The sequence below is a fragment of the Heloderma suspectum genome, chromosome 10 (genome assembly GCF_057233095.1).
Source record: "Heloderma suspectum isolate Gila_16-S chromosome 10, 16-S_ref, whole genome shotgun sequence".
Lineage (NCBI taxonomy): Eukaryota > Metazoa > Chordata > Lepidosauria > Squamata > Helodermatidae > Heloderma > Heloderma suspectum.
Genome location: NC_139467.1, coordinates 34,659,656 through 34,782,383, shown reverse-complemented (window position 1 = coordinate 34,782,383; position 122,728 = coordinate 34,659,656). Strand labels below are relative to the sequence as shown.

Sequence of the window (122,728 nt, the reverse complement as noted above, 5' to 3'; positions counted from 1 at the left end):
CCATAAATGTATAAAAATTAAAAATCTACATGATTATAATATTTCTAATTGTATAACAGTGTAGACTCATGCATTAAAACTGTTTATTATTCTAGCTGTTGTAACTGAGTAGTTTCAGTAAGTGGCTCTTCACTAACCATATGATGTAATTACTAGGCCAACTCAAAGATCACCAAAAAATGTATAAGCTTTTGAAATCTCCAGATCTCTTCATCAAGCAAGATGTTACAAAAAGCAGGTTGGCCATGGGTGGAGATAGGGGGAAGGTAATAAAAGGTTGACTGGATGTTACTGTTCTGATAAATTCTCATACAACCATATGGAAAATCACAGAAAAAGTGACTTATTAAATCGGATCAATTGTTTCTTTAAAATAATAGAAGCCTTTCAACCTCTTCTGTTGAAAATATGATGAAATAAATTCTTATTTGTCTTGAACCTAAGGAAAGGTTTGACTAAATTACTGTTTTGAAGCCAAAATGTTAGCAGTTAAAACATTACAAACAAATATTAGTTGAACGCTTTCAGAAATTGTGTGTATGGCTAAAAGGTTAATTGTTGGATCACATTAAGTCATGATAAGATTCATCAAGTTAAGAATTTAAGTTCTGTTATGTATATACTTAAGAACACTCATACATGCAGGTATTGGCATCTGTGGTCTGCAAATAGTAAACTCTGTTTTTAAGGTGCTCAATGACAATGGGGTTTGCCTTACTGGAGTGTTTTCTAATTGATTCATTAACAGGTTTTGTAATTAATAGTTGCTGTTAAGAGCATAGCAATCTCTCTCCCCCCACCTGCCATTATATTGTTTTTAGCCTGTATTTTATTGTTAACTGCTTTGAGTGTCAGTTTTGGCAGAAAGATGGGACATAAATAAAATAAAGAAATAATAATATAAGCTGTTGCTTCCATCTTCTAATTTTAAATAGCACTATAGAATAATGTTAAGCTTCAGAGGAATTCATATAATGCTTGGGGTCCCTATGTCTTTTATTTATTAATTAAATTAATATCCCATCTTTCCTTCAAATATGGTGCTCAATGTGGCTTGATATTTTACTGTTCAATGCTATTTGAAGTTTAAGATAATTCAAAAACTAATAGTGTTTCCAAGACATAAAGAGTAATATTTAAGGGTTTTTTTTAACTGCTTTGCCTACATTAACTGGAAACCGCTTGGAGGTTTATGTATTATGTTTCAATTTTTTTTCTTAAAGCACCTTCAGCATATAGTTGACTAGTTGATGCAGTTTGTCAAAAGTGTTGTGGGATGTTCATTAATTAAATATCAGCTAGTAAGTTATTATAGAGAAGAAGCACTTAGTTTAATGGTAATGAAATTTTAAATACAGTTGGTTAACTAAAGTCTTTTATTTTTATAGGGAACAAGCGCAGAACAGGATAACCGCTTCAGCAACAAACAGAAGAAGCTACTAAAGCAACTGAAATTTGCAGAATGCCTAGAAAAGAAAGTATGTTCAATTTGTTTTTAGAGATTCACATGGATTTAAAAAAAACACTTCAAATATAGCAGATGGTATTTTGAATGCAATGAACTCTAGGCTAAAGTTAACATAGGATGCAAAAAGAAAGGCTAGCTTGTCTCCTTGCACTAGAAGTGCAAAAGTGTTGGGTTTTAATGCTAATACAGAATTTAAGATGGTGGGGTATAAACACTGGTGTCATTTTGCCATTAGTTCAATAAAGGCTTCAGCCGTATTGCAAAGAACACCAGAAAAACCCAACTGATAGAAATCTACTAAAGACACATACCCTGTGGTAGGAACCATTTTACCTCCAGTCTTCAGTGTTTCCCAGGGAAACTGTCATTGTAGACCATATGGTTGTGCTGGAGTGACACTTTAAAGAGATAATAAACTCTCCTCCTCAGTAAGCTATTGCAAACCGGTGGCATCTACCGATAAGCAAGAAAGCAAATGTAATGTACACTACATTATATGTAAGCTATTATTTGTATTATTTGTATATGTTGGTATGTCATAGCATGCAAGAGATTACAGTAATTGACTACTAGTAGGAGACTTTGAGCCTGTAATGGTGGCATCCAGCAATGAATTGTGGGCTAACCCACAAATTGTGGGGATGTGTGTCGTGCCCAGGCCAGTTCCTGTTTCCATTAACAACCCTCAAATGTCACATTTGAGGATTGTTTCCATGATGCCTGAACAGGGGCACTTGGGGTTGTTTGTGGATTAAACAACCCCAAATTAACCCATGATTTGCTGCCAGACGCTGCTGTTACATCCAAGTAGGGTCTACAGGTGTTCCATATTCAGTCACTGAACACAAAAGAAAGGTGAACATTAAATATAATTCTTAATATTTTTGTCTGATAATGTAGGTGGATATGAGCAAAGTAAACCTGGAAGTAATCAAGCCATGGATAACAAAAAGAGTAACAGAAATCCTTGGATTTGAAGATGATGTAGTAATTGAATTTATATTCAACCAGTTGGAAGTGAAGGTAATGATTTTGCTGCGGTTGTATTTACATGTTTGTAAATGTATTGCATAATTCTGTGGAAACTGAGATATCTCTATCAAAAACAGTTGATGAAATTAGGAGGAATTTTGTTACAATGTATATTGTGAATAAATTCACTTCGTAAAACGTTTGTTAAGGCTGACAGTTGTAGTGAAGGTGCCTAGTTTGCAAAATTGCTCAGGTGAAAAAATCAGACTTACTGTGTTGATTTTGCTGTTACGTGTTAAGCTACTTTGACAGCAATTTTCTAATGATGATGTGATTTATGATTTAAAAGGCCTGAACCAAAATGGAAGTTATTCCTTGCGTCTGAAGTATAGCACCATCACCTTATTAGGTCACAGCAGAGTGAGTGTCCAATGTCGCTCTGACCAACTCCCTTGATGATGCAGTGTGTGTTTGGAGGTGAGTTGTGTAAAGTGGCCGAACCAAAGACAGACAAAGCATCCAGCAGAAAGCAATTGGGCAAAGCTTTACACTGCTCTTGAAATTGTTGTGAATTAAATCAGATTAAATGTAAAGCATGAGGTGCAGTTCTAAATTGGTAAGAGACGTTCAGTGGAGACCTACTCTGTTTAGAACTATGGCTGTGTTCAGCTGGGGTGGGGCTAATATGTTAATTACAGTAAAACTACTTCAGGTTGATATAGAAGGAAAGCTTATAGGTGCAAACCACCTCCCACTGAAATCAGTGGCAAGACACCCATCTGATGTTAATGGAGCTGGATTGCACCACTGGAATACAGCTAATCGGTTATCAGTCGTATAACATGAACTGCATAAATGAAATTGAGTTCATGATAAACTCAGTCTTTTATTTTACACAGTCTGCCACTGCATCCCAAGAGACAGTGAAGTATTTTCTCTGAACTATTGGCAAAATGCTCTTGTGTTAATATATTTTATGCTCAATCTTTCTTCCAAAGAACTCATCTTTATGAACAGTTGACATTTCAACTGAGAAAGGTATTGCTGTTAAAAGAAAAAAAAGTCATGCTGTATTTTTGAATGTAAGATTTTATTGTTTAAACAGCCATACTTGCAATCGTTTATGTATAGAAATCCAACTGGGGAGGCAGGTTTAAGGGTTCTGCTGACTAAAGTGAGAGCTTTTACTAGGAAATGGTTTGCTAATATGTGTTAGCGTAACAAACTTAAATACACAGTTGTAGTTCCCCTTCATAGAAAGCATGATTAAACTTTAGAACTTTTAAAACAATTTTTCCTTTTTGTGGTTGTGTACTCATTATTGCTTGTTCGTCTTTTGCAATTTAGATAAATGGTATAACATTAAACTCAAGGTGGTTGAGTTGCAGTAGGGAGTCGGAAGCAAGCCAAGGGAACATCTTTCTCTACAGGGGACTTGGCGATTCCAAACCCCCCCAAAGTTCCAAGAAGAAACAGAAGACACCTGGAATCTGTACTTGCTTTGTGCTGTTGAGCTGTGCTTGTTATATGGACCTTGTTGCTTTGACCAACAATGTTAGAACTAAAGTGTCCACCTGTATTGTGAGCTACACTTGACCTCTTAATCCTTTGTGGGCATTACATAATTGTCATACAAATATGGCAGCTTTCTTTCCACAACCTAGTTAGTGAAGGCTCAGTTTAGTTTGCTGATGAAAGTAAGAAAATGCATGCATAAATTTTTGTTCAGTTTTCACAGCAGGATTTGAGGTATATTGTAGATGATAATTCTGTAATGTTAAGTGTACAGCTTCTGTCCATTGTACGGATCCCAGTTTTTTAAAAAAAGGGATTTTCTAGCAGCAATACCAAAGAATATTGGGGAAGAATGCTTAGAAAGTTGAGAACAAAGAAACGTATACCAACCATTGTGATGCTGCTATACCAAATTCATGGCCCTCAGTTGTAGTAGCTGCACAGACCAAAATACTTATGAAATCCACAAAGGATTAACAGGCCATTCTGAATGTAATGATAAGGCAAGAGAAAATTGGTAATCTGTTAGGACTATATTACTGAGCAACCTTTAAAAACTAGTAATGAGTATAACATACTGTAGCCCCATGGTAGAAGATTAAGTCAAAATTAAAATGACTTGTTTGTGTTTGTGTTTTCAAATAACCTGTATTTCTTCCTGTCATATCTCTTTGCAGAATCCAGATTCCAAAATGATGCAAATCAACCTGACTGGGTTCTTGAATGGGAAAAATGCTAGAGAGTTCATGGGAGAACTGTGGCCGCTACTGTTAAGTGCACAAGAAAACATTGCTGGTATTCCATCTGCTTTCCTGGAACTGAAGAAAGAAGAAATAAAACAGAGACAGGTAGGACAGTTTAAATCCCAGTTCCCATATGATCTTGCAGGATGGCTTTGAGCAAACCACTTGGATTCCCCAGTCTACCATCTGTAAGTTGGGAATAATTCTCTGGGTCAAAAGATGGGTTTGGGAATGAAATGAACAGACACTGACCTGGTTCGCACAATCACATCAGCTTGCTGTGGCTTACTTAAGTCACGGGCAGCTTCGGTGCATACGAGTTTGAATATGTAAGCCATGTCGGCTTATCCTCGCGTAACCCATGCTGCCCAGGTTCGCACAGCATGACAAGTCACGGCACCTGCCTGGTACTGCTTACATATTCAAAACTTGGGCTGGTAAGCTGCAGTGGTTAAATAACCTGCAGCGGCTTAGCGTGACATGTGAACCAGCCCACGGACTCTACAGCTCTGGACACTACATTTACTATTAACATGACAACGTGTACTCCCAGCCCTTCATTTCCTTTAACAGAAAGATGAACAACTTTTTTTGAGATATGGGCACAAAAAATTCACATATGGAAAACTGAATACTGACTTGCAGTATACACAAAATGTGCCTGCAAGAATGTGATCAAATCGTCTGCTGGGTAATGTTCACTTCTACTCTGAGTAATCAGTGGGACTTGGTTCCTATAATTCTTGAGCTTTGTGCTTCAGTTTGAGGTTCTGTCCCTGAGGCACTTTTCTTGAGCTCTCTGAATTTTGTGATAAATAACTTTTCATTTAAAAAAGTCTTCTTGCCAGATTGGGAAGGGTGACAAGTCTCAAATTTCTATATTCAACCTTCTGGAAGTATTAAGAGTTCCAAGTATTGCGAACTCAAAATGCTCAGAATCTATGTCTTGGAGTGCCTCATCCCCATTACTTGTGAATCCTTTGTCCATTCCATGCCTTGTCATCTGTTCATCCAGGAGGCACAAGCAGTTGTGATGTCTACATTGTATTTCTCCTTGTTAATATGTTACATGTCTTGTATCCTAGTAGTAGCATGTAATCATGAGGTGACTTTAGCAATAAAGAACTCAGTAATTTCAGTACAATTGCCAGAAGTTGGGGTAGTAAAAATGACTTTGAAAATAGGCATCCTGGTTATTTATTTATTTGATCTGTAGCCCACCTTTCTACCAAGAAAAATGGCACTCAAGGTGTCTAATGGTACTCAAGGCAGCTTAGCGCTAGCATAGTGTGAGTCAACAGCCAAGTGAGGTTTCATGGCTGAGGTGGAATTTCAGCATGAGGTTCCACATCTAAAGCTGCATCTATCCACCAGAGTATGTTAAACCAGCCAGTTTAATGTATGGTTAAATTAAATGGCAAACTCAGATTTCACTCTCTCCTAAAATGCAAATCATAGCATAATAATTTAAGGGCACAGTCCTGTGGCAATGCCCGTAAGCCTCCGAACTTGAAGGCTTGCAGGCATCCTATGCAGAGTGGGAGGAGCAGCAATCTTCACCTCCTCACTCCTCCTCCTCTGCATTTTAGCTAGAGGGTTTTTTTGCCCATCTAGCTGGGGTGCGGGAAGGAGGCTGGGGAGGCCTTGGCATACGTTGTATCCCAGCACCTCCCCCCCCCCCCATCCACTGGCATGCCTTTATCCCCTCTCCAAGGTTGCCTTTGTGGCCTTGGAGAGGCAGCTGGTGCGGTTCTCCTCGCTGGCTGTGAGGGAGAGAGTGTGGGGAGCATGGTTTCCTGGATCCATGGTCAGAGTACTGTACAAGAATCCAAATATACTATAATCCAACAATTATACAAGAATCCGAATTATGCTATGGCCCCTGCACACTGTGTCTTAGAGCCATAGGATTGCTCCCCAAATCGCTATAGACTTCTGAAACAAAAATAACCATCTTAGCCATGGTGGATTTGCTGCCCAAGTCTCCAGGTTTGGATACATTCTCCCAAATGCATTAGTGCAGTTTGTAAATTAATGGTTGATAACAGATGTAGGCATCTTAGCTAATGTAGCATGGTGTCTTAAGAGACTGAACTATGAATTACCAAGTCTCCAGTTCAAATCTTGCTTCTGCCATGAACTCACCAGGTAGCTTTAGGCAAGTCACCCTGTCCTAGCCTCAGCACCCTGACGTGCAAAATGCGGATCATACTGTCTGACAGTACATATAGGGTGGTTGTAAGGTTTACAAGATTGCATATATGAAGCATTCAGAACGCATTCTTTATAGTACTGTATAAATGCTCAGTGGTGTTAATGTTTAGTTCATTTTATGCATTCAGCATTTACTTATCCTGTGCTTCTGAATTAAGAACACATTAATATTTCAGATTGAACAGGAAAAATTGGCTTCTATGAAGAAACAAGATGAAGACAAGGATAAGAGAGACAAAGAAGATAAAGAGAACAGGGAAAAGAGGGACCGATCTAGAAGTCCTAGAAGGTAATTCATTACTTATGTGCCAATGGGTATTGTCATATATGACCCTTGGATGTATTGAAGCCATTGACTTCTGTGGTAGAGCAACTCTACTACTGATTTTTTGTTGGATAATGTATTCTTTAATACTTGGAATCTAAATGCGTAGTTTCACCGAGTTTTACATTGAACATGTTTTTCTTTCCCAGTCAGTGGTTGGAGGGCAATAATGGTTCTGGGATAATCTGATAAATTCTTAATTTAAGTGCATGTTGGGAAGTGTGTGTGTGTGTTCTGTAATAAACTAAATATAAATTTGTCCTAGGCGCAAATCAAGGTCTCCTTCCCCTAGAAGACGCTCATCTCCTGTCAGGAAAGAGAGAAAACACAGCCATTCCCGATCCCCTCATCATACAACAAAGAGTCGTAGTGCTACTCCTGCACCAGAAAAGAAAGAAGAGACTCCTGAGCCAGAACCTTCAGTCAAAGTAAAAGAAACATTGATACAAGAGGCTACATCTACTAGGTATTGCTGTTGGTTATAATCTTTTCATCCCTAGCTTTGTTACCATGTTATTCTGAAACTTGGTACTATATGTTATGTTGTGTCTGTGTGCACGTGCGCATGTATGCTCATGCTTCTTATTCTTGGACCTTCACAAATGCTGTTGGTCTAATGGTTCTATTTCTTAAAAGTTAACATCTTTGATTCCCAAATAAGTTTGGCCTGTGGGGAAATTTTAGAGTATAATTTAGAAAAATGTAATGTTAAATTAATAAATAAAATTGGTGTAATATCATTCTGGCTTGCTTTCATCATTTTTAAAGTATGTTTTGAAGATAGCCAGATGACATTGGAAAATGTGAAAGCATTAGATTGAAAATCGAACTGAATGGTGGCAGAGGCTTTCCCCGAGCTACAGCTTACCAATAGGGAGTTGACAGCATTGGCATGCAAGTGTCCTGAAGAAATTGTTAATAGAGAACTGGTCGTATGGCTTGGGGCACGAGTTCTTCGCTCGCATAAAAGATGCCATATGGAGCCGTGTGCAGTGAGTCTGTCAAGTACTGCAGACTGCAACCTTAGGGCAATATCCAGTGGTGTCATTCTGCAAACTCAGATAGTGCAACCAGGTTGCACAGTGGTTTGCACAAGCATAGTGCACAACCAGTTGTACAAGGGTAATACACAACCCTTTACTTGCAGTGGCGCTTGTGCAGTGGTGACTTGAGTTGGATTCTCCTGTTGCGCATAGTTTGGAACCGAGGTTCTGCTAGCATGACGCCACTTGTGCTAGCGGAATGACACCATGGGATGCTGCTTATATGGAGTCTTCCCCTCACACTGTAATCCATGGTTTAATCTTAACATTTTATTTCAACAGTGATATCTTAAAAGTACCTAAAATTGAACCCGTGCCAGATACTAAAGAAATCTCTCCAGAAAGAATTTCAAAGAAGGAAAAGGAGAAAGAAAAGGAGAAGACTCGTCCGAGGTCTCCATCCCGATCTAAGTCAAGGTCAAAGTCTCGCTCACGTTCTCCATCTCATTCAAGACCCAGAAGGCGTCACAGATCACGATCCAGGTTAGAGGGTTTAATATTTTTTTGCACTCGAGCATCTCTGATCAGAGATAAGAAGGGAATTCCACCCCCACTCAGCCGAGGCTTGCAGAAGTTAGTCCTGCAAGTCCCAGTTGAGTTCCTTCCTGCACCACTTGTGCCTCAGTTGGGATACAAGTGGTGTGGGAAGGCAGCATTGAGCTCTGTACCCCTCTGCACAGAGCAGGGGAGTGGCTTGGGTGGCGCTCAATGACATCACAGGAAGTGGAGGGGCTTTGGGGCAGGGTCCTGCCCCCTTAGCATAATTTGGCCTGCCAACTCTGGTCTGGGGAGGTAATCCTGCCCCTGTCTTAGAACGTATTCTAAGTGCTAGCCTTGGTTATCTTCATGTGTGCAGTTATGGACCAGTCTGAGGTCACCATGTGGAAACAGTTCCCATTCTGCTGCACATATGAATCTTATCTATGGCACCACGTTTTGTAGGAATGGCATGTAGGCAGGTGTTGTCCATTCCACAGCTACTGAGACCCCTTCTCCTGGAGATTTGGCAAAGCTTTGGCCTTGTAAATTGGGAAGTAGCTGCTGTAGTATCTGATTTTTCATGAACTGCATTGATAGGTCTTACTCTCCAAGGAGACGACCTAGCCCAAGGCGACGCCCATCTCCTCGGAGAAGAAGCCCACCGAGACGCATTCCACCTCCACCCAGACACAGAAGGAGCAGATCTCCTGTGAGACGGTAAGAATTCGTAATTCAGAAATGAGAGTCACCAGCGTTTAAAGGATGTAGTAATATTTGAATGTGCTAATGTTTCAGTTGCTTCAGCTCCTAAGATGTTTTTTTTCCTTTGATCAGGGGATAGAGGGAAGAGAGAAATTGGTTTCCCATTTGGATTGAAAGTGGGCATGAATCACTTAAGTGTAAAGTTCTGATGGGTAGAGTTCAGTATCGCATCATCATAATTAATAATTAATACATAACACAAAATTAGTATTAATTTATTATTATTCTCCCTATACCTGAAGCTCTCAGGGCAACATACATCATAATGAAAAGTAAATAGGGAAATAAGTGGCTTGAAGATGGATAATTTCTTTTGCATAATATTTCATGACTGTTCTGAGTTTTTTAATCATTTACTGATAATTTGGATTTTTCTGTATGTGCTGGCTTCCTCACTAGAAAGAGCCTATACTAAATTAAAGATTACGAAGTATACATCATGGAAAAGTGGACGTGGCATCATTTTGAGAGTTAAAAGAACAATTCACATTTTCTTCGCCATGGCCTACATATTACACAGAAGCAGATCCATAATGTTGAGTCTTGATGAAACTATAGAAATCTTTTAAAAATGAATTAGGTATAGTCCTTCGCTCCCAAAGAGTCAGTATAAGGGTTGAATCTCCTACAGCTGACTTCCAGTAGCCAGTTGTAAGAAACCAAAATGCTTTAGGGTTTGAGGAAAATAGGCTGTTTTGATTTCTATTTCATCATAAAACTAACTTCACGCCTTTATAAGAAGCCTTTTTTAGCTAACATGCAAGCTAGACCAGAACACCTTAAAAGCTTTTTCTCTGAACCCTTCCAGCATGAACTTGTCTACCAAGTCTCTCTTTCATGGAATTTCTATGAATGTGCTGAGGATTTTTAGGCATGTAGTAGGGCAGAGATCTTTTGGGTCTCTGTCTCTCACTCTCCCTGCCCCATCCCAGATATGTCTGCACATTGCAGGGGAAGATCCATAGCATTGGGCAAGCTACCCTTCCAGGAAGAGCCCCAGGGTTCCCCAGAATGCAGCTTGAAAATCACTCTCCCCAAACAATTAACATAGGACCACTTCCCTGATATCCTGATGATTTAGGATGCTGATAGCATTGCTAAAATCTGCACACATTGACAGACATGAATTGGACTGGCAGTTGAATATTTCTTTTGCAAAAATCGTTAACACGTATATTTTTATAGCTGTATGACACTGCTTCTAAGGAGTATTGCTCAAGGTAGGGTTTCTTTGTTTCAGGTTCTCAGGAATTCTGCAGCCAAAGGTCGAGTCAGCAGGTACATGATAGCAACAGAACTGACCACAAATTGTGCCGCAGAATTCTAGAGGCCTTTAAGCGCAGTCTGATAAATCACTCTAATTTCTGACTCAGTGCTAATGTGCTCACTTTTTCATGTTTGGAAAAATCTGTAATTTTTTAGTCACCTTGTACTGGCTATTTCAGACAAGTTTCTTGAAAAGATTTATGAACCAGTTAATTCAGTCATTTAAATAGGTTGCTTTTGGACCATCCGTCTCCTAAACAATCTAAAATCTTTTCCCATTGCCAAATAGTATGCAAATAATGCCTCTACACAACTTTTGAAGATTGAATTCCTCTTGACGTTTTGGGAAGCATTAATAAGAATATAAGAAGAACTGTGCTGGATCAGACCAAAGGCCTCTCTAGTCTAGCATTCTGTTCCCACAGTGGCCGATCAGCTGCCTGCTGGAAGCCCACAAGCAGGACTTGAGCGTGATAGCATCATCCTGCTCATGTTGCCCAGCAACTGCTTTTCATAGGCATACTTCTCTGATACTGGAGGTAATACATAGCCATTGATAGCCTTATCTTCCATTCTAGTAGGAGCTAGTAAGATATTTGTGAGAAAACAGGGCAATGCAAATTTTGTAAAGTCATCTAACCATGCTTAGAGTACACGTGATATCAACTTGAATTTTGTAGGAGGAGACGGTCATCAGCCTCTTTGTCAGGAAGTAGTTCCTCCTCCTCTTCTTCACGTTCCCGATCTCCACCAAAGAAGCCACCCAAGAGAGTTGTTTCCAGCCCTCCTCGTAAAACACGGAGACTGTCTCCTTCTGCAAGTCCTCCCAGGCGAAGGCACCGCCCCTCCCCACCACTAAGCCCACCTCCAAAACCACGACGGTCTCCAACGCCTCAGCAATCAAACCGTACAAGAAAAGCCCGGGGCTCAGTTTCTCCCAGTAGAACTTCAGGTAAAGTGAATTAAATTTGACAATTCTCCAAGCCTCTCTGACCATGTGTATTTAGCTTCATATAGATCTTGAGTAGCTAATGGCTGGAATGTTTCATACCTTTGACTGTCCAAAGTGAAGAGAGTGGATACACACCTTCCAATAGATATTGGAATGTTCGGAGCAATTGCTTTACACTTTAAAACTCTGTTCCTTTGGAATTCATCAGAGCCTGAGCATCTTTCAGAAACAGTCTAGGACGGTTTGTAAGGTAAAGGTGGGTTGTTGTTTTTCATGAAATCCTAGGGAACCTCCTGTCTCAAGGCAGGGCCCTCCACACAGCCCCATGCAAGTAATCCTACATAGCCCAACCAGAGAGAGGAGATGCAGTGAGTGAATGGGTGTCTTCTCCAGATGACTTTTCGGGGGCCTGATGTGTTCCATCCACCTGATGTGTTCCATCCACTTCCCTAGGCTAGAAGGGCACAAAAGTCAAGCACTTAATTGTTTGTGTAGGTGGCTGTGTACTTTTCTGTGTGTAATGCAAGGCAGCTCTGAATTGACTGTACATGCGGCTCAGAAGAGAGCTGGGATTAGTAGCCTCTACGCTAGGCTATGTGTGCTGCTTTGGTTTTTTGCTTTAAGGACTACTTAACATTTGTGCTGCTTGATGAGGTGGCAGCATTATTTCACCTGCCACTGCTTCTGAGATCCCAGGTTCAAGGGAGATGCTGGCATGAAATATGTCTGTATGCTTGGACCACCTCCTGCATGGCTAGGATGTGCACAGGGATCGGCCTCTGTTGCTTCCTCCTGTACCCTTGAACTTAAGGGAAACATTGGTGGCAAGCCGAGGAGAGTAGGCTGTTCAGAAGGTTGAATTAGCAGTTCCTTTGCTTGTGCTATAGTACTTAAAAACAGCATACTTGACAATTAAATGTTATCAGTCAGTGATTAGAAAAACACAGTCATTGTAGACCAGTGTGTAGTGGTGGTCTTGGAAGTAAGAGTTTTTCATTCAGATTTCAACACAGACGATGTGGTTGGGACATTTTGCGCACACACACTCTCTCTCTCTGTTTACAAAGGACAATAATTAAGTTTTGACAAGTTTTGCAGTTGTGTGATTTTGTTTTCAGATTCAGATTTCTTGCCCTATCTTAGGGGCTTAGGATTGATTGCAGTCATTAACAATTCCTGTGCTGTAGGCTGAGAGAGTGACTTGCTTAGGGCATCTTGGGACCCTTTCATGGTTGAACAGAAATTTGATTCTGGGCCTGCACCAGACTGGTGATGTTTATAGCACTAAATGTACTGTACAAATGACAGTCTGTAAGTCATTGTTTCCTTGACTTTTACTTACAGTTACGTTTGCTTCTTTTCAGCACCCAAACATAAAAGTATTGAAAAAAGGGAATCTCCCTCACCAGCGCCCAAACCTAGAAAAGTAGAATTGTCAGAATCTGGTAAGTTTCTGGCTTACACTTGCACATTCTAATATTGAAATTCTTTGTATTTTGGGGTTTCTGTCACATTGGCAAGCATTAGAGTGCTTGAGTACCATTCATATCTGTAGCAGACATGCACAGTTTGTACCTCTTTTAAATGAAGACTCATCATAATTTAGTTACTAAAATATATCCCATCTTTCTCTACAAAAATCCAAGGTGAACAATATAAAAAATAATACGAACATAGCCAAAGTAACCAATGCACTAGCAGCAGCAGTGCAAAGCTTGCAAGCAAAGCCCATAATCAAAACCAGCAGACTTTAAGACACCCTAAACCCTAAAAAAATCACACCTTGAACTATGCAGCATAAAGAAAACAAGAAGGAGCCCCAAGAATGTGCTTGGCGAATACAAAATGTGTTCCATTTTATTAGTATTAACATGAAAGAGGCTCTGAATATAATTCAATTTTTTTTTTAAATTTGCACACTTCAGAAGAGGACAAAGGTGGTAAAATGGCAGCTGCAGATTCTGTGCAGCAAAGACGACAGTACAGAAGGCAGAACCAGCAGTCTTCATCTGGTATGGTATTTTAGAGTTTTGCTGCCTGATCTTATGCATGTATACATGGAAATAAGTTTCATCTTGTTCGCTGGGAACAAGTATACAAACAGAAGTGTACAAAAAATAAACTAAATTGAGTTGCAAATGGCTTCTATTGCAAGCCTGTCATTTGGCTAAGTCTTGGATTTGTGTGTTCTGGCCTTCTCCAGTACTTGTTACCTAATCATGCCTTTTGTAAATAGTGGCAGATTTCATAGACCCTTAAAGGGCTTGATTTTCAGACTTAAAATATTTTGTTCTGGAGCAAGGTATGAGTAGGACTGCTGCTAGAGGTGGGAGAGGCGCAGTTCTGTCATTGAAATAAGGCAAGAACGAGAGAGTGGCATCTGTGGGTAAGAGTTATCCCAAGCCTGTCATTGATGCATAAGAATTGCAGATGTGGTATAGCAGGGGTGCGCAACTTTGGTGGATCCGGGGGCTATTTTGCACCCATCAGACCCCCCTCTGGGGGCCTCGCTGCTGCACCAACCCCAAAATTGGCAGCTTGCTACCAAATTTTGGCTGGAAATCACAGTGGAGGCTGAAAGGAGACACATTTAGCTTGTTTTCAAGCTAAACGTGTTCCTTCTCAGTCTTCATCACAGCTTGCTGCTGAAATTTGGTGACAAACCTTGGATTTTTTGCCGCCACCGTCCCACCAGATTTCAGCAGGGAGGGGCATGTGTTGCTCTCCCCTGTACTATAGGTTTATTAACTTCTTAAATCACTCGTTCTTAAAAGTATGAGATGCCTCTTGCTGGAGCTGGGGTGAGATGCTCATTAATATATCTTGATTGGCTCTCACCTTAGAGGAAGGTGTACACCTTGCCCCTCCTGCACACCTTGGCAATGTTGACTGTTTAGTAGGGCAGTTCTTTTTGTAAGCATTTTGTTTCCTTAGAGATTTTGCAACAGGCACTTCAAATGCACTTTTTAACTCAAGTTGCCTTATCCCAATCCCATTTTGCTTATGTGTGACGGGGTAAAAACTGAGTCCCACTAATGCCCTTTGTAGTTTTTATACTGGGCCACTAGGTGTTTCTAGCGTTGGCATCAATACTAGTTATTGGGCTGGTTCACATGACATGAGGGTGGTTAATAAGTCCCTGTGTGTGCCTGTCGCATGCTGACCCGACCCAATGAGGGTGGCTTGTCGCGGTGACTAACAAATCACCCAGACCCCATGGCCTGTATTATCAGTCCAGTATGCCACCTTTGCAGCGTTCCAACGACATGAGAAGCTGGAGTGGGTGGTGTGGATCATCAAAATGGTGCCTATGGACACCGCTACCCACCGTGCTGGTGGGCTGCAGTGATCATGCAAACCAGCTCGTAAGCTCAGTTCAGACCTAACAATCCTAATCTAATAAATCATGGTTTATGAGAACAAGCTTTAAGGCTGCAGGCTCCCTCCTCTCTCACACAGTGCAATTGAAAACTTCTGTGGTTTCCTAAAATACAGCATCCCAGTTGAGATTAAAACCCTGGCAGTTTCAGTGCACAAGAGGGGAGGGGCACAACACTCATTCTTAATCTAATAAACCATGATCGGATAGACTGAGATTGTTGTCTTAAACATGCATTGCTTAAGGTTCTGCGTTGTTCACCAAATCTTCACCAAATTTCTCCAACCTCAGCCACTTCATTTGGGCCATGTCGGTCTATAGTGAAACAATTTGTGTATTTCCCTCATGTTTTTAATAAAACAATTAGCTTGCTGTCCTTGTGATCTCAAGGCACCTGATTTAAGCTTTAGGCATGAACTGCAAGGAAACTTAAGAGGAGTCTGCTTGAAATGTCATCTAATATATAGTACTGAGTGGCTTAGGTACTGCTACACCATAAGGTCACTAACTTAGCAATATTAGAGTGGTAACCTATTTATGCAGGGAATCCATGCACTCCCATCCAGAGAAGGAAGCCTGTTTAAAAATAGAACTCATTGATTTGTTATCAAACTCTCTTAACCAGCCACAGTTATATAATAATTCAAACTAATTTATAAAGCTGCCATTAATTACTAGTTATGGAATCTTGGTGCATTTTGATTCAGGAGGTTCATTGATAGTTTGACACTCTCTAATGGATTGCGGAAAATTCTTTGAAGAAGAATTGAACACAAAAATAGCTATAAACAGCTTTTAAAAAATAATTTTGGAAGTACCTACAGTGCGCTAAATGTCAGTATCCTGTTGCATTTTAGCAATGCAGTTTTCCTTTTTTTTTTTACAGATTCTGGTTCATCAACTTCCTCTGAAGAGGAACGGCCAAAAAAGTCAAATGTAAAGAATGGTGAAGTGGGTAGACGCCGACGGCATTCGCATTCCCGAAGCCCATCTCCGTCTCCACGAAAGTGGCAGAAAGAATCTTCTCCTCGGTAATTTCCTTTGTTTTGTATACACAGGCTGCCGTTTACTAGTAATGGTCAGTGTGCTATTGTTTTTTGACCATCTTATTGTGTCAATTAGAACAAGTTGTACTTTTGAGTTGTTTGCTGTACGAACTAAATTCAGCACCTGCCCCAAATTGAAAGCATTCTGTATAATCACTTTCATGTTAGCCATGATGTTTCTCCTTTTCCATTCCATTTACTCAAATGGCTTCTTCTGATTTCAGTCATTAGAATTCATAGTGGGAGCTTCTTTGGGGCCAGCATACAAGGGTTACTCAGTTGCTAAGAATTACAACACAGTGACTTTCTACCTGCTAGTTCATCCTTGCAAGTAACTCTGTGGGATGTTTGACCTCTCAATTTTTTCCCTCCTCCACTGCTGTCAGGATGCAGATGGGAAAGAGGTGGCAGTCGCCAATTGTTAAAAGGTTAGTTAGCAGATTAATCTGCTAATTGGGATTAAGTTTTAAGGGGCTTTTAGAAAAGATGCACTTGATTTAACCACAGCCACCATGCCCCCCCCCTCCCCCCCATGGAAAATAGAATAAAACTGTGTGGGAGATGGAGGAGGAGAAAGGGATGGGTGTTTTTTAATGTTTCCCCAGTCTGCTTTGCTCTTCTATACTGCAACTGCAGCTGGGGGGAGATACAGTAAAGTAAATAAAATAGGAGAATTAAATAAGCAGACAGTCCATCAATGGTATTTTCCAAATGTTTATGCAGAAGTGGTTAAAATGTATTCCTCTATCTCCCAAAGTTCACTGCCTATATGAAAATTGAACATTGTATCCTGACTGTAAAATGGGTTGCCACTCAGGGTGTTTAGGCATTGTTCATATAGACAGCTTGTAAAACAAAGTGGACTCTCTTTTTTTGGCATTTATTTCGTCAGCTTCTGCATTGTTGAAAACTTCTAGTTACAAAAAACAGACAAACTTCCCAGCATGGTGTAGTTATATATTGGCACAAAGTTGTAACGTTACATAATTTTTTTCTGAGTGGGCTGGTCAACCCTGTTGCTTTTGTTATATCTGCTGATGCAATGGGCAAATTTACTAGCCTTTGCCTGATCAGGGAAGATATTTTTGTACCACAGGAAGACAAGTGTGTCAGAAAGGCTTGTTGTCTGCCTTGAAGAGCACCTGAATTAGACCATATGAGCCCAGTAATTTAGTGGTAACTTGGTTGTAAAGAGATTGCAGCTGAGGGGCGGGGTGCTGTTGCCTTGCCAGTAGTAAGCTACTCTGTAGGCTGTCGTGCCCATGCTTCTCTTCAGGGTTTGTCTTTTGAGCCTTTCCCCTCTCTCCTTCGTTTAGTAGGAGGAGGCGAAGTCCCTCGCCTCTGCCTGCCAGAAGACGGCGCTCCCCTTCTCCTGCCCCTCCTCCAAGACGGCGTAGGTCACCTTCGTTACAACGCCGAAGGTAACATAATTGCTGCCTGTCTGCATATCGAAATAAAAAGGATGCTGTGACCCCTCAATCAACATGTCTTATTTGATACATGCATTTGTGTTTATTTTGAAACCAGCAATTAAATTACTAAACATTTTAAAGAGGGGTGTATTTAACTATTGCAGCTGCATTAGAGCTTTATTTAGACACTTTATAATACCACCATTTATCAATGATTTCAGGATGGTTTAGAAAACGTAAAACAAAAATAAATACATACAAAACCAACCAGCTGATAAAAGCATAATTAAATGTCAGAATTTAAAATACTTAAGGTAATAAAAATGTTTTAGAAGATTTAAAAAATGTTTTGGTAAAAACGTTCTATACGAAGACTAGATGCTTTTCCGTTTGTGCAGTGGCACTTAAAGACAGTTACAGTGTGGTACAGTTGCATTACCTGCTTTCCCCTGGCCATTTGTGTTTTGCTTTACTTATTAAATAGGTTTGCTAATATCTTTATGCATCTCTCCCAAACTTCCTTCCTGCATTTGTTCACTAGGTCTCCATCACCACCTCCTCGCCGGCACTCTCCCACTCCCAGAAGATATTCTCCTCCAATACAGAGAAGGTACTCCCCTTCACCACCTCCAAAGAGACGAACGGCTTCTCCCCCTCCCAAAAGAAGGGCATCTCCTTCTCCACAGCCTAAGCTCAGAGTCTCTCATTCTCCACCGCCAAAACAAAGAAGCTCTCCACCTGCAAAGAGACGTTCACCATCCATATCTTCCAAGCACAGGAAAGGATCTCCTCCCAGCAGGTCCAACCGTGACAACCGCTCCCCACTGCAGAACAAACGGCATTCACCTTCCCCGCAACCTAGGCCTTCCCATACCTCTGCAAGCCCCCCACTGCTGCGCAGGGGGACTTCCTCTTCACCTCAGCAAAGACAGTCTCCATCTCCAAGTACTAGGCCTATCAGAAGAGTCTCAAGGACCCCAGAACCCAAAAAGTTGAAGTAAGTCTTTCACTGGCAGCTAAAGGGCTCCCTTTGATGTTAGGAAGGCAGTTGGTTTAAGCCACCAAGGAAAGTCTGAGAATATTGCAAATCCTGAGATGTTCTCGTGTAATTTCCCTGTTAGAATACAAGCATGTTATGTTTTTGTTTCAAATATGAGATTTCACAGTAGAACTCTAAGCTTATTTCTAATAAACCTTGCCAAGGTAGTCTTTCCTATTTATTTCCACCTTAAAATCCTGTTCTGGGCTGGCTAATAATCGTACAAATGTCTTTTCCCTATGGCTGAATGGGTCTCAGTCCATATAAGTCCACATCCAACTTATAAATATAAAATGACTTTAAATTTCAAAGGGATTGTTGTAGGACTGTGATATACATAAAGAGTAGTTGGGGATGGTACAGTGTGAAACGTTGGCAAAATTAAAAGAGCTGTTTCAAAGTTTCAATTTCAGAATAAAGCCCGTACATAGAGAATGTTTATACTAAATGTGCATATTTGCACATTAGACTGAACTACATAATTCTAAGCAATAGAACTCAAGATTTCTTCATTTTTGATCAGGGGTGTTGAGGAATGGGAGGAAGATAGGGGTGTAAGCCTCTGTGGTATACTGACATCACAGTTCTTGTACGGCTGGAAGCAGCTTGTGCCCTTACAGCTAGCTGTCTTTTGTACTTGGGCTCAGTGAACTATATGAAACTTTGTAGTTGATTGATTCTCATTAGAAGACTTTACCTAGAAAGTGTAAAATATCCTGTACCTCTCTCTTGTAAGGGCTTCAACACCAAGTCCACATTCTGTGAGGAGAGGATCTTCATCCAGGTCTGCTTCAGGATCACCTGAACCACTGCCCAAGAAACATCCAGCACCTCCATCTCCTGTTCGGTCTCGATCACCTTCTGCTCACTGGTCACCAGCAGCACCTGCAAAGAAGGCTAAAAGTCCTACGCCAAGCCCATCGCCAGCTAGGGTGCGTGTCTTCTAATGCCTGTGTGGCATCTGCCTCGCATGCAGGCTGAAAGCATGTTCCTCGTGGCTGATGCAGCTGTAAATCTGTATGCTGAGCTAAACTGATAGTTACTGTATCATACTGGGTCCCTAGTGCTATTATATGGTGGACCAGCTTTTATTTCAAATGCGAAAGCCTTGCAAGTGTTCCTGTACACAAAAATAACCTCTGCCAGGGAGCCTGCTGGGAATGTATTGCTTTGCGGAGTGTATGTTTTCTTAAATGTTAGGTTTTCTGTCTTTATTCATGGAAAGGTGGCATATAAATGTTTTAAATAAATTAAATTTAAATTTACTTATTGCTTGACATTACAGAACTCTGATCAGGAAGGGGGTGGCAAGAAGAAAAAGAAGAAGAAGGATAAGAAACATAAAAAGGATAAAAAGCACAAGAAACACAAAAAACACAAGAAAGAGAAGGCTGCGGTAGCTGCTGCAATGGCTGTTTTTACCACATCTGCAGAGGAAGACCAAGAGAAAATTGCAGAGCCCAAAAAGGTGAATATTATGTTATCTATTTATTCAAAATATTTATAAGCCATTTTCTATATTCCTTGGGTTGCATACTGACTGACAGTACTTAATATTAAGGATCCAGGGATCAAATTACAAAGCCATTATATTATATTGTACGCAAAACACATATCATTTAAGAACACCTTTCTTTGTTCAAATATACTCATGGGCTGTGTATTCCAGGCAAACTGCAGGCTCTCTGATTTAGCATGGGATCTGTTTGTTGCAAAATTTGGCATCCTTAGAAGGTTTGTCTTAAGGAGGCACATGTCTAGCCCTCATAGCTTAGAAATACATACACTATTGTTATATTGGAAAGGGTCAGCAACCAAGACAGCCAGGCTGGAGCTTGTGCTGAACAGCCCTGTGGCTGCTTCTTTCTGGGCCCATTTTCCCTAATGCTCCTGTAACTTCTCTATATTGTGGACATTGAAACTTGTCTCCTTCATGGGTTAGGAATAAAACCTATAAATGTATCTTGCATATTTAAAATGGGAACTGTGGTGACCACACTTTTGGGGTGGGGAGGGCGTGTTGATCATCCCAGCAGGCAAGCACAGTTCATGTCTCAAATGGGAGAACAGATTTGTCCTCAATAATAGCACAGAATAATAGAAGGCCCTCCTTGGAGAGCCTGCTAAAAGCAAGAGGGACACACCAGAACTTTGGCAGGGTTACATAATGCACAGTTTGGTTCTCCTACTGGGTAGTTTGTCCTTTACAGCCATTGTACAGATGTGATTATGTCTTACCAAATTCTACTTTCATGGGTAAATGGAATCAAAATACCTAATTTTGCATCTAGTTCTTGTTTATGGTGTGTGTGCCTAATTTCTCAAGCTAAAATTCCTGACACTATTAGTAAAATTCCTAGGTCTTTAGTCTGTGTATCATGCAAGTTTCTGCTCTCTGGCCAAATCTAACTCAGGCTCATATTCTGTGACTATAGAAGTAATTGCTGACTTTCCATTGCGTTAAGGAGACTGAGAGTGAAGCAGAAGATAACCTAGATGACTTGGAAAAGCACCTGCGTGAGAAGGCTCTGAGATCGATGAGGAAGGCGCAAGCATCCCCACCATCTTAGGCTGAAGCAGCATTTGATATAATGTACATTTTATTTGGTTTGTACTCAGACTTCAATTTCAAATTGCTAAAATGTGTTTGAGCTTTAGACTTTAACATTGGTTGTAATAATTGCTAGGTTGAAGTTCACCATGTAAAAAAAAGGGCATGGATCTTCATTACAACAAGCATTCACAGTGTACTAGTGACCTTCGACAGTTGACATGGTTTCACTAGAATTATCTCTCATGCAGTAAGGGTTTCTCTTCCTCCCCCTTCCCCCCTTAAGGGTTTTAAAACAAGGCTGACAGACCACACCGTTCCTCTAAAATGCCATAGTATAAATGCCTATGAAGTTCCTAATCTGGTTTCTTGCTCTAGGCCTTTTGTGGTCTATACATACAGGGAAACCATCCTTCAGAGGAACACTTGCAAATACCCTGATTTCTCTGTGTTTCCCAGTATTCTCCGTGTTTAAGACCAGGATTAGCATTTGAGGATGATACTTACAGCATAACCTGTTTGCCAGAACACAGGGGGTTCATAATGGTGTAATGGACTTATTTGGAACACTGGAATGTTAATTTTTACCTTATTTCTTTCCCCTGCCCCATCCTGTTTTTCTTCTTTAAAAAAAGGCAGTTTCCATGATCAGCAGCCTCAGCAAAATTTGACATATGTTTTTGTTTTGTGAAATGTTGTTGTTGCCCCTTTCATTGTTTTTTTTTTTTGTCTTGTTGCGGTCCTTTGGAATAGTGTGTAACTTTCAGAGCTGTGATTTCTGAAAGCCTGAAGGACCTGAACTTTGGATATTGTCATGCTCTCACTGGGGGGTTTTGTTTTGTTTTTGTTTTTTTTTTAAAAACTGAAGCTATTATAAAGCTTGTGGATTAAACAAAATAAATTTCTAAATTTAAAGGTCTTGGTGATTTATTTATATATTGTCCCTCCTCAATTTCAAGTAAGTAAACTTGCTTATTCTGCAGAAATGTATGTTCTGATCCTGTTAACTGAGGTAAAAGGAATTGCGTGAAGATCCTAAAGGATGAGCAGGAAGCCATATAGAGTACAGACATTCTTCCTCTGCACAGTGGAGCCATTTGCAGATGCTGCCTCCAGTCCAGAGCTCTACATGTGCTCTGCACATGCAGAAATTTTGTGTGGGTAGGGATTCCCCCTCTAACAGAGTGACACCTTCAAATGCTTATACGTTTCCCCATATCCATTACAAAGAATGAGGAAGGGATTGCAGATAGGGACACCCTAACACCCATAAGGAACTATATGAGGGCACCTTCCCTGTGTTTCCAAGTTTCTCTTCGTGACAAACAGTGCTAGAAACATGTGGCTTATCTTTAGATTTCACAAACAGGCAAGGGTTATTGGTGGATTACCCTTGCCTTGCTGTTTTCTTCCTGTTCAACTCCATCCCTTGCTTTTACTACCTTATTCCATTGCCTGGCTTGTGGAGATTTCAAAATGGCATTGGGTGTTTTGAGCTGGCTGCTTTTGCTCCTCAAATGGAGTTCTGAAGCCAGGCCTTGTGGTGGTTTCATAGAATCATAGAATAGTAGGGTTGGAAGGGGCCTACAAGGCCATTGAGTCCAACCCCCTGCTCAATGAAAGTCCTTCAGGCTTTCAGAAAAAGTTTCTTTTTCACATCCATGCCAGACATATGGCCCATTGCATAGCCTACATGCCAGCCTCTTCCTCCCCACCTCTGCCTCCTTTCCCACGTCTGCTAGACTCTTGCGTTCTCTGGTTTGCTACTTCCATAAAGAACCAAAAATGCTGGGCTGTGATGGAAATGGAGAGCTGGCATGTGCACTTGCTAATTTGTTTTCTTACATCTATATTAAATGTGATTTGCTTACTATGCAAGTCATACAACTGCACAATTTAACTTCATGGAGAAAAAGATGGTATTCATTACTGCTCGATGAAATAGCAAGGTTAATGACATATGCTGACTGTTATCAAAAGTTCCTGGGGTGGCTTATATTAAAAAAACAAAAGATAAAAACCATAAAATCTAAATGCAACATAAAAACCAGCAATGGAGAATAACATAATAAAACACAGCAGTATCAGAAATTTCACAAATCCTAAACTCTAAAGTTCAGAAGATCTGTAGATCACTACAAGACGTTTAAAAATTAAAAGGTTTTCCCCTGGTGCCGAAAAGGCCAGAGCAGAGGTACCAGGCAAGGCTCTTTCTGGAGAGCGTTCCATAACCACTGAAATATTAACTCTTCCTAGTAGCTACATGCCTCAGCTTGTTTAGTGGGAGCACCTAGAGAAAGGGCTCCAAAGAAGATCTTAGGGTCTGGGTAGGTCTATATGGGAGGAGGCAATCCTTAGGTAACTTGGCCCCAAGTCAGCCCATTACCACATCCTGGCACAGGTTTAGATAGGGATGCCAGAATTCCACCATGGATCTCGGTGAGGCTGAATGCCAGTGCATTCGGCCCCCCGAAATCTGTGGCAGAACAAAGCCCCCCCGCCCTGCGAAAGGCGTGTGAAACGGGGCAACCTACCTGCTGCCATTCACGCTGCTTTGCGAATGGTGGCCGCGTCCGCCATTCAGTTCATTATAGTTCATTATATATCACAGCTAACGCAGGGACACCATTTGCGTACCTGCGGAAGCCATGATAGACTGCGTAAGTATTTATGTAGCCTATCACGGCAAAAAACAACACAGCGAACGCAAATGGCGACGGTTACGGTGGCCACCATTTGCATTCCCTTTTTTTTTGGCCGTGATAGGCTACGTAAATATTTACATAGCCTAACACGGCAAAATACAGGGACGCAAATGGCGGCGGCTACGGCAGCCGCCATTTGCGTCCCTGTGCAGGCTGCCCAGCGGTCGGATGTCCGGCTGCGGGCAGCCCCAGCCAGCGTCTCCGCGGAATCGCTGTGGAGTGGAGCTGGCCGGAGAGAATTTCGGGGGGAGGGACGGAGTGCCTCCCCCCCACTGCGAATGTCACCCTTTGAAAAGGTAAGTGACTTCCGTACATCCCTAGGTTTAGAACACTGTCTCTCTTGATGACCTTACCCAACCATTCCATGTAGATGTTAAACAAGATGAGAGAGAAAATAGAGCCCTGTGGCACACCAAAGCTTAACTACCAAGGGCTAGAATGTCCCAGCATCATTTTCTGGAATTGACCATCCAAGTAAGAGCAGAACCACTGCAAAATGCTACTTCCAAAACCCAACTCAGACTATTTAGGAGGATACCATGGTAGATGGTTATTGAAAGCTGCCAAGAGAACCAACAGGGTCATATTCCACCTGTCATTCTCTAAGCAAAGTCTGTCTTCCTGGGCAAACAAGGTAGTTTCCGTTCCAAACCAGACCTAAAACCCAATTGCAATGGATCAAGGAAATTAGTTCCATCCAAGAATGTCTGAAGTTGGTTGACATCCACCCACTCAAGGACCTTGCCCAAGAAGGGGATGTTAGCAACTGGCCTATAGTTCACATCCTCTAGGTCCAAGTTAGGTTTCTTCAGGAGTGGCCTTCTTACCTCCTCCTTCAACTTGACTGGTACAACCCCATTTCTCAAGAAGGAATTTACAACCTCGTGGACCCATCTAGACATTCCCTTCCTAGTAGACGTAATAAGCCAAGGATCAAGTACACACTCGAACTTGGCTAAGCACCTTGTTCGTAGCCTTAAGCCTTAATAACTGAAAAATCATCCACTGCAATAGGACTGGAATGTGTTCTGGACATCTCCACTAATAGAACCACATTAACAATGGAGTCCAAGTCATGACTGATATGACTGACTTTATCCTAAAATGTCTTGCAAATTTGTCACAGCATGCTAGTGAGGATTCTATTGTATATCTCTTTGGGTCAGATCTCAACAGGCTTCTAGCCAGCCAGAAAAGCTCTACTGGATGACACTGAGAAGATGTGATGGTGGTAGAAGACAAATCTTTTGCTGCCATTAACACTACAGAATATACCCAGTAATGAGCTTGAACTCTGTACGAGCCTTCATCTGCATTCTAGCCTGTCCTGCTTTATTTCCCTCAACTCAGGTGTATACCAAGGAATTGCAGTGCCTCTGCTCAAAGGGAGAGGACATTGGGAACATTTGTGTCAACCCTGCATCCCACAGAACAACCAAGGCTTTGACAGGAGCACCAGCCATACCAGCCAGAAAATCACCCAGAACCCTCCTGGATCTATTACCCTCTGAGGGTGGTACATCTTAAGAGATCTCCTACAGTTGCAGAGGGGAAAGTGTCTCGGAAGTCTACGCCTCAATAGGAGATAATCCAACCTTGGCAAATGGATAGATGTTCAATCCCCCATTTTCAGATCACCATCCCCTTGCTCCAGTGGAGAAAACTAAATCAAATTGTGTGTCCTGCTGTTCGTATTGGACTGCTGGGCTAGCTCCATGATTGTCACGGCAGCCATGGAATTCATGAGCCACTCCAGATCCAGTGACCTCAGCTCAGATGTTAAGATCACCTGGAACAATCATCCTGGGAGACCTCAACACTAAATCTGAGACCATCTCTGTCAGCTCAGGTAGGCAGACTGATGGCCAGCCAGGTAGATGGTACATCATCAGAAACCCCAACCTGTCCCAGGTGACAACGACAAAATACAAACACTCAGGATTGGCACTAAATTTGATAGGAAACCTAGAACGGGAGATGGAAGTTCTACAGACCACTGCAAACCAGCCCTCAAGTCTATGCTGGTGTTGCCCTAAGTACCCAGAAAGCCACAGCTGGAAGTGACTGACTCCTCCCAGCTTCCCCACCCACCCAGATCTCAATAATGCAAATCAGGTTGGACCCCTCATCAGCGATCTTATTTTCATCCAGCCTGGCATTCAGCAACAACGCTGATAGACCCAAGGGCTAGCTGGTAAGGCAACCAGGAACTTTTTGGTTGAGGGAAAGGACGGGACAGTAGCAGTTGTACAGTGTGTATACTCTTCTCCTCTACAGGATAAGTAGACCATACCTGGCAGATCTTTTTAATCAGGTGCTGGATTTGTCATATGGTTGATTTTTTTAAATTGTTTTTAGATATATGTTGTCTCTCTGTGTGCTGTCTGTTTATATCATAGAATCATAGAATAGTAGGGTTGGAAGGGGCCTATAATCGAGTCCAACCCCCAATGTTTTTATATAAGTGGTTTTCCTCTTTGTATAATGTATTTTAATGGTTTTTAATTCATCTTTGTAAGCCGCGCAGAGAGCTTCAGCTATGGGGTGGTATAGAAAATAATAATAATAATAATAATAATAATAATAATAATAATAATAATATAAGGACCTTGGAGGGTTTTGTATATATTTAGTGCTTAAAAACTTCTTTACCAACCTGCCTGGCCACTGAGGTCATCAGAGGGCACGTCCCTGGTGGTTCCACATGGATCCATAGCCCAGCTGGAGTCCACCAGGAAAAGAGCCTTCAGTGTGGTGGCTCCCTTCCTGTGGTACTCCCTGCCTTTGGAGGTCAGGCAGGCGCCAACATTGTGTTGCTTTTGGTGCCTCCTGAAGACATTGTTATTTTGAGAGGCCTTGAGTGACTAGCTGCGGTTTATTAAATTTAGAACGTGTTTCTTTCAAAATGTTTTAATATGGTGTTTTATTCTTTTATCTTTGTTGTTCATTGCTCTGAAATCTTTTGATGTGGAGCAGTGTATAAATATTGTAGACAGACAGATAGTCAGTCAGACAGACAGACAGACAGATAGATGAGAAATGCTTTAGTTTGTTTTTAGTGCCAGCGTGCCCCATCTTGAGGGTCCAGGCCAGGCACATAGCAATGCAGTATAAGAATTCCATATAAGCTATGCCACAAAATTTAAAATCCCTGTAGCAGCTGAATCTCAGCCACTTAAAAAACAGGGCAGGCTAGCAAATCTTCCAGAAAATGTTCCGACTTGTGGGGGCTGACATGGTGCTGATGAATGATTGTCTCAGTTGGCTGGGTGATGTTGCAATGCTTGGAGAGTCTTTGTGGTGGGGCTGGAGGTGTTCAAAGACTAGTTACTGGGGGCCTCTCCTTTCACGGTGGCACGCTGAAACTCCACGGTCACACTGTTAGGCATTTGCTGCAAGATCTTCAGTCATTTGGGCTGCAGTGGCAGATGAAGATCACAAGAGGGCATGATGGGTCAAACGGCAAGTGTAAGGAGGTGCATTTTCTTCTAATGAAAACCAGATTCCATAAGCAGGTGGGTGGGGAGCGGGGAGTCAGTAAATTCTCTAAGGTGTACACAAAAAGCTGCTTTATACAGAGTCACACAGTGGGTCCACCTAGCTCCGCACTGGCTACGCTGGCAGTGGCTTTTCAGGATTTCAGACAGGAGTCCTTTTGCAGCTGGAGATGCTTGTAGAAGTAATAATTCTAGTGTTTAAGCTATAATCCATAACAAAAGCAAGGAACATGCAGAGGTGAGCACCACATTTAGCTCTCCATTTCCTAGCTTCCACTGCAAGTCAGGAAACGCGTATGGTAGCATCGTTTTCATTATCAAAGAACAGGAAAAGTACAAATTCACAAGGTTTAACAAAATTCTTCCTGAGCCTAAATTCAGACAAATGTTTTTCATGCTGATCCTTATAAAGAGGATATTGGGAAACATAATAGACAATATCCTCAGTAACCGTTTTACAAAGCACTAAAGAAGAATGTGCCAACAGTAATTTATTATGACAGCCTTCTAAGAAAGCAGGGGGCATAACATTAAATCTTAATTCTGCAAAAGAATTCCTAGGTAAATTAAAGTAAAAAGATCCAAATAACTGGCTTTCTAATGATCTGACTTGATACATGGATGCCATCTTGAAAATCTGGAAGAATGGGTGATTAACATACCAGTCAAAGTCTTTTCCAAACATGGAAAGCTTTACCTGAGATTTGAGCATTGACTGGATCTTGGTCAGTTGACAATGAAGACCTCTATCAAGTGTCTGTAATGCAGAATTACTCGTCTCTGAGAATTGAAGGGAGAACCATCAACTTTACCGACCAAATGTGAAGTTGGCAAAGTTAACATTCCATTTCCTGGGAGATTTGAGCAACTGAACCTTGCAAAGCTCCCAAGAAGCTACAGCTCTTCTTCATGAACAAACTCAGTCATTGATAAAAACAAATAATAACAGAAGATAGTATTCTACACATATGGAAGAACTCTCAGAACTTTATAATACTACCTGGCATTTAGTGTTGGAAATGCAGTACATCATCTCAGATGTCTATGGGTGGGATAGACAGATGAGACAGTCTGTCCATCCATCCATCAGCACCATAGTGCCAAGACTGTGAAACGTACACACCTAAAATGTGGCATGCATACTAAGGGGACCCTAGGGGTGTGCACCTCCAGGTTATTTTATTTTAAAAACACATTAATTATTTTTAATTAATTTAACTGTGTCCATGTGGTTGAAATCTGCAGCAACATCTTCAGCAGCTAGGGGCAGCGTTCCCTAACCAGCACATAGTTTTGCAGTCCATACAGCTTGAAGCCCGGGGAGAGTAGTAGGCTGAGAGACAGAGTTATACACCTGCCCCTCCCCTCTGAGTGAGGAAAGGGTCAGGCATACACACACCCTTACACCCTCTTTAAGGCCTGCCTGAATAACTGCTTTTACACTCCTTCCCAACATAAGGAGCCTCATATGTAGCCAAACCATTGGTGGGTCTGTCCCTGTGCTAACTACCCTATCTGGCACCAGCTTCTATTGCAGCAGGCAGAGGTTTATTTTCTCAGCCCTGCTACCTGGGATGCATTTTTAACTGGAGATGACAGGAACTGAAACCTGGGGCCTTTTATGAATGCAAAAGCATGTGCTCTATTCCTAAACTGTTGCCTTCTTCCCACAGTGTTGTTATTGAGCTCTTGCAGGTTTTCTTTCAGAACAAATTCTACAGCTGTGTGGCTGCTGCTTTGAAGGCCTTGATCCACAGTTGAACATCTACATTCTTGACCTGATGGAATCTGGAGCAGAACACCCCCATCAGTCTTAATGAGCAGAGAATTCATCCATCCATCCATCCATCCATCCATCCATCCATCTTTTACTACAATCACAGGCCCCTTTCAAAATGCAGAACACAAATATCAGAACAAGGCGAAAATATCTATCCAGTTTAATACATTCAATCATTTAAGCTGTTCTGTAGAGAGCAATTGCAATCAGAAGCAGTTAGCCACCTGTTTAGTATGGGAATATATATTTTAGACAATACATAACCATTTTTTTCATCTGGATGGCCTTGTAAACTAGTCAGATGAGAACAAATTATACAATACCTCAGATCAGAATACAAAATGCAATATAAAAATACCTGTGTCATAGTTTCAGAAACTCCTACCTTACATAAGCACAGTATTGTCTATTTCTGTATTGAAATTGGATTCTCAAAAATCTGTCCTGGAGTACTACTGTTAAGTAGGACATTCAAACTGCAATCCTATGGCCAGGGCCTACAGCAAAGATGGGCAACCTAGTGCCCTTTAGATGTTTTGGACTACAACTCCTGTAAGACCCAGCCAACACTGCCAATGATCAGGGTTTATGGGAGTTGAGGTCCAAAACATTCAGGCTCTACTTTCAGGAGGAGCAAGTTCCTGAGCTACATTTGGTTAAGGTCACATAGGCCTTTATGGATAATTGCCAGCATTGTTATTTGTGCCCAGAAGCTAATAAACATCTGATTCTATATTTCCTAACTCCTTTTTAGAAAGTCCAACTTGCTCTTGTAACAAGACAGGTGACCGAGGATGTAATCCTATGGATGTTTAGACAGAAAAAGTCCTACAATTCCCAGCATCCCCCAACCATCATAGCAGGCTAGGGAATACCGGGAGTTCATAGAATCGTAGAATAGTAGGGTTGGAAGGGGCCTATAAGACCATCAAGCCCAAGGAGTTGTAGGAGTTTTTTCTATCTACACATCTATAGGACTGCGCTCTCAAGGTCCATTCCCCCCCTGAATATTGGGGCACTGTCATCATCCAGATGGACTAGAAATGCTTAAAGCCTAGTAAAGTGTAGGAGGCCTGTCCTGTAGCTTGGTGTTGTTGTTGTTGTTTTTAACTTTTATTGACTCATGAATAATACAATACATCAACAACACCACATCAACAAGACATCGGCATGATTCAAACCGATTTTCTTTCTCTGCTTTTATTTAATTGGAAAACCACCGACTGTGCAATGTTCTAGCTATGCTGAAGGTTGGCTGGAGTGCGGAGTTAAAACAGGGTTATGTGAGCACAATGAAAAGCAGATTGTGCAGAGCCTGTGAATGAATCAGAGCTGGGAAGAACTGTTATTCCTGGGAGGTTTTTTTTAAAGCCTTGCATAACATACTTCAATGTAGAACTCTAATCATTCCCAGGGTAGAGCTGACTGAATAGTCTTAGGCCTTCCCCAACCAGGCACCCTCCAGATGTGTTGGGTACACGGTAGCTGGGGATGATGGGAGTTGTAGTCTGACACATCTGGGGAGCGGTGGGGTGGGGAAGGCTGGGCCTAGAAGAGGTGAGATGCCAGGCATAAACAGCTGTGCATAGCTACAGAGGTGTTTAGAAGCACATTATTTATAGCAGGGGTGGGCAACTTGTGGCCCTCCAGATGTTTTGGCCTTCAATGTCCAGCATCTCTCACCATTGGCTGTACTGGTTAGCGCTGATGGGAGTTGTAGACCAAAACATCTGGAGAGCCACAAGTAGCCCACCCCTGATATATAGCTTAAAGGACTGCACCTGAAGATTTGGATGGTTATTTCAAATTTATTTATATAGAACATTGCCTGGCCACCTTTCATGGCAGAAGCCCTCCCAAGGCAGCTCACAGCAATAAAATACATTAAAAAAGTTAAAATATTAAAGTCGATAAAAACATAAGCACAATAAAATAGCAATAAAAGCAACAATAAAAGCCGACAATAAAACTAACAAATTTGGTATGTCTTCTGTCATCCTCATTGCTGTAACTTCTGATCATGCAGGTGACCTTTGTCCATTCCCTTCCTTCTAGTTTTCTTGTTCATGGTCACCATGCATCCACACTCACATGATGTGCTGCGCATCATTCTGTACCCGAAAACATTCCATTAATCCTATGTACATTGCTGGGGAACATGGGCAGGAGGGTGCTGTTGTACTCACGCCCTGCTTGTGGGTTTCTCACAGGCAGTTCATTGGCAATTGTGGGAACAGAATGCTGGATTAGATGGGCCTTGGTCTGATCCAGCATGGCTCTCCTTACGTTCTTAAGCCTTTGTTTGAGAGGGCCTCTCTCACCTGAAACAGGGCCTTTTTACAAAAAGTACAATGAGACAAAAAAAAGTGCTGCAACACCACTCCCAGCACAATCTTTCCCTGCATGATAATTAAGCCTAGAAAAAAATGTTTTCCATTAGTTTGTGATGATTTGGAGTAGGGTGCAATTTAACTGAAGAAAGTATTTTTATTTTAGATTATTTGGATGAGAAGCCTTTGCCTCCTGTGAAATTTAAAGAAATCCTCATAATTATTTCTAAATCTGCACATATAGGTATCAATTAGCACACACAGATTTATATAGATTTGTGCCCAATGGGCCTTGTGGAGGGTGGTGGTGCTCAGTAATCAATTCTTTGTTCTTTTTGAAAGCTTATCATTTTGAACTATGTGGGTGTAACAGTCAGGGGGGCAGTATCCAAAACTAGGCCCATTCACTTCCATGGGTCTACTCTTCATAGGAGTACCATTGGATACTGCCCACAGTACCCTGCTTAGACTAAACTTGTGCTTTCAACATGCAGCCCTTGGCAGGTGTTAGCAAAGTACCTTGAAGGTTTTCTCTCCATGCAAAGCAACAGCAAAAAGCATAGGCGTTCTGGCATGGGTAGAATTCTAGATAAGGGAGGAGCTGGGTGTGGAAAGAAGAATAAGGAATGACGAGGAGTTTCGGGCGGGGAGGAATTAGGTGAGAGCAGTTTAGCGTGAGAAGTGGTTCCTTTTTTAGTTGCTCTTTCCTCAGGCTTACGTGGTTTGGCAAGAGGCTTGGGTGGGGCACAGAAACAAACCATGACTACACCAGGATTCCAGGTTCAGAGATAACAACAAACCAGAGTTAAAGCAAGTCAGGATCTATAAACCATCTTCAGACCGTGGCTCCAAGTTGGAGTTTGTTGCCAGGTGTGGGTTCCAACAGTAAAACAAACCACAGGTTTAACAGATTCTGGCTTAGCATTATGTGTGAAATAAGTCTAGTCGATGCCTTCAGGAGGAAAAGCTTTTACTGTCTGCCCCAGTTGCCTGATTTGTCAAGTCCAGTTGCCTGTGGGCTACCAGAAGCTGGAAGAGACGGGTTAAATGCGCAGTGAGCAAAATGCTCCACATGCTTCAGGTACTGCTTCCTTCTCTTTGTGATGTATGGAATATGTGGTAGAAGGCTTACTATTTCTTTAAGAGGGTCCTCGGGGAAGACCCCTTCAATGGGCCCCCTCCCGCACAGAGTCTGCCCTCTCATCCCCATTCTCACCAGCTGCTATTGCTCCTCTTCTTTCTCATCATTGCTACCGCTTCCTTGCCAGGCGGAGAGCCAGCCAGCGAGCAAGCGGGCCGCAGCATCTACTGCTCTTCCTTCTCTCCATCTCCATCATCTGGACCAGAGCGAGAGGCAAGTAAACAAGCAGGCCACGACAGTGAAGAGGAGGGGCAACTGTAGGGGCTCTTGCCAGTGGGCCCTGGCTGGGGTGCAAGGCCCCTGGCAGGTGCCTGACCATGCCTACCTTTAATGCTGGCGCTGCAAATGCTTTAGTTTTTCCTCACATGCTGGGGAACATGGGTGGGAGGGTGCTGTTGCGCTCATGTCCTGCTTGTGGGTTTCCTGTGAGCAGCTGGCCGGCCACTGTGTGAACAGAATGCTCCCATCCCCCTAATTATTTTAGTTGCCCTTCTTGAACCTTTCCATGGAATGTTTAGGCCTTAGTATTAACTTTAGATCTGCATATTTTCTGCTTCAACAGACCTTGATGACACTGGATGGCAACATTTATTTTTCAAGTTTGTATTTCCCTCTCTCTTTCTGGGCCAGTTTGCACAATCAAAATAAACCACCATGGTTTATTTAAATCGCAGCACATTTGGGATGTGATGTCCATAATCACCACCTGGGCACGGCTTGTTGTGTTATCCGCACCCAGGTGGCATGGCTTGTTGGATGGGGAAACAACCCTCCAATAAGCCATGGGCTGTTGTAGGGTTATTGGGTTATAGCAATTGCACCCAGCACGTGCCCGGCACACACCATAATTTAAATAAGCCACTGTGACTTATTTTGATCATGCTAGCCAGGTCACTCTGTCTCTGTGTGTGAAGAATTCACCTCTCCCGGCACACACCTTCGCTCCTGAGAAATGGGATTCAACTCTATTAAAGATTCATCAAGCTGTCTGTTGAATTTTTCATTCAGTGAGCGGTTTCCGTACTCGTGCAAAAGGAATAACCTTTTGCCAGTGGGAATAAGGTTTCTTCTTTTAACAAAACCAAGACGCACACATTGAGCTCTTCAGCCACTTATGATCTCCATGGGTCCTTCATCCACCAACACAAGGAGTTACAAGATGAGGCTATATATTGTCACACAAAGTGCAGGAATGGCAAAACAAAACCAGGAGAGATCTTACTTTCCTCTCTGTGTAGCTGGCCTTTGTATTATTGCATTACAAACGACTACTCCCAGATCAAAATGAATAATAGTGTTTCATGTGGCATTTTTACTAGGCATTCAATATATATTAGATCAGTTTTATTGATCTACTCAATTAGATCAATGTATTGACCTATAAATAGATTATTTATCTAAATAAATAATCAATATTTATTAGATCAGATTTTATTACTGGAGGGGTGGGGTGGAGCATTTTGGCCCAGGACTGAGATATAGCAGTTTGCTGAAGGACCCTCATTTGCCCCAATTCATCAAAGGAGATGTACATAAGAACATAAGAAGAGCCCTGCTGGATCAGACCAAGGGTCCATCTAGTCCAGCATTCTGTTCAAACAGTGGTCGACCAGCTGTTGGCTGGCAACCCACGAGCAGGGCATGAGCATAACAGTACCCTCCTGCCCGTTTTCCCTAGCAACCAGTGTCCATAGGCATACTGCCTTTGACACTAGAGGCAGCATAGAGCCATCAGGACGAGTAGCCATTGATAGCCTTCCCCTCCATGAATTGTCTAACCCCCTTTTAAAGCCAACCAAACTGGTGGCCATTGCTATGTCTAGTGGTAGTGAATTCCATAGTGTAAGTATGTGCTGTATGAAGAAGTTCTCCCTTTTATCTGTCCTGAATCTCTCACCAATCGGCCTCATGGGATGACCCCATTGGTTCTACTATTATGAAAGAGGAAGAAAAATGTCTCCCTACCTGCATTCTTCACACCATGCATAATTCTGTACACCTCTATAATGTCTCCCCTTACTCTCTTTTTTTTCTAAGCTAAGCCATCCCAGCTGTTGTAACCTTCCCTCATAGGGGAGTTGCTCCAGCTCCTTGATCCTTTTAGTTGGCCTCCCGCACACATTTCCAGCTCTACAGTATCTTTTTTTAGGTGCAGTGACCAGAACTGTGCACAGTATTCTAAGTGTGATTGCACTACAGATTCGTATTTGTGCGTGGTACCATTTTCTTTGCACAATTCCACTTGCTAGATTGGGAGCTGCACACGTAGATGTGATGTAGATGTTCGGCCTCACAAGAGTGTGCAGAATCCAAAATGAACCGCGTTTTCACTACAAGATATGGATGAGGGAAGCAGTACCAGCTCTAGGTTTCTGAGGGCCCTTGGGCAAGATCTCCTCAATGGGGGCCCCTCCCTCAGGGAGTCTACCTTCTCACCAGCTGCTCTTGATCCTGCTCCCCCTCTTTCTTTTAATTGCTACCACTTGCTTGCTTCCCAGGCAGAGAGCCAGTGAGTAAGGAGGCAGCAGCATCTCCTTCTCACCACCCCACTGTCTGGGCCAACTGATGTCACTGTTGTTGCTCACAGTGGAATCGGGGCCAAGAATTTCATGGCTGCAAGACCTGCATTTCCAAGCTCACCGCTTTTAAGCTCACGAAATGTAGTGACAGCCGCCAGTTTGGATGGATTTAAAAGGGGGTTAGACAAATTATGGAGCATAAGCTTATCAATGGCTTATAAGCATAAGCTTTTCAATGGTTTGAGGGCTATGCGCTACCTGCAGTATCAGAAGCAGTCTGCTTGTGTACACCGGTTGCTGGGGAACATGGGCGGGAGGGTACTGTTGCACTCATGTCCTGCTTGTGGGTTTCCCATGGGCAGCTGATTGGCCACTTTGTGAACAGAATGCTGGACTAGATGGACCCTTGGTCTGATCCAGCAGGGCTCTTCTAATGCTCTTAGAACTTTAAGAGGTGCTGAACCTCTGGACTACAGGCAAAAGCAAGCCCACCCGTGTTTCCAATCAGGCCCTCTGGGGTTCCCCAAATTGTCATGCCCCCTTCCCTTTCCCCCAACCACGTATCGTATGGTGGTTTCCTGACTTTTATGAAGTTTTTCCCCATTCTAAAAGGCTGGAATGCTTCTTTAAGCTAAAATGTGCTGGTATTCTTGGCCCTGCCCTTTTTGCCTTTGGTCCCGCTCATGACTGGAATGTGGCCCACAAGAGCTCCTCCAAACCTGAATCTGGCCGTTGGGCTAAAAGAGGTTCAACATCCCTGTTTTAAGAGGTTCAGCACCCCTGTTTTAAGTGCTACATTGGCTAAAAGGAGCGCTGGTGACTGAAAGTGGTGATGCCATGGCACTAAACTTAGGTCTCTGTTTAAGCACTCAAACTGAAAAAAAAAACCCAAAACAGATCAGTTTCTTGTTTCTGTGGGACTGCATGCAAGATTAGCTCTCCATTAATACTTCCAAGTTGTCAGGAGAAGCCATAAATAACTGAGTTAGCCAGAGGGCAAAAGTAACCCTAGGCAAGTGTCCCGGAGGTTGGTGGCGGGCTGGGTGGATGGGTCCATTTCAATCAAACAGTCCTCTTTCTGATTTTTGAGCTAAGGCCTGATACTCTGGGTAATGGTTACTTGCAGAGCTGGCCCAAGACATTTTGTTGCCTGAGGCAGGCAGAGCAGCAAATAGCGCTCCCCCCACACACACACACACGTCAAGAAGGGGAGTACCCAAAGCTGGACAAATTATTTTAGCCTCTGGGGGGGGGGGAAATAATCTTACAAAGCACCCCTCCCTGGCATTTAAAAAATACAATCATAATACATTAAGATAATGGTTTGCTGTTGTTTCATGGCCTCCAAAATCAGTTGCCTGTGGACTGTGCAGCACATAGAGGGGGGCTGGGGGAGAAGCTAACAGAAAATGGGTTAAAACAAAAACACTGAGTGAAAACTATAAAACAGCAACAAAGTTCATTGCGGTTAATGTAGCGATGTAGCCCTCTGAGGAGAAATATGTCATCGCATCCCTCGGTGTGAGTCATGCACTCCTGGTTGTTGGCCTGGCCCATGACATCACTGCAAAATGCCGCGGTGAAGACAGCCATCTTTGTTTTGTGCTGTTGTTTTTTAAAAAATTCTGCTATTGTGAGCTCACTCGCTGAGGCCTGGCAGCGAAAGCTGCAGCTGGAAATGTCAGCTCAGTTTCTGTCAAGAGAGACAAGAATTCCAAATGCTGCAGACAAAGCACGGCTGGCAGACGGGGACAGGAAGACCAGATAGGAGAGGGAGAAAGAAAAGAGAAGAAAAGAAGAAAGAAAGAAAGAAAGAAAGAAAGAAAGAGGAGGTGGGCATTTGCCGAAGAATTATCTCATGCCAGCATGTGCTGTCTATCTCTGTTATCAGAAGACCAGTCACTTCAAGCCTAAATTTAACTTGGGTTGGACCATTTAGGGAGAGCAAGCAGAAACCCACTCCCCACTTTTGTTTTGGACTCCATAGGACTATTCCTGAAGATTTCTGGCCAACTCACTGGTCATATACAATTTCCAGTGGGGTAGCCACGTTGCCCTGCAGTAGCAAAAGCAGTGAAGAGTATTGTCAGAAACAAAAAAGAGTCTTTTAGCAATTTAAAGACTAACAAATTTGTTTGTTTATTTATTATAGCGTAAGTGTTCGTGGACTAGAGTCCAGTTCGTCAGATGGAATTCCAAGGGCTGCATTTAATGTTGGAGAAGCTCTCAGGGGCCACATTCCCCGAGAGAGCCGGTGTGGTGCAGTGGTTAGAGTGCTGGACTGGGAGTCGGGAGATCTGGGTTTGAGTCCCCACTCAGCCATGAAGCTCTCTGAGTTAATTTGGGCCAGTCACAGACTCTCAGCTCAACCTATCTCACAGGGTTTTGTGAGGATAAAAAGGAGAGGAGGAAGATTACGTATGCCGCCTTGGGTTCCTTAAGGAGGAAAAAAGACGGGATATAAATGTAATAGACAACAACAACAACAACAATAAATAATTCCAGTGGTGGGTGGAACCGAAGGCAAAGTGTTATCCTAAGCTGACGTGCCAACTTTGGAGAATTCTTCATGTATTTCATGAAATGAACTCTAGGCCATGAACACTTATGCTAGAATAAATGTATTAGGCTTTGAGGTGTGTGTGTGGGGGGGGGAGAGGGGAGGAACCTCAGGCCTGAGGCCAAATCCTGCCCTCATGGAGTCCTCAGATGTCCACACCCTAGGCTCCATCCCTTTCCCTCAACTACTGGTTGTTTGGTGGCTTCTTGGCTCTTGTGCAATTTTTCTACATTCTAAAAGGTTAAAATGCCTCCCTTAAAGCTTAGTTAATGGGAATAAGAGCTTTAAGCTTTAAGCTACACTATCTTGGGTGTTTTTTGTATTTGTGGCCCTTTGCCTTTGATCCTGCCCACCACTGGAACGCAGCCACAAGAGGTGTTCCAAAATTGAATTCAGCCCACAGGGTTCTGCACCCCTACTTTAAGGTGCCATGAGACTATTTGTTATTTTTGGTTCTATATACTGGCTGTTCTTATTAGAGCTGTAACATTTTATTGATTAACCATGTCAGGGATGGGTCCCAGCACACTGAGATCTCTGACAGCTCCGACTATGAATTAGAGTTGGAGCAGCTAGATCAGAGGCTGGGGGAGGGGCCCTCCCTAGTGAGCCAAGACACTGGGAGAGATTCCTGAGAAGACCTTGACAAACAGATGGCCCAGGCTGAGTCAATGCCCCTCCCTCCACGGTCAGAATTCAAGTTTCCAAGGAGGAGGAGGAAGAGGGGCGTGACTTGAGAGATGCTAGGGCACGTCACCAAGCCAAGCAGGAAAAGTTAGGGGCAGGGCTCAGATGCTCTGCCAGGATAACCACTCTTGGAAGCCAACGTAAGAAGGAGCCACCCTAAGGGAGGGCCATCGCTGCAAAACAAATCTGGCTGTGAGGTTCATGCCCAAACTGTCAGCAACTTCTTTACCCTCCAGTTCGGCTCTTCTGCTTAGGGATCCCAGATTAGTGGTTTAGGGGCCTGAGGCAGTCTGAGAGTTTTCCTGGAATCTGCATTTGTAAGGAGGCTAGTTCCTAGCAAAATAAAGTAGTGACAGCCTGAAGCTTTGTCTCCTTGTCGTGTTGATTGTGAAGGGGGAAGGACAATCCACATCTGACAAACCACTAAGATTAAAAATATTTTTTAAAGGGTGACTCCGCTTAATTGGTCAGCTGGTGGGCCCTATTTGGTTCAATTTTTAATTTGTTCCAAAATGGATGTAGACCTACCCAAAGTAGCCTACCCGAGCCTGGTGCTCCTCTGATGTCTTGGACCTCAACTCCCATCAGCCCCGGCATGGCTAATGGTCAACAGTGCTAGGCATTGTAATCCAAAACATTTGGAGGGCACCAGATTGGGGAAGGCTGCCCTAGAGAAAACAGGCGTAAAAACAAGGATAACCCCAAAGCAAGAATCATACACACTTTTATTTTGGTTATCCGGGTTTAAATGCTGTACGAGGAAGAACTACAACAGCCAAAATGATATGGGGAAAATTGCTCTGAAAACATGAGCTCTGTCTTCTGTGAAAGACCACAGGGAGCAGGAAAACTAGTGTAAATAAACAGATCTGCTTATCCTCTTTTTGTTCTCCTCTGCAGCTGAGAACCTGCATATTGTCGCCCTGCTTATTTAACTTATATGCAGTTATAATGAGAAACGCCAGGTTGGATGAATCACAGGTCGGAATTAAGATTGCTGGGAGGATTATCAACAACCTCAGATACGCAGACGATACCACCCTAATGGCAGAAAGCGAAGAGGATCTCAAGAGCCTCTTGTGGAGGGTGAAAGTGGAGAGTGCAAAAGCTGGTTTGAAACTCAACATTAAAAAACGAAGATCATGGCATCTGGCCCCATCACTTCCTGGCATATAGAAGGGGAAGAAATGGAAGCAGTGACAGATTTTATTTTCTTGGGCTTAAGATCACCGCAGACGGTGACTGTAGCCGTGAAATCAAAAGATGCTTGCTCCTTGGGAGGAAAGCTATGGCAAACCTAGACAGCATGGTAAGAAGCAGAGACATCACCTTGCCGACAAAGGTTCGTATAATCAAAGCTATGGTTTTCCCAGTAGCAACGTATGGCTGTGAGAGCTGGACTATAAGGAAGGCTGAGCGCCGAAGAATTGATGCTTTTGAACTGTGGTGCTGGAGAAGACTCCTACGAGTCCCCTGAACTGCAAGGAGGTCAAATCAGTCCATCCTAAAGAAAATCAACCCTGATTGCTCATTGGAAGGACAGATACTGAAGCTGAAGCTCAAATATTTTGGCCACCTAATGTGAAGACAAAAGCCACTGGAAAAGACCCTGATGCTGGGAAAGATTGAAGGCAAAAGGAGAAGGGGACGGCAGAGGATGAGATGGCTAGATAGCATCACCGATGCAATGAACATGAACTTGAGCACACTCCGGGAGAGAGCGGAGGACAGGAAGGCCTGGCGTGCTATGGTCCAATGGGTCACGAAGAGTAGGACATGACTGAACGACTGAACAACAACAACAACAACGAACAAACAGCTGAGAACCAGCCTTCAGAAGCCTTTAAATGGGGTGCGGGGAGAAATCCAGATGGGGTTAGCTGTCAGAGAGAGCAGATTGACTCCATGGCATTGTTTTCATTAGAAACGGTCTCTCTAAACTGGAGAATGGGAACTGGGGACGATCCCATCTCCATACTGAAGTTGCACAAAATAAGGCTAAAATAAAATGGGGATGTTCACTGATGCTCCTGCATGTGCATGCATCCTTTTGGATTAAGAGACTTTTGCATTTAAAGACAGCACCTGCCAATTCAAGCTTGGAAGAGAGAGCAAGCAGTGATGTGGAAGAGCTGTATTTACATATAATTGTGCTGTTTGTCTGGCTGCTCTAAGGAAATGCAAATCCCAGGGTCAAAATGAATGATGGAATTAATCATGTCTGTGCAAATACACTTGGGCCAGGCAGTTCTTGGTCGCAGAGAAACAGGTCACAGCCATCTCAAAGCCTTTTGCTGTCCTGCATGAAAATTAATTTTCTCCCTCCTGCAACTGAGCTACGGCCCTTCCTGACATTAGTGTGCATGCTTAGATTTAAAAAAAAAGGCATCGCCAGATTATTCTTAAAAGGTGCACAGGCACCATGACAGAACAGGGACAATTCCTGGAAAACAGTGACTGTCCCAGATAAACACAGAGAGCCGCTGCCTTCCAGCCTTGCTACTGTGTATGCAGAAGACTTGGGAGCAGCAAGAAGTTTACTAAGATGGGACAAGCCCAGTATGAATCAGCCTATCTGCCTGCTGTGGTTTCAGTCCAAAGATGTCCCTAACAAATTATTTGGGCACCACAACATTGGCTTTGCTAGGTAGGAGGAGGCATGAGCCTGCATCTCCTGCTGGGCTTTGATGCCAGGGGCCTGGCCCTAAACAAGGGAGCTTACAGACAATGCTCCCTTTGTGCCTTTCTCTCCATGATCCTTAGGCACAATAGGTTTGCTGAGCTTAGGAACACATGTTTAACTCTCCCTAGTTCCCCATGGGAAGCAACCACTGCATCAAAGCCTCTAGGGCAGCCTTCCCCAATGGGGTGCCTTCCAGATGTGTTAGACTACAGCTTGGGGGGAAAACCCAGGGGGAAACCATTTCCACTACTACAAATTTTTGAAAAAGCCCTGAAACCCCCCTAGAAAAAAAGTTTAAAAACATTCTTGTCCTCACCCCTCCCCTTTTCTGTTTTTCCCCCTAAGGCCTTCACACCTCTATGTTGGACTACATCTCCCATTACCCCAGCTAGCATGGCCATGCTGGCTGGGGATAATGGGATTTGTAATCCACACATCTGGAAGGTACCAGGCTGGGGGAGGTAGCTACCTCTAGGGAAAGCTGTGTGGATTCAAGAGGAACTGCAAGGATGGTTCAGTGGCTCTTCAGGGGCCATTTAAACTCATTTATTTTTTGGCACTCTCTGTTCTTGCGGTTCAGGAGCTTTGAAATGTATGTGCCTTGTGATTTGCCTTATGACTGCTGCCATATCAAAGATTTCCAAAACTGTGTGATGCCTTTTTTGTGAACCCCAGCCCTGCTCTTGGGCCTGTTAAAGGCAGCTCAATCGGCCGGCATGAGATAGCACCCATGGTTTTTTTCTGTCCCATGTAATGCTTTGCTTGCTGTTTTCTGTGGATCAAGCTGCAGGCCATCCTACCTGCCCCCTTCCCCCACCATCAGTTGGCAATTTTATTCTGAAGTGAGAGACCACCATAACATTCTGTGGGTATCAGGTGAATGCTCCTCCTTTCATCTCTGCAGTCCTAGGACAGCCACTTAACTTTGGGAGAAATTTAAATGGGTATGGCTGCAATCTTATGCATTACGCAGAAAAAAGTCCTACAACTCTGGCTAGGGAATGCTGGGAGTTGTAGGACTTTTTCTGTCTAAACATGCATAGGATTGCACCATAAATGGCATGGGGCAGGGAGGAGGGTGCACCCCTCCTGCAATCTTGATCCAAATAACAAACACACAGCTGCTTTCAAGCAAAGAAAAAGATGGGGGGAGATCATGGACTCATGCCTAGTTTGGCCTTGAGATTCCTAATTTGCTTGAGATTCCCTCATTGCATCCAACTATTCTGTGTTAGGACAAACATCCGCTGCTGGATGCAGTCCTGTTTTTAAGGGGCACAACCCCAGGCTCTTTTTGGAACACAGCTGACTCCTAGCATATAGGGTAGGGCCTGTAGGCACTGGAATGTTTAAGCAACTTTTATTCATAGATAAGATAGAGACAGACAGATACTTCCGAGTATTCGGTGCCCTAGTGTAAATATACATGTGTTCGTTTTGAAAATCTTTATTCTTCCTTATGAAGTTTGATGCCTCATTTTCCTTTTCTTTTTCGTACTCTTGGGGAAGGGTAGAGCAAATAGATGGCATGCAAAATGTCCCAGGTTCAAACCTCAGCACCTGCAGGTAGGGTGGGGAAGGAATTCTGCCTCAAACTCTGGAGAGCTGTTGCCAGTCAGTGCCCTGTAGGCCAAGGGTTGTGGTGCCCATGGACACCCAAATTAAAAAAAAAAATTTTTGTAAGTTTTCCCCCATTTTTTAAAAAATATACATATGTGGATTTGTTTGAAATGCATACAACCTTCTAGCAATTATACATAGGCTTCAGCAAAAGCGGACCAAATATCCAAATAAGTATCCATTTGAAAGTGGGGTCTATATGTTACCTATTCAAATACTGAAAGCATTGTAAGGTCCTCAATCTACTGCATTATCGGAGGTGAGTGTTTATCCTTCCAGTATTGTAATATCAGTCTTTTAGCTGTCAAAAGTGTGCAGAGAATCAATTTGCGCTATTTGTTAATTTCCATGAAGCAGGTAAACAATTTTAAAGAGTGTGTACATCAGTGAATATCGAAGACTGTTCCAGTACAAAATGTATCTGTAATTATGTCCTCCCAAAAAGAAGCAACTACCAGACATTGCCAGAACATATGTTTAAAAGAAGCATAAGCTGTATTGCACCACCAGCAATTAGCTAAATTAGACAATCCCTTATTAAAGAGTCATTGTGGTGTCCAGTAGGGACAAAACAAACATTTTTGCTGAATAAGACACAGCCTAAGATCCAGTGACATGACAGGTGGACCATCTACTGATTAAACATCTTGTGGTGCTGCCCACTACATGGTCTCAAATTCACAAATGTACCTGCAGGTCCAAAACGTTTGGGGACCCTGCTGTAGGCAATACTGAGCTAGGTGGACCCGTTTTTTTCTGACTAGTCTGTCTAAGGCAGCAGCATCCTAGGTTCATAAATTAACTGGCAGCACATTTTATGGGCAAGCACAGCTCAGAAGCCGAGCGCCTGCTTTGCATGCAGAAGGCTCAGGTTCAGTCCCCAGCATCTCCAGGTCAGGCTTTAAAAACACTTCTTTGAAACGCTGGAGTGTTGCTGGCAATCACGGTAGATGATACCCAGTTAGATGGATCAATGGTCTGGTGACCGTTCACACAACACAGTACGACAGCCCACTGAGGGTTATTTAATCCATGGTGAGGCTGCAGGGGATGGGGTGCGGCCGCCATTTTGAATATGCAACCCCCACTTGGGTGTGTGTGTGCAAACCCTGCTAGCATGGGTTATACAAGGGAGAAACAACTCTTGCAGAATCCATGGTCTGTTTTAGGTGGTGTGACTCGGCCGAACCCAGTCATTGTAAGGCAGCTTTCTATGTGAGAGGACACTTAATTTCACTCTGTTATCTCTGTAACATGCAAATAATGTATCTTCCGGCTAAAGCTGCCAGGTTCCTGTGCTGTTAATAGCAGCCTCATGCAATTAAGGGCACAATCCTATGCATGTTTAGGCCTTTTTTCCTGTCTAAACATGCATAGGATTGCGCCCTAAGGCTGCAATTCTACGGACCCTGAGAGGGCTTTCCAGGGGCCACAGAGCATAGCGAATCCCTTCTCTGCTGTCAGAGAGGCAGGTTTGCCCCTGAATGCCTCCCCCTAGCAGTGGCAGGAAGGCCCACTGTTGTTGCCCCTCCTCTTCCGTGCTTGTGAGGGCATGTTGGTAGGGTGGGTCCAAGCCTCATCCTTCCACTGACACACCAGAATTGGGGGGCAGGGAGAGTACCAGCGGAGTCCATAGGAGAGAAACAAAACAAACACACAAAAAGGAGGAGACCACATCCAGGGACAGGGGGAAAAAAGTGGAAAGTCCCCCTGCCCAGTCCCATCCCCATAGGATTGCTCTGCCCCAAAAGGAGGAGAAGCTTTTTCTCAACACGTTATCTTCATGCCATAAAAAGCATGGCCTGTTACATTTCTGTGTGCCAGGCTGCAAATAAAAGCGAGAGAGCAGGGCAAGTGAAAAGAAAGAAAGAGAGAGAGAAAGAGAAAGAGAAAGAAAGAGAGAGAAACCCTAATTCCTGCATAATAAAGTAGCGAAATGCCAAAGGCTGCAACCTTGACCCACTTACCTAGGAGTAAGTCCCACTGAACTCAGTAAGACTTATTTCTGAGTAGACATGCAGAGGCTTATGCTCCATTAACAGCAAAGTATCCGCCTAGTTAAATGCAGCCCAGGCTGACAACTGGAGACTTGATTTCTGCTGTTAGCCTGGTTCCTCTGGAACACCTGGTCTGCTGGTAGACTGCAGTCTACTTTTTGCTTGCCTCTGTCCTGGAGATCACACCTGAAAGCTCTCTCGATTCCACCTCTTGTTCATTTTATATATTTTAAATCTCCCTCCCTGCCATCTCCGGCCTTAGAGTGTAAGAGCTGGTGGAGAATGAATCTACTAAATCAGAAGAAAAGGTCAGTCCAATGACAAGTGAAAGAGCACAATGGATGTCAGAGAAAGCAGAGGGGCCCTTGTGCAGCTGGCCAGAAAGAATTTGGCTGGTAGCCACTCTGTATGCCAACGCCATACAGATCTCTGTTATCAGAGGAAGGGGGAAAAGTCTGCGGTGGTGAGTGATTGTGGGCTTGCTATCATCCAGGGTCAAGTCTGCTGGCAGAGGTATTTTTTAACAGCCGCAAGATATAACAAGCTTGTTCAGAACATGTGGACAGCATGACCATTTACATGTTTATTCAGAAAGGAGAACTGTGTTCAATGACAGTTCTCCAGATGAGGCCTTCTGCACAATCGCCCTGCCTCATTCACAGAATTGTATGGGTTGTGGTGGGGATTTCCAGATGAAGATGCCTTCCAGTCAGAACCCTCCAGGGTGTTCAAACTGCTTCTGCTTTTCTTTTCACAGAGGGGATTTCCAGATAGGGGGATCCTAGCTCCACCAATCAGAAGGTATTGCCCAGCCATTCCATCTCACCCTCCCTCACACACCGAATTTTTATCGTGCTTCTGGATGAGGCTTTTATCATGGCAGCACCCTGCCTCATTCACAGAATTTTACAGGCAGATCCAGGCGACATCTTCTACTCACAACCCTCCCTTTTTTCCCCTATTACTTCTTCTTTCTTACCACAGAACACCTGCTAAGGGGCTTACACCTTGTAATTGATTTTACTACATTTATACCCTGCCTTTCCCCCAAGGAACTCAGGGTGGCATACATAGTTGTTTATTTTTATTTAGGGGTGTTTTTATCCCACTCTTCAGCCGAAAAAGGCTCCCAGAGTGGCTTACAAAGATGAATATTAAGATAGTCCCTGCCCTCAGGCTTACAATCTAAAAGACACCACACAAAAGGAAAAGGGATTGGGAGGAAGGAGGGGAAGGAAAGCAAATACACCAACGACTGATGTATGGGACAAAGTTGGTCTCTCCCCTGTGATGATGTTCATCCTGGGAGGCAGGAGGTGCAGACCCCCAGTGGCCCTCGGTTCTCTAGCCGATGGATGAGGCCAGAGTCTGCAGTCCCAAGGAACTGTCAAGGTTCTTCTCCCCCACCCCCCATTTTATCTTCACAACAACCCTGTGAGGTAGGATAAGCTGAAAGAGACAGGGAGAGGCCCGCAGTCACCCACTGAGTTTCATGGCTGAGTGGACATTCAAACCGGGATCTCCTCAGCCCTAGTCCAACACTCTAACCACTACCGGTTCTCGCTGGCTAAGGATGTTCAAGATGGCAGTCTCAAATATGAATATGCTGGCACTGTCCTGCTGAAGTCCAGCATATTAGCTAGGGTGGCCAGGTGTAAAGGAGGGCACCTGGGATCCTGTTCAGTTCCCGGCCCAGGTTTTTGAGGGCCCTTGGGCAAGGCATCATGAGATGGGACCCCCTCTCTTAGTGAGCCTACCTTCACGCTGCCCTCTGCTCTTGCTCCATATCCTCTTTCTCATCCCTTGCCGCCGCTTGCCGGCTTGGCATCTCCTGCTCCTCCTCCTTGCCGCTGCCATCATCTGGGCCGGAGAGGGAGGCAGATGAACCAGCAGGATGCAATGACGAAGAGGAGGAGCAACTCCAGGGGGCTCCTGTCAGTGCGCCCCTGCTGGGGCGTGGGCTCTTGGCCGTTCCTATCCTTGACGCTGGCCCTCACCCTGTCTTTAAGAGCGGGGCAGAAGAGGGAATTTTGTGGGTACCCCTTTCACATGCAAAGTGCCTTTTCCCTGTAGTTTTCCATCCTCGGAGTGTCTCCTTGAGAGCTCTGCATGTGCACGAGCTGAGCCCAGAGGGATACAGCCCCCGTGCTGCGTCCCCTGTCATCTGAGCTGCGCTCCTTGCTGTGTGGGGTTGATTTGCTAGTGCTGGCTTGCTGTGGGTGCTGAGTTCTCCTAGCTTTCCTCAACCTCGTGCCCTTCACATGTTTTGGAGCACAATGCCCATCACCCCCGACCATTGGCCATGCTGGCTGGGACCGATAGGAGTTGAAGTCCAGGACATCTGGAGGGCACCAGGCTGGGGATGGCTTTATATCCCGGAGGCACATCTCGGCATAGAATTGCATGCTAAAAGCAGTGGGTGTCTTGCCATTGGCTCCAATGTGAATTAGATTAGATTGTGTAGGGGAGGGATGGGCAACTTGTGACCCTTCAGATGTTTTGGCTCACAATTCCCATCATCCCCCACTATTGGCTATGCTGGCTAGGGCTGATGGGAATTGTAGGCAAAAACATCTGGAAGGCCACAAGTTGCCTACTTCTGGTGTACAGACTCACAGGTATAACAGCAGCCTCTTTGAACCATTTTTGCGGCCTCAAATCCTGCAGTGTGGTAGAGGATGCTGGTTTCCTGCCCTGTCCTTGCCAGACACAGTCCCATGAGGTGGCTGGTCCCAGACATTAGGTCACTGGACATGGCACCAGCATCTTGGCTTTGGCGGGCCATGCTTGTCCCTCCCTTACTCTGGAAAATAGAACACGTCTTCTATAAAGCAAAAAACAAAACAAAATCTCCAATCCCAAATTAGCACAGGGTGTGGTAGGAACATGGCTCATGCGAATAAGATGAAATGCTAACCCCGACCTGGCGCCCTCCAGATGTGTTGGACTACAACCTTCATCATTCCCTGCTGGCTGGGATGGGATGATGGGAGTTGCTGCCCAACACATCTGGAGGGACCCAGTTTGGGGAAGGCTCTGGTAAAGGTTGATATTGCTTTGGTTAAATTTGCTACCAGATTAATTAGTGTTGCAAGGATGGATCAAAGAATGGGGGCTGAACATCAAAGATGGATTGGGAATTTCCCGTGGGTGGGAGCCAATCAAAATATTATTTCTCCTTCAGATGTGATCCTGCCCTCTGAAGTCACATAAAAATGAAATCTTTCAGAACTTAAATGCTGTGGCAATGCAAACTGGCACAATTTGTTGCTGCATGTCTCACTCTTTAAAAATATTTACGAAAATGTGTAGTATGTGTTAAAGTATAATTGGGGATACAGCATAACCTCCAGCACTTCCATTTCACAGATGGAAATAGCGACATGCTTGTAGTTCTCCTCTGCCCCCCTACAAAGGGTTAGGGTGCAATCCTATGCATGGTTAGCAGAAAAAAGTCCTAAAACTGCCAGCGTTGCCCAGCCAGGAGCTGGCTGGGGAACGCTGGGAGCTGAATTTTTTCTGTCAAAACATGCAGTAAGGATTGCATCCTTCCTGTCTTAAACTGCTGCACCACACTCCACGATCTAACATCCACAGATCGTGAAGAGATAGCTGAACACTTGAGGATTGCAGAACACACAATACCAACATATTAACAAGGGATTGTGAAGAGCCAAAGCCCAGCAATTTACCAGGGACAAAGACCCAGAAAATAGGTATTGGGCCTGGAAAATAGAGACAGCTGGAGCATTAAGACGCTGCAGACTGGAAGGTCAGCAGGTCAGCAGTTCGAGACCTGAGTGCCGCGTGACGGAGTGAGCTCCCGTCTTCAGTCCCAGCTTCTGCCAACCTAGCAGTTCGAAAGCAAGAAATTGCAAGTAGATAAATAGGTACCGCCTTGGCGGGAAAGGTAACAGCGTTCCGTGCACCTCAGTGTTCAGTCATGCCGGCCACATGGCCACGGAAGCGTCTTCGGACAGCGCTGGCTCTTCGGCTTAGAAACGGGGATGAGCACCGCACCCCAGAGTCGGACACGACTGGTTGGGGACACCTTTACCTTTTTTATATTTGCTAAACAGAACTTGCCCTATGTAGGAAAAACTATTATACGTTTAGGGCACAATCCTTAACTTGAACGAAGCTGGCTGAAGGACTATAGGATTTGGCAGAAGCCACATCATACGTGGAAAGCCAGAAAGCCATACGGGGAGCCAGTGTGGTGTAGTGGTGAGAGTGTTGGGCTGGGAGCTGGGAGATCTGGGTTCTTGTCCCCACTCTTCCATGGAAGCTCACTGGGTGACTTTGGGCCAGTCACAGACTCTCAGCCCAGCCTATCTCATGGGGTTGTTGTGAGGAGAAAATGGAGAGGAGGAGGATTCTGGGATATAAATGTAACAAATAAATATGATGCCTACTTGTCTGAGGCCGGTAAGAACTGACTTCCAGGCAAGCAGGCAGCAAAGCATTTGCCAATAGCACAGAGAACAGGTTCTCTCCAGGACACCGATGTGTCGCAAGTGCTATGGAAGCCCAGACAGCCTACTTACAGCTATCTTGCCAGTCCAGATATACTCTCTATATTGGTCTTTATTTTTATCTTTTTATTATCTTTTTATTATTTGTGTACACTGCTTTGAAATCTTTAGATGTAAACGATTTATAAATACAGGTAAACACATATTGTGCTTTTGGTATTGTTTGTTAAAATCCGTTTTATACTCATGTTTAAGTCACCTTGTGGGGCTGAAAGGCAGGGGTATAAACAAACAAACACACAGACAAATAAATCAAACTCGTTGTGGACTAGTAACTTGTGGACTAGTCACTCCCACCCAGCAGCAGGAGCCCCAAGATCACCGTTCTTCGTAACCAGCCGCCCGCGCGCCAAGCAAAGCCACGCCCCCTCCCATTCGGCAGGAGTAAAGGGGGCGTGACGCTTTCCCACCACAATCCCGCCCTCTCCTTCCCCCTAAACCACGCCCATCCGAAGCCACGCCTCTAAGCCGCCGAGCGCCTTTCCCTCCTGCAGTGGCGGCTTGATTGGCGTCGCGAAGGGCACGCCCCCGCGTCTCTCCGAGCTTGTTCTCGCTCGCTGTTCCCTCCATTAAGGCGGCTGGTCCCGCGAGCCACGCCCCTTTCGCGGCGCAGTCCCCGCCCCTTGCTATAAATTGCCGGCGTCTCGCGCGCCGCCCTCTCAGTCGCCGCGCCGCCCGGTCTGGCGGGGCAGAGGGGGGCGAGCGGGAGCAGCGGTAGAACAGGTCGTGATACGCGGGGCGGGGGCGCGCGCGCTCGTTCGTTCTCGCGCTCGGGCGCGCGCGCGGGCTGTGAAGGAGGGAAAGACCGAGCGGCTGAGGCGGCAGAGCTCGTTCGCTGGCCGAGGGGCGTCGTCGGAGTCTCCACACGGAGCGGCTGGCCGGGGCGGGCGGGGAAGGCAGAGCATGGCGCTCTCGCTGCCGGTCAACGGGGCGAAGGAGGGCGACAAGCAGCCGCTCATCGAGCTCTTCGTCAAGGTAAAAGAGGCTCCTCGGAGCGCGTGGGGGGAAGGCAGCAGCGGGCACCCGCCTCTCCCTCCGGTGGACCGCTCCGCGGGGTGCGGCTCTTCTTTCTCTCCCCGCTCCTCAATGAGGGCCTCGACTTGACTCGTCGCCCTCTCCAGCGCCCGCAAGGCAGCCCCGCCCCAGGCGCCCCGCGGTCAGGGGCCACCTCAAGTGTTCCTAGTATTATTTCTCCTCCTCCCCCGCCCGCTCCTCACTGAGGGACTCGACTTGTCTCGTCTCCCACGCCAGTATCCCCAAGGCTGCTGGGGATGGCCAGTCCTCACTGTATTTCTCAGGCGCCCCGCGGTCAGGGGCCACCTCAAGTGTTCTTAGTATTATTTCTCCTCCTCCCCCGCCCGCTCCTCACTGAGGGACTCGACTTGATTAGCTTCTCTCGCATACACCAGCGCAGCCCCAGGTCGAGCAAACATATCGCGTCCCCTGTCTCCCCCCTTCCCACCCATATCCCTTTCTACTCGTGGGGACACTCGTCGTCCTCCACCCCAAAAGGTCTGGTGAGGTGTTCCCCCCGCCCCCCCCCCACAACAAACAGGGGCACAGGTTTGGGGTAGGTTGCTGGACCCTGCCCATTCCACCCTCTGAAATGTAGTGGGGGCAGTAACAGGCTGGTCCTGCGTATGTGCACTTGGAAACAAGCCCCACTGAATTCATTATGGACTTGTTTTCAAGTAAGTGTTCTATGGGTTGCATATAACGCAAGTGAACTGTGGGAATAAGTAACAAAACAGTGTGTGCGTGGTTTCTCCTCGCCCCTCCCATCCACACGGTCACCATCTTTCCAGTGTCTCCCTTGGCGTGTTTTATATGGTTTAAATGTGTGGACCCGTACCTTCATCCAAAAAAAAAAGATTACATTGTGGGATACAAAAAATCAAAAATTCAATACAATAAAACTTAAACATTAATTTGGTAAAACTAAAGAATTACAAATTTAAATTTAAAATGAGCAAATAAAAAGGGGTTTCTTGTTGGTTTTATATGCCTCATTGGTACTTCACTGTGGAAATGAGGACTTGAAAACAGTAAATGGGGACTAATTAGCTTGACATCACTCCCCCCCCCCCCCCGTTGGGTAGGTCTTCTGCTGCATGCTGCCACTCTAGCATTCCTTCTTAAACACAGAAGCCCACACCCTGTGAAATCTGCCTATCCTACCATGAGCGCAGGGAGTCCTGCCCCAGCAGGTTTCCAAATTTCGTAGCATGCTGGGATCTTTCTGTCCCAGTGTGCACTCTTCAGTTCTCCTCTCTTGCTCTCCAGACCAAGTAACCCCTCCAAGGTTGTTTATATTCAGTACATTCGTGCTTTGCTTGTTTGGCTGTAGGCATCCTTCCAATCATGGGTGGTGCCTTCCAGCTGGGAGACCCCTGTGTCCTGTTAGCTTTGGAACAAAGGACTCATCTCCTTGGCAGTCCTAGTGTCACTTCTACCACTTCAGGCCCCTACCTATAACTGATCTCCTAACAAATTCTGAAACTACATCTAGTCCCTGAAACCCTACCCTTCTGGCCCCATCCCACCAATCTCTCCACCCCAGAAGATACTTATAGCATCCCTTAGTACTAGACTGGTGCAGCTCCTCCCCTCTTCATAAATCTTGGTCCTGCTTGGAATGCACCCAGTAGTCCTTCTGAATGGACTTGACCTTGAGTAGGACTGGGTGAATGGTGGGAAGCTCTTAACTAGTGTCTGAGGATGTCAGTCAAATACTGCTGCTGTCCTTTATGAGTGGTTTTTTTTTACTGTTTTATGACTACTTTATGTTGATAAATACTAGTTTATTGCTTTGCACATTTCCTGGGTGGGAGGGAAGTACGATAAAAGTTTTAAAATAAATATTCTTGGTGTTTATCTACAGATATTTCATAGCTTTTTATTTGTCTCATCTCTCCCCCCATGTGACCCAATCCTGGATACTGGAAGACAAAAATGGCATTAGTTTGGGAGCATTCCCCTCAATAGCAATATGAAATGCTATCATTAGTGTGTGGTAGGTGAAGAATGAGTGAACACATTTTTTTTGGTGGTGCAGCGCTACTCTCTTTGGTCGAATAGGCTAGGGATGGACAAAAGTGCTTTTTTCTGTTTTGCTTTCTCGTACATCAGAATTTTTAGAATCTGAAGTCCTTTCCATCCTGTTTATGAAGAAATATATGAATTTTGATAAACTTCTATAAAAAAAAATGAACTGAACAAAATCCTCACCAATCTGCATCAGCCAAATTCGATAGTTCCAGCTATTCCCAACATAGAGAAGACCATGTTGTACCTGTCATGTAGTCATTAAAGATGAGTCTGTCAGAAAGAAGAGGTGGTAGCTCCAATTCAGTACCACAAATATGTTTGAATACATGGAGAATCAAAGCCAGACTATTAAGACCTAAGCACTCAAAGCCTTCTACCTGGATAGATGAGTCTGTCTGTTTCCCTTCCATGTTCAATTTTTTTAAATCTTCAAGTTCTTTCCATCCAGTTTATGAAGACATTCGTGAATGTTTATTATGTTTGTAGGTGTTTAAATTATTTATGGTTTTATACTGTTTAAACTGATTTTATCTGTACACTGTCCTGAGATCCTAATGACATAGGGTGGGATACAAATGTTTAAAATAAATAAAATAAGTAAATGTTGGTAAGGTCTTATCAAAGAATATATGAAATTCTCACCTGTCTCTAGGATAGGCAGAGGTGGTGGAAGGCTAGAGTAAACTATAGCTTTCATAGTGATCCCTGAAACGGCTTCCTTTCAGTCACTGGAGTCATGAGGACTTTCCTTTGGATGATGTCTCTTCCTACCTCTACCACCAAACTTTTTATCTTCTGTTTATGCCCCCTCCTCCAATGTTAACTACATGATTAGGAACCAGTTGATCACACATTGTTACAATAGGTAAACCAATTTTCCCAAGTTTTACACCATGTTGAGAAGCTACTGCTTCGAAGTAGTATTTTGTACGTTTTCTGTGGTGTAAATTTGAGTTTAGTTCTGAATGATGAATCTTCATTATTCTAGTTCCCTCAGATGGGTTGCAGATATACTTCACTAGAAGTTTTTATAAAAAGCTTTCACATTTCTAGTTTCTGATAGAAAGGAGATGACATCAAATGATTTATAAAACGGCCTTTTAGGGAGTCATTTTTGTGTGTTGCCTCAGTCTCAACCTTTGCCTTGTTTGATCATATGAGATATTCTGGGTTTTCCATGTCTCTGGTGAAACCTTATTTCGGAAGCCTGTTCTTCAAAACAGGATCTGTTCTCTTCTGCTCTGATAATAAAATCTTCCTCTTTGTATTTTTCCCTGCTTCTGTAAAACACACACACACACACACACACCCAACTCCGCTTCCTTCTGACATGTAACAAGGCACAGTTGAGAGCAGTCTTGAACTGGGAATAAGGGGGTGGAGACTTGATGGAGTCTGGATGAAGTAATGTTCTCCAGAAGTCATTACTTCATGCAGGCTATGAATAACCCATTACTCATTTGCTCTTGGAGGTGGTGTAAAGAGGGTTGACTTGCGTTCCTTCTTCCATTTCTGCAGAGTTGGTTTTTTGGAGGATTATAAGGAACTACTTGAGATTGAATTTAAAATGTAGTAACTTTAAATATGCCAATGAATATTTGAATCCTTTGATTTATAAACGTAGAGGTGTTATCATATAAACTGTTGCACCCATGTTCTCATCACCTGGTATCTTGCAGTAAAGCCATGAAGAATCAAGGGACTTGAGGGTTACATCTTTTAAAGTTTCTCATTCCTGCTGTTGTGGATGTGCGACTGTCTTGAAGACAAGAATGCAAACACACCCTCTAATTAGCTTTTGGGAACTGCATGCCTAGGCTCATCTTGTGACTTTCAGGGACTGGGCAGCGATTTCTAAAGTTTGAAGAGAATGGTATGAAGACAACTCTGATAATGTTAGCTATCAGTAGCTGGAGGAATGAGTGTTCTCATTCTTCCAACATGCTGGAGATTGATTCTTATGTCACACACAATTTGAATTGGCTCATATGGAGAATGTGGAGTTGAGTGCTTGAAGGAAATTGTTACAAGTGTTTCAGTGTGGGAGTTAAACTCAGGCCATTGTGTTTTAGACATATGTGACCCATGGATGGAATCTCTTCTAAGTAAGCAAACTTTATAGTTAACAGGCTTTAGCAATGTACTTTGCACATAAAGAAAGGCTGGTCTTCACCAACCAAGAAGGTTTTTTTTTTAATAGGTGACATGTTTAGGGGAGAAAAACAGATGGAAGTTGCTAGTTTCCAACAGGGTGGTTAAGTATAATCATTAGGATTTCTGTACTGCCCCTGAAAGAAAAATATTTACACTGTGGGCTACTATAATTCATGGTGTTTTCTTGCTCTATAGCATATTTGCAAAGCAAACTTGAGATGCATAGATGAAATACAGCATTGCTTGTAGCACTTACACTGGTGGTCTGTGGTAATGAATAACTTAGGTTTGTGCCTTCTGTCAAGTGCCTCTGATCTCCCTGCAATCTATATTAACTTGCAGTGCAAATATTTGCTGTTTTAATGCTGATTAAGCAGAACCAGCTAATGTCTCATTCCCTGAAAGCTTCCTAACAAGTTCACATGTATAATTGATAAAAAAGGGTTGCTTCCAGTGTCTAGCAGAAATATTTAAAATACCCATTTGGATTCTTATAGAATTAAAGATTGCGATATAATTGTGTGCCTATTGTCAGGATTAGGCAAGCTGAATTAGAACATGCTGTTACGCATTATCCATCATGCAGTGTGATATACCGCCAATGTCCATATCACAATCCTGTGAAGCTAGGTCATGGTTCTGTAATTCAAGGGAACAACAGTGGGTCTAAAGATTTTGGCTGAGCAGAGATGTAAATACAAGTCCAAGTAGCACTGTTGGATATTGTAGAGTTGGGAAAAGTGCATTAAAAGGGCAACTAAAATGATTAAGGGGATGGAGCAACTCCCCTGTGAGGAAAGGTTGCAACATCTGGGACTGTTCAGCTTAGAAAAAAGGCATGTAAGGGGAGACATGATTGAGGTGTACAAAATTATGCATGGTGTGGAGAACATGGATAGGGAGACATTTCTCTCCCTCTCTGATGCTAGAACCCAGGGTCATCCCATGAAGCTGATTGGTGGGAGAGTCAGGACAGATAAAGTACTATTTCACACAATGCATAGTTAAACTATGGAATTTTACTCCACAAGATGGGTGGGTATATGCTGCTTCCTGTACCAAAGGCAGCATGCCTATGTATACCAGTTGCTGGGGAATATGGGCGGGAGGGTGCTGTTGCACTTGTGTTCTGCTTGTGGGTTCCTGGCTGACACCTGGTTGGCCACTGTGTGAACAGAATGCTAGACTAGATGGACCCTTGATCTGATCCAGCATGGCACTTATGTTTTTATCTACAAGTCAATACCGGCACTCTAAGTATGCTGAAGTTATATATGTTCAGAATATATTATGAGTAGCTAACTTGATACATACTTGCTAAGCATGTTGACAGTGATTAGACTTTAAATTTTAAAGCAGATTTTAAAAAAGATTTAGGTACAAAGAAGGGAAGATGGGAGGTGTGTAAGCATGGGAGAATGATAGAGGCAGGATGATGGAATACCCTGTTACTTGAATTTATATTCAGGAACCTTTTGGTTTTTGAACATTCCTATTACACTTACAAACTTTTCACTGCCTCCATAAGATCTAGAAACTTGTTTAAGAAAACTCTATTTCCAGCGCACTAGATTGTTGGAGTCTATCTTTACATGTACCTTGCCTAATAACTGCACTTGAGCTGCTCCTCTTATCTTGGTTTTGATAGTTAGAAGGAAATGGTATTGGGAATGCTGATTGCTGTTCCATAGTATATCCATTAACACAGGTTTGTAAATTACCTGGCTGTGTTTGGCAGGTAAAACATGTCTTCCAGTATGAAATCTTTTATAAATAGAGTTGGTCTCCCTCCCCCAGCTCTTGATGTAATATGGATATATTTTGTGAACCTTGGAAGGCTGCATGAATGGAAGGGTGAAATGTGATACTCCTGTGGTCCTGCTTACAGAACTGTTATCAGCCATCTCCAGGTTACCCTTTTGAAGATGAGGAGGAATGGTAATCCCCCCCCCAAATAACCCTGGCACTTAATATACTGGGCCATTTCTCTCCCTGGGCCAGAAAAAATCCCTGAATCAAACAGAAACAATTTTATCTAAAAACGTCTGACCGTAAGGAGCGTAGTGAAACTAAGTTTGGTATGCAAAAGAACTGACGTTCGTTTGTAGCTACCCACTTCTTGGAAACTGGTTGGTTATAAGCCAAAGCTTTTGGCATTTCAAAACACTTCAGTAGTGGAGTGTCACTCTAGAGAATACAAATAGTACAATATTAAAATGTGAGCTTGCGATACTTTGCAAAAAGAACTGCTCTTTAAGAATATCATAAGATCACAAGGCTAGAAGAGATGCAATGGTAGTTCAACTCCCCTCTTTCTCCATCTCAAAGTATCCTCTGTACCAGGGGTGCGCAGCCTTTGCAGCCATAAGGGTGATGCTAGCTCGGGGGGCCACACATACCCCCCCACCCCCCCCACTCCCACACACTAGCAATCTGTATGAAGATATCTGGAGGAGGGAGTAGAGAGCCACCTTTTCAGCCCCTTCAGTGGACCTGATATAGATCATTCTTTGCTGCTAGTATGGTGGGAAAATTACCATCATCACCATCTATAAATTGCCTTATCTGCTAAAAAGCCATCAAAGAGTGGTTTAGATGAAGATCTCTGTGGGAGGGAGTGGAGACTACAGGCACTGGTGAATTTGACGGTGGTGGTGCAATAAGGGTACCTTTGGAGGCTGTAGGAAAGGCTTGGGGGTGGGATTTCAGTTGTGCGGCCCTGTGCCGCTGGTTGTCCACCCCCATGAGCAGGAGAAAACAATGTGATCCATTCCAGAGAGGCAGTTATATTGGATCTATTAGTCAAATTCCGATGTTTCAAGCAGAGATCCACACTTTTTTGTTGACCTTGTAGCCAAGCTAGAAATGGTGGTCACCAGGATCCTGCTCCTCCATTGATTCGTCATTGAATGCTTCTGTGCAAGATGTGGGGAAATGTTCTGCTTTCCTCCCTGGAGCCCAAGTTTGGAGTTGGAGAGAGGGTGGCAAGGTTTGTTGGTTTGGGCTGAGCTGCTCAGGTGCTCAAACATAGTGGCCAAACAACCCCATCCAGCTGAGGGGTAGCATGTCATTGTGGTGACAATTCTCCTTCTGCAATGTTAGGTATGGGAGGAAGGCTGGGGCTTGTCGCATTTGCCAGAGGGCAGCAGCATACTTGCTGTGGTAAGTGAAAATGTGTAACTTTGGTCTTAAGTAAGTGGGCCAATCTGAGTTCCTGGGAAATTCCTTCCTGGTCCCAGTTATGATAATCCGAAGTTGATTTTCAATTTCCATGCCTAATCTTGGATGTCTTAGCAGCTGGCCAAATAGCTACTCTGAGCTCAGGAAACCATGTAGGAACTAGTAGAGAGTAATCAGACCCAGCATGCATAATTGGTTATCTCCTCTTGAACTGTAACATAACAATGAATTCTCCTCCAAAGAACATTACCAGTTGTCATACGCTTTAACAGTGTACCTTGGAACCATGAAAGAAAAACAAAAAAGGGGGCAGGAGATAAGCATTGTGTATTCATTTCTAGTGTGGCTGTCAGAAGATAATCTTATCCAGAGGTCTGGCTTGGCATCAAAATAACCCCATTACACGCAGTCCTTATGTTAGGTGCAGCGCTCTTGCTAAAGGATAATCTTGTGAAAAACCCTTTATCTGAGTCTGAAATACATTTAGGAAATACAAGCTGGCTGTCAGCTTATGGAGGGTGGGGAGCATCAGGCCATGAATGGCTGTACTCAAATCTGACCTGGAGGATGGGTTCTTCAATTCGCAGACCCCAAGGTCACTTGTGGAAGCTGGAACCTGAGCTGTGGTATGCAGAACTTTTACTGCATTTATACCAAGACTGAGCAACCCAGAGGCTTCGCACTGCCTGCCTGTCACAGGATCCAGCATTGCCCACCAGTATCCTGTTTTGTGCTATCAGAAGGATTTGAGACCTTAACTCATGCAGTTGCAAATAGCTCACCAGCCAGTTGTCAGTCTCCAATCTTGCTTCCTGATGAGCACAGAGACTGCTCCATCTTGGCTTTCTGCAGTACTGTTCTAATAGCTGCACTTGGATGGTGTGATCTGTTGGTTATGAATTCTCTTCACACAAGTAGCTGGTAGAGAAGAAAACTGGTATTAAATGTCCTACAGAAAGATAAAGATTTGAGAAACAAAATAGTAATTTGGGCATGGTCCAGTTATGGAGGTATTGATCACTGCTTCCTTAATTTGCTGGAAAGACTATCTGTGTCCTTGCTGAAAAATGTCAGCACCTCTTGTGAGCCATGGGGACAAATATGACATGTTACCAGTTAGTGGAACTAGTTCAGTGTAGAGGCTGAGGGAAGCTATGAGCCAGGAACTCCTCAATTCAAATATCTCCTTAGTGGCAAATGTGCTAGGTGGCCTTTGGCTGGCTTCTGTTTCATTAACAGAACCTGTCCAAAAGAACCAACTTCTTCCCTGTCTTTGTAAAGACAACTTGGCCAAGAGGCTGTACTCTTTTTTTTGGGGGGGGGGGAATATCCACAGTGCAGTGGTCCCCAACCTTTTTGGCACCAGGGACCGGTGCCATTTGCGTCTCAGCGGCCGGAAGTCTGCCAGCGGCCAGAGCCGGCCAGCAGCTCCACAGACTTGCTGTGGAGTGGAGCCGGCCGGGGCTGGCAAGAATTCCAAGGGGGAGGGACAGATCACCTTCCCCCCCGCGGACCCAAGGACACCCCTACAGCCCGGTTCCTAACAGGCCATGGACCAGTACCGGTCCGCAGCCTGAGGATTGGGGACCCCTGCCATATTATATCTGTAGCCTGTGCTGCTAATAATGGTATAAGTGGTGGGATCTGTTTAGCCAGCCTAGTGAAGGCATATTTGATGGCTATCCCAAATTTGTGTGTTTTCCCATAAAGATGCAGTTATGCCAACTAATGAATAGCAGTCTCTTTCAGTGAACATTAAGCGCTCCATCTGGGCTGTGTGAGTGCCTCCTATGTGATTTTAAAACTTGTATATGTGTGCAACTTCCACCTCGGAAGTAAATTGTTTTTGCACGAAGCTCCTGCAGTATAAGGTCTCTTGACTATGTAGATTTTGGCATAGCTTTAGAGGCCAAGGATAGCTTTATGCTTTTTTCTTCAACTGCCAAGGAAAAGATAAGCTCTGCCAGCAGAGAGAGAGATGTATATGAATGAAAGGTGGCTGTTTGGGCAGGCTGAAACTTACTTGGCTGTCCCATCTTATGTGACTTATCAAAAACAGAACGCTTACATAAACTTAAGTGGCTACTCTTTGGAAGTGAGCAAGGGAGTCCATGGCACCGGCTAATCTTTCAGTGGGCAACTCAAGGAGACAATATTAGTATACTAAGAAGTCAGACTTGAGAAGGTAGTTGAAGTGCCTTGAGATCAGGGTCAGAATTATGGACATGATTTCTGGAGGAGGGAGTCAGGTTTTCAAGGGCTGGCTTGGACTTTTTCACCTGTTGACATCCATTCCTGAAGTTGAGATGGAGGCAAAACCTGTTAAACTTTGGACACAATTAGGGAGATTCATTGTCTGGTATTTCGTGCTCAACAAACAATATTTGGATTTGTGAGTCTGTTTTCACTTGCTTGTTTTAATAAAGCTAAACTTGTAGCTATTATTATTCTTGCATTTATCTCCCACCTTTTTTCCTCTTGCAAGGAACCCGAGGTGGCTTACATAATCCTTCTCCTCTCCGTTTTATCCTCACAACAACAACCTTGTGAGGTTGGTTGGACTGAGGGTCTGTGACTGGCCCAAAGGCACCCAGTGAGCTTCCATGGCCAAGTGGGGACTAGAATCTGGATCTCCCAGCTCCCAGTCCAAAACTCTCACCACTACACCACACTGCCTTTTATAGTTGATCTATGTTAAAACCATCATACAGGAGGTGCATAGAGGCAGAATCTGTGTGCTTCACAATCTACCCATGTCTGCATGCCCCTCATTGTCCAGTTTTTGGCATGGCCCGGCTCCTTGCGGAAACTGCATATTTCATGGAAAAAATTCAAATATCAAGCTCAGTGGAAAACATGCAAAATCAGTTTTTAGGAAGAATGTTCTCTTACACAAATGTTAGTTTGCATTTTGAGTGTCAAGCTATAGCTTCCTTGGGGTAGAACCTAGATTTCTCTTTGGCCGAGTTGTGTGAACATACCTTTTCCCCTCCTTTGGTTATTACAGGGCTGTTTCACACGACACTTTTTCTTTCTTGGTGATAACCTGCATATAAAGAGAAACCATGTATGTGGATGCACACTGGGCAAATTTCTAGTTTGCTGTATGTGGATGGAAGGGCAGAAGCAAATAAACATGGCCTAATGAGTGGGGCTTTGTTTCACTTCTGAAAATGCTAGGAATGTGTTCCTGAAAATGTAATTCCACATATGGGCATACTAGTGTAAACTTGGCCTCCGCCACACTGTAACAAATTTTAAGCAAATAATAGCACCACAAGTTATGAGGACATGTGCCCTATTTCCAAGCTGTCTAAAAGTTGACTTAGCTACATAAGAATTATAAGTTGCTTGTAAAGTTCTTGGTTTTCCTAGTCTCCCCCCGCCCCCCATATATGAAAATGGAACACAAGGCTAAGTTATACAATTAAATAAGAAAAGTAAGGCTCCTTTAGATGTGAGGGTTTTTTTGTGGGGGTTGATCTATTTAAGTTGAGCTGGCGGTGGTATTTCAGAGTATTTCAAAGAGCTTGTGAAACTGAGAGGAGTTGCCTTGCTCTCTGTTTATCCTGCTTTGGTGTTCCTATTTATAGTAGCTTTGTTAATGCAACTGATGACTCTGTCATAAGTAATTGTTTTTGCAGTGCTTTGAAGATGGAGACAGCATTTTCATATAAAGCATTAGTGTATCTTTTGTTTGTGGCAGACTTGTGCAAATATGTCTGTCAGTGAACAGTATTGAAAATGGTTGTAATGTGCAGTAATAAAACATACTAAAGCAAAATCTTGCAGAATTAAATTAAAACAAAATTAAGCTCTGCCAAAAGACAAAAATTAAAGTAGTTGGTTAAAACAATTGGACATATCCAAGGGGACAAGTCCATCTTAAAGAGAGAGGTTTTAACCATCCTCCCTAACACAGGGAAAGAACTGGCAAGCCAGCTAGCCTCCCTACATGGAGAATTAATTGCTATCATGGAAAAAGGCCTTGGATCAAGTAACCCTAACTTGCCATGTTTCTGACAGTGGGGTACCTGTAGCAGGGCCTCTGAGGATGAACTCAGTAGGTGGTTGTAGAACAAGACATTCCTTCAAGTAACCATAGTAAGGACTGCATAGGGCTTGAAAGGTCAAGAACACTGGCGTCTGCCTAGAAACTTACTGGTTACCAGTGCAGTTCTTTGAGAACACTAGAAAGTGTATTGGCCTTTTCTTTTGCAGCTTCCACTCAGCAATGTTTCTGCAGTATTCGGGACCAGTTGTAGTTTCCAAGCACACTTCAGAGGTGACCCCACATGGAGTGCATCGTAGCAGCCTAGTGTAGAGGTTACCAATGCATGTATTGCAAGAGTGGTCTCAAATAGCACACAAGATGGAGCTTGACAAAGGTGCTTCTGTAAAGCACATTATATATTGGTCACAATCCAGAAGTGAAGGACTTCTAAATTCCATTGATTTCAATAGATATTTTGTTTAAAAACATTTTTATACTGTCTTTCAGTTAAATGACCAAGACAGTTTACAATAGGTCAAGCACATACTTCTCTCACTTGAAACCAAAGGAGCTTAAAAGTAATTAACTCTGACTGGATCATGCTGTTAGATTACTATGCCTAAATGTCACATGAAAAAATGTCAACCTTTACACATTTTGATATGTGTTTAATTTGTGAGGTTAAAACCAAGATATTTAGGCTGCTGTTTTATTTGGTCTTAAGTTTGCTTTTTTAATTTCAAACTTCTCTAATAATGAGAGCTAGAAACGTAATAAAATGGGTCCTGAGAACATAAATAATAAGAACCTTGTAGGCCACACTCAAATAGAATGGGAGTATGGCTGAATGCTGCTAGTTCATTCTGCATGTTGACAGTCCTTGATCTAATGCCCTGGTCACCAGAATGGTAACTGGCAATTTTTGGTGAAAACAACTTGGTTTCTCATTGCTCCAGGCAATAGGGAAAGTTAATTTCCTAAGTCAGTGACTTAATTATAATGACTTGCCTGAGTAAATAGTTCTGTTTTTATTGATGCATTGCCTCTGTTCAAACCCTTACCTAGAAATTAATTTTCCCTAATACTTTGGTTGCTAAGCACCAGTTGCTTGTAGTCTATCTGATCACACAGTTTTGTATTCCCTGAGACCACTGTTCTTGGAGGAGCAAGTGAAAATATATCAACAGTTTAGTCTTGAGCAGCTTCCAGTTTAATCACTGAATGTATGCTGTTATGCTAAGAATAAATCATCCTCCCTGTTAATTACAAGTTTGTGCAATGCTTCTCCCTAAAGTAATCATTTAATCCTTGCATTGTTGGCTAAACAAAGGGCAAGGAGGTTTCTTTACTTGGAGAAAGGAAGTAGCTGTCTGTCCTGGACTTGAATCCATATTAGGCATAAACTAAATATAGGAGTATAACCCATGGGTGAAGTCACATCTGTGAATTTTCAAGAAGGCAGTGAGATCAGTTGTTGCTACTGGATTGCCTTCAGTCTCTTTCCTCCTGTACTTTAATGTTTGTCACTTGCCAACTTTAGTGTCCAGCATTTGCTCAATACTTTGTGGTTTTTGAAAAAATAAATAAAACTAGTTTATTACAGGGAACAGATTTTGCCAAAAAAATAAAGCGGAGGCAAAAATTAGTTATGAATAGAACACACTTCAGTGTACCAAGCTTCGCAGTTCTTGCCTTATAGGGCAGCTGTGAGGCTAAATAGGTCAAGTTGGTACGTTAACTTGCCAAGGGCCACCCAGTAAGCTTTGTAGAGATTTAAATTTGAGTCACCCTGACTGTATCCTGACAATTATTTATCTGGTGCAATAGGCATTCTCTGAATTCACTGCTACTGCTATAATGGCATATTAGCTGCGTTTGTGTCTATGGGGGGTGGGGAGAGAAGTCTGCTTACTTAAATGCAGCTGCTTCTCCCAGTCCTAGACTCAGGAGTAATGAAATAGACTGGACCACAGCAGCCATCTGATCTAGCCAATTTCAGAAGGGGGAGAAAAGGAGGAGCATAAGCAAAATCTAATACTTCTGGTGTTCAGAAATAAAAAAAATATATATAAAACTTGATGTGCCTAAGACTATCTTCAGGGATAAATTCAAGTTTTGATCTATCTGTGACTTCACTTTGGTTTCTTGGTTTTATATCTGTGTGGCGATTTTTTTTTTAATGATGGTTTTGGGAATTTGGTTTGACTGTATGCATATTTTATTGTAGGAATCTGCTTTGAGTTTCTTTTTGGAAAAAACCAAGATACATGTTTGTTAATTTCTTAATCTCTGTTGCTCTGATAGCAATAGCTAAAATTAAGGAATTTCCCTTAGTTAGACAGTTGGTCCATCTAGCCCAGTATTGTTGATTCAGGCAGGCAATGGCTCTCTAAGGTTACAAACAGGAGTTTTTCCAGCCCTACCTGGATATTCCTGGGATTGAACCTGGGACCTTCTGTTTGCAAAACATGTGCTCTACCATTGACCTATGGCCCTTCCCTACGTTGACAGCAATGTCTTTTTCCCTTAGCTAATTTCACTCCCAAGGGAAACTTGAGTTTCTTTCTTAAGCTGTGCTTTCATGTACATGCTTTCATGCAGTGATGTGGGGTGGTAAATGTTCTGGAAATTTTTTCAGTGCTCTGTTTTTCCATGAGAAACATCCTTTTCATAAGTTAATTAATAACAATGAATGGATGTCAGTTGAAAATACAACAGTAGCCAAGCTTGGCAGTTTCAAAGTTGTAATTCATATTTTTCTGGTGATTCTCCCTAGCAAGTATGAAAATACATATGTTATTGGAATCCATATTTGTCTCGGTGTGAAATAAAACAAATAGGTAGTGACAGCAAAAATGAAGCTGCCCCCACGACTTCAGTGGAAAACAGTTGAACTGTTGAAATAGATGAATGGTTGTCAGCATATTGTGCACTGTTCTTTGGATTGCTAAAATTAGTCTGTCGACAGTTTCCAGGATCTTTGTTCTTTTCTTCAGTTTAAACAGTATAAGGAAAGTACGTTATGCATTTTTACAAGTATTCTAATAAAAATATCTGCATAATATAACGTTTAAATCACATTAGGGCTCAATCCTATGGCTGCTAGACGGCCATAGGATTGGTCGGTTCCCGGATAACAGCCTCCACACCCCCTCCCCTGCCACCTCGTAGGCAGTGCAGATCATCCCTGTGCTCCATGCTTGTAAGAGCAGCGTGGAGCGGGGGGGAAAGGGGCGTTCCCGGGGGTAGGGCAGTGAGTTTGTAAGTGCTAGTATGACACTTCCTATGTGTTGTCCGGCCTCCTCACCCTGCGCTCCGATGTCCTGTGGCTAGACAGCCAAAATCGGCCATCTAGCTGCAAATGCAGGGCAGCTGGAGCATGGAGGAGACAATCCCCTCCGCACTCCCACCATGCATTGGGTAGGCAGTTGACTCTGGGTTTGGAGGCGACTGACTATCCCCATAGGATTGCTTCCTTAAGAGCTTTTCTACATGAGTCATTTATTGCACGATCATCATCCCCTATTTACGGTTGGTTACAGGTTCTTTGGCGACATCACATCACTCCATCGCTGAAGGAGTTGCACTGGTTACCAGTTGTTTTCCGGGCCAAATTCAGGGTGTTGGTTTTGACCTTTAAAACTCTAAATGGTTCCGGCCCAGCCTATCTTAAGGAGCGCCTCCAGCAGCACCAGACAGGCCGCTTAACAAGATCAGCCTCGGATGGCCTTCTCTCTGTCCCATCAGCCAGGACAGCTTGACTGGTGGGGACGAGGGAGAGGGCCTTTTCTGTGGTGGCCCCCACTCTGTGGAACTCCCTCCCTAGGGAACTCCGCCATGCCCCCTCTTTAATGAGCTTCCGCCGCGCATTAAAAACGTGGTTGTTCAGGCAGGCATTTGGGGTGGGTTAGGGTATTTTTTATGATGTTTTTAATGTAGAATTTTATTGTTTTAACTGTTTTGTTATACATCGCCCAGAGTGGCTGGGTGACCAGCCAGATGGTGATTAATAAAATAAATAAATAAACAAACAAGCAAACAAACAAACAAACGATGTCATGACCTTCCAGTTTTCTGTTCCTGTTGGGTGTGAGTGGGGTGGGGTGTGTGGGAGGTGTTGGGGGGGGGTGAGTTTTCCCACAGAAAAGTTTGCTACAATACAAACACATCCACAGCTAGTTTGGCCAGACACTATGGTGATGGACACAATATGAATACTTAAGGGTTAATGGCTGTTTTAGAAGACAGTCTTTGGGTATCTCAGAAAAGGTGTTATTACAGGGTGTCACATCCGAATCTAAGATGTCCTGTACATCGCAGTGATTGTGTCTTGAACATAAGTTTACTCATGAGGTGGTCTGTGACCAGTTATACTTAATAAATGTTTTAATTAGCTACTCTTTTGCTTGACATATGACATTTCCTCCCTCCGCCGCCCCCAGTGTACTCCTTTTCATATGAAGTATGGCATACTACTCTGGATTAGCTAAAACACAGTGCCTAAAACATTGGAGGAGCTGTGAGCTAATACCACCCTTCATGCTTTTCAGTGCAGTTTACAACACATGAAACAATAGAATATGCAAATAGACCTCAATAAAGCAGTAATTAAAGTGGTCGGAAGTCACAGAAGTATTACATGGAAACTCAGTTCAGATTGCTATACTAATTTCTGCCCAGACAGCTGCTGGATTAAGTTATTTGTTTTCATATCTCACTGTATCAAAGCTGCTAATTTTAGTTTAGCAATTTAAGTTTTGCATGGCCCTGCCAAAACTTAACTAAGAATAATTGTACATGTTGCCCCAAAGAACTGAGCCAGTTTATGTTTAAGGACCGAACTTGATGCGATGGAGCAATCAGATGTATTTTATCTATGTGTTTGCCCTGTCTGTGAGTGCATGTGCGCATACACAGAGCAGTGGTAGAGGGAATCTGTTCTTAAAACAAAAATGAATGTGTGAGGTGCGAAAGAGCAACAGGCCCCTATCTTAACTTGCTGAACTACATTGCAGAAAGCAACATTCTTTGGCCTGAATAATTGAAATGCCAGGAGTCCAATTAATTCTATGTTTTTATAAAAAGCCCAATAGTTTGGGGGTAGTGGGAGGAAATAGCCCTCTTCTAATATCAATTTTCAGGCATTTGCTGTCTTTGCAATGAGGCCATGTGGAAGCTAGGGGGAAGGTTTTTTGTGTTACTGCCAAAGCACATGCAGTACTATGCTAACTAGCTCAGAGGAGCAACATTCTTCAACAATAGCTCTTCAGGGCTCTTGCTAATGTGTAGCACTGGAACCAATTTTTAAATATAAAGCAAACTTGACAGCAGGCAGCCAACATTGCAATTTTGTAATCTTTCTACTTGAACACTGCAACACTTAATCTTGAGCTTGGTAACACAGAGGGATTCTATACAACTATTGAATTGTACTGCAAGAATGTAGCTTTTGATGGCAATCAAATGGCACCTGTATATGCTGTAGAGCCACATTGACCCTGAGGGTCTGTGGGACTTCTCCTATGGTAGTAGATTTTGATTATTGCTTATTAGGTAGGAGTGTGGAGTGTTTATACTGCCAACAACCTTGTGAGGTAGGTTAGGTTTGAGAGTGAGGTAGGTTAGGTTCAAGGTCACTTAGTGAGCTTCAAGACTGGGCAGGGGATTTGAACCTAGGTCTCCATCAGAAAATGCAGTCTGAGTACATTCTGAATGAGTGCACTCAGGTTGCACCGACCAACGGGAGTATTTGGCAGCATATTTTGTTAATCTGTTCTGCAAATAAATATCCCATGGTTTTATGGCATGCTGTTCAGGGTCCACCAAAATACTTACAGTCTAACCTGCATCGAATGTTTCAAATATTGTTAAATTGGAGTTGGAAAGTATGACTGTAAAATTTAGTTTCTAAGACTGCAGACAAGGGCTCTAATTTTATTTATTGTACAGAGCTTTTGTTTTGTGGGAACTGTAGAAGTTATCTTATCAAAACCAATAAAGAGTCTTGTGGTACCTTAAAAGTGAACAACTTATTATGGCATGGGCTTTCATGGATTACAGTCCACTGCATGAGATGCATCTGATGGTGGACTGTAGTCCATATAAGTTTATGCCGTAATAAATTTGTTCATCTTAAAGGTGTCACAAGAATCTGTGTTGTTTTTGCTGCAGCAGACAAACTGGCTACCCCTTTGGAAATAGTTACAAATATTATCTTCTGTCTTTGAGGCATGATTTGTTGTTGTTGTTCAGTCGTTCAGTCGTGTCCGACTTTTCGTGACCCCATGGACCATAGCACGCCAGGCCTTCCTGTCCTGCGCTCTCTCCCGGAGCGTGCTCAAGTTCATATTCATTGAGGCATGATACCAGATACCTAAGCATCTCTATCCAGGAAATCTCTTCTCAGTGTTTCTTTAAAGTGATCTTAGTTGTGCACAGCAGGTGATCCAGTTATTTTTCCTCAGGGCTTCTGCTGCAGGGAAATATTTTCTCCCCACAATTATATATTTTTCATGCCTTCCTCCTAGCAAATCTAGTGCAATTTGCAAGGACTGTGAAGAATATAATTGCCCAAGGGTGATGGGCACCTATTGACTCATGCCTGTGATATCGCAACTCTTCCCTTTATTTTGCCCTTTAAAAGGTATTTGTAACTTCTTAGAAAGACAACATTTCATCTGGGGACACTCCTAATATGGTACTCAAGTGCAGAAATGTTCATCTAGCTTTTTAAACAAAGTGGCCAATCTCCAAGGTTCTCTCCCCCCCACCCCCTGGCCAGGATTCCTTCTCCCTTCTGCTTCACAAACACATTTCCTTAATATATTTCTCAGCTTGACATGTCTGACTAACAATTATGTATGCAAAACTATTTAGAAGTGGAATTGTCAACATAGTAACATAATGCTTAAATCATCTTTACTCACTAAAAATGCACATCTCTCCATTTTTGAACTGCTTCCCCATGTGATTTAAGGATTGCAAGCAGTGAAAAGTAACATGGGAGGCAGTTGAAAGGTAGGTCAAGTGGGGTTGGTCTGGTAAACAAATACACAATTTGGTCTCACAGAAGCAGCTATTCATAGGAGGCATCTGTCAAGATAAATGGTAATGGATTTTGTATGTGTTTCTGCAGAATTTCTCTGAGAGATGGATAAGGTGAAACATGACTTTGTGCAAAGCAAAACAAATAAGCCTTTTTGTTCTTCATCACCCTTGTGCCATTGGCCCTTTCTGCTGGTATGTTCAGTACAGTGGTGTTACCCCCTTTATTGTGGTGGCCTTTCCTGAACATACATTTTTGTTCTAAATTTGCCAGTACTTTTCAAGCAGTCAGGTGTTTTGCATAACATTGGTTATGAGACATCAGTGAAAAGAAGAGCGAAGGAGGGATGGGAGTTTATAGATGAAACCTTTGCTTAAATGCAGGGGCTCTATCCAATAAAGTTTGGTTCATTAATCTATATCCCTCCTTTCTGTATAAGATATATTCAAGGTGGCTTATGAAGAACAAAATAAAACTGTCATGCTTGATAATAAAACTAACATCAAAGAAAAAAAAAGCAAGATGAAAATGGAGTTGAAAGAAACATTTTAGGAAGGTCTGAAACCTTGCTGGCGTAATACTGTTATTACTGCCCTCCTGAAAGTGGACAGTGATGGGGCTAGGGTATAGTTCTTGCTGTCTGGCATAACAGCATAAAAAAGCCCCTGTCTGTCTTGGACCCCTGCTGTACCTCTGATGGGAGAGCAAGAAGGAGGGCCTCAGAGGACTGAAGGGCATGTGTGGGAAGGCACTTCTTTTAGTTGTCGAGGAAGCTGGTACATGGTTAGCATAATGTGACCTGACTAGCCCCAGACAGAACCCCAGCAGTTGTGTTCTGGGCCCATGGAAGTTTTCTGACAGTCTTCAAGGGCAGCCTCATGTAAAATGCATTACTGTAGGCTGACATGTAGGTGGCTAGGGTGTGGATGACTCAGATCTGAGTTCTTCAAGAAGGGATGCAACTGGCAAAGAAGATCTGGTAGAAGACACATTTGGCTACTGAGCAACTGAACATCCAAGCACAGTTCCAGTTCTAGCAGTACCTCTAAGCTGCAGAGCTCTTGCTTCAGAGGGAGTGCAACCTGTCCAAAACAGGGTGGAGGTGTGGACCCTGATTATCAGTAAATTTCATTAACTGTTTTTTCATTGTGTCTGGATTAAGCTCCAGCTTGTTTACAAGTCTGGATATGATTGGAATGGAATCCATATTGCTAAGTGGGAAAATTCACCTTTTGTTCTACAAGGAGCTCTGTCCCCAAGAGGGCTATATTCTGCAAAAAGGTGAATGACTGCATTTTTTTTAAAATTTATTAATCGCCCATCTGGCTGGTCACCCAGCCACTCTGGGCGATGTACAACATACAATAAAACAGTTTAAAACAATAAAATTCTACAATAAAAACATTTTCTAAAATACCCTAACCCACCCCAAATGCCTGCCTGAACAACCACGTTTTTAATGCACGACGGAAGCTCATTAAAGAGGGGGCATGATGGAGTTCCCTAGGGAGGGAGTTCCACAGAGTGGGGGCCACCACAGAAAAGGCCCTCTCCCTCGTCCCCACCAGTCTAGCTGTCCTGGCTGATGGGACAGAGAGAAGGCCATCCGAGGCTGATCTTGTTAAGCGGCCTGTCTGGTGTTGCTGGAGGCGCTCCTTAAGATAGGCTGGGCCGGAACCATATAGGGTTTTAAAGGTCAAAACCAACATCTTGAATTTGGCCCGGAAAACAACTGGTAACCAGTGCAACTCCTTCAGCACTGGAGTGATGTGATCTCGCCGGCGGCTGCCTTTAATCAGGCGAGCCGCTGCGTTCTGTACCAGCTGCAGTTTCCGAACCGTCTTCAAGGGTAACCCCACGTAGAGCACATTACAGTAGTCTAAACGAGAGGAGACCAGGGCATGTACTACCGATGGGAGCAGATGGTCGGGAAGGTAGGGGCGCAGCCGCCGTATCAGATGGAGTTGATACAGCGCTGTCCGGCTCACAGCTGACACCTGAGCCTCCATGGACAGCTGGGAGTCCAAAATGACCCCCAGGCTGCGGACCTGGTCTTTCAAGGGTAGCTGTATCCCATTCAACACCAGGTCAACATCCCCCAGCCTCCTCTTGTCTCCCACCAAAAGTACCTCGGTCTTGTCAGGGTTGAGCTTCAGCCTATTCCTCCCCATCCAGCCACTCACCGTCTCCAGACATTTGGACAGGGATTCTACGGCCAACCTTGGTGAAGATTTGAATGAGAGGTAGAGCTGAGTGTCATCCGCATATTGATGACACTGCACCCCAAACCTCCTGATGATAGCCCCCAGTGGCTTCACATAGATGTTAAATAGCATCGGGGAGAGGATGGAACCCTGTGGCACCCCACAAGTAAGTGGCCACGGGTCCGAAACCTCCTCTCCCAGTGCTACCCTCTGGTACCTGCCAGAGAGGAAGGACTGGAACCACCGCAATACAGTGTTTCCAATGCCCAACCCCTCCAGGCGGTCCAGGAGGATACCGTGGTCAACGGTATCAAAAGCCGCTGAGAGGTCGAGGAGAACAAGGAAGGAGCATTCACCCCTATCCAGAGCCCTCCTCATATCATCCACCAAGGCGACCAAGGCCGTTTCTGTCCGATGCCCAGGCCTGAAGCCCGACTGAAATGGGTCTAGATAATCAGTTTCTTCCAAGTGTGCCTTCAACTGCATCGCCACCACCCGCTCAATCACCTTGCCCAAAAATGGCAGATTTGAGACTGGGCGAAAGTTGTTCAGAACTTGAGGATCCAAGGAGGGCTTCTTTAAGAGCGGTCTTATCACTGCCTCCTTGAGGGCTGATGGCATCACTCCCTCCTCAAGGGAGGCGTTCACCACCGCCTTGATCCCCTCACCCAGTCTCATTTTGAACATTCTTATTTGTTCTGAAATAATGAAACTAATCTTTTAAATTACTTTAGAATGTTTTAAATCACTTTAGAACATAGTTGTACTGGCTTCTGTATAAAAAGCAAACACAACCTGTGCAAGAGCGTATTGAGAGCCAGTGTAGTGTAGTGGTGAGAGTGACGGACTGGGAGCCGGGAGATCCGGGTTCTAGTCCCCACTTGGCCATGGAAGCTCACTGGGTGACTTTGGGCCAGTCACAGACTCTCAGCCCAACCTACCTCACAGGGTTGTTGTTGTGAGGATACAACGGTGAGGAGGAGGATAATGTAAGCCGCCTTGAGTTCCTTGCGAGAGGGAGAAAGGCGGGGTATAAATGCAATAAATAAATAAATAAATTGGGCTCCAGTAAATTTATTGCAAGGGAATTGTTCCAGTTTATACTGCTGTCAGTGGCACTTCGTAAGCCCCCTTGACACGTATTTTGTTGGACTGTTGTAAAATACTGCCCTTTGGGGCAGTAGTTGGGAGGATCTGTGGTCCTGGGAACAGTAATGTGTGGTCCTGAAACAGTCCCTACTTTTGTTCATGTATATTTGAGACATTTTACTGCTTTTTGGGTGTTTAGTCAGTCGCAGCCACTGTGATTGTATAGAAGCTTGTTGGCGGCCAAGCTGTCTGCACTAAACCATTGGAAATCAAAATTTTCCCCTGGGGATCCACATTTGGATAGTGCTCTTACAATTCATGAGAATGTGGAGGAGAGAATTTCCCCTGTTCCCCACTTCTAGAATGGTTTTTGTAGGAAAGAATTCATGGAGACCTTTACAAGTGTGATCTTTCCTCCATTAACTTTATTGGTATATACGTGAATCGATAGAACTGGAGGATAGTTGTAGCTGGTTTTGTTTTCTGTTGGCATCCTTTGTATATCCTTTCTAATGCTGGTATTAAGTTTTAATGGCTTAAAAAAAAAGGTGTGTGGGAGACTTTGATCTGGAAGTTATTTCAAAGCTTAATTCTACCTTACTAGTTGGTAATCTGGATTAGAAATTTAAGAGGAGAAATAAAGCCCTTTGGAAGTCCTCTTGATTACATTTACCAGCATGAACTCAACCTGAGCAATTAGTTTGTTCTATTCCTTGACTATATTTTTGCAGGCTGATTCATGCATGAGGTGGTCTTCTGTAGAAGAAATAAAAGGATAGCTGGCTTAAGCGAAGGCATGTTAATGTCACTTGTAACTTAATGGAAAGCTTTGGAGAGTTGCTAGAAGAATGGTATAGCCAGGGAAGGAGGGAGGGAGGCTACTCTGAATTCATGCTAGCTGAAAATGGCCATATCGATGCGAGAACTTGGCACTTCATTTAAAAAGAACACACATATCTGGCACATCTTATATTAAGTCACAGGATGGGTAACTCCTTGCACTTTCATAATTTGATGCCTGCTCTTAGCAGAGATGTCTTAAAACCTGAAAATATTTTGGCTTTGTATAATAGCAGTAGCTTGGCTAGCCTTAAGCAGAGATCAGTCAGCTGTTGAGTGGTAAGTTTTACATTTTCTAAGAGTCTACCTCATTCAGTATGGGTGAGATTCAACACTTGAGAAATACTTCCACCCCCTTATCAAACGCCTTGGCACTACCTCCCTGCCATATAGAAAATGCTAAGAATGTTAATGTTGTTGAAGTATTTCAAGGCATTCTCACTGAAATTAGCATTTGGAAGTGGGGTGGGTCTGATTAGGACATTCAGGCAATTTCTTCTTGGGCTAAACATACTTTCCTTAGGTTCCTGTTTCCACTTTTCACTAAAGTCAGGGTACAGAAGAATGCTTCTAGAATATGATTTCATTAATTTAGTTAACTGGCTTGTGTAATTGTGCCCAGCATAGTGGTATTTTAGAGTTTGTATCACATATTTGCTCCACATTTTAACTGAAGTTGGTACATAGCTGAAGCCTGTGTTTATAGGAAAGGAAAGGTTCCTCCTGTGCAAGCACTGGGACATTACTGACCCCTAGAGGGACGCTGCTTTCGCTGGCGTTTTCATGGCAGACTGTAGGGGGGTGGTTTGACATTGCATTCCCCAGTCGTGACTACCTTTCCCCCAGCAAGCTGGGTACTCATTTTACCGACCTCGGAAGGATGGAAGGCTGAGTCGACCTGAGCCGGCTACCTGAGACCCAGCTTCCTCTGGGATCGAACTCAGGTCATGGGGAGAATTTCAGTTGCAATACTGCCTCCTACCACTCTGCGCCACACGAGGCTTGTGTGGCCACATGCCACACGTATTTATAGACTACTGAGTAATTGTATCTCCAGAAACAAAAGTGGGGGAGGGGAGATTGGGTGTATTGCTCAATCACACCTATGAGAATCCAGCTTTATGCTGCATTCCTAAATTGTATAATTTCCTTCTATATTCTCTGCCTTCTATATTTAAGTTTCTGTGGAAAATTGCATATAGTCTTAAATGGCAATTGCCTTTAAAACAGATGTAATTCTCAAAGGTAAGAGGCATGGCTCAAGGAGAGGCAATCATGGCAAACAAGATTGCATAGTTAATGTACTTGCCACACTGTGGGTTCAAGTAAAGTTGCATTTTTATTTCAGTTTTTCTTTCCCACTTCAAAAGTCTCATGGTTCATGTCTTTACTGCGAAGAGAAAACTCTCTGGAAAAGACCCTGATGCTGGGAAAGACTGAAGGCAAAAGGAGAAGGGGACGGCAGAGGATGGGATGGCTAGATAGCATCACTGATGCAATGAATATGGACTTGAGCATGCTCCGGGGGAGAGTGCAGGACAGAAAGGCCTGGCGTGCTGTGGTCCATGGGGTCACAAAGAGTCGGACACGACTGAACAACAACAAGCATGTCTTTAAAAAATGTATTAAGTTTCCAGTTTTTTTAAAAAACAAAACAAAACTCAAGTAGTGAGCATTTAGTATCTTATTTTGCTGGGTGATACGGCTGAGAGATGATGGCTTGCTTGAGGCACGTGAGCTTCACAGGCAGCCAGGGGTTTGAAGCTGTCTGTCACATCCAAATCAGTATTTGTTCCACTGTATGTAAATAATTTTTGAGTAAAATTCTTCTGCTTCTCTCTACATCCTCTTCAACCCCTTCCCTGGGAGCATTTGCTTGTTGAAGGTTTTAGCAGGATCATCTGTGGTTAGAGCCAATTTTATTCCATATCAGTGATTGCACAGGACATCAATGTTTGTCCTGTCATAACAAGCCTTTGTATTCATATTCAATATGAATATGAAGTGGGAGGATTAATAGTGTGTGTGTGTGTGTGTGTGTGGGGGGGGGTGTTAATGAGTAGCAAGCAGTGCAGAAAACATGAGGTGTTAGGTCCTAAAATGTGCTGCTGCCTATATTTATACTGACTCCTGCTACAAACTAGTGTCTAGAGCCAACTCCTACGGTTCTGAATTTTTCCTGTTTTTCAGGTTTAGTTATATTTTTAAAATGTATACCTTAAAAAAAGAGAATTCAAGGTGGTTTACAGATTAAAACAAAATATAATATATAAAAAGATTTATCAAACAAGTATTACTTGAACAGCTACCAGAAGAACAGAATTAGTATAACAAGCCAATGAAAAAATAACCGATAAAAGAAAATAATTCATAAAACAGCAGCAGTTAATAAAACAATGATCATTAAAGAGAAAAGCATCAATGGAATGAGAGAACAATCAGCCAAAAAGGCCCTCTTAAAGCAATGTTCTAACTGACCATCTAAAATAGGGGTGGGCAACATATAGTACTCCAGATGTTTTGGCCTTCAACTCCCATCATTCCTCACCATTGAGTATGCTGGCTAAGACTGATGAGAATTGTAGGCCAAAACATCTGGAGGGCCACAAGTTGCCCATCCTTGATCTAAAAGCCTAGAGTCAGGTTCTGATTGATTTCACTTGGGGCACTCCACAAGGTGGGTGCCACTACAGAATTGTGCTTTGTGCAGCTAAAGAATCTGGAGGAAGGCCTGAGATACTAAACACAGCACATGGGGAGGAATCATTTTAAAGTCGCTATTAAAAAATTCTCCTACCCATCTGGGACCTGTTCATTTATGACCAGCTGCCATACAGCTGGGAGAATATCTACATGACTCAGCCTCATGGTGAAATTCAGTAGCAGGACATTTTCCCTACAACTGAATCCCAGCACCCTGTTATTGTAGATAAGTTCTTTTCATCCTTTTCTGCCAAATGATTAGAACTAGAACCCAACTCATGTCACTGGTGGTCTAGTAGCTGCTGAAACTACTTGCCTATAGTCTAACTTTATGCTGCCTCTGGACTAACCATTGTGAGCTCGAGGGCATGACTAAATCATGGAAGTGGCAGGATCCCAAATTTGAGAGGTAATTTCCTCCAGGAAATGTTCAGGCATTTTCCTTTTCCATAGTAGGAATGATGTTTGTTTTTGATCTTACTTTTGGATTGAGATATAAAATGTGGAAAGTAACTATGCTAAAATGTACTGCTAGCTGTATAAATGTATATAATATAACTTTCTTCATTACTATTCAGGCATAGATACTTTTATAAAATGACTTTTTAAACGTAGTCTTTCTCCTGTTGTACTATTTCTTAATCTTATGCATCGAAAACTGCTTGTTGAGCATGTCTTTTCATTAACCTCCAAATATATCCTTTTAATTTTGAGTCTCAACAGGACTCTCCTCTGGGCATTTCTTAGGCTGCTAAGGCTCTGATGTTGTTAAGTCTCATTTAACCATACTTTAAAAACTAATGTTTTGTTCCTTGATATGTCCTTCTGAGAAACTGATGCTAATGAGCCTTATGCTTGTCACAGTTGCATTCTCTCTCCTGTGTAGAATCCTGGACACAGAATCCTGGAAAAATGGCTCTTGAATGCAAGCAGTTGCATGGCAGAATACTTTCTGAGTGCTGAAGCCAAATTTTTCTTGGCATTCTTGCAACATTCTTCTTACTGTGTGCTCAGAATAACTTAGGACTGTTTGGGGAATACAAATGGGGTAAAGACTGCAGAGAAACAGAGTGACTTCCTGAAGTCTTCATATCGGGATCTAGATCTGGATTATATTTTGGATCCAAACTATTCTTCTGGTGAGGTGGTATTTCCACATCTTCTGAAACATTGCCTATGTTAAATTGAAGGCAAATGCTCAATTAAAATTTTACTCTCAAACTGCCATAGGTGGTAGTAGAAAAAAATGGTCAGTGCAGGCCAATCCTTTTCTATCTCTGAACCCATCTGTCTGTCTTTCATTTGCAAGGGGGATCCTAGATATTTAAAAAATTCCCAAACAGTTTACAACAAATTATAAAACAATACATCATTATAAAAGCACAATAACATTGAAAGTTAATGGTTGGGAAAAGCCAGGATAAGCAAGTAGCTTTGTAATAATCATCGAAAGCACGATTGTCAGTGCCTGACATTGCAGAGGGGAGGTCATATATAGAAATGAAGTGTACTTGCAACTCACCAGTACACTACCTGTGTTGCCTGTTCATTCCTTTTTCTTTTTTCTCCCCCTCCCCCAGTGCAGTGAGTAGTAGTGACTATTGTGCATGCTGGTACTGGCACTCTTGGAATGGACCCACCACTTGGGAATAGAGAAGAGCAGCTGGCATCAATTTCAGTTCAGAGTGGAAGCAAGGTGGAGGAAGGGTTTCCAATCAGTATTTTTATTTATTTATTATTAAATTTATTAATCGCCCATCTGGCTGGTCACCCAGCCACTCTGGGCGATGTACAACATACAATAAAAACAGTTTAAAACAATAAAATTCTACAATAAAAACATTTTCTAAAATACCTTAACCCACCCCAAATGCCTGCCTGAACAACCACGTTTTTAATGCATGATGGAAGCTCATTCAAGAGGGGGCATGATGGAGTTCCCTAGGGAGGGAGTTCCACAGAGTGGGGGCCACCACAGAAAAGGCCCTCTCCCTCGTCCCCACCAGTCTAGCTGTCCTGGCTGATGGGACAGAGAGAAGGCCATCCGAGGCTGATCTTGTTAAGCGGCCTGTCTGGTGTTGCTGGAGGCACTCCTTAAGATAGGCTGGGCCGGAACCATTTAGAGTTTTAAAGGTCAAAACCAACACCTTGAATTTGGCCCGGAAAACAACTGGTAACCAGTGCAACTCCTTCAGCACTGGAGTGATGTGATCTTGCAGGCGGCTGCCTTTAATCAGGCGAGCCACTGTGTTCTGTACCAGCTGCAGCTTCCGAACCATCTTCAAGGGTAACCCCATGTAGAGCGCATTACAGTAGTCTAAACGAGAGGAGACCAGGGCATGTACTACCGATGGGAGCAGATGGTCGGGAAGGAAGGGGTGCAGCCGCCGTATCAGATGGAGTTGATACAGCACTGTCCGGCTCACAGCTGACACCTGAGCCTCCATGGACAGCTGGGAGTCCAAAATGACCCCCAGGCGGCGGACCTGGTCTTTCAAGGGTAGCCGTACCCCATTCAACACCAGGTCAACATCCCCCAGCCTCCTCTTGTCTCCCACCAAAAGTACCTTGGTCTTGTCAGGGTTCAGCTTCAGCCTATTCCTCCCCATCCAGCCACTCACCGTCTCCAGACATTTGGACAGGGATTCTACGGCCAATCTTGAAGATTTGAATGAGAGGTAGAGCTGCGTGTCATCCGCATATTGATGACACCGCACCCCAAACCTCCTGATGATAGCCCCCAGCGGCTTCACATAGATGTTAAATAGCATCGGGGAGAGGATGGAACCCTGTGGCACCCCACAAGTAAGTGGCCACGGGTCTGAAACCTCCTCTCCCAGTGCTACCCTCTGGTACCTGCCGGAGAGGAAGGACCAGAACCACCGCAGTACGGTGTCCCCAATGCCCAACCCCTCCAGGCAGTCCAGGAGGATACCGTGGTCAACGGTATCAAAAGCTGCTGAGTGGTCGAGGAGAACAAGGAAGGAGCATTCACCCCTATCCAGAGCCCTCCCCATATCATCTACCAAGGCGACCAAGGCCGTTTCTGTCCGATGCCCAAGCCTGAAGCCCGACTGAAATGGGTCTAGATAATCAGTTTCTTCCAAGTGTGCCTTCAACTGCATCGCCACCACCCGCTCAATCACCTTGCCCAAAAATGGCAGATTTGAGACTGGGCGAAAGTTGTTCAGAACTTGAGGATCCAAGGAGGGCTTCTTTAAGAGCGGTCTTATTACTCCCTCCTTGAGGGCTGATGGCATCACTCCCTCCTCAAGGGAGGCGTTCACCACCGCCTTGATCCCCTCACCCAGTCTCTCTCTGCAGCCCATAATGAGCCAAGATGGGCAAGGATCAAGTAAGCAGGTGGTCGGCCGTACAGATGAAAGCACCTTGTCCACTTCATCAGGAGGAAGAAGCTGGAACCGATCCCACAAAACCGGTTTGCCACAGGCCGCCTCTTGCTCACTAACTGTATCCACAGCGTGCAGAGTAACACACCTAATCTGATCCATTTTATCTGCAAAGTGCCTTGCCAAGGCCTCACAGGAGGCCTTAGAATGCTCCAGTGGTTCCGGAGCCACAGGACCGACCAGGCTCCGGACCACTTGGAACAGCCTCCTGGGACAGCACTCTGCAGATGCGATGGAGGCAGCATAATATTCCTTTTTTGCTGCCTTCACCGCCACGTGATAGGCTGAAGATACAGCTCTAGTCCGTGTCTGATCGTCTTTGGAGCGAGACTTCCGCCACCGGCGCTCTAGCCGTCTCACCTCCTGTTTCAGAGCTCGTAACCGCGGATTGAACCATGGTGCAGTCCGAGCCCTGTTCAGGGGGAGAGGGCATTTCGGAGCCACCTGATCTAATGCCCCAGTGATTGCGGCATTCCAGCCACTCACCAGGGTCTCGACCGAGTGGCCGTTGGCATGCCCCAGAGAATCCCCAAGCGCGTTCAGGAATCCATTTGGATCCATAAGACGCCTGGGGCGGACCATTTTAATGGGTCCTCCACCCCTGCGGAGGGGTTGTGGAACCGAGAAGTCCAACGTCACCAGATAGTGATCTGACCATGACAAGGGGGTGGTGGATATACCCCCGACTTCCAGATCACTCCCCACTTCTCCAGAAACAAACACAAGGTCTAGTGCATGACCGGCTACATGGGTGGGCCCAGTTAGAATATGGTGCAGCTCCCAGGAGGCCATGGTCTCCATGAAGTCCCGAGGTGCTCCTGTGAGGATGGCCTCCGAATGTACGTTGAAGTCCCCCAACACCAGTAAGTTAGGGGACTGTACACGTACATCAGAGACCACCTCAAGCACCTCGGCCAGGGAGTCGGTCATGCAGCGGGGTGGACGGTACATGAGCAGAATCCCCAGACTGCCCTTCGGGCCCAACCTCCAGTACATGCACTCAGCAACCTTGGTCTCCCGGAGAGGGGGTCTGGTGAAGACCAAGGACTCTCAGTAGATAACAGCCACTCCCCCTCCCCGATCCCCAGCCCTCGGCTGCTGTGTATACGAAAATCCAGCTGGACACATGGCTGCAAGGGTTGGAGCAGCAGCCTCGGCCAGCCAGGTCTCCGTGATACATGCCAGGTCTGCACCCTCATCCAGGATCATGTCATGGATGAGGGAGGTTTTCTGGGTAACAGACCTGGCATTGCAGAGCAGCAAACGAAGGCCAGAAGATGGGGTCACGCCTCCCCCAGCCATCCTTTGGCTCTGGACAGGCCCTGAGCAGGGGACAGATACTACACATCTCTCCCTTGTTCCCCTTACCTGGCATGGCCTGCCCCTAGCGCTCCGCCAGTGCCTGCCGCCCAGCCTCGGTATCTTCTGGCCCCCAACACTCCCCCCACTGCCTCCATCAGGTGGACACATGCCCCCTTGCTCCCGCCTATCAGGCAGGCTACCCACCCCTAAAACCATAACAAAATCCCCCAGGAAAAGGAAAACAAACACACACACACACACACACACACACCCCAATTAAAAATCCCCTTAAAAATAATGCCAGGCCGGAGTCCACAGGGAAGGCCAGGTGGTGGTGATGGTGGCAGCAGCAGCTGCTGCTGCTGCCGCCGCAGGCCCAGCAGCAGCAGGCGCGCCTCTTCCCCGGTGACGGTGGTGGCCTCTCCTGCAGGCCCTGGCTCTCCCAGTCCACATCAGCCAACCAGCTTATGTAGCCCCTCCAGGGAGGGCAGGTGGAGCAGCACAGCTGGCTCGGTACCTGGGGGCCTGGTCCTGCAGGGACTGGCGGTCTGCCAGGCAGAAGTCTCCAGGGAAGGCCTGGTGGTGGTGGTGGTGGCGGCGGTGGCGGCGGCGGCAGCAGCAGCAGCAGCAGCGGCGGCGGCGGCGGGCCCGCCTCTTCCCCGGTGGTGGCCTCTCCTGCAGGCCCTGGCTCTCCCAGGCCACCTCAGCCAGCCACCTTATGTAGCCCCTCCAGAGAGGGAAGGTGGAGCAGCACAGCTGGCTCGGTACCTGGGGGCCTGGTCCTGCAGGGACTGGCGGTCTGCCAGGCAGAAGTCTCCAGGGAAGGCCTGGTGGTGGTGGTGGCGGCGGCAGCAGGCCCAGCAGCAGCAGGCCCAGCAGCAGCAGGCCCGCCTCTTCCCCGGTGATGGTGGTGGCCTCTCCTGCAGGCCCTGGCTCTTGCACTGCTTCAAAACTATTTTGGAAGTATGCTGCTTAGAACTATTCCACTTAACAAGTTTTGGCTTCCAGGGATTCTTCAGAACACTTCTCATCTGCAAATGGTCAGCATTAAAATCACTTTTCCCCTACATTACATCCTACATGAAAAGCCAGTGGGAAAGAGCCAGTGTGATGTAGTGGTAGCATGTCAGAGGCCCAAGTTCAAATTCTCACTCGGCCACAAAGTTCACTGGGTGACTTTGGGCCAATCGCTGTCTCTCAGCCTAACCTACTTCAGTTGTTGTAAGGATAAAATGGGGAGGGGACCCATGTGTGCCATCTTGTAATAAAAATAAGTTATAAAATAAAAAGTTAATAAACAAAAGTTGCTCCTCTTTTCTTGAGAGATGTAATTGCTTATGGTTCAAGAATATTTGGTACTCAAAACTATACCGTTACAGAATTGTGGGCCATAAGAGGCAAGATTGTCACCGTATCCGATGCCCTCCTTACTGAAACATCCTAACAGTACCCCCCCTTCAGTTATCCAGATTGCTATGCTAGAAGCAGAGCAACATAGCACATGCACAGATCACAATTTCAGAGATTATAGTGGACAAGAAATAAGTTTAGAATGAGAAAACAGTAATGCTAAAGTGAGAGCGCTCAAGCAGATGATCTTGCGCTCTTGTGCTCATTTGCCGTGTCCCCCCATCACCACCTATGCCAAATGTTACATTTTGAAATTCAAGTTTGTGGACTTGGTTGTCTTGCTTGTCACTTCAATTCTAACCTCATCCAGACTAGATGTAATAAAACATTTGCCAACTAATTATGCATTCAAGCTGCTTAATACGGATTTAATAAACTCTGGATTCCTTTAGCAGCAGTAATGGCCCTTTCCTGACTCTCATCAGGAAGGGCAAGGTACTTTGTTGAGTTTTGCATCTCTTGGTATTAAAGTGGTAATCGTAAATGCTTTTTTAAATAAATATGGAAAATACATTGAAGTAAAATGGACCTAATGATGTGATCCATAGATTAGGATGAGCCAGCTTTCCCAACATGTCACTTTAATGGCAACTAAGACTAGTTGTCAGTTTTGGGTCAACTTCTAGAGGATAGTCTTGAGATGTATATTCCATCTGGTGAGGCTGGCTAGTCCTCAGCTTTGTTTTGCTTGAGCTGGGGTGCAACATTGAAGTAAAGTTGCCAGTTTGGATCTATTCTAATTGAAGGTCTGAAAAGAAATTCCTCTGTGTGACTGAAGGTTTTCTGCCTTCCTCTTTAATGTGGCTTGACTTGTTCTCCTGAGACTTCTAGATTGTCCTGCTGAACATATGCAGGCACATCTGGTTAAAACAGTTTATTCTTGCTTCCTATCTGCATAGAAATCGGAAAGTGGTTACTTTGGAACTTGTGGTTTCATAGAATAAAGTTGTGTGTCAATGCACATAGAGAGGAGGAACTTAGCTAGATTTTGCATCCCTTCCAGTCCTTTGGTTTTGTGAACTGGTTATTCCTTGGGATAGCCACAGTAATTTTCCAGCCACTACCTATTTGTCCTAAATCTGTCACAAAAGCTTTCACATTATAAGTGTCACTTTCTAAACACAGCCCCCAAACTATGTATTGTGGCTTGCCAGATGCTCAATACACCACCCTGTTATGCATCCTCAGACAGGTGGCAAAAACAGAAGGTTTGTGGAGGCTTTTATGAGCTGTGTTCGGTTCAGCAGGCCTAGTTCTAGGTGCATGCAGAAAACTGTTTTCATTACTGTGAAAAAGCCATCCTGGACTGACATTTCAATGAGCTAGCCATGGCACACCCCAGTAGGTGATGAGTTCTTGGCAAACTGCTTATTGAGCTGAAAGTACCAAGGACAATGGAAAATGTATTTTATCTTTTAATTTTCTAGTCACTTCTCTTGGGAAACTTTACAATATGCCACACATGGCCGTGACCCCTCTCTCTTTCCAATGGAGCTACCCAGGGCAAGGCTGAAAGGGTGCTCTGTCTGCTGAGCCTATTTAAGTGTCAGAAGACTGATCTGCACCCCTGGCCCACTTCTACTAATGTCCTTTTCTCTTTTCACAGGCTGGCAGTGATGGTGAAAGCATAGGGAACTGCCCTTTTTCTCAGAGACTGTTCATGATTCTGTGGCTCAAAGGAGTGGTTTTTAGTGTTACAACGGTTGACTTGAAAAGGTAGGAAACATGCAAATTCCTGGAACTTCAGTTTTATATCTGGTAGTCAATTTCCTTTGCTATGCAGCAGAATTCTAAATTTTCATGGCAGATATGGCTATCAATGACTTTTAGTCATGATAGCAATATATTAATTCTAGTATCTGATGCAGTATGCCTCTCTGTACCACTTGCTGAGGAACATGAATGGGAGGATGCAATTGCTCTCCTGTCCTACCTGTGGGCTTTCCACTGGCTTCTGGCTGGCCACTGTGGCAACAGAATGCAGGACTACATAGCCCTTTGGCCTGATCCAGCACAACTTTTCATACGTTATGATTCTAGCTTTTCTCATTGTTACTGACAGAAGTTAAATCCCATGTGACAAATTGCTGTGATGACTTCACATTGAAGCATTATAAAACTGTCTGTATTAATATCATATATAATAATTGCAGCATGCATGTGTTATGCATGATATTGGAAGTTGACAACAATACCCCAGCTTGAATAGGAAAATAAGCTGTATGAATATACAGTAACATTAAAACTAAGAAATTATATTCGTGTATGAGTGATGAGGCAAAGCTACAAGAATTTCATTCAAAATTGTATAACATTGATTATTGGACTATTGGAAAAACGAACCACTATTTTCAGACAGAGACCTCACTTGAACATAATGCTAACCTGTGATTTAACCCACGGGTTCTTGAATTCTTGTTATGATGTGTGAACCCAGCCATGCTAACAAACAATAGTTTGTTAAACACGAACATCTAGGAAAGAGAACCCACCGTTTGTTGTTGGGCTGTGAACTATGGGTTGTTTAAATCATGGGTTGTTCTTACAATATGAACCATTTATTTTATTTATTAGTGATCTATATGGCTTAATATAATAAAATCCCTAAGCAGTTCACATATAAATATTCAAATCATATTTAAAATACATTATTAAAAACAATTCCAGTTACAACAATAGTACAGAACAATAAAAGGAGTAGTAAGGTAGAGCAACATTATTAATTACAATTAATAACAAACTAGAGAGAGCCTGGGTGAGCAAGGACGTTTTCAGGTGGCGTTTGAAACATGCCACATTTCTGCCCCCTGAACTGCACGTGGGAAGGTTTTCCAGAGGGTAGGTGCTGCTGCTGAGAAGGCCTGCTGTCGAGGAATTATGTGGCTCTGACTATCTTAAAGGTTGGCTGGGTATATATAATGGAAAGTGGTCTGCTAGTCCCAAGTTGTTTAGGGCTTTGTATGACAATAACATAACCTTGAACATGGCTTGGTAGCTAATAGGCAGCCAGTGCAGTTCTTTTAGCACAGGTTATGCGAGCATAGCTGTGTTTCCTAGTGAGCACCCTGGCTGCTGCATTCTGCTCTAGCTGCAGCTTCTCAACCAGGCACAAGGGCAGCCCCACATAGAGTGCATTGCAGTAGCCTAATCATGAGGTTAGAACCATGGATTGTTCATGGGTTGTTTTGCAAGTGAACAGAGGCGGTGAGCAAGAGTAGTTAAAAATATCAGCCGCTCTACATGACAGTAGTACCGTGCCACAAAGGCATTTAGGATATAGGGAGGGAGTGGGTGAAGGAGGAGGGACACAAACAACCCAGGGATTGAGAAAACGAACCACATTTGGGTCGATCGTCTACCAGACAAACCATGGGTAGGGCAACAAACCATGGGTTAGTGTTATGTGCAGACTAGGTCAGTATGACTTATGCTTTTGACTTTCTGTGAATTCCTTTCGTAACAATTCTCAATGTATATAACAATTCTCATTTCCTAAAAAGGGGGAAACATTCTTCTCCCTGCCTCCCATGGGGCAGAAGAGTTGCCTATAGAAGACAATACTGAAATTGAGAACTTTAGCATAGCTGTGATTAGTTAACAGTAAGTCCGTCCCCCCGTCCCCCCCCTGGCCCAGCTTACCATCAGATGGGAGTTCCATCTCTGGAATTTTGTGACAGCCTGGAAGTTCCATCTCCAGACAACAGGATGAGTTATTGTAGTGCTATTTTCTCTAGGCTCAACTGTCTGGGACTCACAGGTCCTTCGGCTGTTTTCTTTTTCTTTAGTAATTTCATACCTAGGGATTTTGACTTCATAGAGAAACCAATAGTTGCGGGGGAGGGGGGGAGTTTTTCTTCCAAACTGCTAGCAAACTCAGTTGAGTACCTAATAGAGGGGATGATTATGTGTATGTCAGGAAAATAGCTTAAACAGGTGTGGCTTATCTGTCTTGTTTGAACTTCTGTTTTGACTAAATTGAATGTGATTACCATATGCTATTTAAGATTACCATATGGCATTTAAGATTATTTGAGTCTGTTCTTCTGCTCTGCAGTGCAATACAGGTTTCTGAATGGGGTTCAAGTAATCACTTTTGCTGAGAAGATCAGTATTTGGACTTCAAAATGTACTGGGCTCCTACTGGTACAAAAGATCACAAGGAAGAAATTATGGGGAACAGGAAACTTACAAATTTATTGTTCAGTGACATGCATTTTCCTTTGTATGGTCTTGTTAAATATAGCACTGTGCCAACAAGAGGATATTTCCAGTTCAATTCTCTTAGTAGCTATGGACACAAGCAAAAAATATGCATGGGCTAAATGGGGGCATGCCAGCCTTTTCTCTCCACTGAGTGCTCATATGTTTTCTGTCTTTCTGCAGTCACTAAAGACAGAGGCTTCATTCTTTTCCCTCTTCAGGAATGCAACTTGTGTCCATGTGCAGGAATTAGATGTCTTTTTTTGGCCAGAGCAGTGCTGTAGTGTGCAGAGTTGAACTTCCTGAGAACACAAGGAAAGCTTCTGGTTTGGGTTTTTAAAAAATAATTTGAGGAGTGCTTGGTAAAAACCCCCCCTGAGCCAGCAACTTTCAAACTGTGTCCCAGGGATGTTCCTTGGGAGCTTGGAGTTCCTCTTTCACAAACATCTTTTGGGAAAGTTTGCATGGCAGGCTACCCACCATTGCTATGACTTTTCTGGAACATGCAACTGCTGGTGGGGGGCTGGGGAAGGGATAGTTCTTGTGGCATTCTAGGGTTCATGTAGCTTATACATGGCAAAAGTGAAGGCCTCGGCACCTCTGCCTGCTGAGAGTGCTCCAACCAGAATCCTCTCCAAGGTACTGGGATTCTGGAGCAAATATGCAAAGTTTCCTCAGCAGACAAATTGCAATGGAAAGACTTCCCTGAAAGGAGAAGCTTTGAAAACCATATTAACCTGCTTTGCATGTAACAGTCAGTGCTTGGGTTAAACAACCCAGGAATTGGTGTGGCTGCACGTGTCAATATGTTAGACCTGTGATTTGTTGGTGGATTAACTCTGGGTTGTTTAACCCCTAAACAACTCAGAATTCCTGGGCTTGGGCATCATGAAACAAACCAGGAGGAGCTTGTTTCGGAAAGTGGAAGTGGCGCTTGCTCCTGTGTGGCCACACCAGTTCCTGGGTTGTTTAACTCTGGAATTGAGTGTTTCGTGCAAACTGGGTCATAGACGTCTGTATTTCAATTAGTAATGCTGCTGAATGTTTGGAACTGGGAGGTTTGGAAATGAACCCCTAAACCCATTGCAAGCAGATCCCAAATTGCTCAGAACTTGAGCCTGGCTTGTAATAGCACAGCCCACATAATTACTCCCTGCTGCTACTGCTGCCACCTTTGCCTGCCCAAGCTTAAGGAGCAATGGGGAGGAATCCTTCTGGACCTCTGGGAGGATTGTCAAGGACCATAGGAACTGCATCTTCCATGGTTCTTGATGGCTTGGGATACTTGCCACCCTCTAGGGCCTAACGAGAGGCCACCCCACCTCTAGGTAAGTCTGGGTAGGAACGATAAGTGGATGGGTGGGGGAGCTGGGTTAGGAAAAAGGAACTCTCCTGGGTCTGAATTAGGCCAAAGTACAACGTTATTTTGTCCCCATTCCAAATTGAACCTGCAGCAGTTGACGGTTACTAATTTAGTGTGTACCCCATCCTGTCCTGGAGGCTTAAAACCCCCACTGGCCAACCTGTTTGGGCATTTGTCCAGAGAATCCTAAACATACTAAGTGATCCACACTAGAATCACCAACAGCTAGTGTTGCTGCCTCCTTGTCAGCCTGGAAAATGTGGATGTTCTTTTTAGCAGGGTATTTATAGCATTGTTCCATGGGGCTAAACTTTCTCCACCGCAGGCGCATGAAACTTGCTTTTGTCCTCTTTTGGCCATATCTACATTAGACTTTGCTCAGAGCTTGGAAAAACACCAGGGGCTTAACTATTGGATAGTGATGACTGACATTTCTCTTCCTCCTCCATCTCCATTGCTTGTTGAGACCCAGTGTGCTGATGTGGATAGAGTGGGCATGAGTAATCCAGGTTCAAAACCCTACTTGCTTAATGAAGATCTTTGGGTGGCTTTGAGCAAGTCAGTCTCCCTTAGCTGAATCGCCTCACAGGGCTGTAAGAATACAGTGGCCTGGTTCTCATGTAATGACAAACCAGAGCATGGGTTGAACATGAGTTTGAGTGCACCTGGTTCACACATATCACCCGGATTCGCACAACTTTACAACCCATCATGTGTTAGGCAGCCATGGTGGGTTGCCATGTTGTCCGAACCTAAAGTGTTTTCTGTGGATTGGCTTTATTTTTCAGGAACAAACCACAACGAGAATAGATGGCTTGTTGTAGGGTTATTCTTGCCTACAGTAGGTTGTCATGTCGTCTAAACCCGAGAGACCAATTTTATCATGGGTTGTGGTGATTGGCTACAGAGCCACTTGGCAAGAGCAGCAACAAACACTATCAATCCTCTTCTTGCAAGCGATCTTGGTTGCTAAAGTCTGCCTAGGCACAAATTCTGCTGCGGCAGCCTGAGCCCTTCCTTGGCAGTCTCCTCCCCCACCTCCCATGGTCTTTCACTGCTCGGCTTGTCAGTGAAGTAGCTTCTTCTAACTCATGCCAGCCAGCTGTGTGTAATCTACACAATGACCTTGAAGGAGCTTGTCATCCTCCCAGCTTTGTTTGTGTCTTCAATGCACCCTTCTTCACCCCCCCCGCAAGGTGTTTCCAGAGGATTCCCTCACAGAGTAAACCTCTAAATATTTAAGTATAGTTAGTTTTGCATCCTTTTGACAATACAAATTGTCCTATCCATTGCCATGATGTTATGTGTAAAATTTATTTTCATTCGATTAACGAAAAGGGGCCAGTATTACCACCCCCTTTTTGGTGAAATCTTAGCTGCTTTTTGCCTGCCCAAGCAGCAGGTTTTGGTCATCCACCCCACCTTCCATTGTCCCCCATAGAAGTGGCTCTTGCTTTCAGTCACTGTCTCCTGCCCCCTTCTAATAAAACACAAGGCAGCACATTAAGGCTTACAGTTTTAACTACAAAAACAACCACCAGCATGGGGTGGGATGATGAATGGGGATTGGGAAACTTTCCTCTGGGAGCCAGCAAAGGCAAACATACCCCAAACACTCAGCAGGACAATAGAAAAAAGGCTGCCAGCTTAGCGAGGGAGCAGGGGATCATGGGATGCAGATCTGTCCACAAAGTCCCCTGGGATACATGTAAGGAGTGGGTGGGAGAACTGCGTTTGAAACAAGCCATGACAAGCTGTGGTAAGGCTGATTGTCTGTTAGCACCATCGTGGGTAAACAAGCGAACAACCAACATGCTGAGAGTTATTTGCAGAGGTGGCTTAGCGTGACGTGTGAACCTGCCCAATGACAACTTAGAGTATGGGTTGAGTACGGGTTGAGGCTGCAGTGGCTTAGTGGTTAAGACGCTGAACTGCAGACCGGCAGTGCAGGTCGGCAGGACAGCAGTTCGAGACCCGAGTGCTGCGTGACGGAGTGAGCTCCTGTCTTCAGTCCCAGCTCCTGCCAACCTAGCAGTTCGAAAGCAAGAAATTGCAAGTAGATAAATAGGTACCGCTTCGGCAGGAAAGGTAACAGCTTTCCGTGCACCTCAGTGTTCAGTCATGCCGGCCACATGACCACGGAAGCGTCTTCGGACAGCGCTAGCTCTTCGGCTTAGAAATGGAGATGAGCACCACACCCTAGAGTCGGACACGACTGGTTGGGGACACCTTTACCTTTTTTTTTTTTAATGGGTTGAGTATCATGGGTTGTTGTTACATGCGAACCTTGCACTATAGTTTAACTATGGGTTGCTAATCACAAACAACTCCGAGTTGACAACCCAGCAAACCATGGGTTCTCTTCCTGGGTTGTTTGTGGTTAACAACCCATAGTTAAACCACAGTGCAGAGTGTGCACGCAATGCCAACCCCATGATTCAGCAACATGTGAACCAAGTCAATGGGTTATTCCATAGTATCCCCCCCCCTTCCCTGGATACTGCCCTGAGCAACTTGAAGTAAGGGCAGGTTGCAAGTGTTGCCTCATGTGCATATAGGGGCGGGGTGTGCAGGTTTAATCTGTGCTCTGAAATAGCGGGAGTTCAGTAGCTGCAGTGCTGCAGTTTGGGGTTTAAACCGGGGGTGGGTAGCAGACCACAGGCTTGTGGGATCTTTTTTTTTTTAACTAGAGCCTGAATTCCACCAGCTAGAGCCTGGCACACAAGGCATACATACACTTAGAATTAAACAATTCTGAGCCCAGGAATTTCTTTTGAGTACCAGAACTGAATGGAGCTCACGGTATCCACATATAAGTTCACTCCTGGCAGCTACAAGCTTTCTTCATTTCAGCAGTATAATTTAGGTGTGCTCGTGTGTGTGTGTGGTCATCTTGTTGCTATTGTTAAACAATTGGGAGTGAGAAATCCTTGCTGGTCTACTGCAGTTCACGCAGAGATCTACCAGATCTACCTTCTGCCTGGCCCTTCTTCAAGCTATGCCCATATAGCTTCACCCCTTGCAGTGTGTGTGGAATTTCTCTTAAACAGAGAGGGAAGCAGCTGTGTGGCAAAGCAGAGGCTTCAGCAGCACTCACCTGTGGTGAGTAAGATTGGCTTGCAGGCAGGGAAGAGTTTTTTGTAAATTAGATGAGGGTTGGCTCTTCCAGGCTGTTGTACATAAATGACACATCCCGGTATCTGCAGGCAGGCTGGTACAAATTTGGTAATCTTTTTTGACTAGGTTGCCAGGTTAAAATATCACTTCCTGCTTTTGGGAGACACCCCCCCGCCCCCCAATGCCACAAGCAGATTACTCATGCCAGCTTCTTTCCCATTTCCCCGCATATGTTCTCCACCTTGGCCAAAATGGTGTTTGGGCCATCCCTAGAGATGGATGCATATGCTTTGGCTATGCTCCTACCTAATTGGAAAAAGTTGCATCACACACAGCCTGAATTTCTGGTATTAAACTGAAAGCCTCCATTGCCTGTGGTTTCTGTTGATGCAGAGTGACTTCACTGTACCTTGGCATCTCTCTTGTGAACGCCCTATATACCTCCCTTTGGAAAGTAATGTGGACATCCAGTTCAATTTTATACCAAGTGCCAATAAGGATTGGTTTGGGAATGTGATCCTAGCATTCCCTTCTTAAAAATAAATAAAGAACTGTTGACTTAATTTTTTTGTACAATCAAGCATCTAATATGTGTCCCTAGAAGTTCACCTTGTGCATTTGGACTGGTGAAAACCTGCAAAGTAAATCTACAGGCAGGAGTGGGGAGCAGAGGGGAAAGGAAGCTAACATGGAACTGATTAGGTTGGATATGTGTAAGGGGGATTGTGCCAGCAACTGGTTTTAATTTGCCTTTTCTTGTTGGGGGGAAGATCCACAGTGCACCAAGAGGTTCCCCCTCTGTACTTCTCAAAACTTCCTTTTGGCAGTTGATAAGGGTTTGGTTTTGCCTGCTTTGGAGAACAGAATGCAAACTTCACAGCTGATGAGTACAGTTTGCCATATTTGACTTAAGCTATTTTTTCCCTTAAAAGGGATGATTCCCAACCAATGGGAGAAATTGGAATACAGCCACTCCAGTAATTTCCTGTAATTATTGTGGGGGTACACAGCAGTGTTTTAACTGAAGCTTAAGCTGGTTAAGGTATCTAACTGACTCACAAATTGCAGCTTTTGGAGAAGGACAAATTAGGGACATTTGAAGTGCATGTGCAGTCTGGGGCAGGTTTGCAACAGTTGGGTTTCCATCTGTGTTTTCTGCCTTTAAACAAAAACTCAGGAGGTGCTGAAGTACAAAGAACAATGGCTCTGGGGTAATATTACGTACAGTTCATCTACCATGAAGCTGCATGGCCATGAAGTTGCATATAAATAAAAGGTCCTTCATTGTCAGGTGCCCATTCACACCTGCAATTTCATATTTAGCATTAGGCACTTTGATTTTGTTCAGAAAACCTGCTGTATCTTTTCTTCAAAAAACCATGCAAACTGAAGTAATGGAAAGGCATCAGATTGAAGCTGTGTTTACCACCAGAGGCTACTCCTACTGGCAGGTCTGAGGACTACCTCAGGCCATGGATTTTTGCCACCATTAAAGGTGTGAGATCTAACCCAGAGGCCCAGAGTCCACTGAGGTTCTTATGCAAGCACCATTGAAATTAAAGGGATCTGTGTGAGAGACCTTGCATTCAGCATACCTGGCACCTGTTCAGTCCACATGGATCCTCTGCTTGTCCATATAGCAGGTATGCAAATGGTGGGTTTTTCCTAGTCTATACTGGCAGGTCTGAAACCCTTACATGGTGACATACCACCTTAAAAAAGGAATTAAAATCACAGGCACAGCTCAGAAATTACACCAGGGGTCCCCAGCCTTTTTGGACTGGTGGACACATCTGGAATTTTGAGAGAGTGTTGTGGGCACTCCCACAAAATGGCTGCCACGGGGGGCTTGCCCCTTCATAAAATGGCTGCCATGGGGGGCTTGCCCCTTCATAAAATGGCTGCCATGGGGGGCTTGCCCCTTCATAAAATGGCTGCCATGGTGACACAAAACCCTCATTTTCCAGAAGCACAAAACACTAATTCCTCAGAAAGCAAATTGGTGAGACTAAAAGAAAAGTAACTTCCCCAAGCAGCTAAAGTACAAGGCAGAGGTGTGGGGGCTGAACTCCAAAACAGCAATAAAACTCCAAATAGAGATGACACTAGAGGGCAGCACTTCACTTTGTAGCATGGCAGCCTCCCAGTTTTTCAAAAATCTTTAAAAAAAAGATAAGGATCAAGAGGGGCAGAAAGCCTGGTGGGCACTAAGAGAGGTGGCTGTGGAAATACTGGTGCTCATGGGCACCATGTTGGAGATACCAGAACTACACATTCTTCTGGGATATTCATCATTCCATTTAATAGGCAGTTGACCACCCAAGTGTGCTATTCCTGGGCCACCTAAGCACCCATATATGCATGTACAGGGAAATCCAAGCTAATTGGGTTTCCCCAGATGCATATATGGGGGGCGGGGGGCTTAAAGATGTGCATATGCACATTTTACATCCACACTTTACCCATTTTCCTGTGGGCAGTACAGGTGTAATAAGGCTGATTATGATCGCGTGATGATCATAATAATTCGGTGAAGGTGAAAAAGCCCACAGCAGTGACAGCAGAGTCCAGCCTCCTGTGATGTATGAGGCTTCCTTATAATCCTTCCTTTTTAACCCCACCCTCAATTGTTTCACCCCAGCATTGGTTGAATTTCAGTACCACTGCACACGCTATGCCAAATAGTTGGTGGCGTTACGTGATGTTGCATTTGCAGTAGCTGTTAAGGCGAGCTTCCGAGGCCCAACCTACCCCAGAAGGAACCAGGCTTCAGGGAAGATGAGTGTCTGCTTTGGGGAGTTTGGGTTGCTTCCCCCTGGAAGTCCAACTGCCACTACCCTCTCCTGAAATATGATACTAAACAAATCTGTGCCTGCCCTGGCTGGTGAAATTGTTCTGAGCTAGGAAGTGCTGCTGTATGTTAAAAGGAAACTAACTGCTGCAGCAGAGTTGTTGTTACTACTACTACTAATAATAAAGGAAGGCATTTGAGGAGTAACTGTTTCCAAATTTGGCATGACAACCTGCTTTTGTAGCTTATGCTGAATCTGTTTTCGCTTAACAGTACAGTCCCCATCCCTGAGTTTCTTTCCATGTCAGCCTTCTTGTATTTCCTGCAAAATGGGTGAGGATTTCTGAGCTTCAACCATGTGGGCAGTGTCAGCAAAATGTAGTCTTTGTGGCTGGCACCTCCTGGATAGATGCATCAGTGTTAACTTGGGTTTAGGTGGGAAGAAACCAGTCAGCCAAAGCTGTGTCTCAACTGTGAAACAGATGAGATTCACACAGACATCACTTCATGTTATGTTTCTTCGGAAATGGATCTTGATGTATATTGAGATACATGTAGGAAGTGGTGTAAAGAGAACTTACGGGGTATATGTGGAGCATTCCATAGAAGTGCAGATACTCGGAGCTGGGCATAATAAAGCCATTTCTAGCTCTTAGTTTAAAGATCTGTTAATTCAAGTTCCTAAATGCCACCCTGTGCAGCATTTCTCTGGTTCAGTTTGCTCCTTCGTAGTCTCTCAGTTCTGTAAGTTCCCTGTGGAACCCCTCCATACCTTGGGTGCTCCTCTCTGCCTTTAAGCCACACCTGTTTGCCTCAAGTTAGGTTTTCTCCTTTATTTAGGCATGGCCACCTTACGTTGATAGCACTAGCCATGATGACTCTTCTAGAATCGCTCAACACACTGAATGTTTTTAATGTAGACAAAATTGTATTTATGCCCCAGGAAGCCTGCAGACCTTCAGGACTTGGCTCCAGGGACTCACCCACCCTTCATAACATTTAACAATGAGGTGAAAACTGATGTGAACAAGATTGAAGAGTTCCTTGAAGAAGTCCTCTGCCCACCCAAGTAAGTGTCACCAGGGGGAAGGGAGAGTGGCAGTGGCAGTTGTTGTCAGTTCTGAGGATGGTGTTTAGTTCTCTATATTACCATGTACCCTTTACACAAGGTATTTTGTTATAAACTACTTTGTCGGGTCTAAGAGATGACAGTGGAAGTGGCAGCTATTCCTGTTGTAACCGTAAGGAAATAAGTGGCTGTGTAAAAGGTGTTCTTATAGTATGTAAGTGCAATAGATGCAAGAGACATATAGGGCTGTCAGCTTCTAACCCACGTTGCCATCCAACCATTAAAGCCATGGAAGCACAAATAATTTTGGGCAAGTGTGACTTCTTAAATGATATTTGGTGAACATTTTCCTATTTCCTTTATTATTAAAGGAACAAGAGCACTCTTCAGGTAAGGCGTTTCCTTTCTGTTCAATTTGACTTTCTCTGTGTACAGTCTACCCAGGAAGGGCATTTTGGTCTTAGTTCTGTAGATGTGCTTATTAATGTACCAGCTTCAAAACATTAACTGGGGATTAAAACTTTGGATCCAAAATACCTGAATACATTATGTATTACCAAGTATGCAAAAAATGAATCTTCATCCCAGGGAATTCTAAAATCAAACTGGTCACAGCAGAAAAGATTTTAATGGAGACAAGTGGGCCATTTGGTGTGCCAGTGGGCTTGTCTTCAACCAACCAGGCCTTGCGGCCATGCCAGTTGGCTTCTCTGCTGGGGACCTACCCTTGGCTCACCCTCTCCGCTTCTATTCCACTTCTTCCAATTATGCTTCACATCCAGCCTTGGGCTACTGCACACTTGGCGTGCCCCCCCCCCCCACTTGTGTGACTGGGGAGGGGATCAGGACGTTAACACTTGGGGAAACTTTCCTCTGATCTGCAAATCATTAAACATACCAGACTATGGCAAAGCAGGCCTCTCAAACGAAAAGAACCTTTGTATGCTTTCATTCACAGTAAGAAGGGAGGCCAAAGGGACTTGATGATTACCAGAGATTTGCTGCTTAAACTCCTACACAAAGTCAGCACTACTGATGCTGCTGGTACTTGGGGTAAAGCCAACCCCGTTTCTCAGTTTGAAGACATATTTTCCAGGGCAATTTCCCTTAGCGTTTTCTAAGCTACTTGGGAATCTGTGAGTGTGGGGAGTGCGAGTTATTAAAAAGCAGTTGTCCTATAATGTAAAATGTATTACTTTACATCTGAGGTAGCAAACAGTCCTCTCACTAGAATTATGGTCTGTTTTCTTTCTCGGCACACTTCCACAAACATGCTCGCAACTGGCAAACACATTTTAAAAAATCTGTTGAGGTCCCCTGGGATCTTCCAGACCTCTTGCTGAACACTGGAGAGACTTGGGAAGCAATAGGACACCTCTCTGTTGTACAACCTGCTCTGAGGCTCAGTACCTGGCCTGGATTTCTCTGCCCATGGCTCAAGGGATGGGCAGGGGGAGTCTCCCAGACCTTGCACTGAGCCTCACAAAGATAATTGAGCTGGGGGGTGCAGCACCTCTGTGGCACTGGTTCAGTGCTTACGTGGTCAACTCTCACCACCACTCTGAGCCTCATTGCTGAGATATAAAGACAGAGGCTGGGGTGGGACAGGGTTGCTGTTGACCACAAACCTTGGCTGGCCACTGATGCCAGCTCAAATTTGTGAATCCTTCTTGGGATTTTAAGACAGGTATTCAGAGACCTGGTTTGATTACTCTTCATAAATAGTTCACAGTCTCATAATTAACAAATCAAACTTTTTGGCTGTACCAAATCCAAGTAGAGGTCAGCTTGGAATTATTCCTTCCTGTGGGAAGAAATTCTGACTTCTGTGGTTTATTGCAGCATTCTGAAGTATAATTTCAGTGCTAAACATAATTCCAAGGATTTTTAAAAAATATGGACAGATTTGGTATTCTGGACCAAAATCTAGATGACTTGATGCTTAAGTAGCTTTGTTTGTGTGTTTGAATAGTATCCATTTAAATATTACCTGGAGAGCTGAGCTCCAGACACAAACTCCACAAATCTGTAGAATTCATAAGAGGTAAACCAGCATTTCTAAGCCACAACAGTCCTCATTTAATGTAATCAATCACTGCTGGCTTTGGCAACATTTCAGATGACTGCTGACACTGTGAATGAATGACCCCTCTGAGTTCAGGCAGATGGAATTCACTCCCATGTGGTTTGGGAAGAGCACTGGAGCATTATGTTTGCTGCTTCTGGTTGCTTAAAGCTGGGGGAGGTAGCAGTTACGCTGCTGTTATTTCTTTCCAGCTTGGAGAAGGAATGCTGCCATGCCCCTTCCCCAAGCTGGAGAGAATGCCTCAACACAACTGTGCCTGTGCCTGCTGCTGCTCCTGATCCTCGGAAGTTGGGAATGGCAGCTTTTAGCACGCTTTCTGGCACTGGAAAATGTTGCCACAGGAGGGTTGCCACAGAGAGGAAATGGGTGATTTAAGTAGCAGCTAGTTACTGTGGAATTGGAAGAGGAAGTAATGCCTTCCGTGACAATAGAATTAAGTAGCTACAAACAATTATGAAAAGGGATACCACCAATAACAAAACGTTAATACTTCATGGAATAATATACGCCCAAGTTGTAAGGTACAGTACCATGCTGTAATCCAAATCACACTATATATAAAATATGTTTCTCTTCAGGTATTCAAAGCTTTCACCAAAACACCCAGAATCAAACACTGCTGGAATGGACATCTTTGCTAAATTTTCAGCATTTATCAAGAATTCCAGGCCTGAAGCAAACGAAGGTAGGGCATCCATTCTTTGGTTTTGTGTGTTGCAGGGCATTTGGGTGTGTTTGCTACCCACCTCTCCCTAGTCATTATTGGTGCAGGGGTGCAGTTTCTCATCTTGATCAGGTAGCACCCCCCCCCCCCCCCGCCAAGCACTTTTCTTCAGGGCAGCTTCATGTTATACACGGAGGTGTAACAGAACCTTGGTGCCCTCTCTTTAGAGCTTCTGCTTCAGGAGAGGAGAAGCGGGGAGCAGAGAGGGGATGAACTGTTTTCCTGCACCTTCTGTGCTCCAGTTCACCCAAGCTGTGTTCTCCCCACCATGGGCTTCCAAATGCATGTTTGCAGCCCCGCAAGGGGAAAGTGGCTGGGAGCAGGTATAACTGAGAGCAGAGAATAGGCAGAAACAGGGTTTAGCTTACCCCCTGGCACTTCACTCTAAATGGTCCCCTCCTAAAGCAGCATTTCTTTTTTGAAAAAAGGGTGGTGGAACTCATTGGCATTTTCTGTGTATTCACATAGAACATGTAGTAAGGCCTTAAAGGATATATGCTTCGAGACCTTGAGTATTCCTCTGAATTGGGACCAAGGTGGACAATACCATTGCATAATGGCAATGTGACCAGTATATGGAGGGCTGCCCAAGCAAGACTGTGCTCAATGGTGACTTCACCTGGGAAGTGGTCGGCTCTAGAACAAGGCTGGAACTTTTCTAGGTCATTTTTGGGGGTGAATGGGATAAGGCTATTGCTGCATACCCCACCTGTAAACTTCCCAAGGCATCTGGCTGGCCGTTGCTGGAGGCGACATGCTCTTTGTATACGGGCCCTTGATCTGATGCAGCAAAGCAGCTCTTGCATTCTAGCACTCTCTTGCTGCTTTGATGGAATGAGATCTGCGTGCATGTACTTTTGTAGCCAGAGGTGAGGTACCTAAGACAGTGGATTCTTGGCACCACTTAGGGCAGTAGAATGGAAAACGTGTCTGGCACAACACCTCTCCCAAAATTATCCGGTGGTCCAAGGCCAATTAAAATAAGTGGAAGTTCCACAAGGTCCTGGTAATCCTTGAGTTCTGTGCATTATTTGTACACTTCCCTTTGCCCAGGTGAGACTGCACTTTGTACAGTCATGAGCAGCCAGTTGCTTGCCAGTTTAAATGCTCGTTTTATATTTATTTTTGAGTGAGCAAATATGCTTCTTTCATCTCTGCTCCTAAGGATAGTCCTTTCTAATAGCTAGCTCTGGCTTCCGTCTGTACCTGGAAAACCTTTGAGCAAAGGCCCAGCTGTTTCCTCTACATCCTCTGATTTGTAATTCAGGGCTTTTCATGTACAAAAGATGTGCAGGCTATGCGTGTGAGCACAGGAGGTTTTTGGAGATTTCTGTAGACAACAATGGCCCATTAAAGGCAAACAATCACCAAATTGCCAAAGCTGCTAAAAAGGATGGAGCCATTATGTTTGCTCAAACACCCTGCCTACGCTTAACAGCCCTTATGCTGTTGTATTTTGCAAGCAGTTGCGTATCAGGACAGACAGTTATGACATTTGTATTCAGCAGCATATGTTCACCAAGGTGGCTTTTAATGTTTCATTAAAAAGGCGTGACAGCTGTAAATTGGGCTCACCCTGGCTCCTCTCACTGGGATTGCTCTCCAAGGATTATTTGGTTATGATTCTGAATGGGAAAGAACATCATGCTATACTGGAACTCTTCAGTTGCTTAGCATGGAACAGCTTCAAACTAAACAGTTCCATAGAATCCGATGCTACATAAGCAAGATTCACACTCATGGTGGCTTGTGCAGATTAGATTCCTCATAGTGCACAAAGGGGTGGGGAAAACTATTTCACAGCTCTTCTACTCACCTTGATTATGAATTTGAAAAAGATGGTGTAATTTTTTAAGTCATCTTGAACATGCACAAATCTAATGAAAGATTTCTTCATTTAATTAAGCAGTGTTTGGTGGCACCTTTGAAGACAAGGAGGTTTATAATGGCACAAGCTTTTGTGGACTAGAGTCCCCCTTGATTAGATGCCTGGAATATGAACCTCATCTCATACATACGTACATGTGTACGTCCATGTGTGTGGGCATGACTATGCACAGATATGGAACATTTTGAAATGGTGGGGCCAAAAGGGTAATGAAATATACACATGCTTACACACACTTATACATGTATATATTTATATTTCATGGTCATTTGGCCCCACAGTTTATAACTTTTCCCCTCTATCCCTATTTGTATCTGTCAGCTGAGGATAATACTTCACCAAAGCTTCTCTCACAATGAATCTGTCAGGCTTTAAGATTCCACAAGATTCTTTTGGTTGATTTTTGCAGTTAGGCCTCTGGAACCTTATACAGCTGTTTACAAAATTTAGGGACATTATACTATGTGATAAAAATAAAAAAATTCTGCAAGCTAATTAAGCAAACCAAGCACATTTGTATTTAGTCCTGTGTAAAAATATTTCCAAGAATAAAGTTCCAGAGAAAAGAAGCGAGAAAGGGACAGTTGAGCAATGAAGATTGAAAGACACTGAGCGGCAGCCATGTGGGTAGGGCTAAGCAGTCAGGTAAGGCACTGGCCTAGTCCCACCTCTTGGCTTCCTCAGGTTCAGTGTCCCTCAGATTTCTGAACCTTAGCTGGCCTCTGACAGATCTACAAGTTCTCATGCTGAAATTCTCAGATGCTCCAATCTGCCCCAAGTGGCAGATTCTAAGCTTTATGCATTCATCATGCCAGCATTTCTCAGAGGCAGCTCTTTCCAAGGACCATCTCCTTATTGTGAAAGGCGTGGGCACCTTGTGTCCTTCCAGATGTTTTGGCCTACAACTCCCATCAGCCCTAGTCAGCACGGCCAATGGTGAGGGATCGCGGGTGTTGTAGGCCAAAACATCTGGAAAGTCACAAGGTGCCCACCTCATTTTAAGAAAACCTTCCTCTTTATCCAGATCTCCCTTCTTGTAGCTCAAACCTGTCATCTTGTCCTCTGACATGTGGGAAAAGGTACTCTGTTTCTATTTAGTCTGTTTCTAAATATCCAACTTCAACATTTTTTTCCTTCTAGGCAGAATTCATCCCTTTATTTATTTATTACATTTCTTTCTGAATCAACCAAGGCAGCTTACAAAAATTCAGGAAACAAAAATCATAAACAAAGATATAGTAAAACTTAAAAGCTTTAGAAACCACAAGAGCAATTTAGAAAGCCAAATTAAAGAGATGTGTCTTAACCCCCTCCTGAATGCAATGAGAGTGGGGCCATAACTCCAGGGTGAGTGTGTACCTGAGTTTGTGAGCAACGCAGGAGAAAGACCTTTCCTGCATGGCTGACAAGAGGGCCTCTGTAAGTGAGGATGTCTTCAAAAGCGTCTCTTTCAGCTTCTTTTGCTACATTAACGCTTAGATTTCATAGGCCATCTTACCACATTGGACTAAAAAAAACTGTAATGACTTCACCTGTAATTAGTTAGTAGGTTGGGGAAAACCAAGTTTCCTACTAAGATTTAAGTGGCTGCTATACCTGCTGTCTGACAGTTTCTCTGAAAGCTTTGCCTATTTTTCAGTGAGAACACCATGCTGCCCTTGGTAACCTCAAAATGATACTTAACTGGATGCACAGACCTGTAGACCTTAGATTATGTTTCATGCTGGTAAATAAGAAATCTGTGGTTGCTAGGTGACCTTTTGCCACAGGGATTTCATACTGCAGTTCATTGTAAGAAAACAATATTGATAACTATATCCTTTTCTAGTGGCTTTTGTTCTGGGTCCTGGCTTCTATTCACCTTCTCTATGCATCTTCCCATATGTCTGTAGCCTCTAAAATACTGTGCTACTGAGGAAGATTGTCCAGGGTTTAACTTAGCCCCAAATATAAAATATAGCCACAAGTATTTGCTTGGCAACAAAGCAACAAAGCCCGTAGTACTTTAAAACAAAAAACTATTTTGTACTTGTAAACTGGGTGTCTTATGCCACTGTCAAGTTTAGAGGTTATCACTTGGAGCATTGCTTATCCTCTTACAGCAGGGTTATGTAAACATCTCCAAACCCTACATTCTTTGTACAGCCTGAAATGGGAAGAGTAAACCTCTCTCCTGACTTCCAGTAAGGAGAGCTTTGTTGATCAAGACTGCCCTCTGCTGTTACGCTACTATCCTTCTTCTGGAACTAATATAGTAGTCATGGAGCTTGAGCAGAAAATGTAGTTTTTTAGTGCTCGACTTCCGGGGAGCTGAAGGACCATTCTTGTAGACTGCACCTAAAATAAACAGCTTCTAAATTTTAGACTTAGTGATTTATAGCCTGCTGAATCCCAATCAAACACCATCTAAAAGTATAAAGGAAAACTGGAGGTGTGATAATGGAAGCAGAATAATCCATAGAAACTGTCGTGGATCATTAAATACACTTCTTTAAAGGATAGAAGCAAGAATTCTTAGTACTGACATTAATAAGTCAAACTTACATTAATTTAAAATACACTGTCTTACAGGTTCAAGATAGCTTGCAATAACCTTATCAATAAAAATAAAAGCAATGAGAATAGTAAAGCACATATTAAGAAATATGGAAGAAAAAGAGAAGACAAAATTGTCCAGTGTGCATCTTTCTGTCTTCCTATGCTAAGGTTGTAATCCTGTCTGTGCCCACTTACTTGGGAGTAAGCCCCATTGAGCTCTGTGGAACTTATTTCTGAGAAGACATGTACAGGATTGTGCTGTTAACCTCTAACTGTCATGGGTGCTGGTATTAAAAAAGACACTATATGGGATAATTTTAAAGACATTCCCTCTATAGGTAAGAAAAGGAAGTATGCAAAATGTATACAGTGAGATAAAGGGAGACAAAGCCTGCTTGTAAGAATGAAACAGTATAAATAATCTAGTTGTAAATTAACATGATTTGATGGTCAGATTAGCAGGAAAAAGTTCAGGAACTATATGAAAACATTTCAATGGGAAATTTGACTTACATAATAGATTTAAATTAATATTTTATCTTGCTGATTTAAATCATGATTTAAATTGCCTTGATTTAAATCAGTCACCCTGCCGAAGGTATATCTCCAGATGTTTGGGACTTCTACTCCCAGAAGCCCCTGCTAGCATGACCAATGATGATCTTTTAGGTGCCTGCTTTTGTAAATTTGCATGGTTTTAATGAATATGTTATTTCGTATTGTGTTCTTTGTTTTTATTATTTCCGTAAATCGCCTTGAGACTCTTTGGTTGTGTGAAGTGATACATAAATATAATTAATTAACTACTTCTAGTAGGCTATTTCATAACCCTTGGGCTAACAGCAAGAAAGCCTGCTCCTTGTTGAGGATGGCTTGATAGGTGCAGGGCACCTGGGATATATATCCACTGGTGATGGGAGTTCTATACAGGGAGAGGTGGTCTTTTGAGCATATCAGTCTCAGGTTGTGATTGATCATTTTTATGTGGGTGGTTTTCCTTCCTCCATTTCTGCTGGCTAACACAGGTGCCTCTTTCCTTCAGCCTTGGAAAGGAGCCTTCTGAAAACTCTGCAGAAGCTGGATGAGTACCTGAATACACCTCTTCCAGATGAGATCGATGAGAACAGCATGGAGGATGTCACAGCTTCCACCCGCAAGTTTCTGGATGGTGATGAGATGACGCTAGCAGATTGCAACTTGTTGCCCAAACTACATATTGTCAAAGTATGTGGAACTTGGTTTAAAGACCAATTTGCACATGCACGCACACACACAGATGTGTATGTTTGGTGCTTAATGACTCTTAGCTATATGTGAAGTATCTTCAGTGAAAAACAGTTTAAACTGTGTGTTTCAAAATTGTTGTTGGGTGGCTTCACGTATATAAGTCACTGCTTGATACTGCACTCATCCACCATCATCCTACACGGAGGGGCCATAGCTCAGTGCTAGAGCACATGCCTTGCTTGCCAAGGATCCCAGGTGCAATGGCTGGCATCTCCATTGAAAGGATCCCAGGTAGCAGGTGATGGGAAGGCCCCTTTTCGGCCTGAGACCCTGGAGCGCTGCCACCAGTCAGAAGCCAATTCTGAGCAAGAGCGACAGAGTCTGACTTGGTATCAGGTGTGGACGGATCTGACCAGTGTCAATCTAAACTTCACCAGGAAGTGTCTGACTGTGATAACGGTGTCACAGAGACACCCCTGCTCCCACTTCAGATCTCACTCAGTTGAGAAAACAAGTCAGTGGTGTGATCTACAAAGTGCGTTGGGCCGGTAACCTATTGAAACAGTTCCACAATTGTCATGGTAGCCATAAAGTTCTGACATGGTCCTTTTTGGGTGACCCCAGCATGAATATTGCAGCCTCCCAGAACAATTGACACCACACCAGAGACCACCTCTGCCAACTCAGGCGGGGAGGCTGAGCAGTACACCAACAGTATCTGTAATCCTTCTCTGTGACCCAACCCCAGGTACAAACACCCAAACTCCGCATCTTGAGTGGATTGGTCTCCTGGGGGTGTTTCCATGACAATGGAAGGAGAAGCAAGTGGAGGAGTACAGGATTTTTAAAAGGAATCAGCTTTGCTGCACTTTCGTCCATGCAGGGCTCATACTTCTGGGTGGGGGTTGGAGTGAACGTCATCTGACTGGCAGGGGTTGCTCAAGCAATAATACAGTCTCCGCCCCCAGGTTCCCCCCCCCCCTTTGTCCTTTCCCCTGAAGCTCCAGATGCACCTGCAGTTCAGGAACAAGCTTCATTGACCACAATGGGAGTTACTTCTGAGTAGACACACATTTGTTGTGCTGGGAAATGGGAAACACCTTTTGTCTTAATAAAAATCACTCTTCTCTCTCTCCCCTCCCTGCACCTGCTTTAAGTACTTTCTTAAAGCAACAATCCTTAAAAGAACACAGTGTTCTCCCAGCCGAACAATTTCCTCCTCTCTCTCCCCTCCCATGCATTACTTACTTTATTAAATAATCAATCAGTAGAGGAGGAACACAGTGTTCTAGCTGCTGTGCTGGATCAATCAAAGCTTCGAAGCTTCAACATTAAGGTTCCTAAATGCATTATTTCAATTCATGGGATTCTCAGTGACTTCCTGGAGTGCGCATTTTGGGGACAAGCCTCATTGAGCACAATGGCAGTTACTTCTGACACACATATGCTTGTGCTGGGAAAGACCGGGGACGACGACACAGGGATGGTAAAGCAAGCCCCTTTCTAACCCGATGCTGTGCAGGATCCCTATAAAGAAAGTGTGAAGTAGTTACTTCCTAAGGCAGTAAACCAAACAACAGAGAATCGGAGCCTCAAGAGTGTGCTTTACAGCCTTAGGGAATTTGTGCTTTAAACTGTGCCATTTCAATTGAGGGGGGATCTCTGTAAATTCTGATGTGCACATTCAGAAGACAAGCCTCATTGAGCACAATGGGAGTTACTTCTGAGTTGACACTAGTTGGTTTGTGCTGGGAAAACACAGGGACAGGGTCATGGTGAAAGGCACACCCCTGTGCAGGGCTAGCATACCCGAGGTAAATGCGGGGGTTGGGGCACACAGCAACTATACTGCCAAGAATCTGACTTAATGAAAGGAATAGGACTAAGCAGTCTCAGAAAATCTGGTTTTTCCTTGATAATGTGATGTAGTGTGATGTAGTGGTGAGACTGTTGGACTGGGAGCCAGGAGATCCGGGTTCTAGTCCCCACTCGGCCATGGGATCTCACTGGGTGACTTTGGGCCAGTCACCAACTCTCAGCTCAACCTACCTCACAGGGTTGTTGTGAGGATAAAATGGAGAGGAGGAGGATAATGTAAGACACCTTGGGTTCTGTGTAAGAGGAAAAAAGGGCGGGATATAAATGCAATAAATACAATATGCATGTCACCCTGAATTCCATAGCAGAAAGGTGGGATAAAAGGTAATCAGTAAGAGTGCAGTGGTAGTTTCATTTCAGTGGTGCTTCTACAGGAGACCTTCCCAGTGGGTTATGCACCATGTTTAGGTTGTGTGGGGTTCCATTTGGATTTTCTGTCTCAAAAAAACATTGGGGGCAGTGTTGTCTGCATTGAACACCATCTAAAAGTAGCTTTTCCTTTCCTTTGCTTCTAGGTGGTGACTAAAAAGTATCGTAACTTCGATATTCCCAAGACGATGACTGGGATTTGGAGATACCTGACGAATGCCTACAGCCGTGATGAATTCACCAACACTTGTCCTGGAGACAAAGAGATTGAAATAGCTTACAGCGATGTAGCTAAGAGACTCACTAAATAAGCAGCACTTCATTCACATTCATAACAAAGCTTCTTTTAACAGACTGCTCCCTTTTTTGTCTTTTTAAGATAGCAATTTACTTGCAGTTATTCAGTGTTAACCTCAGGTAGACCAGATACAGTAATTTGTTTTTAAAGATGCAAACTCATGTTATGCCGCTTACTTTTTTTGCCTCCTGTAATGAGGCGAATGCAGTGGTTAATTTTGCAGTGAAGCATTTCTGCTGAGTGGACTCACTAGCATGGTCTGCAGGTATTGAGCCCTTATTAGTCTGAGGGCCAGTTTACATAGTCAGATGAACTAGGTGGTAAAGCTTTTCCTGGACTGAACCACTTCAGGTTACATGTTTGAACACTTTCCATATTTCTCTCTCTTGTTGGGGGATTGGTTTGGCCTACCCTTTTCTGCCATAGTATTTTTATACTATGAGGGAGTTCTTTTTCTTTGGGAGATACATACAGCTTCCACACCCCTTTTGCCTGAGGTGGTTCAGTCTAGGGAAAACTTCTTGATACTCCTGTAAACTGGCTCTTAGATCTCAAATCAAATTGGTCTAGGAGGCACTTCTTGATGGTGGTTCAAGGACTGTTTATGAATTTTGGGAACGTTGAGGCAGTTTTCCATACCAGAGCTCTCTGAAACAATGTCCTTGCTGGTCTGTCTCAACAGTGTACCAAAGGCTCTTATTGCCTCGCTAAGAAGAACTACTTGTGAACTACTTGGCCAGATGTCTTGCAGAGGTCTGTTCATGAGGGAAAAGGCACATTTGAACAAACTCGAATACCAGGAACTGTTGCCCACCATGCTCTGCTTTGGGAGTGGGGAGGGAGACAGGTGAAGTGTAATCTTCATTGTGTATTCTTGCACAGGTCCAATATTTTGCTGTGGGTCTTCCAGATTATTGGATCAAATCCTGGAAATCTTCCTTGGACACAGAGTGCCACTATAAATACAGGAAGTCTTTCATGATGAAAAACAATAACCCAAGGGTATAATGCCAAGTGGCTTCTTTTCAAGACACTAAGACACATGTCAATATGTAGGATTTATTACTTATGTAACTGTCATTCAGAATCTGAGCTGTCAAACAGCCTAGATGAGCATGAAGTTTCTACTCAAGAAGTAGCTTCTCTTACATTGCTAGCTAGAAATGCAGTGGTTGGCTGCCAGATATATTTCCTTTTTGCTCTGCTAAAGTCAGAATCTTGCTCTTTTTTATTTTTAATGATGTGCAAGTGACCTTCAGAAACCAACTTCTTTGCCTTAACAGACTATGTGCATAATTCCGTCACAGTGATTTATGTTACCCCAGGAGTAAGCTGTGTGAAGTTTCCAACCCCTCTTTCATTAGTTTCCTTGCCTGACAGTTGCATATGTACTTGATTTATAATTTTTCCTGCCACAATCATGATACGTTCGAGGCCATTTGTGTTTTTTTCTATAACAACGTCAAGGAATAGCACTGTAGCTTAAAGCAAATGTTGTGTTGCTAAATTGGTTTTTCTTTAATAGAAAGCCCAGGGTTTGAGGTATGATCCAACTTTTACATTCATTTTAAATGCCATCACAGACTCCTCCAAAGAACATTAGTCACAACAGCATACTTTTTTGTAACTTTTACAGCAAAGCGCACATATTTTTTTTACAAAGTGTAAGGACACTTGTCAACTGACTTACCTGTCTGGCTGTCAAAGGGCGATTCCTTTTAAATTTGTCTTGTGCATACTTGTGCAGAAGCAAGTCCCCCTGAGTTCACTTACTCCTGAGTTACTATGCATATGCAGCCTGAGTTACTTCGCATAAGTGGGGAGCACAGAAGAGGATTATGAAACCATTTTATACAATAGCTTTTTGTTAAGAGACTTGTTTTTTTTCCTAAGCATCATACATAGTCTTACAGTGTGATCTTTCAATCAAATTAATGGAAAGGCGATTTCAGTAATAGCTTTGTTTCATTATACATAGCTTTGGGGTGCCTTCTTGCAAGATCTAAAATGTCCATTATTGGCAAAATCCTTTCTCCTGCTTATGCTGTTGCTAAGAGTTGGACCCAAAACATCCTGTAGCTTTGATTGACATAAATACTAAAAGATAAACCTTTTCTAGCATTTTTGTCATTACATTTTAGTCTAATTTCTCATGTCTGAAATGTGCTCCAGATTCTTGCTGATTTTGCCCCCGTTGCCTTTTGGTCAGTTGGCCAACTTGGTGTGCATATTCATTAATGAGGTAGCAAAATGGTAGATGGCCATTTGTAATAGCATATTGGGCTTGTTAAGTGGTGGGTGGTTGTGGATCATTCCTAATACCCGCACTGGCTTACCTTCCAGTTGTCATCTCTCCTGCCAAATTGAATATTCAGTGGCACAAAACTGGCCCTTTCAGATTGATTGTGTTTGGATGCAATGATAAGCCAGAATACCAGAGGACCTGGTGTTATTGTGTGTTGATGTACACCGCCTATTCGCTCCTGCTTTGCTCCTTCCTGCTACTGCTAAACAAACCAGGAAGGACTTGTTTAGCCTGCAGTCCAAACTGGAGATCCTGGCTTGTTGTTCCTTTCACAAACCAGAATTCCTAACCAAGAATTCTTTCTTGTCTTATGAAATCTGGCTAATTTTGGAATAATAATCCATGAGTACCAGTTCAAACAACTGGCTTCAGACAATCCAGTCATACTGGTGGGAAGGAGAAAAGGAGGAGCTAATAGACCACATGCACCAGCATACAGCTTGTTCATGATAGGCCAGGAGTCTCCAGAATTCTGGCTTCTTGATGACATGTGAATGCAGTAATTGTGTAGTAGGATAACAGGCATGATGGGTTAGAGGGGAAGGAAGTAATAAGATATGGGCAGATGTGGGCCCAATTTTTGCCAACTGACTGTCCACACATCCACCTGCTACCCAACTGCTATCGTTCCATGTAATTACTAAATTCAGTTATCCCAGGATTCGTGCTAGGTTGATTTTGAACATGTGAAAATTACCTCTAATGATTCAGGATCTGAATTAAGGGCTCTTTGGAACCTCATGAAGTTAGCACCTCCCAAGCGCATCAATCAAAAGGGAGAACGCAGCTTGCTAGTTCATTTGAAATTGTATTGTAAATAACACAGGACAACCTTTAACTTGATGCTGATTGTGCCTTTGCACTGTTGAGGCAACTTAAGATTTGAAATACAGGAAGTAGTTAAATCTTATGCTCTCGGTTCTATTAAGCTGGAATGGGGAAGTCCTTGGAAACATATTTCAGAAAAAGCCTTATATCTCTCTGTCAACAAGAATGGCACATTCTCAGACCATTTGTCCTCTGTGTGTGTAGTGGAGGCAGTTGTTCTCACACATTAGGGTACATATATGATAATTGGGATGATCCATATGGATGAAAACAGTCCGTTTTCTCCTGAGTCAATCAAGAAATGGTTGGGGGGGACACTTCTGACTTCAAATGGATTCCCCCCCAAAAAAATCATTTTTATTTTTTTTTGCAATCTAGGTTTAAAAGGAGTAGCTAGCTGGCATTTGTTTTAACTTCTCAGATTAGTAGCATTCATTGGTGTATACAGATTGACTGACTTTCTGGAAGACAGAGGATCCGACTTGATTTTGTTGCTATTCAAAGTTGGGGAGGAGAGAAAGTTTTGAGTCCAGAGCATGGAAGATCTTCCTTCTTTGCATACATTGTGTACCTACTGTATAGTTTAGGAATTGGAAGAATATCGTGGATATCGCGAAGAATTAACAATCCAGGTTAATGGTCTTGCCATCTGCCAGTTTCTTACAAAATTGACCGTTTTCATTAGTTCTGGGTTCAAATTTCAAACCTCCTAGGTTGGATCCAGATTTAGGGATAGAGTTGACCGACTGATATCATGGGACGTGATCTGACTAACTGAATTCCCAGTAATTTCAGTGGGTTGACTTTCTATCTGGCTACAACCTTCTGTATCCAACCATCCTAACTAACAGGAGTAGGGTTTGCTTTCTCATGAGTCTCTCTTCCCCCCTCCCCCAAATCATCCCTAAGCTTGTGAACATTGGTGGATAATCTAATGAGAACCAGAAGTACAAGCAAGGACAACTTACACTGGATTGCAGTCATTCCTTAAAGAGAGGCACCTTGATGATGTAAGATGTGGGCTTGTGGCCGTCTTGCCACAGCTCCCCCTCTACAGCCAGGCCAGGTGTAACATTATTTGGACTTCCCAAGTGGCTTGCATGATGGAGCATGATGGGACTCTTCACTCCTGCAGTCAAAGGTGATTCCAATTCCCATTGCAGTTGTCCACCCAGGTAAGTCTTCTCCAACCTGTTGCCTTCCAGATGTCTTGGACGACAACTCCCATAATTCCCAGCCAGCCTGGCTATTGGGGTGTTTAGGAGAGTTGTAGTACAACACACCTGGAGGTCACTGAGTTGGGGAAGTCTGACCTAGGGTCTCTTTATTTTAGGACTGAGCATTCCAGGAACGTCCCTAAACATGGGCCCAGGTGTATTTTAAGAGTGGCAGTACATGTGAACGCACTCCAGTGTTTCGTTTCATGCATGTATTATTGCTAGAGGTGGCTGCACCATAAATTGAGGAGAAGCTTCTGCTGCAGGTTTGGGCACTGTTTAAGGATGGCAGAGTGGGAGCTAGTAAACCCATGAGGCACAAAGCTTCTGGAAGTTCTCCTGCACAAGCCTCCATGTGCAGCTCTTCATTTCAGTGGGGCTTACACAGGAGAACTTGCCCTATGGATTGCACCCAATTATGGGTGGGGCGGCGGGGAGAATGCAATTTGGACTCTGCCTTAGGCCATACTGGGGGCCATGTAGAACTCTTAAGTTAGTCCCTGCTCCCTCCCCATCACAAGCGTAATTCTGCCTTTCCCATGAAATAGGGTTTTAACCAAAATGTTCCTTGGCAGCAGAGGCAATTCTAAATCAACTTCGTATGCTCAGCGCTAATGACTTGTGTAATGGAAGTGGGCTTGTCCCATGTGAAACTACAATTGCTTAGATACATTCAAGTTCCTTCGCATCCTTTTGTGCATATCTGAAAGGAAGATTATTCCAAGGAAAAGATGTATTAAAATATTCTCCTGTTTTGCATTTTAACCTGCTCAGCTGTTCTGAGTGGGCATAAATTCCCAAGGTAGGCAGGACATTAATTTTGGCTTTTGTATAGAGAGATACCTGGAAGTCTCTATATGACATATGGTAATATGCTTGTCTTTTCACTTTCCTGGAATATCTTTTACAGATATACCAGCAAACTGCTGGCAGCTATTGTTTTAAAAATAAAATTTATATTTTCACTTAAATATGATCTTGACTGTTTTCTTGACAAGTAAAGTGGTGTTGGATTTGTAAGGTGTACAACAGGTTGTAAAACCACTTGTCTGAACTGTGATGAGGAAAACACTCCATCAGGAGATCATACAGGAAAGCTTGAGAAAAGTGGGGGTTTGCCCCATGTTGGGCTACAGATGGCCAGAATGCATTAGTACTTGCTAGACTGTTGTACAGTCTTCCTTGGCGGCGGTGGCGCGGGGGGGGGGGATACATATGACCCGCTGGTTCAAGGGTGCAGAACGTCTTTTAGCCTGAGGGCGAAACTTTTGGGGGTGACATTCCAGTGCCGAAGGTCAGAGGTGCAGGGCCAAAAGCAAAAGTGGTGGGGCCAGATATGCAGCTTCAGGGTGCAGTTCTGTCCGGGTGCCTGCCAGCCTCTGAGCTCAGAGGCTGACGGGCGTCCTGTGCAGAGATGGAGGAGCGCAGAGGTGACGTTTGCACCTTTGTGCTTCCCCCGCTCTGCATTTATGCTAGACCGGCGTTTTTGCTCGTCTAGCAAGGGTTCTGCAGCGGGGGAGGAAAGGGGGCTGGGGAGCGCTCATATCCCTGCCTCCCCACTCCCCCCTGCCCACAAGACCACCCCGTCTCCCCCATCTCTGAGGTTGCTTTTGTGAGCTTGGAGAGGCAGCCAGCACGGTTCTCTCTGTGTCATCTGCAAGGGGGAGGGGTTGGGGAGCTTGGACTCCAGGGTCTAAGATTGGAGCGCTGTCTCCAACCTCTGATCCAGGAATCCGGGCTATCCTGTGGCCCCCCAGATGCTGTCTAGGGGCCATAGGATTGCTCTCCCCAGCTCTTCCTGCCAGGCAGTAACTAAGCCTTAGTCAAGGCATTTTAAACATCCAGAATTGGGGTGAAAGACTGCACAGAAGCTGGGAAACCACCAAGCGATCGGTGTTTGGGGGAAGGCGGATGGGGTTGGGGGAATGGGTGTGGCCATTTGGGGAACCGCCAAGCCTGCTGGCTTGCCCCCCGCCACCGCTTCAGATTCTACACCCCTGCTCTAGTTGCAGGGGATATGCAGGTCTACCTTTTGCTCCCTATGTTCAGAGAATTGTGAAAAAGGTGCGCCTGCCAAATCACTGGAGTTAAGATCCATGTTCACCATGTTTAGAAGCACAAAACACACGCACTCCCGCTCACTCCATAGAACTAGAGAAAGGAGCTACAGTGCCACCAGAAGAAGGCAGTTCAATTCTTTCACTGCATCTGGAGCGATTGAACAGTTCATAATACAGAGATGCAGTAAAGCTACACTTCCTCCCCATGAAAGCTAATTGGAAGGAGGCAGAACAAGGGAACATGCAGAGGTGCAACAAACAGCCTCCAGCGAGTACATGTTTGGGGTTCACGAGAGGCTTTTATTTTTCCATTTTCTCCTTGCAGTATACTAGTATGCTTTGTTGAACAATTTGCAAATTCAGCACTATCTCCTCTCATTTGCCTTAAAATGTGGTTCACTCTGCCTATTTTGCAGATTGGGAACTGAAACACAGTGTGTGATTTAACCAACCCAAGGTCACCTAGTGAATCTATGAATGAGCTGGGATTTGGACTATCCGAGCTTGTTGGTCCACTGGGCACCACAGTTCTCTACAGCATCACGTTATTCACATTCTCTGAGGTCCAGCACCCCTTCACTCTGACTAGGAGGGGGAAGTAAAGCTACCCAAGAGCCAGTAGTGTGTAGAGTGTGATAAATTTCTTCCCATTTCCTTGGGCCAGGGGCTGTGAGACGAACACCTTTCTGAGTTCAGTCAGTCAAGCCTGGCTCCCTTTGGGAAATTTAGAGATACATTTGCTTTGAAATGTTAATGGTAGCTGTGCCTTTTACTGACTTCAAGCTCAAATGGCAAGAGCTTTCTTACAGGGTGCAATGGTCAAGCTTAACTTGACTGACCCACCATGAAGCGTGCTTATGAGCTGGAAACGGGGAGTGAGAAAATGTGTTGGAAGTCAGCGGCACAGTTTGTGTTAAAGTCCCTGCAAAAGGGATTTCATATAACCAAAAATAACGTCCAAATTCTGCAGAGTTGATGAATCCTGAATTCATCAACTCCCATCATCTGGCACCATTGGCTATGCTGGCTAGGGCTGATGGGAGTTGTGGTCCTCCAGGTGCTTTGGAGGACCACAGCTACAAGTTCGCTGCCCTAGGGGAGAACTAGGGGTTATAGGGCATCATTCATGCATTTGCGCCAGCCGTATGTCAAGGAGGGAATGAAGACCTTTTAAGAGTGAAAGGAGCATGCGGAAGAGAGCTACCAAGCCCTGCCTCCGTCCCACGCCTGGGTTCCTGGCACTGGTTTACTTCAGGGATTTTACTCCCTGTCTCTGATGCAGGAGGTGAGCTGGGAAAGGAGAGTGTGGACTGAAGGGGGAGCTAATGTGCGGGGGCGGGGGGCGTTCCGGGCTCCTTTCCTGTCCCCTCTTTTTCATTGCTGAAATGAGCAGTGGGGTCTTCACCTGGAACCGCGGTAGGCGCTTGAACGATGGCCCTGTCACGTCCACTTTATCCCTCTGGCTTTCTGGGGTTAACAGTGGGCTTGGAGGCAGTGGAGGCTGGTGGATGCGGTGTCAGTGGGGCGGTGAATCTGCTCCACGACTTGGAGAGCTCCTTTAGAGTTCTGACTGGTTCTGCCTGAAACCCGGAGCGGATTCGCCACCCCACTGACATGGGAGCCACCGGCCTGCACTCCTCAGAGGCAGAACACGTGCTTTGTGTGCAAAAAGCCCCAGGTTCGATCCCCGGCATCTCCAGGTTGGGCTTGGGACAGGCACCCTCTGAAGCCCTGGAGAGTCGGTTCTGGTCCGCCTGGACCATACTGAGCTTGACGGACCAATGGTCCGGCTCAGTAGAAAGCAGCTTCCTATCTTGCCGCGACGGTTTGCTACCATTCAAACGTGAGCTTGAGGCGTGGGGAATTTGTGCGGCGAGCTGGAGGCGGAAGGACGAGCACCTGCTCTCTGAAGGGGGCTCCCGGCTCTCGGGAAAGCCAGCCAGCCCCCCCCCCCCGCGGAAACGGCCGAGCGCCGCAAGCCACGGGCGTTCCACCTTGACCCTGCAGGTGGCGCCCTTTCCCTGCTTTGCGGGATGTTTGCGCGGCGCCATCGCTGGCGGACAGATGCGGAGCCTCGGAATGGGGCCTGGAGCTCCGTGGCAGGGCACAGATGTCGCATGTGGAGGGTCCCAGTTTCAATCCTTGGCTGCTACAGGTGGGGCTGGGCAAAGAGGACTCTCTGAAAGCCAGTCAGGGTAGACTGTGCTGAGCTGGAGGGGCCCACGGTCGGACCCTGTATAAGGCCGCTTCCTTTGCTGGAATGGGAGAGGTTTAAATCCCACCGCTGATTCCCTTTCTGCTCAAGTTTAAAATACATCAGTGGAGGCTGCCAGCCCTGCACCTTGGCTAGCTTCTTTACAGTTCTGACCGAAACCCGGATTCACCCCCCCCCCCAGCATCAGAGGCATGGGCCTCCACTGAAATACGTATGGGGCTCTAAACAGTAAACAGCATATGTAGTGCTACCAACGGCAGGGCGTCCATTGCCGGGCAGAGAAGGGAAAGCCGTTCAATTAATTCTCCTGTTGAGCACAGACAGATTGGGATTCATTTGGGGGCGTGAGTTCTGGGCAGAATTCTGTGTTTCATTGGATGCTGCCTTCGACCCGGTCAGACTTTTGTCCCTCTAGCCCAGGACTGTGTGCCCCGACCAGTCCCATTTCGAAGTGGGTAGGAAAGACATGCTGGACTATAAGGAAGGCTGAGCGCCAAAGAATTGATGCTTTCGAACTGTGGTGCTAGAGAAGACTCTTACGAGTCCCCTGGACTGCAAGGAGGTCCAATCAGTCCATCCTAAGGGAAATCAACCCTGAGTGCTCATTGGAAGGACAGATACTGAAGCTGAAGCTCCAATATTTTGGCCACCTAATGCGAAGAGAAAACTCCCTGGAAAAGACCCTGATGCTGGGAAGGACTGAAGGCAAAAGGAGAAGGGGACGGCAGAGGATGAGATGGCTAGATAGCATCACGGATGCAATGAATATGGACTTGAGCACGCTCCGGGAGAGAGCGCAGGACAGGAAGGCCTGGCGTGCTATGGTCCATGGGGTCACGAAGAGTCGGACACGACTGAACGACTGAACAACAACAACAAGGAAAGACATGAGAAGGATTGGAAAGTGCTGCTTCCCTTGGACAGCGGGATGACCACAGGGGCTGTAGCTCAGTGGCAGAGCACCTGCGTTGCCTATAGAAGATCCCAGGTTCAATCCCTGGCGTCTCTAGGCAGGGCTAGGAAAGACTCCTCCCTGAAACCCTGGATAGCTGCTGCCAGTCAGTGTCGACAATACTGGGCTGGATGGGCCAAGGGTCTGAGTCAGTATAAGGCAGCTTCCTATGTTCCCATGGTGTGCGGGTTTAGAATATAGTCTGGGAACATGTGGCCGTCCAGATGATGTTGGACTGCAGCTCCCATCATCCCTCACTATTGGGTATGCTGGCTAGATCTTATGGGAGCTGTTCCCACCACTGTTTTTTCATGTCACCAGCTCAGCACTCCCCGCCCTCATTTCTGGTAGGAAGGAGAGATGCAAAACACATTGCACCCTGGTAGTGGAAGCAATGGCGCTGATTTTCTAGTTCGCTTTTAAAACTATCTCCTAGATTTGTTTAAATGGGTTTGTTTACATTTGGTTTTGCAACACAACACAGCTTTTGAATTTATTTGCAACCCCCCCCCCCAATCTGAAATGTTCACTTTGCACAGCACAAACCCTGAAGGTGGGTTTGGAGAATCGCCCCTGGGCAGCCAGCTTCAGGTCTTCTTTCTGAAACGAGATAAACTGTTTTCAGGCTGGAACATAATTGAAGCAGGTTGGAGGGAGATGCATGTTTGAGATGCACTTTTCTTCTCTCTCTCTCTCTCTCTCTCTCTCTCTCAGGGCTTGTGGCTTTCTGGGCATCTTTTGAAGTGGTTCTTTCTACCTGTTAGATGAGAATGTCTTCCGAACACCATTTCAAAGCCGATCTGTTGCATGGGAAAGCCAGAAACCATCACTTTCCTTCTAGATTTCCCATCAGTCTTCTTATTTTTTTAGATGTACTGTAGCACACTGCCTTGGATAAGTTCATAGCTCTGATGGGAGCTCATTTGGGAAATCTTGGTGTGGTCATGATGGAGGACAGAGCTGGGCAACCTCCGGAGGGCCTTATTGTGCGTGGGGAGTGAGCTCCATGTTTTTGAGCAAAATCACTGCCTTTTCCCCCACCATTGCAGCAAATTTGGTGGCATTGAGGGGGGAGGGAGGGGGATGCAAAAAAGACCAGGCATGTGGCCCATGTGTCTCCCACCCCTGATGTAGGAACAGAGGAAGCTGCCTTATACTGACTCAGACCATTGGTCCATCTAGCTGTGTATTGTCTACACCAAGGGGGGGGGAGCAGGAGGTCCTCCAGATGTTGATCTGCAGCTCTTGTCAGCCTAAGTAAGGGTGGGGGTGATGGGAGTTGCAGTCTAACAACATCTGGAAGATCACAAGTTGCCCATTGGTGTGCAAAACTATGGCCATCCTTCCATACTTACAAACTGTGAGCAGGACACGTTGCTTAGAACAGAGTTGGGGAACCTCTTTTCAGCCAGAAGGCCAAATTCAATTTTGCAGAAGCGCTGGGGAGCCATATTCCACTGGTGGGCAGGCCCCAAAATAATTTTTTTAAAAAATAATACTAGCTTAAAATCCTTACTGCCAGTAACCAAGCCATAGGGGAGGAGGCATTTCAACTTTTTCAAATGGGGAAGAAACTGCTCTAAAGCTGGGAAGCCACCAAATGATTGGTGGTTGGGGGGAAGGGGGCACAGCGACCTGGGGAACCCTGGGTGGGCCAGATATTGGCCCCCTGGGTGGGCCAGAGTTTGGCCTCTGGGTCCAAGGTTCCCCACCCCTGGCTCAGAACAGTGTGGTTCCATTCTTAGAACCGCAGACTGAAACAGCAGTGCCTGCCCCCCCTCAAAAGGGATTGTGGAGAGCAGAAAGTAACAGAGGGCAAGGCGGCCCCGCTTCTGTGCTTTGAGAGGGCTGCTGGGTTTGATACGGGCACGCCGGGTGTGCTTTGTGCGTCTTTTGCCAGTCCCTCCCAGCTGATGCTGGAAATGTTCCAGCCAAGGGAGAAAAGGCAAACTCATGATCCTTTTGATGGGAGGCTCGTGTTCTTCCCACTGGACACACAGATGAATCAACTGGTTTCAAGACAAAGATCAAGCAGGCACACTTCAAACAAGGGAACGCCAAGTGGCAGCTCCCACATCTTTGACGCCCCGGGCGGAGAGCTTGGTGGGGCACCATCAGAGTGATTTTGTCAGTCTTTTTTCCCTTTCTTTCTTTTTAATAATGAGGATTCCGCCAAGGCTCTGATGGGAAGCTAGATTGCTCTTTTAAGCAAACAGGGTGGCAGCTGGCGCAACCCTGGGAGACGAGGACGGATTTCTCTGGCACCCTTCCCCTGCAGCCCTAACGGCTGGGGTGTGTGTGTGCTTCTATTGGCAGTGGTGCCGCTAGGGCTGGAGCCTGGGGCCAAAGTCCGGAGTCCCACAGCCCCCTCCCCACTGACTACCCATAGTAAGCACAACCACACATGCTCTGAGTATGTCTTTTATCTGCGTTGGCAAAGAGCTTTCTTGCTGTTGGTTTTGTGCTAATGTATCAAGAATGTAGAAGCAGTTTTAAAGCAAGGAAGGGTGGTTGAGGGGAGGGGGAAAGAAAATGTGACTTGTTACAATTGAAGTAATACACGTGGTCATCTAAAGGGGGACCCTGTAAGACCATGAAGTCCAGGGTCTAAAATTATTTCCCTGCACCACTGTATATTGGCAACCCATGTGTGTGTGTGTTTGTGATTCATGTTTGTGACTCCCAGGGAATTGTGACCCATGTTTGTGACTCCCAGGGAATCCCCATGGAAGGGGCTCTTTTTGTGCTTCCCAGAGAAACACTTTTTGTGCTCCACTGAGCTGCTGTTCCCTGAAGGGCATGACTGAATTTAAGGATGTGGATGTTGTGGGTCAAAAAGATGTTGGCCCCTTAAGCCTACCTATAAATGTTATTCAAACAGCCAGATAAGAGAGGAGGATGACTTGCATTTCCCCCCAGCATGTTTGTTATGGGGAAGGGAAGGGGACGGGGAGTTCTTCTGTCTCCCTCTCAGCTCATGTACAAACCCAAATCCTCACTGTTGTACACACCCTCTTCCCTTGCCAAATCCAGTGGTCTTTCCCCCACCCTTTCACCTTTTACAACTGTCTGTGGTGGACATGGGTTGGACATGGGCTGGAGAGATCTGGGTTTGAATTCATATGCACTCATAAACCTCAAGGGGTGACTTTGGCCCACTCTTGGCTATGTCCGTCTCATGGGAGAGTTTATTTTTATTTATATTTTTTTGGCTTAATAGGTCTTCAAGGCAGTTCACTTTGAGCATTTCTACACCAGCCTAAAATCCCACAACTTTACCGGGGCTTTCTGCTTCCATTTTAAATGCAGGATCACATCGGGCTCCCTTTACACGTGCTTCTCTTGCCCCCCCTTTCCCCCTTATCTGCATGTTCTATATGTTTCATTATACAGCCACTAGATGGCGCTGTGGTCTAGCTTCTCTTATTGCGGGATTTCCTCTTTTCACGAGAGAACTCAGCACGCTGTAATTTGATACCTCATTATCTCTGATCTTTAAAAAAATGGGATAAAATTCATTTAGTGCAGGAAATGCCCTGGAGGTTGACAGTGTTGTGTAAAAGACCCATAAGAGCCCAGTGTGGAGAAGCCCAAAGACTGACAGACCAATCTGATGCATGTTTACTTGGAAGTAAGTCCCATTGATCTTGATGAAGCTTACTGCTGGGTAATTGTGCATAGGACTGCAGCCTAAGAACAAGTACATTTAGGGCGCAATCCTAACTAGATAGGCGGCTGCCTCCGACCTCGGAGGCGACCACCTATCCAAAGCATGGCAGGAGAGGCACGGGGGGATCGTTCCCTCCATGCCTCTCCTGCCTTGCTATTTTTGGCTAGACAGCCATTTTCGGCTGTCTAGCGGTGGGGGGGCCAGCTGCCATTCGACACATTGGATGTGTCGTACGTGAAGCTCCACTCTCCCTGCCCCGGAACGCCCCCAGCCTCGCCCCTTTTCAGTCGCTCCACACTCCTCTTGCGAGCATGGAGGAGGGCTTCTCCGTGCTGCCTCTGAGGCAGCACAGATGAGGTGCACAGTCAGTTTTCCAGGAACCGACCTCAGAGCACAGGCTCTGAGGTCGGTTCCTGGAAATGAGCATATCCTATGGCTGTCTAGACAGTGTCTAGCGGCCATAGGCTTGCTCTCTTAGAATCCTAAGTTCTATATAAAAATAAGCCCAGCTCCATAAACGTCATTTCAAAACGAGACGGACAAGAAGCAGCAAAGAACAGAAGAAAATGGAGTTGCTTCTATATGCTACCCTGAGCAAAAGGGAGGATGGGAAGGATCCAAATGCAACATCCCCCCCCCCCCACACACACAATGTCTCCATCCCCGTAATAAAAAACCACCTAGATGCCAGTGCTGCTGGTTTGGTATATGAGCAAGAAATTGGGGCCAGCCCTACCATTAGGCAGAGGGACGTGGAGGCTGCCTTAGGCAGCAGATTTTGGGCGTCAAGAAAGGGCAGCAAATTGTTGGCCATCGCATTTGGTGTCGTATTTTTGCTGTTGGGGATGGGGAGAGATGCTCGTGGGCTTATCCGCCTCTTGTGCCCAAATAACTTTCCCGCTTGGGTGCTCCTCCCCTTGACTTGGGTGCCGTTTTCTGCTCTGCCTCAGGCAGCAAAAAGTCTCGGGCTGCCTCTGAGAGGAATGGGAAATTGCAGTGGAGGGATGAGGGAGAGAAGTAGAGTGGCCACTTATGAATCTCCAAAAAGGAGAACGCCACTCTGCAGAAAACTTCCCCATCCACAGTTGGCACCTAGGCACAGCAGACTGACCAGGCAGGCACGCAGGCCATGCGCCCACAGCCCTCCACCCTAGGGTGAGGCAGACTGCATCTCTATGTACGTTAGAATAATTCTTCCTAAATTTGCATCTGTACCGATCAATGGCAACATGCAAATTTTGTGCAAAGCACTATCCTCTTTGGCCCTCCTTTTTGGGGTATCCATTTCCTCTGCTTTGGTGGTTCATACGTGGCCACCCTAAATATGGGCTTGTGGGCCCACAATGGCCAGACTCAGTCCTAGCTCCACCCCAACCTAGCAGGTCTTGTCCAGGCCTGCTTTGGTCCTGGACAAAACAGAAACACATCCAACAAATGTCTCAGGGCATCACTACACCTGCATCGCAGATTCATTATTGGCCACTCACGGAAGTTTCCAGTCCATTACACGACGTTGTAATCCTCCAGTGATTTTCCCACCATTTCCCCCTGCCGGTCCCGTGTTCTCCCCAAACGGAAAAAGTGCAGTGTATTTTCAGCCTGTGCATGAGGAGTGCCACGGCCTGCCCATGGCTGTCTTCCATAGCACGAAAAACCCGCTTTGTTTGAGGGCGTGGTCATGATGGTGGGGGCAGTGCCGTTGGGGTGGTGAGCGTGTCTGCATACTGACCTGCTGGTTTGCCACCATGCTGTGACTAAATGCAACACACCGACTTTTGCTCCCACCTTTGGATGCTTCCTCCACATCATGGAATGGCCAGCAGGCTGGCATGCCAGCATTCCAGCAGTTCGTTGGGAAGCCGGTGCCGGGGGGGGGGGGTGTTCAAGCAGTTTGGCGGAGGTTGCTGCCCACCCGCATGGCATACCAATCACAACCAAACCACCAGTAATCTGCGAGGGGAAGGAAAGGGGCAGGAACCAGGGAGGAAATTTTGCCATGCCCCCAGCGTGTGTAATGGCTTTTCGTGGAGAAGTAGCCACCCTGTGAAAAGCTAAGGAATAGAATATAACAAGATAGAAACAAGTGTGTAAAGGAGCCCAATCGAATCCCATGATGAAACTGGATGGAGGAAACTCCGGTACTGATGTGGACTTCTGTCCCTGTGTGATAAACCCCTCAGTCATGTGTAGTGATGAGTGACCCCAACATCCTTTCATGCCCTGGTTTGACTCATAATTGTGCTTGGCAAACCAGGCTCTTTCCCCACCCCGCTTTCTTCTGAGCCAGTGAAGAATCAAAATGGGAGTGCAGCAGGGCACTGTCCCTCCCTCCAGTCCCCCTCCCGAACAGCAGCCACTCTTGCTGTGCTGTGGTGGCAAGAGAGGAGGTCTCCTCTCTGGATTCCCTCCCTCCCTCATAGCTGTATCTCTGCCATGGGCCTGGGAAATGCCCATCGAGGCTTCTTTGTGGCTTCTTGACTCTTCCACTTGTATACTTGTAAAGCAAACACTGAGGACTAGAAACGTAGTACTTTTTAAAAAATGAGATTGAGGCAGCTTCTGAGATGTGTTATGTCTGGGTCAAAAACCTATGGAACACCCTGGCCTTCCCAGCCACTCTCTCTCCTTCCCTTGTGAATTTTGAACCATTTCCAGGAAGCAGCTCGTTTCTGCTGTCAGCCTTGTATGTGTGTATATATTTTGGTCAGGTCATCATAGGCCAGATGTCCACCTTCTGTCATATCATTACGATCCCATCGTGGTAACACTATATCCCTCTTGCACATTTATACCTCGTAGGACACACAGTGACATTTATTGCAGTATATTGGATAATGTGGAATAAAAAGCAGGGAATAACACTACAAAAGTGGTATATCGAATGTGGAAGGTGCCCCAACAGTCATCAGTGCACTTCAATACCTTTATAAAGCAGTAGCGTACATCTAGCCTTAGTTCCTGCTGAAGGCTTGCTACCACTGTTCTAACGTCTAAAACCTCTGCTCCCCCTGCCCCAAACTGAATCCCAGATGCGTAAATAGTTCAAGGGTTCAGGAAATACTCTGCGTATGCCCTTGTGTATCCTCTGATTATTTTACAATTCCCTGGCCGAGTTCCTGGCTTCCAGAAGCATGCCCTGGCCGAGATCATGGATGGGAGAGAACTGCAATGGATTGTTGATAGAAGTCCCCCTATAGCAGGGGCGTGGAGCCTCAGTCCAAATCTAGCCCACCTGGAATCCAACTTTGGCATGCTGGGGTTTCCCCGATGCCTCTGTCCCCTCCCCCCTGACCCCCAATCCTTTCGTGGTTTCCTGCCTTTTTCACAGTTCCCTCCCCACCTTCTCAATGGCTGAAATGCCTCTCTGAAGGCTTAGCTCCTGGCGAAAAGAGGTTTAAGCTAAAATATGATGGTGTTTGGGGGCCTGCCCCCTTTTGCCTTTGACCGCACCCCTTTTGCATTCAGCCCTGCCCACTGCTGGAATGTGGCCCTGAGAACATCTCCACACCTGAATTTGGTGCTAGGGCTGAGAGGTTTGACATCCCTGTCCTATAGAGCAGCTGCTTTCAAAAACATTGGGTCCTTGAGAGAGGCAAAGCCATGTCAGGCGATAAAGCGAAGACAGAGTCCATGTGTTACCTGAGGGGCAGAGCCTGGCAAAAAACAAAAAATATCTAAAGTTTATTGTCTTTTCAGACCCTGCTGCTGGCTCCCTGACAGAACATGATTGTATCGGTTTGGTCCATCCTGGCTTGCTGGCCTAAACCAATCTGACATTTCTCGATAGCAAAACTCCCCAGAGAGTCTCACGTGCTGCTTGACACAGAAGCTTCTGTGGACTAGCTGGATGCAGTGTGCTGTGTCTGATATTTCTGTTCACTCTGATATTTCTATTTACGCATATAGAGGAGGAGAAGAAAAAGACGAAGCAGCGGTGCTGCTGGGGAAATCTTCCCCATTTATGCAGGTGCTCTTGCTTCCGCTTCCATCATTGACTGGGTTGTCAGCCCCTTTGCCATCGTTACTTACCCGCTGTGAAAGCAGAGGGTTCTGGGAAGCGGGGTCTGGCTACTAGGAGAGGGCAAGCCCTCCTGTGCTTTGGCCGTTTTGCGGGTGAGAAAGTGGCTTTGGAACAGGCTGCAAAGGCTCCTGAGGGTTCTAGTGTGCTTTTGCCCAGCCCTGTTCTGGTTTTATAACTACAAGGCGAGGGTTTGGCTGCGTGTCAGGATGGTTACAGCTTCACCTTCCTCCTCTGGGAAGGGCCTCTTGCAGCTCAGCGTTCGAAGTGCTACAGGAGATCGATTCCGAGCCTCATATCGCGCACCCAACATTG

The 122,728-nt window shown here is 44.6% G+C and overlaps 2 protein-coding genes across 9 annotated transcripts in view; both read left to right on the top strand.

The window, feature by feature from the left end:
• SRRM1 (serine and arginine repetitive matrix 1) overlaps window positions 1–22,086 on the top strand; it is a 24,512-nt gene extending 2,426 nt beyond the window's left edge. For 2 of the 8 annotated variants that reach the window (XM_084815884.1, XM_084815885.1), the window contains exons 2-18: window positions 1,389–1,478; window positions 2,369–2,491; window positions 4,633–4,803; window positions 7,089–7,201; window positions 7,503–7,703; window positions 8,563–8,763; window positions 9,358–9,477; window positions 11,469–11,740; window positions 13,105–13,185; window positions 13,666–13,752; window positions 16,006–16,150; window positions 16,552–16,593; window positions 17,482–17,586; window positions 18,119–18,574; window positions 19,353–19,548; window positions 19,902–20,084; window positions 21,082–22,086. In XM_084815884.1, the coding sequence (XP_084672010.1) occupies window positions 1,389–1,478; window positions 2,369–2,491; window positions 4,633–4,803; window positions 7,089–7,201; window positions 7,503–7,703; window positions 8,563–8,763; window positions 9,358–9,477; window positions 11,469–11,740; window positions 13,105–13,185; window positions 13,666–13,752; window positions 16,006–16,150; window positions 16,552–16,593; window positions 17,482–17,586; window positions 18,119–18,574; window positions 19,353–19,548; window positions 19,902–20,084; window positions 21,082–21,186 (2,691 nt within the window). In that variant the 3' untranslated portion in view covers window positions 21,187–22,086. Of the gene's footprint in view, window positions 1–1,388; window positions 1,479–2,368; window positions 2,492–4,632; window positions 4,804–7,088; window positions 7,202–7,502; window positions 7,704–8,562; window positions 8,764–9,357; window positions 9,478–11,468; window positions 11,741–13,104; window positions 13,186–13,665; window positions 13,753–16,005; window positions 16,151–16,551; window positions 16,594–17,481; window positions 17,587–18,118; window positions 18,575–19,352; window positions 19,549–19,901; window positions 20,085–21,051 lie in introns of all 8 variants that reach the window. The other 6 variants (XM_084815886.1, XM_084815888.1, XM_084815890.1 and 3 more) reach the window with 5 other exon arrangements.
• Window positions 22,087–49,883: 27,797 nt separating this feature from the next.
• Window positions 49,884–110,471, top strand: CLIC4 (CLIC family member 4). Its single transcript, XM_084815883.1, has 6 exons — window positions 49,884–50,196; window positions 83,207–83,316; window positions 94,015–94,140; window positions 96,805–96,911; window positions 102,419–102,600; window positions 104,997–110,471. Exons 1-6 carry the CDS (start codon window positions 50,125–50,127, stop codon window positions 105,159–105,161), a joined length of 762 nt encoding a protein of 253 aa, XP_084672009.1. The 5' UTR covers window positions 49,884–50,124; the 3' UTR covers window positions 105,162–110,471.
• The last annotated feature ends 12,257 nt before the right edge of the window (window positions 110,472–122,728 follow it).

Coding starts and splice junctions, on each gene's coding strand:
- CLIC4 (XM_084815883.1), top strand. CDS start 50,125: ATGGCGCTCTCGCTGCCGGTCAACGGGGCGAAGGAGGGCGACAAGCAG. Junction 83,317..94,014: donor ACAACGGTTGACTTGAAAAG/GTAGGAAACATG, acceptor TTTATGCCCCAG/GAAGCCTGCAGACCTTCAGG. Junction 102,601..104,996: donor CCAAACTACATATTGTCAAA/GTATGTGGAACT, acceptor CTTTGCTTCTAG/GTGGTGACTAAAAAGTATCG.